Source organism: Gopherus flavomarginatus, chromosome 2 (assembly GCF_025201925.1).
Source record: "Gopherus flavomarginatus isolate rGopFla2 chromosome 2, rGopFla2.mat.asm, whole genome shotgun sequence".
NCBI lineage: Eukaryota > Metazoa > Chordata > Testudines > Testudinidae > Gopherus > Gopherus flavomarginatus.
This window is the reverse complement of record NC_066618.1, coordinates 221,766,920-221,899,025: the sequence shown is the minus strand read 5'-3', so window position 1 is coordinate 221,899,025 and position 132,106 is coordinate 221,766,920. Positions and strand designations below refer to the sequence as shown.

General features: G+C 40.5%; 1 protein-coding gene and 1 long non-coding RNA gene across 2 annotated transcripts; one reads left to right on the top strand and one right to left on the bottom strand.

The window, feature by feature from the left end:
• Nucleotides 1-38,901: 38,901 nt before the first annotated feature.
• On the bottom strand, nucleotides 38,902-73,669 carry LOC127045644 (desmoglein-1-gamma-like). The gene is made up of 16 exons (XM_050941939.1): nucleotides 73,622-73,669; nucleotides 64,240-64,275; nucleotides 63,681-63,809; nucleotides 62,751-62,906; nucleotides 62,423-62,570; nucleotides 60,126-60,289; nucleotides 59,724-59,858; nucleotides 57,787-57,972; nucleotides 55,605-55,876; nucleotides 52,517-52,659; nucleotides 50,676-50,897; nucleotides 48,857-49,234; nucleotides 43,596-43,744; nucleotides 43,170-43,233; nucleotides 41,209-41,429; nucleotides 38,902-39,928 (listed from the first exon to the last, which is right to left on the bottom strand). Exons 1-16 carry the CDS (start codon nucleotides 73,667-73,669, stop codon nucleotides 38,987-38,989), a joined length of 3,393 nt encoding a protein of 1,130 aa, XP_050797896.1. The 3' UTR covers nucleotides 38,902-38,986.
• A 22,880-nt stretch (nucleotides 73,670-96,549) lies between these two features.
• On the top strand, nucleotides 96,550-102,708 carry LOC127045691 (uncharacterized). The gene is made up of 2 exons (XR_007772796.1): nucleotides 96,550-96,866; nucleotides 102,387-102,708. It is a non-coding gene; the product is annotated as an uncharacterized LOC127045691 (long non-coding RNA).
• Nucleotides 102,709-132,106: the final 29,398 nt, after the last annotated feature.

Genomic DNA, 132,106 nt, shown 5'->3' with positions numbered 1-132,106 from the left:
TCAAGGTTATTCATTCTGCATCCATTTGGTGGCATTAAGGTACAGTTTATACAACCGCACCCAAACCAAACTTCAAAATATAAAAACAAGTAAGAGTCTGATATTGCAAGGCAGGGTGGATTTGATTTAAATCAAATTGATTTAAATCAGGATTTAAATCACTAGTCAGGAAGACTAATCATGGACTTCTACATAAAAGTGCATTCTTGTTGGTTGTTATAACCTTAATACATATTTTTCACAACTCAGAGATAGATGTAGCTTTCATTTTTAGAAGGTACACACTGTACATTTTAAGTGATTTATTTTGAAAACTTTTCAGATTAGTTTTACAGCTATATCAGAAAATGGATGATTGTTTTGTAATTTCATTTACCAAAAGGTAATTAAAGCAGTTATTTATGAAGTCATTGGGAAGTGAACTATTTCCAGTTCAACAGGTTAATCATTCATATTTGGAAAATTTTCTTGCCATGCTGTATTAGGAGAACATCACCACACAGACATTTAAATAGTTTTAAAACAACAACATTATGTATTCTGGATTTTTTTCTTCTACAGCAAACACATAATATTTTAACAAAAGAAGCATATGAATGTTTGTTTGAATTTAGTTAAACATTCAAGTTTTTTTAAAATCAGGTTTGTTTTTGTTAAACTTGTTTTTAACTAAAATAGTTAAATGAAATTAAAAAAAAAATTAAAAATCGACTAAGTCAGCCAGGTCAACATGAGAAACTTAAAATATTGGCTTCTGCAGCTAACTCCGTTGTCTTCATCTTCAATTTCCTGTTTGTTCATAATCTGGAATAGAAAAACAAGCTTTCCTGCTTTTTCAGGTCCCAAACGATTTCTCAATTTGGAATGAATTAGTCCAAAGGAAAAAAATATTTTTTCTACACCGGCAGAAGAAGCTACTGCTGTTAAAAGTAAGATTATAACTTCAACAGTGTCTGAATCCAAGTGCTTAAGAGACTTCCATCAATTCACTGGTGTGACTTTCTTTAAAATATCATCAGCAAACATATTTCTTGAATGCTTTACCCTTAGCTCTAAAGTTTATTATAGTTGGCATTATGGAGGGCTGATTGCTGGATGTCCATGTCATAGCCAACTCCTTTTCTTCAGCAGTTAAGGTTTGACACTGGTACTGAGTATTGAGAATATCTGCAAGAAAATGAGCTGGAGATAGTGCTTGTCCCATTCGTTTTTTGAATGCTTGAAATTTAACTCTGCCGTTGCATATTTCTCTTTTTAAGATCTCACTCAGTTACTCCCAAATTTCAACAGTGTCAGCAATAAAACAGCCATTTCCCTGCATTTTGTTCAAGGCTACAGAAATAGGCTTCAAGGTATTCGGCATGTGTTCAACATTTCTCTTAAGCCCAATGTTGAGAACTTTGGCTGTGACAGTGCCATCTATTTTTTCACTATTTTGTTCACAAAGTGTCATCAGATTAGGCCAGTTCTTGATACAGTGCTCAAAACAGTTCACTACTGACTTCCAGCGCGTGTCTTGTGGGAGCGTTAGCTTGGTTCCTCCCACTTTTTTCAGAGCAGCTGCTGCTGCAAAGTGGCTGTTACGGAAGTATTTTGGAATTTCAACAACATTAGCCTTTATTTCTGGAACACTGAAGTTTTTGGCTAGGAGGTGCATCAAATGAACACTGCAACCATATGTTATTAGCTTGGGACTCTCTTCACCCTCTTCCAAATAATTTCTTCTTATCTTGGATACATTTGCAGCATTGTCTGTGACCAAGCTGCATACTAGACATTTGATTTTTTTTCAGTTTGTTATAGCTTTTACTGCTACTTCTTGTAAGTATTCTGCTGAGTGTGCATTTCCTGATGTATCAATTATTTCTGCAAGGAAGACATTCCCTCTTCTATTGTCACAAGCACATACAACAGGATCATCATGGACATTGCTCCACCCATCAAGACTCAGGTTAACAATTTTGCCCTCTGGACAGTTGGAACATTGCTCAATTTCTCTTTCATACACTTTATCCAGCAATTTGCCTGCGACATCTGCTCTGTTGGGTGGACTCTATCCTGGTCTTAATAATTGAACCATGTTAATGAAGTGTGTTCTCAATTGTACAGAAAGGAGAGTTTGTTGCATAAAACCAGGCAATTTCTTCATCAATTTTCTTTTTTTTTGGTAATCTACTAGTTCTTATCACAAAGGTATCTATGTATTTTTCTGGATAATGGAGGTTTTTTTTTCTTTTTGCAACAGCTGATACAGTGTGGCTATGTGACATGCATGATGTAATTGAAACACTAGAATTGGCAGATAACTCTGAAACTATAGAAAATGATGGTGATCTTGAAGGTAGATAGTCTTCAGAATCCTGTATGTTGAGGATGGAGTCTCCTAAACAAAATAAGTCAATGCAGTTATTTAATTATTACCACCATACTGCTCATTTAGTATTACTCATTGCGTCCACTGACACTCAATAGTACTTTAAAAGTGAAATTGTAAAAGGAAGATCTGCCTATTTCAGCTATTTTTTTTATCACAACTGCATCTAAAATGATAGTACCATAGAGTAACAACTATATTTTTTGCTCAAACTTGAGAATTCAAGAATAGTCCAGAAGGAAGACAGGCAGTCCTTAAGAAAGAAGTATGAAATGAAAAGGTTTACTAACCTGAAGATCCTGCATGTTCAGATATGTTCCTTTCATCATCTTCAATGCAGCTTCCTCCCGAGAAGGAACACTTCTCGTGATGTTGTTTCATTGGGGCAACCAGGCTTTGCATTTCTTTGCTGCACTGTTTGCATTTTGCACACATGCCTGTCTTACCCACAGGCAGAGGAACTTCATTAAAATATTTCCAAACTGGGTCTCTTTTACGGCCTGCTGCCATTATAGGTTTTCCCTTCTAGTGAGAGAATGGTATGGTAGATCTCAAATCAGTGAAGGCTACACTCAGAAAGACCTCAAGACTTCTGGAATATGCTGCTCAAACAGTTTCACTTTTGTTTCTACTGCCTGTCCCTCACTTCTCACATTTATCTCCAGACTTCTTCTCCTTGTCCAGATCTATTCCACTCCCAACAATCTTCTATTCACTGAACTTTTTGAAACTTTGCACTTTTAGAGAGAGGTAAGGGATTGACTCTGTGTACACAAATTTGCATATGGACAATAGGGTTGAGGTCTGTTATTTCTCACCTCTATATATTATTTATTTATTTTAAAACAGTTTTGTGGTTAACAAGCATGTTATCTCTGCAGACACAAATCCACAGTTTGAGAACTGCAAAACTAAGCATCTCTGATGGTATCTTCTAGACAGATCCATTGGTAGATAGAAAGATTAACCTAAGTAATCTATACAGAAGCCCCTGGAGCTCCATAAGATTGGGTCCCTAATCCATGAACTATTAGAACTCTTTTACAAAACTTTTCTTAAACATTACATGAATATATTGTCTCATACTATAGAATTAGAATTTATAATCTCTATTCCATGTTGAGATATCTTTGAGCTACAATGTATCTATCTTTAGATTAGATTTTTTTGATGAAATGCTTTTTGAGGAAAAAACCTATTTAAATATAAAAGATCCAATTAAATTAACAAATCATTTTTTAAAATTAAAAAAAAAATCATTGATTTGTATCCATCCTGATTGCAAGTCATTTAAGTGCTTTTGAAAATTTTACCCACAGTCTATGAAGTATACAAATATTTTATAATTAGAAAATTAAACAAGGTTAGGATCTTTGCAAGCCTTTCTTTTAAGAGAAGCAGGAAGCATGCAAAAATTCATTAATTTTCTTTTTCTTATACATAAGTGATCACCTCTTGGTTCAACAATAAGTCAATGGGAGCCTTCCATTGACTCAGACAGGTGTAGGATCAGGCCCATAATGCTGAGGTCAGCAGTATTAGGATGAACCTTTGTCTCTTCTGGAGTACCTCTGCCCTGTTAGGCCACGGATCACACAGAAGCATCGAAAAGGTTTCAGGTAAAGTCTTAAAGCAAGGATATATCAAAATAACTTCTTCATTTATACTTATGAAGTGAAAGAGGTAATTCTGTCCCTAGAAACCTTTACAATAATAGCCTTTAACTCCATATCCTATACACTAAAATGTATTATATATTTTTTCCATTATGTCAATAGTGCGCGCACAGTTCAGGGGAACTGCACCTGCATTCTCCCTCTGTGGTCCCTTAAGGGCACCTACTGAAGACTCCCAGCTCCTCTCGGGTTAAGACCCCATCTCTCTCCCTCCTGTTTTTTTTAAGGCAGCTCCCTGTATTATGTTGTGATAATCTAAGGAAGTCAGACTACCTAAACACGCCAGCATCTTGCTTTTCTTCTGAAGGCTATGAACAGTATAACTGCCCACAGTTACATGTCACCACACAACTCTTTCTAAGCAAACACATTTATTCTTAAAAGGAAAGCATTGATGAGAAAACATCTTAAAAACAATAAAGAAATGACATACATGCTAAAAAGCTTCTCAGAGGTCACCCCATCTCAAACCTCAGGCTGTGGTCGATGTCAGTTCTCCAAACCCCACAACTGGGTTTTGTCTGTGAGAACAGAACAGCCATACTGGGTCAGATCAAAGGTCCATCTAGCTCAGTATCCTGTCTTCCAATCGTGGCCAATGCCAGGTGCCCCAGAGGGAATGTTGCCCACTCCCAGCTTCTGGCAAAGAGGATAGGGAAACCATTCCTGCCCATCCTGGCTAATAGCCATTTATGGTCCTTGTGATGCTGCACCCCCTATTCTTCATAGTGATATTAATGATATATTATATCATAATTATGATGTATTTTATGCAAGATAAGGCACATGAGGTATCATTGGAAAGGTTATGGTTTGCTGAATATGATTATCTTATTTGTAAGCATGTATCATTTTTGTATATGAAGTTAGGAATATTGACTATGTATCTGTATTATGAATGTGTTTATACTAGGGAATGTGCACTGGACAAAAGGCTCTCAGTCTAGATGGCTGACTGGGAAGGGCCCATTCAAGTTAATGAACCATTACGGAGAACAATAGGCCTTAGAAGAAGCTTATTTCCCACCTAGGGGCCTTTCTGAGGATGCTGCAGACAACCTCCAAGTAATGGCTGCTATAACACTACAGGGACATGTGACTAGGTCACTTCGTGCTGGACTCCATCTTGGGATATTAGCATTTTTCCACTGGCTGGCATGGGAACCAAGCTTTAAAACAAAGGGCTCCTGTCCTATGCAAAAGCTATATAAGGCAGGGGAGTGACATCATCATGGGTCTTCACTGACTCCCCACCCAAAGACACTCCTGGAAACACCTGAGGAACAAAGACTGAACTGGGGGAAGTCTTGGACCCAGGCTAAAAGGATTTTTAGCCTGTGAATGGAACACCCTGGGGATTCCAAGCTGTAAGCAAGTGCAGCTTGCCCTTTAAGAATCTGCAGCCTGCTTGTATCATCACTTAGGGTGAAGGTTTGCTATTCATATCTGATCTGTCGTATATTAAGCTTATATTGTGTCTTTGTTTATTTGCTAGGTAATCTGCTTTGATCTGTTTGGATATCACTTAAAATCTCTTTTGTAGTTAATACATTTGTTTTTGCTTTGTTTAAAACCAGTGTGTGGGAGTCATAACTCAGGGTAGAAAGCTGTTATGTATTCTTCTCCACATTGAGGGAGGGGGGAAATTTCAGGAGCTTACGCTGTACAGTTCACTGTGCAACACAAGATGGTATAATTTTGGGTTTACACTCCAGAGGGGGTGAGTGCCTGAGGAGGTGGGAAGTTCCCTAGTTGGAGCCTTCCCACGCAGGCTGGTCACAGCATCTGCATGTAGCTGCCGCTGGGTGTGTCCCTACCTATATGTGGGATGGACAGTTTGTCACAGCAGTATAGTGTGAAGGGAGCCCAGGCTGGTGTGTCAGGGGGCTCAGTGGTACCCTAGTTCCACGTGGCACCCTGGGGGGAAAGTTATGAATATTGACTATGTATCTATTTCACATGTAGCTATTCCTGTGAACACTAGGCAAAATGCTCTCAGTCTAGATGGCTGGCTGGGAAGGGCCCATTTATGTTCATGAGCCATTAGAAAGAAATAATAGGTGGTAGGAGAAGCTTAGCTCCCACCTGGTGTGCATTCCTGTGAACACTCCAAACAGCCCATGGTGGATGGCTGCTGTGACTCTACAGGGACACGTGACCAGCTCAGCTGGTGCTGCACTCCATCTTGGGATGTCAGTATTTTTCCACTAACTGGCATGGGAACCAAGATTTAAAACAAAGGGTTTCCATCATATGCAAAAGCTATCCAGAGCAAGGGTGAGATATCATCTGGGTTCTTCATTGACTCCTCACCCAACAAGACTCTTGGAAACACCTGAGGAACAAAAGACTGAACTGGGGGAAGTGCTGGACCCAGGCTAAAGGGATTTTTAGCCTGTGAATGGAACACCTGGAGATTTCAAGCTGTAAGCAAGTACAGCTTGCCCCTTAAGAATCTGCAGCCTACTTGTATCATCACTTTGGTTATGAATAGCAGATTCTCACCCTATTTAGTATATTAAAATCAGTTTGCCTTTTTTATTTGCTAGGTAATCTACTTTGATCTGTTTGCTATCCCTTATAATCATTTAATATCTATCTTTGTAGTTAATAAACTTGTTTTTGCTTTATCTAAACCAGTGTGTGGGGAATCATAACTGGAGGGCAGAAAGCTTGTTGCATATACCTCTCCACATTGAGGGAGGGGGCAAACTTTATAAGCTTAGGCTGTACAGTTCCCTGTGCAGCGCAAGATGGTATAATTTTGGGTTCATACTCTAGAGGCGGTAAGTGCCTGAGGATCTGGGAAGTACTCTAGCTAGAGCCTTCCCATGCAGGGGCTGGTCAGAGAATCTGCATGTAACTGCAGCTGGGTGTATGCCTACCTGTATGTATGCTGGCGAAAGTGCAAGCTGGAAGACTTTGTAGCTTGTCACAGCAGTACAGTGTTAAAGGTAGCCCAGGCTGGTGGGTCAGAGGGCTCAGTGGTAAACCCAATTCCAGGTGGCACCTCAGGGGAAACCAGTCACAGACCTCTCCTCCATGAATTTATTGAGTTCTTTTTTGAACTCTGTTATAGTCTTGGCCTTCACATCGTCCTCTGGCAAGTTCATAATGGTCTCAGATTTAGAACAAGAACCCTGGCCAGGAAGTTCAGCTGTTTCTTTACACAGCTTGAGTCTTTGATCTGGTCTGTGATCAGCAGACAATATCTCACTCCCAGGGCCACTCAGAGGATTCAGGGGGCCTGGGGCAAAGCAGGGGAGCTGCGGCGCTTGTACTCACCCGGCGGCAGTCTGGGTCTTTGGCGGCATTTCAAAGGCAGGGGGGCCTTCAGTCACTCCGCGTCTTCAGCAGCACTGTAGGGCCCCCTGCTGCCAAAACGCCATCAAAGACCCAGACCGCCACCAGGCCAGGGCTTGCATGGCCGCTGCAGTGCCTGGGGAAAATTGCCCCACTTGGGTGTAGGGTGTTATTTAAGAGCTATTGTACAGTAACTCCTCGCTTAATGTTATAGTTATGTTCCTGAAAAAATGCTACTTTAAGCAAAACGATGTTTAGCTAATCTAATTTCCCCATAAGAATTAACAAGCGGGGTTAAGTTCCAGGGAAATATTTTTCACCAGACAAAAGACTATATATAGATAGATATATACACACATCCATACATATTATACACACACACGAAGTTTTAAACAAACAATGTAATACTGTACACTGCAATGGTGATTGTGAAGTTTGGTTGAGGTGGTGAGGGTGGGATATTTTCCAGGGACTGCCTTACTGCTAAATGATGAACTAGCACTCAGCCAAGCCCTCAAGGGTTAACACATCATTATTAATGTAGCCCCACGTTCTCGATGACAGCAGGAATGGAGGGAGACAGACTCCATGGCAGACAGAGAGAGGTAGTAGTGTGTGTGTATATTGCGCATTGTCCCTTTAAGTACACTGACTCCACTCTAAGTACACTGCCTTTTTAAGTAGATCAGCAAGTTGAGACGGCAGCTGCTGCCAGCAAACTCCCTCCGTTCTGAGCTCTCTCGTGTGTCCCCCCTGCTCTGTGGAGAGAGAGGGCAGAAGCAGGGAGCAGGAGCAGAGGGAGGGGGACACCCTGACATTAGCCCCCCTCCCTCACCACACAGCAAGAAGGAGGCTCCCAGGAGCAGTTCCAAGGCAGCGGGAAGGAGCAGCATATGGCAGTGAGGGGAGAGATAGCTGAAATGCCCAGCAATTGAGAGCCTGCTGGGCAGCTGCCACACAGGGAACTCAGGGGAGCAAGGAGCTGACAGGGGGCAGCTGGTCCACCCTGGTTCCAAGCTCCCACTAGCTAGCTCCAACAGACTGCTCTTCCTGCAAGCAGTGGACAAAGCCGGTGGCTGCCAAACAACGTTATAAGGGAGCACTGCGCCACATTAGACGAGCATGTTCTCTAATTGACCAGCAACGAAACAATGTTAACTAGGATGACTAAGTGAGGAGTAACTGAAGTGAATGGAGCTACACTGTTTTATAGCAGCTGTGGATGTGGCACCTCAACTTTTTTCTTCCATTTCTGAAGACAGCTGAGTATTTTTCTGGTGTTAATAGATTAAGTCAAAAAGACCACTAACCTTATGTTCACCTGACCCTATTTTCCAGATTTATCTCGTCCCAAAGGTTTTGAGATCAAAAGTCCTCAAAAGGTGCAACAATATTAGATATTTGGAAATAAAAGGCAAAGGAGTTAAATTATTGGAGACAGCAAGATTGTTTACATTTTGGAACCTGAAAATGAGTTTTTTAGAAGGAGATTAGAGTAGTTTAACTCTCTTTTTCTCTAGCCCCCTAGATTTGGCACCCTGGAATAATTTTTGGTTTGTTAGTACCCATGACATGACAATCTCAGGTGCGATTTCAGATTCAAGTCATTCAGTGAGTAGTTCTTTGTCTTCTCATCAACTGGGATTCAGACTGTGACTGAGCTCTGCAAGTTCACTTCTCCTCTGACTCAGAATTAGTTGCTCTTGGTTGCTCTACAACTAGTCTTTCAACTTCTGCAGGAAGCTTTATTTCTTTCCCCAAACTATTTAGTGGGTGCTGCCGGGAGATTGGACTGAATATTGTCTCAGGTTGAGAACCAAAAGTCTGCTCCTGAAGAGGTCTTTTCTGGTATACGTATCCTGAAGAATAATTCTACCAGTGAAATCTGGTTTAATTTGTGCTAATTGGAACTGGATGCAGAAACATAAATTGGGTATAAATTCAGGGTGGCCACCCCAAGAAAGAATCTGAAGTCTGATATCGGGAGAGGTGTAACAACCAATGCATTTATTAAAGGGTAACAGAAGATGCAATCGCAATACCTGAACGGTGACAATAATGCTGGCAGGATCTATAGAAGGGGTCAGCAACCTTTCAGAAGTGGTGTGCTGAGTCTTTATTCACTCTAATTTAAGGTTTCACATGACAATAATACATTTTAACATTTTTAGAAGGTCTCTTTCCATAAGTCTATAATATATAACTAAACTATTGTTGTATGCAAAGTAAATAAGGTTTTTTAAATGTTTAATAAGCTGCATTTAAAATTAAATTAAAATGCAGAGCCCCCTAGACCAGTGGCCAGAACCCAGGCAGTGTGAGTGCCACTGAAAATCAGCTTGGGTGCCTCCTGCAGCACACGTGCCATAGATTGCTTACCCCTGACCTATAAAGAGAGCTGAACATCTCCCTACACTTTAAAACCCCACAAAAACTTTAAATACAGGAAAAGACTGAAAGTGAATAAAAGCTGGGAACTATACATGAATTGAGCTGAGCCCATAGCACTAGAGTAGCCTACAAAGGCCTGCTGTAACTCACCCTACATATTGTCTAGCATATCCAACCATCTTGTGGACACATTGGCTACGTTACTATGCTCCCAACTAATCCCTTACTGCAACAGAGAGGTTAGTGTGGAGCCTCAGTTCTGCTACAGGGATGGAGATGCAGAGTTCCCCTTGGTGTAACTTCCTTTCTCCCTGGTCACTACACACAGCAGACACAGAGCATTCTGGTTATGTAGAGGGCTGTTGACTGGAGCCATAAGACCCTGATCTGGTTATTCTGAAGTCTTTCCAATGTGTTCAAGGGGAGCTTGATCAGCTATCCAAGATAATGCTTAGTAGAGAAAAAAAAACTTCACTGACAGAATATGAAACATACATACAAACTTGATGGATGAAATCTAGCCTCAGTGAAGTTAATGGGAGTTTTTCCCATGGGTTTCAGAAAGGTCACAATTTCACCCAATGAGTAGAAAATGTACACTTGCAAGGATTCATTGGTAGGCTGTTACAAAGTAAAATTAAATGCGTGCCTCAATCATGACTTTATTTTCTTTTATTAAACATGCATACAAAGCCTCCAAAAATCTGTCTCTCGTGTTTAGACTGTAAACTTTTTGATTTAGAAACTGTATTTTTACAGTATGTATGTAGAGTTCCTAGCATCGTGGGATCCTGATCCTCAACTGGAGCCTTTAGACTACCTCCAGTACAAATAGCGTCCATTATCAAAGGCCGTATCACTGGCTTTTTGTCCAGGAAGCAGTTTGAAGGGAAGAATATGACTGCTTTATGGGGGAGAACCTGGTCCCATTGATCGCAGTGGCAAAACTCCTATTGAGTTAAATTAATCTAGAATTCCAGCATTTCTAAAACTTAGATATTTCAAAATTTGCTTTGTGTTACAAGTATCACTGAGAGAAAACTAAGCTTGTGACATAATGAAGTTAAATCTCATTGTGATTAGAGAACTTTCCAAACACAAAAATTCTCTTTCTTACATGTCAACATTTTTTACTATAATGCTAAACATGTACACATGTTCTTAACTTTGTGCATGGAGGGCTTGCTTTCGCTGGGCTTTGGCTCAGGATCAGAGTCAAAGCGACTATTTAGCTGTATAAGGATAGTCATATGCATAAGTGTTTAAAAGATTTTACTTAGTGCTGTGAAATATGTGCTCCATGTGTCAGCATATTGGATGGTGCCAAGAGGGGGGCTGTAAAAATCCTTTGGTAAAGGGATTATCCAAGAACTAAAATGAGAAATTTAACCTTCTTCTTGTCCATTGCATAATAAACAGAAAAAAATCTTTTGGATCCACTTTTTATTTTTAAGGAGGCTCGAGGTCCACGTATAAGATTTTGCAAGCATTTCCATATCAGCTGCCTAGCTAGCCATTTGCTGATGCTTTCATCCTATCACAACAACTAATAACAAAATTGACAAATACAACTATGGGCAGTTATTCTCAAACTTTTATAGTAGTGACTCCTTTCACACAGCAAGCTTCTGAGTTCGACCCCTCTTATAAATTAAACATACTTTTAAATATATTTAACACCATTATAAATGCTGGAGGCAAAGCGGGGTTGGTGTGGAGGCTGACAGCTCACAACCCCCTGAGGGGTCCTGACCCCCAGTTTGAGAACCCCTGACTTAGGGCCATTGCCAGGCCTTCTAAAATCTAACCCCATGAAGGGCTGAATGAGCACTCCTCAGGTTGAGGGCATCTCCTACACCCTGTAGACAGAGTCTCTGCATTGGCTGTAATAGGGATGAAGAAGAGAGGTGAGCTTGCAGTGTTCCAGTAGCTCCAGTACCCTGCAAAACTGATACAAAGGGGCTGCAGCCACATGGCATAGCTGCCACAGAGCAGCAGACCATCCACACTGTGCTCGTGATGTGATTTTTTCCTCCCTAAGTGCTCTATATCCTATTTCCACAGAGCCTGAACGCTTGGGCTTTGTGCAAGAAAAGTGAAACTCAACCCAGATATATAACCATAGATTTGCCTCAGATGTCTTATTTTTTTAAAGTTTGGCCTTTATGTTTTTGGAATGGGGGAAGGGTTGAGAATATCCTCAACACAGGATTTTTTTAAATCAACACATCTTAAAGATTAAGTAAAAATAAAAAAAAATAAAATAAAAAGTAAAATGTGCTTAAGTTCTCATACCAATGGGCATAGATTGTTTTAAAACTGCATTTAAGTCAATGTGAAGTTTATATCTACCCACATGTATGTGCAAGGATGGATTCTGAGAATTGCTGCATACTTAGTTTCCACTGAAACCAGTAGAAGAGTTGAAGCCACTTGCTACCTAGGTAAATCAAGCCAATAATAATTAAGAATCTTAACTCATTTATGTATTTCTTCATTAATAAACCTTTTAAAGCATACACTTTTTCATTTTTGTTACTACTTTAAATGTTTTGGTGATGTTTTCTGAGTGTAGAGAGAGGTTCAGTTCTCCCTGTGAATCTGATGGTTTACACAAGCCCCTTTTTGGCACTGCTGGGTGACAGAGATCATCACCTCTACTACCTTTGCATAGGTATATACATTGTTATGCTACTCCTGACCCAGGGCTGATCTGCACTGGAAAATTAGACCGACCCAACTACATTGCGCAGAGGTGTGAAATCCACAATCCTGAGCAATATAGTAAAGCTGAACTATGTCCCCATATAGATACGCTAGGTCAACAGAAGAACTCTTTTGTCAACTTAGCTACTGTCTCTAGGGGAGGTGGATTACCTATGCTGATGGGAAACCCTCCTATTGGTGTAGGTAATGTTCATATTGTAGATATACAGACTACAATATGACACTTTGCGCTTCAAATGTAGCTAAGTCTTCAGCCTCCCTGGTAGTCAGATTTCACGTTCTATCTCTGATGTGCTCCACCTGGCACTGTCTTGAATTTGTCACCACATCCAATTCCAGTCATTACAAATTAAATCAGGTTTTATTGGCAGCACAGAGGGAAAAAAAAGACAAAAGAAAATCAAAGCTGGTTAAACAAATATTTTTTATTAAATTAGAATTAAAATCAAATCTGGCAGGTCACTACAAAAAATACTCCTATGGGTAGGTCTACGCTGCATCTGGGAATGAGCCTCCCAGCCCACGTCCACAGACTCGTACTAGCAGGGCTTCAACTAACATGCTAAAAGTAGCTGTGTAGACATTGCAGCTCGGACTAGAGTTTGGGCTCTGAAGGCTGGGTGGGGGAGGCCTTCAGAACCCAAGCCACAATGTCAAAGGGTCATCTACTCAGCTATTTCTAGCACACTAGTGAGAGCTTCATTAGCATGAGTCTGCGGACATGCAGGGTATATATTCCCTAAGTGGCCAAGACTTAGTTACAGGCTATTGTTTAAGGAAGCTGACACATTACATAAAAGCACTTTCCGTTGTGGTCTCCCTGCACTTAGCACCATGGTCCGTGGGTCCATGGACCCACTGTCTCTCTCAAACCCCAGCATGTTTGAAGAAAGACGCATATCCACCCCAAGGAAGTGTCTGTTCCAGGATGGATCTTTGTTTTACAGGAAACAATCCTCCACAGACACCATTTGCCTATTTCACAATCACAAACAGAAAAGTGTTGTTTCAAGTAACACTAATATTAAGCCAACTTTTATAAAAAATAAATGAAACCAAATTCTATATTTGAAATTCATCTCCAGAACTCTCAGTATTCTTTTATTGTTACAATTACATTTTTTATTCAACAGACTGACCATTTTAAGCCCCAATCCTGAAGTTTGTTCTGTACAAATGGAGTCCTATGCCTGTGGGCATCTGCATGGGGTTAGGAGCTCTGCCTGCATGAAGTCTGATGCTGGACTGGAGCCCTAGTTTGTAATTTACTATTCACAAAATGACTTTGAATGACATACAAACATTACCATTCAGACTATTAGGTACTGTAGCAGAATTCAAAGAAAAAGGCAACATGTCATTATCTGTAGTGATAATATGAAAAATCTTGCAAGAAATCTAGCCAAATACATTGCACATTCTTGTTTGCTAATGCTGACATTATCTCTCATATCAGATTAAAATACCTGTGTTATTTCCATTGAGTTAATGATACAATATTTTAATGTAGGACTCCCACAAAATTTCCCTGTGATTAACCCTATTTCCCAGCAGTGCAGGACTGAAGAAACTATTAATTTCCATTTAAACAATATCACTTTCTCAGAACCGCACTCAAGTAATAGGGCAACGTCTATGGCAGGAGTAATTTTGCCGTACCTAAAGACAAGGTGAATGAACTTCATTAAAGGTAGGGAACTCAACCAAAGAATCTCTTCCATTTGGTGGCAAACTTTTAACAAAGACCCCCAGGGGCTCCTCCAGAGCATCTCTGCTTTAAGTTCACAAATGAACTAGTCACTCTGATTTCAGGTGAACTGTCATGGTTCATTTATATTAACATATATTTTAAAAGTATATTCTGAAACTAGACAGGTCAGCACACTACCATTCATGCCAATGGAGTTATGCGCAGTGAGAGAACAAGTTCTATAAAGGATGCGTATTATGGAAGCTACGGAATCTTAAACTGTATGACAATTTACTTCCTTAACTTTTTGCATCTTCACTGAATAAGTTTATTTATGCATGGATGCCACTGAGAACAGAACCTGGCCATTTGGTTTTCCCCCTGGAGGTTGCAACCTACCAGGGAAATCACAAATAGGTGTCAAGAGGGACATTACCCTGCTCTTATCTCACCTCCCACTTAAAAATATAGGTTGAGTCCTGTGTAGATTTTGACTAGATTGGAGGCTCAGGGCAGGGTGTGCCCTGACAGGGAACCTTTGCAAATCATTGTATTATATAAAATGTCTGAAGTGTATGAATAACCTTATGCCCTCTCTTGATACTTTTAAAACAATGGATTGCAGTAAAATAGACACAAAACAGACAGTTAAATATGCTAAGTGGGATTGACATCTTTTCATTTAAAGAGCCTAAAGCAGTGATTTGATCCGATTGACTGATATTTCGGGTTTTTTTTGTTTGTTTTTTATTGGTAGAAACTTTTAAAGGACTGTTGATTTAATATTGGCACTTCCTTTGTTAGAGAACAGTGATGTTTCCAAATAGGTATTGACTTCTGAATTTCTGTTTTCACATCTATGTATTGTTTTGCATTAAAGGCTTTCAGAGGATTAGGAAAACTGTATACATCACAAGGGAGAATGTAAAGATTTTTCAGTGGTAAAAAATGTAATGTACTGTTCTGATTTCACATAAGCATCTAAAATTAAAATCAAAGTACACAGGGCTCCTCAGTGTTAATTTAAGATTTCTTTAACAGAAGCATATTTTCTAGGGAAACCCCTGAAAGCCTTTCACTTAAACGACTCAGAAGCTCAGAATTATTTTCCGAGGAATTGCTAACAGAAAAATTACCTATTCAGAAGAATGAGAATAAGTACACTCCACCCTTGTAACAAAGCCCTTTATTTAAACACCATGAGTCAGAGTATGATCTCATTTACAGCATGTCTGGAGCTGAAAGTGTGATTTTTAGCTTAGGTGGAAATACGCACACTATCTTTGATCCAGTTAGTACACTTAAAACAAAAGTGTGGCCATAGCAGCATAGGTGATAGGATGGACTAGCTGCCCGAGTACAATCCTACTTGGAACCCTAGGTACTTACTTGTGCGGTTAGCCCACCTCTCTGCATCTACACTTCTAGTTTTAGCATGCTAGCTCAATCAAAGCTAGCACGCTCTGCTGACTAGTGTGTGAAGCCTTGGCTCTGCTTACACTCCACTACACATATCACTCCATAACTGGGAAAAACTTGGGGAAATCCATCAGGCTGCGTGATGCTTTTCTATGGGTTTGTGCAGAAAACACTGCCCTCCTGACAGGATGCTGTTGGAAAAATCACCACAAGGATTTCTTTGCAAATAGTTTCCTCTCATGGCTTTCATCACCAAAGGGGACAACCCCATCACCATGTTTTATTCCCATTACAAGTCACTGTGACAGGAACTAAGACACTCAAGAGAGACAGCATGAGGCCAAATATAAAATTTGTAAAAACTATCTTTACAAAACTAACTTTGCCCTGCAAAGTTATAACAAACAAAAACAAAACAAAAGGCAGGGAAGGAAAGAGCCCATATTTGCTTCCTTGGGATGTATGAAGACCTAAAAATGCCCCACCAAATGTTTTTCACATCTTGTCATCCTGTTTTTTGTAAAACAAAGAAACTCTTCTATGGATACTGGTTGTCTCTAACAATCATGACATCAGAGGTATCAAGGAAGTGAAACCTGAACAAATGTTTTGGGAACATTAATTTAGCCACTCCTTAAAACTCTTATTTTTGTTTTTGTTTAGCACTCACTGACTCAGATGAGACACAGAATGTTGAAAGAAAAGAAAAGATTGTCTTTGTTACAGATGTCTTTGTTACAACACACCAGCCCCTTCCACTAAGAGCCAAGTTCTCCAAAGATACCTTCAGCAAACACAGGGAAGAGGAGAGATCACATTCCTGATCTTTCTAAGGTAGAGGACATGTAGAATTTAAATATATATTATTGTTTCTAAACCTTTCAACGTCTTCTTGATACATAATAAATTTAAAATATTATAAAATGACCCTGATCTTCTAATCTGATTTGCTCAGATGGGCCACGAGAAAAAAAAGTGCTTTTTTCAATCGAGCTAGCTTTATTTGATGGACTATCCCATCTGACACTAACTTAGGCACTGTTTAACACCATTAGCTTGATTTTAACAAGTTGGGTTATAGCTAGGGTGACTAGATAGCAAGTGTAAAAAATCAGGAGGGGGGGTGGGAGAGCTATATGCACCTATATAAGAAAAAGTCCCCCAAATTGGTCTGCCTAGGCTTGAGCTAACAAATGAGAAAAAGCACCTTTTTCCTAGTCTAGCAAAGGCCAACGGTCTATCTTGCAGGATCAAGAATAATGGTAAAACTGGTGAAAACTTCAAACCAGTTAAAATGTGTAAGTTCACCTATTGTAACTCATACAACAGTGAGTAAAACATTTTCCAACTAAGGTGACTTTTAAGTTGATGGTATCCCTATAGTTTGCTGTTATCGTCTGAAGCTTAGGAAACTATAAATGGAGTAGGTCAAAAAAAAATTCAGCTGAGCAGTTTTGCATTTGAAAATAGAGATTTCAGTGGGAATGTGTCAATTTCATCAAAATTTTCAGTGGAAGGCAAGCAGGCAGGGAAGCCAGTTGACCCAGTTCCAGGCCTGATGAGCTGCACAGTCCCACGACATTTTTTGAAATTTTGACTTTTCATCCCAATACAGGATTATTTTCCATCCTCCGCCCCCCAAGTTCCCCCTCCCCAAAAGTTTCCACAGGATGGAAATTATGTTTCCAACCAGCTTTGACTATAAACATCCAGCAAAACCACTGAAAAGTATATTAGCTTATTAAGAGATTTATTAAAAAAACCTGAGCTATTAATAATGTCAGTAAAGGAGTTCTTTATTTGGACAGTTTTGTTTAACTTAGCAGTATCCCCTCAAGATAGGTGGAAACAAAACCAACAGGACTGGCAAGGTTACGGAAGCCTCACTGGGTTAAGAGTCCTGCCCAAACCCTGAAGACAGAGCAGCCAGGGGGTGGTGGGAATGGTCACATTTAACAGCTGGAAGACGGTGTAAAAGCGCCGCTCCAGCCGACCAGGCCCATTCCCCACGCACCACGGCAACCAGTTTTGTTTCAACCCCCTTCAGCGCGCGCGCAAACCCGCCCGGGGCGAAGCGCTGAGAGCGCCCCACGCGCGGCGGGGCTCACGCGCGGCTGTGCCCCGCCCGCCAGTCCCACCGCCGCTGTCTGCAGGCAGGAACAGCCCGGCGGGGCGAGGTGCGGCTGCGGGCCGGGCGTGGCGGCAGGGAAGCGGCCCAAGTCCCGCTCGGCCCCGTGCAATCCTGCGAGGCTCTTACCGCACGGCAGCTACACCCCCGCCGAGCCTCCGGCAGCGAGCTCCCGCTCCGCCTCCCCGCGGGCCCGGGACTCACCGTGACGAGCAGCAGCGCCTCCAGCCCTCCCAGGACCCGCGCCATGGCCGAGTGGCTCGCCCGCTTTGCCCCGGCGCCCGCTGCCCTGTGCCCGGGGCGGGATCCTTCCCGCGGCAGCCGACACACTGGGGCCGGGAAGGCAGCCCGGAGGGGTGGAGTGTGCCGCGCCGGGAGGCTGGCCCGACATTTGTACACCTGGGGGAGGGGGCAGGTGAATCCCGCCTTCCTCCGGGGCAGGACTGCAAGGGGGGGGGTGACATCTCCCAGGCCCCTTCAGCAAAGGGGAGGGGCAGAGGCCGCCCTGCCTCCCTCCTGGCTGCGCAGGAACCGGAGCCAGGGACTGGAAGCAGCCGGACCCCTCAGGAGCCGCCGCCGCTGCTTCAAGAGCCAGCAGCGTCGTGTGGGAACGTGTTTCCCTTCCCCGCGTGGCGCGGCCGAGCCCGCTCCCGGGGCTTCTGTCGGGGGAAGAGACACATGGGGGGAGACAAAGTCCGAGCTGCCGGCGCTCCAGCTGTGAACTCAAACACTGGCCGTGCCACGGCTGCCCCTTGTTCCCCACAGCGAGAACGAAGGGGATCCTGGGTGGAAGCGCCAGCCACACACAACGCAGCCGCTCACCTGCGAAGGCCCTGCTGTCCCAGCCAAGCCCTGGCTCGTTTCACGGGGGGCTCCTCGCTTTGTTACAACACACACGTGCCGAGCTGGCCAGTCGTGCGCACCGACCAACTCTGTTCCTTCACCCAACAGCAGCAGCACTGGCAATACCTCCGTCTCCTCCTGGAGGGACCACTTACAGGGATCGGGGGTCGTTTATCTTCTAGGTCTGGTCGCTCTTTGGATTTTCTAGGACGAGAACTTTGAATAAGTTTTTTTAATGTTGCAGCCACTTTTTTTTTTCCCAATTAGGATCTGGGCAAAAAAATCCTCACTATCTTCAGTACTGAGTTTCTCTAAGGCCTTGGCTACACTGGCGCGCTGCAACTTTCTCGCTCAAGGGTGTGAAAAAACATGCCCTGAGTGCAGCACATTACAGTGCTGTAAAGCACCAGTGTAAACAGTGCCCCAGCGCTGTAAACTAGTCCCCACCAGGCGGTGGAGTACCTGCAGTGTTGGGAGAGCTCTCTCCCAGCGCTGGCGCAGTGACGACACTCGGACTTCAAAGGGCTGCCACTGGAGCCATGCCCTAATAAAGCTGCAAGTGTAGCCGTACCCTAATAAAGCTGGCCATGTTACTTGTTTTCTATGGCCTTGGCTACACGGGCGCTTTACAGCGCTGCAACTTTCTTGCTCAGGAGTGTGAAAAAACACCCCACTGAGCACAGCAAGTTACAGCGCTGTAAAGTGCCAGTGTAAACAGTGCCCCAGCGCTAGGAGCGTGGCTCCCAGCGCTGTAAGCTAATCCCCACGGGGAGGTGGAGTACCTGCAGCGATGGGAGAGCTCTCTCTCAGCGCTGGCGCCACGACCACGCTCCCGCGGCAGCGCTTTGAAGTGCGAGTGTAGCCATACCCTAAGTGGATCTTTGATTGTTTTGTGTATCTGCTTCTCACACCACAAGTATTTTGCCCAGTCGCTGCAGGGTATCTTTCATAAAGGATTCTTCATACAGAGTCATGCTTTTGTCTCTGGGCAGGTTTTGGCTGAACGTGCGTTTGTATGAGATTTCAAATATAAGGAAGGCTTGTTCCATTATTTTTTTTTCACCATACGAAAGAACACCACAAGTCACAACAAGCAGCGTGTGCTTTACAGATAATCCTTTCACAAAGAGGTAGCCTTCATTAATGAGTAATGTGGCTTCCCAGGAAAAACATGGACTCATGGGAAAGTAGAAAGAAGAATTGCTCCAACACAACCTGCCAATGTTGGTACTCCTAATCTGAAAGCTATTTCCTTTGTATCCATTTCTGATACTGCTCTCTGCTCAATACCACCTGATTAATTAGCACTGACTAGTCCAGAATCGGATGATACCCAATGAAGGGGAAAGATTAAGGTAAGCATGCTTCCTACTTTTAGAAGGATTGGAACACCTTTATGCTAATAGATGCTGATTAATTAGCGTTGATCAGGTCAGATTCAACTATGATAAATATCTTTTCACATCATTTCTGAAGCAACCAATTGTAATATCATGAACAGAATTAGGACTCTTTCAGAGGAATAGTCACCCGGGAGCATTTTGCATTATACATGCAGTATCTCCTAAATAACTCAATTTGAAATAGCTGCAATAGCTAAACACAAAATAGTAAGCTGAGGCCAGAGAACCAGCATTATCTCAGAATGTCTTCACTTTTGTTGATTTGGGAAGTAGTGATATAGAAATTGCTGCTGCCTTTCTATGCACATCATATTGTTATTTAGAAAAAAAAATCAGTGACACTACACGTCCAAGAGCAGTAGATGCAGTGTTATATTCCTAGTTCTGCCACTGAGTAACAGTCTCACTGGTCAACGAACACAACTTCTCTATGCCAAAGTTTAGGTACTTGTGAATGGGTGTATAAATGGTTTTGTTCCTCACAAACATGCTTTGAGGCTTACCTAACGTTAATAAAAGTGCTGAGATCCTATTTTAAAGTTTTGTAATTCTTGAATGAAAGAAGTAATATAGGTGGAAATTCTTATAATTTTTAAGATTTGCAGTGGAGAATAGGACTGAAGTCCTTAATATGATCTATATACAGTATTTTTAATTGGGTGAGTTATACTGAGATTCAAAGCTCTGGGTATATTATGACTGATGACCTAAGAGTTCCAGCATCATTACAATGTAAATGAATGTGTCTCATGTCAAAAATCTGTAAGGAAAGCTTTTTCATTTGCTGAATAATAGACTATGACAAAATTTTTTGGTGATTTTTTTGTGCTCTCTAATGTAGCCAAGCAGAACCTTGATGCAACTGCTAATTATTTGTTAGGGCCATTTGTTAGTGGAATACATTTCTACAACTAATCAAAATAATTTCTAAGTTAAAATAAAGTGAAACCTTTTCATTTCCATTTAAAATCAATTAAAAATAATAGATCCATGTATAGTATTGAGGCCCCAGTCCTGCAAATGCTTAGGCAAGTGTGTAACTTTATTAATTTGCCTAATCTCACTGACTTCACATGCTTAAGCATTTGTAGGAGGAGCGCCAGATGCAGGAATAGTGAGGTGCCAGGAAGCAGCAGTAACTCTTGTCCCCTTGAGTCCAGCCAGAGAAAGATCAGCCAATAGAGCCAGGGAGTATGCAGAAGCTGTGCTCCCGGAAACTTCCCTCCGCTGGACCTGCTCTTGTGATGCTTATAACATTCACATAGGTCAGTCAAAGCTCCTGCAAATACTTTCAGTTACCATAATGCTGAGCTTCCTGATCTCTTGTTTATCATTTTTATAGCACTCATTATTGACATACCTAAACATTTTTTATGAATTTAACTGTATATCAGCTTCCTTTTAAGATAGGGAAATATCCCTATTGTATGCAGGTAACTTGCCCAAGTTCACATTTGACATCTGGCAGATCAAGGAGCTGAATGCACATCTATCTGTTTCCAACCTAGTCCCTTCACCACATGATCATCCACTCAATTTCACTGATTTATGCCATAAACTAGCTCTCCCAGCTTTCTGTACATATCTTTGACATAATGAGATACTTTCATCTACATTGTAATGATGCTGGAGCTCTTAGGCTGTCAATCATAATATACCCAGAGCTTTGAATCTACCTTTAACTCACACAATTAAAAATACAGATAATATTAAGGGCTTCAGTCCTGTTCTCCAAGACATGGTATACACCTTAAAAATTATAATAATTTGCACTTATTTTGCTTCTTCCATTCAAGAATGACAAATGTTTAAAATAGAATCTCAGCACTTTTATTAACATTAGTCCTAAAACTGGTCTACAGTTATGGCCCCAGAAATCAGTTTATACATGATACAGGTAAACTATACAAGGATACAGGTGCTTGTATCCTTCTGCTATCTGGTATAGGCTCAGAGTTCAAACATGCTGAAAAAACAATAAGGAAGTAGCTCCAAAGCTGAGCTCAGCTCAGGCTGAGTTCCTTTGCATAACACCTTGTTCATTATTGAAATCTACAAATGACCAAGCCCCATCCATAGCCTATGGAAGACAGTGAAAATCTTTCAAATTACAGTAGAACTGCAGAGTAACAAACACACCAGTCAACTACATACCTCATTTGGAACTGTAAGTACACAATCAAGCAGCAGCTCAGACTAAAAAAAAAAAGGGGAGAGAGGGAAATACAGTACAGTACTGTGTTAAACAAACTACTAAAAAGATAAAGAGAAAGTTTGAAAAAAAGATTTACAAGGTAAGGACATTGTTTCTGTGCTTGTTCCATTTAAATTAATGTGGTTAAATGCAGCATTTTTCATCTGCGTAGTAAAGTTTCAAAGCTGTATTAAGTCAATGTTCAGGGTTATGAACATTTCAAAGTTACAAATAGCCTCCATTTCTGAGGTTTTCGTAACTCTGAGGTTCTACTGTAGTTTGATGAGCATTGGAGCAGGCCCTAAATTGCTATTCTTTTCTAAAAGTTTAAACATCCATATAATTTTCCTGATACGGATTTAACAAAAAAAGCACAATGTCATAAAAATACTATTTTTGTAATAAGTCGCAGTATTATTTATTATGAGCACTTCCAGTGCCCTCTTATGAGTGACAGTAATGAAACCTGTGTACTTTCAGTGAAACATTTTCATGTGATCACCCATGAGTGCCACTCCCTTTTTATGCTGAGTAAAGCTACAGTAACAATTCTAGGGTATGAGTAATTTCTTTTTTGGCAGTAGGGAAGAAGGAGAGGCGAGGTAGATTAAAACATCCAGGGTCCAACCCACTTCCTTATGAAATTGATGAAAATTTTTTATAATGCCTTTAAAGTGTTGAAACCAAAGACTCGACAATCATCTGTGATTTTTTAAAATCAAGCTGTTGAATTAAATGGAACAGGTACAGTATTTAACAAGTGCTGCTACAGCAGGAAATCCAGTGTATAGCTGTCATGAAATGCTCCAAGCTCATTGTATGTCTTATTAAGGTAACATGAGGATATTTTTCATTGTCTTAAAATCACACTCCATTGTTTTAAAATTCTTACGACACTATTCTTGTGACTATTGTCAATGATCTGTCCAAGAATTTGCAATTAAAGGACATTGTCCAGATTTTGCAGTGTTGCACAAGTATTCACTTCTAACTATCACTATTGACTTTAAATATTACATCTCTGTGCCTCAGATTCCCCAGTTGTAAAATGGGATAATGATACTGATCTCCTTTGTAAAGTGCTTTGAGAGTTACTGATAGAAAATGGTATATAAGGGCTAAGTATAAAATTAATTCTTTTTCTTCTTCTGCTTCTTCTTCTTATCAGTTTTTAAATGCATAATTGACATCAAGGATTAGGAGAAAAACTTTTCATATTAAGGCCCTGATCCATTAAGCATGTTTAACTTTAAGCAGATGTAACCCCATTAATTACAAAGTTATACCTGTGCTTAAGTGCTTACAGGGTTGGGGCCCATGTGAGAATATTGGTTGAGAAGTATAAAGTACAGACAGGTAAGAGTGGTTCACTGTCATTACTTTCTACTAAACAGATTATAGTTGGACACATACAAAAATTCTTCTGTGTTCATAAACTGTATTTGATTGATCCTTTCTGTGTCTCCTCGGTTCAGATCATTTTTATAAATTCAGGGTGTTTATTTCCCTTTCACTGGCCAGAATAATTCCCCTTCTCCTTCTGTTCTACCTCTTCTCAAACTCAATCTCTCTCTCTTTTCTTTCCCACTTATCTTTCTTCCCATCCCTATTGTATGTTCTGTCTGTTATAATTACTGTCCATTTCCTCACCCTTTTCTTTGTCACCCTTGTATTTTGTGGCACCAGTGGCTAGAGTGGAGTGGAGTAGATGTCAGCAGCTGTGCCATACTCTGATCCTTTGGGCTCAGTTATTATGGAAGGCTGCAAAGGGAATGCTGCTGCTGATTCTAGAAAATGTTACCTCTAATTTAGGGAGAAGCTGTAGGGAGATACTACAGGACAGGATGCCAAATGCAGAAGTTGGCTTTCATGGCATGATTCAAAGCCGACTGGAAAGATTCCCACTGATTTCAACGAATTTTGAATTGGGCTTTTGCTTGGGCAGCATGGATATAGGAAAGACAGTGTGCAGTCCCTCTGCAGCAGTGTTAATAGATAACTGATTGTACAGCAAAGTTGCTTAAGTGCAGGACCGGCGCCAGGGTTTCTCGCGCCCTAGGTGCATGGCCATTTCGCCACCCCCCGCGCTGATCCCGCGGCTCCGGTGGAGCTGCTGCAGGCATTCCTGCATGCCTGCGGGCGGTCCACTGAAGCCATGCAAGCAGCCAACTGTCCACAGCCACGACTGTGGCAGCTCCACCGGAGCCGCGGATCAACGGACCCTCCGCAGGCACCACTGCGGCAGGTCAACTGGAGCTGCCTGCCGCCCCCCCGGCAAAATACCGCCCCCTGAATAATCCTGGCGCCCTAGGCGATTGCCTAGGCTGCCTAAATGCTAGCGCCGGCCCTGCTTGAGTGTAATTCATTTAAATTATGTGAGTTCTAATTACACATTCTAGTTGGCATGTTGAACAGTGTTCAACACGATGACCTGTTTGCTTAGTAAAGCTGTTAAAACCTGACAAAATTATTGTCTTTAACACAGGTTTCTGACATCATACCAAAGTCTGAAAAAGAAAGGCCCTTACACTGTACAGAAAAGGGAATGGCAGAATATTTCATTTGTTGTTTCAAGCCGCACAACAGCGCAGCTCATTTGATATGGATTTGTATGTTATCTAAAGTACATAGTGATGCTCTTTCTGGGCAAGCTCAGGTAGGATAGCCAGACATTGCAAGGAGTAAGCTAAATTAAAGCTATTGATAAACATATGTGTTGTGAATTGTTCACAAACAGACTTTGATATTTACAAATCAGTTCACTCTTTGTACTTATTCAATAAACAGCTTCTGCAAACATATTGCAACCTGAATAGGGGAGGAAATTATTACTGTTCGCATTGAAGTCAGTAGGAATTTTGCTATTGACTCCAGTTGAAGCAGGATTTCCCTCTTGGTGTTAAAGGCCATGTCTATGCTAGAAACTTTTGCCAGTATAGCAATGTTGATTGGGGGAGGGGGTGATTATTTTGTGACATTCCTACACTGGCAAACAGCCTAGTATAGGCTCAATTATACTGATATAAAATTCTTGGTATACCTTATTACAGTCAACGAACCTGTATAAGCTATACTACCTAGGGCTTGTATAAGCTATACTACCTTGGCTACACTTGAGAGTTACAGCGCTGGTGGTGGCTTTACAGCGCTGTAACTTACTCCCCGTCCACATTGGCAAGGCACATACAGCACTGTATCTCCCTGGCTACAGCGCTGGCTCTGCTCCACTTCGACCTGGGGAATAACGACTATAGCGCTGCTCTTGCAGAGCTGGGGTGCCAATGTAAACAGTGATTATCTTACTACGCTGTAACTGACCTCTGGAACCTTCCCATAATGCTTTTTAAGGAAAGATAACACTCCTTGTTTTGTTGTGATGCCTTTCTTTGTTTTGTTGTGAACTCGGGACTCCCGGAGCTGCTTATCTAAAAAACGAACACAGCTACTGTTTGCTCCAGCAGAGGCAGGGAAGGGGGATTCCCTAGTGTTTGCTTGAGGAGAGAAGCATCCAGGAGTGGGGGAGAGGGGGTCCATTTTGGAGCGCTGCTTATCTGGTCTGAAGGCTGTTTGCATTTAGTGAATGAGAGAGGGGTGGAGGAAGGGGTCCAAACTTTTAAAATGATTGAAGGTTGGTGCTGTGTATCTTCAAGTCCTTAGAACTTGCAAGGCAGGGAAAAATCCACTCTCTCTCTCCCCCACGCTCCCTGTCACACTCCATCCCACCCCCCTCTTTTGAAAAGCACGTTGCAGCCACTTGAATGCTGGGATAGCTGCCCATAATGCACCACTCCCAACACTGCTGCAAATGCTGTAAATGTGGCCACACAGCAGCGCTGGTAGCTGTCAGTGTGGCTACACTGCAGCGCTTTCCCTACACAGCTGTACGAAGACAACTTTAACTCCCAGCGCTGTACAGCTGCAAGTGTAGCCAAACTCTAGATCACTTTTTACCAGTATAAACTGCTTTACACTCAGGCTTTGGCTATACTGGCGCTTTACAGCGCTGCAACTTTCTCGCTCGGGGTGTGAAAAAACACCCCGCTGAGCGCAGCAAGTTACAGCGCTGTAAAGCGCTAGTGTAAACAGTGCCCCAGCGCTGGGAACGCGGCTCCCAGCGCTGTAAGCTAATCCCCACGGGGAGGTGGAGTACCTGCAGCGCTGGGAGAGCTCTCTCCCAGTGCTGGCGTCGCGACCACACTCGCACTTCAAAGCGCTGCGGCGGGAGCGCTCCCGTGGCAGCGCTTTGAAGTTGCAAGTATAGCCATACAATCAGAGTGTTTGCTGGTAGTTATACCAGTATAGATTTATCAGAAATCCTTTTCTAGTGTATTCCTGGCCAAAGTCATGGGACTTGAAAAAACTGAACCTAGAGATCAGGAAAAAATGCCTAAGGCTTGGAAACAGGCAATAATATTTTCACTGTATAGTAAGTTTGGAAAAGGGGGATGAAGAGACAGACATAATATTAGTAATCAAGAGGTTAGAGAGTTGGTGTTCTTGCAACAGAGCAGAGGAAAAAGGGAAAGACACCTGAGTGAAAGACAGCATTAAAATCATGTCTACTTCTGAATGAGACATAGAAGTGCTGATTACTTCTTCACTGTAAGACAACAGACCAGGAAGTGCTTTGGTCAAAAATGAGATCTGTGCAAGTGTTGCATAGATTATGAGAGGGCATATTTTATAGTGTCAAGTTAATTAGCCTGGGAGTGGCTTGAACTCTTAGGGTATGTCTTCACTGCAGTTAGCCCAGGTTCTTACTCAGGTGTTGGTCCTATCTCCCATCTGTTCCACACACAAAAATGTCTCACTCAAGGTAAGTGGTGCTTTCAACACAGCCTAACTTAGGTGGCTGAGGATGAAGGCAAGAACTTGGGTTCCACTTTCAGCTGGGCTGGTAACCTGTCCACTTGGCAGTGAAGATGTACACTAAACCACTTAGGTGCTGATAGTCTTCTATTACTTTCTCCAAATTCCTCCCCGTGTGCCACGAAAGTCAGACAAGTCTCCCACAATTCACTGGGAAAAAATTATAGAATGACTCAGCTTACTGCAGCACAAAAGAAACACAGGATATGCCTCCCAGAAGTCCTAGTGACACACATTGTTGAATACAGCATCAGTAAGGACACAGTAACTCAGGTAGGGCTTTGCAGTGTGGCTGCTCACACCTGGGCTAAGTTAACTCAGGTGCTCAGACATGGGTGCCAATCAACTGAGTTAACTCTACAGGAAAGCTATTCCTTAGGGAACATAGCCATTGATAGGAAATAAAGGTGGTCTGAAGGGAAGACAGGAGCCCAGTGTTGATCACCCTTTTCCTCTGCAGTACATAATAGCTAGCATTTAGTTGATGAAACAAAAATCCCTGTAACGTCCCATGCCAAAGCTATTAAATACTGATATTTGCATGGTAAGCTTTTCATTACTAACTTCAGATATCTCAGTAGCTCCACATCAGAAGGGACTATAGAAACCAAGCTTTCCATTTCAAAAGGCATATGTCAAGGTTCTTTCTTTCCCCACTCTGAACTTTAGGGTACAAACGTGGGGATCTGCGTGGACACTTCTAAGCCTAATTACTAGCTTAGCTCTGGTATACTGCCACCACCCAGAATTCCAGTGTCTGGGGCACTCTCTGTTCCCCCAAAACTTTGTCCCCTCCCTGGGTTGCCTTGAGGGACTTCACCAATCCCTGATGAGTCCAGATCCAATCCCCTTGGATCTTAAAACAAGGAAAAAATCAGTCAGGTTCTTAAAAAAGAAAGCTTTTAATTAAAGAAAGAAAAGGTAAAAATTATCTCTGTAAAATCAGAATGGGAAATGATTTACAGGGTAATCAGATTCCTATAGACCAGAGGGATCCCCCCTAGCCTTAGGTTCAAAGTTACAGCAAACAGAGGTAAAATCCTTCCAGCAAAAAGAAACATTCACAAGTTGAGAAAAACAAAATTAAAACTAATCCGCCTTGCCTGGCTACTACTTACAATTTTGAAACATGAGAGACTGATTCAGAAAGATTTGGAGAGCCTGGATGGATGTCTGGTCCCTCTTAGTCCCAAGAGCGAACAACACCCAAAACAAAAAGCACAAACAAAGACTTCCCTCCACCAAGATTTGAAAGTATCCTGTTCCCCTATTGGTCCTCTGGTCAGGTCTCAGCCAGGTTTACTGAGCTTCTTAACCCTTTACAGGTAAAAGAGACATTAACCCTTAACTATCTGTTTATGACAGAATATTTGAATAGTAGGCGAAGAACAGTGTTTGAAGGTGGATAGCATTGGAAGTGGTGCAGTTTGTCTAAAATCCTATCTCCTTTTAAGGATAGAAGAGTACAAATGTGGAGGGCAGAGATATCCATTATCTTTCAGCCAGGTAGAATGTGGCCATATCAAGATTTTGCTTGAGCCTGTTATGAGCTGCAAAATCACCCCAAATTATCCTCTTGCCTCGATTCTGTGGTGAAAATTTTAGGGTAGAATCTGGACCTTTATCTAAATATTTTCAGAGAGAATAGGAAATTTTTACCCCTTGTGGTAATCTGACTTTATTCTTTTTTCTTACCTCAATCCCCCATAATGGCCTGGATTGCTCCCACGTGTGGATCTATTTTTTTCCAAGCAAAATGGGGAATTAATCTGTCTCCAGGGCAACTTTCCACCCAGTCTCTGGATCATATAGAATGTCTTCTGTGGGTCTCAGTCCACCCTTGGGGAAAGTGAGGGAGAACAGAGGGGCTAGAGGAACACACACATTGTCCTCCCTTCAAACTTGTAGAGATTTGTAGGCAAAGTATATACAGCTCAAGTTTGTTTTATCTTTTCTACATACCCCACCCCAGGGGAACAGCTGTGACTGGAAGGGGTCCCTGATAGTGTGGTTTCATTGAAAGCCACTGGGAGGTCAGAATCCTTGCAGATCTTTGGGGATCAGCCAGGTTTGCCAGGAGACTCCATGGCTTTTTCTAATGGGATCTCTTCCCAGTACCCTGACAGAGTGACATGGTGGATCTTCATGATGTGACCCATTAAGAGATTTCCTTTTGCACTTTTAATCATGGGATGATTTTGCCCACTAGTTCATCTGAGATAACTTGATTACACTGCAATTTGAATAAGAAATACAATTTGACCAATTTATGTGCTTAGAAATACCAGTTACAATAAGAACTGCATATATGAAGGCACAATTGGGGCTTCAAGTTTTAGAATCTTACTAGAGAATGAAGGAAAGAAATGCTGTCATTATCTAGATAGAAGAGAGAAAAACTGTTATTGTGGGGAGGTTCTTATTCCTGTATCAAAGGATATCTGCCATCAGACAGATTTTGTGTACTGGAGATGCTCTGTAATCAAAATCTACATAAACCTCGGCATTTCATTCTATCAGTTTTAAAGTTTAAATTTTACTTTTAAACATTATTGTTTTTCACATTTTACATCAGTGCAACCTTTGAAATGAAATGTTAACTTACATCTGGTGATGCGTGAAACCAGAGTCCAACATTATTCTTTTGTTGTCATTTGTCCAACATGCTTTTCTTTCTTGCCATATTTATAACACAAACTGATCTGTTTGCTCTAGTTGGGCAAATATTGAATGGAAGTGAGCTAGAAAAAATATAACACATGAAATATAAAAAATATGTTAAGAACAAAAAACTGCCAGAGTGGTATAGAATAGCCAAGACTTCCTAGGTAACAGATTCACTGAATACCCAGTTACACTGTCTTTTTCGGTAATCTTTCTCACCCTGGGTATTCCTGTGAACTTTGATGGGATTACTCATGTGAGTAACATCCTACTCAACGATTGGGCTTTTCAAGGGTCCAGGTTACTTTGGAGCACGTTCCATTAATTTTCAATGGGAGTTATGCTCCTAAATCACTTGAGTGCTTTTGAAAAATCTTACTCAGTGAGAGTAAGGGTGGCATGTTGGACCCTGAATGAACATTAGAATAATGAGTTAATGACTACCAGAAGATTTCAGAGAAATTGTAGATAAAGACACCATGATGTTGAGCTCTGTAGTGTATAATGATCAGTTAAAAGTAAATATAAAATATCCAGGCTCCTGTCTTGCTAAGTTTTTCTGTTTTTTTTTCTACAAAATAACTTTAAAGTACAGGTATTGGTAAACCACAATATTGTTGTTACTCTAGAACCAGATTTCTTTACTCTTGTTAAGCAGCATCTTACACCGTAAGCTACACATACAGTAAGGTGCTACTCATTTTGTCCCCTAGAAAGTATTACTTTATGTGCACTGAAAATTTGCTTGAGCCTACCCATATAGGATGCTGAGCTGCAGTCGAGAGGACCTCAGGGTACTCAGCACTTCTTAGGATCAGGCCCCATGTTTCTCTCTCCTTCCATGGAGTTAAAGCCTGAAACAAAAACCAGATATTGACAGAAAGAATAGTCACCTACATCTTTGTGTTTTACTGTTAGTTCTTTACCCATATTGTTGATGGGTTTCAGTATGATTTGGTGATTGGTGAATTTCAGCTTTATTCCACATTCCTCATGCTAGCAGTAGCTGGGAGCTTCATGTGGTTGACTTTGCACTCCAGAAAGAGGGATTTAGATCAGAGAAATAGTAGACTGAGGAGAAAGAAAATAGCACTCTGAAAAGAGCTTTAACTTTTACCATGTAGAAGGAGAATACCATGATGCTACAAAAGCCTTTAAGGGTATTGGAGGGGGGTCAGTTTTGTGCTCTACATAGCAGAACTTATTCTTAGTTGGACTGGATTAAATATAAGAACAAATAAATCCTTTTAAGGATACATAAGGGAAAACCTAAATCACTCTGTATAGGGCCTGAAATCCATTATGTTGGATTCATCTACAATTTATCTCACCAAAAAGGCCCTTTGTTTGAGAAGGAAAACTGGTGAGACACTCAACAGCAGCTGTATGGTTTGGAGACACAACGAGTTGGGGAAAAAGAGCCTTGCCTCATAAATAATCAACATTGCTACAGATTACAACAACATTATTACAACATTATGCAAAAAAAACTGTATTATTATGTAATCCATGACTGGAAAGTGAGAGGCCTGTCACCCCCCATGCATTTTGCTGAACATGCTGACTGTGGTGCAATCCTTCACGAATAGAATGCCTAATGAAGTCAAGGGGACTTTCAAGCTTGAAGGATTTAGTGGGTCTTTTCTATGATACTGCTAGTCTGTGGTATGGCGTAGCCTGTGTCATATCACAGCTGAAAAACGTGTGTGGAAAACTATATGCCAATGGGAGCTGCTGGAAGTGGCGCAGGCCGAGGGACGTACTGGCCACTGCTTCCAGCAGCTCCCGTTGGCCTGGAGCAGTGACCCACGGCCACTGGGAGCCGCGATCAGATGAACCTGTGGATGCGGCAGGTAAACAAATCAGCCCAGCCTGCCAGGGGCTTTCCCTGCACAAGCGTCGGAACAAGTTTGGAAACCACTGCTATATGCCATAAAATGCTGCAACTCATACTGAGCCTGCTATTTTTGGTTAAACATGGCTTTACCAAACCAGTAAAAAAAAAAAACGAACTCACCCCAATTACTTTTCTCAGAGGTATGATATTTTAAAAGATGCCAAATTTTGTGTGTGTGTGTAAAATTCATATGTATACTTAGAAGTGTCATTCCTTTTGAAATATCACATTACTGTACTGATGAAAATGGTTACTTTTCTTTTATGTACCATGAACAGTTATGAAGCAAGATAATATCTGTCGCAAGATGCCAGTTCTGCCAGACATAATGTGCCATGTATTTTTATGCCAGATTCTCTGTGTGGAATGATTACAGGATACATTCTCTCACAATCTGTTTATTGGTTTATGGAAATGCACAATAAATTCTGGTTTAAATGGTAAATATAAAGAAAACAACACAACCCAAAACCAGAATGGCTCCCACCCTGTTCTCACTGAAGTTAGTGGCAAAGCTTCTAGTGTTTTCAGTGGGATAAGGATCAGAACCATGGCCCATAGTCACTAGACTCAGGATTTCATAGCTTTGTATGCTGTAGAGTGCAAGCTATTCTGGTTAATATCAGTGATAACATGCACTTTGTTGCATATTTGTTATTTTATGATATTTAAATATTTTTGACAGTTTAGGTCCATAACTTCACTGGGAATTTTACCTGATTAAAGATGTCGGGGCTGGACTTTTTGTTTATACTTCAAGTTTCAATAAATCGTATTAGCAATGATAGTAACACGCGTGGAGTAATATATTAAAGGAGCAAAATGAATGTACTAAAATACATACCCAAAATAATGATATTGGCAGAACATTAATATTCAGTAATTTTTGGCACCATTATATATCAATTGATTCTGATTTTGCTTCGTATAAATACAGCAGGTTCTTTTGTCTTACATCAGAACTGGAGTATTGGTAATGTTAACTGAACAATGTGAGGCAAACTTTCAACTCCACAGAAATAATTTAGAAGCTAGCTCAATACTGTATTTCTGAACTTGAACTAGTAGAACTACCAAATGCAAATTGAATGTAACAGAATTATTCCAAAATGTGCTGGCAGCCCTCAACTTCCTTTGGTTTTAATGCACGCTGAAGGTAGGCTCTCAGCATTGAAGGTTGCACCAGGTGTTCAGTAGTCTACAGTATCAGATGCTGAAAGATACATGGTTGGAAAATCTTTCTAGGTACTTATATGGTGCCCAGCACCATAGCATCTGAATACCACACAAACATTAATGAATTTATCCTCACAATACCTTAAGGGTATGTCTATACTGCAAAGAAAACCCACAGTGCTGCGTCTCAGAGCCCAGGTCAATTGATTCAGGCTTCCAGGGCTCGGGCTGCTGGGCTATAAATAGGTATGTAGACATTTGGGCTTGGGCTGCAGTCCAGGCTTTGAGACCTTCCCACCTTGCCGGGTTTCAGCCTGAGCCCAAATGTCTACACTGCTATTTTTAGCCTTGCAGCCTGAGCACCACAAGCCTGAATCAAGTGCCCTGGGTCTGAGACTTAGTCCCACAGGCCTTTTAGTGCAGTGTAGTCATAACCTAAGAGGCCGGGAATTAATTTTCATCCCCATTTTACAGACAAGGTACTGAGAGTTCTGAGAAATTAAGTGATTTGCCAAAGTCCCACAAGAAGTCTATTGCATAGCCAAGTCTCTTGAGTCCCAGTCCAGGCTCTCAAGACCACCCTTTCTTCCTAAAGCACTGGTCCGGCCATGAACTCCACACAGACATATCCATGCACCAATGCAGAGCTACATTGAAGCCAAGAGGGCACCATACACATGGAGTCTTTGTAGGATTGGGACCTGTGGGAGTAAAATTACCATCCGTTACACCTAGAGTTTGAATGACTTTAAATAAACCTTTAATGAACAAGCTGAAAAGAAATCTGCAATAAATACAGTGTATTTATTATCACTTTATTAGGGCTTTTGAGAAAGTACAAAAATATAGCCAATCAATAGACAATACATATAAAATCAGCTAAACAAACTTACTTGCAAATAAATCTGCTAATGCATAATCAATATCAAAAGTCAGTCTACATGGTAAATGTCATTTAAACAGCTTCAGAGTACTTATTTAGCTTCTTAGATAAACTATTTCGTTTTATACTTTATTTAACTGCATCTTGAAATTCATATTCCTTCCAAAGAATACCTCTGATGGCCTTTTAAATATCAACGGCAACAAGAAAGTGACTTTTTTATAGTCATATGATTGTTTTTTGAAAATATCACAAGTATGTTTTTTGTCATTGTTTCCTTTTACATAAGTTTTCAGTGCAATTGGAATATGATGTTATTATTTAGGGCCATAGGCTATCCTTTACCTGTACACATAACTCCCATAGATTTGCATGGGGGTTGCTTGGCAGAAAAAGGGCATATCTGATCCTTTTTTCTGCCTCAGTTTTGCTTCTACACTGAAAAGTAATGGGAGGCTTCTCAGTACACTGAAAATAAAGGGGAAATGTTGCCATTTCCAGTACTTCTCTTTGTATTATATTGCAGTCTTCCCAGGGAAGTCACTATATTATCAGTATATATATACAAATGATCAATGATGAATAAAAGATAGAACTTGTTGCCCAGATATTTAAATCAATTGTTTGTAATGCTGTATGAAGTACTGAAGGAAAGAATGTCAAGATTTAACAGCAAAATATAGTGATAAATTAGATTTTTAAAAATTAAAAAATGTACTTTTCTAAAAAAAAAAGTACTACTTTCAAATAAAACATTTTAAAAGTAGTGCTGGTTGAAATTCAGAATTTGTGTCCCATGGGAAATTCCAATGTTTCAAAATTTGTTTTTGTCACAAATTGAGTTGAAAAGTTGAAATATCAAAATTTTTCATAGAATGGAAATTTCAGAAAATGATTGATTCAGAAATGTCAGAATGTTTTGTTTCCACTTGTCAAACTGAATTGTTTTATTTTGACTTGATTCAACACTAAACTATATCTTTCTGAGTTGCTGCGATGTCTCATGGGAGTTGTAGTGTAGGTGCCTCATGCCCCTATTCTTTTGTATGGGGTAGCCTACATGGCCTGAATCTCCCAAGATGCAATCCAATGGTTCAGCCAGAAGGGAGACTGTGGGGGCATCCTAGGAAATATCATCCAGGAAGGGAGCTTGCCTTATAAAGGCAAATGAGGGCATGTGAAGCACTGTATCAACACAAACATACACAGATTAATGTTGAACTGACACAAACCAAAATGTTTTGATTAAGGTTAACCTGACCCCAAATAAAATAGGTCATTTCAATTTTTCTGACTGAAAATCCAAACGTTGGCATAATTGAAATTTTCTGCAGAACATTTTGCTGAAACTGTGTTTTTTGTCAAAAGACATTTTGACTGAAAATTCCTGACCAGCACTTCTTTAAAAAGTATGACATATTGTAAATGGATATTTGTCTCTATCTTATTATTTCTGTGCCATTCATTGGCTATTACAAGTAAAATTTAGTTTAAACATAAAAGAGAAATGATGCTGTTTGGGAATTCATTAGCAGAAAGTATTTCAAGAGTATGTTTATATACTATCTCAGACAAAACAGGAAGACTCTCTAACAATATTCTTCATTTTTAAACTGTAAGCATGAGTCTTCTTGAGTTACGAATAATGGGCCCTATCTTACTCCCAATATTAAAAATTCTGTTTATTCCAAAAGAAGCAGGAATGAGACCAAAGAGTTACATCTTGCAGTTCCAAGGCAGGTAGTGCTCCTGTTGAAGTAACCAGGCCAGATCCTCTGCTGGTGTAAATTTGCATAGCTCCAGTGACTTGAATGGCATTACACCATTTATACCAGTTGAGGATTTAGCTCATCCTCTGTAAAACTGCAGGATCAGGCTCAAATATAAAAGTTGTGGACCTGCTTCTCCAAGCCCTTCACACTTTAATGGGAATACTTTGTGGGAAAGGCTTGCAGCAGGATTGAAATCTATATATTCGCATTCAGTTTTGCCCTTCTAACTTGAACAGCACTTACGTTGCATATAAAACAACATTCATTATTAAACAACCAAGGCAGAAACCATACTTTTATACAATAATTGAAGAAAAGCAAAATTAAACTAAATATCTCTTAATGAGGATTAAACTATATGCCATTTCCAGCAATAATAAGTCTAGCAAAAGTGTTTGTACAGAATTTTTAATAAACTGAATAATTTCTTACATTTCCAAATGCATTTTTGTTCAACAATTTGTAGTCACCTAAAGACTTCCATATCTTACAAAGAAAACTTTTTAAAAAAGCTGAAATTACATAGCAAGAGAAATTAATATTCAGAAATGCATTGGAAGTGCAGTTTGAAACCGAATAATGTTGTTGCTACTTGATCCACTAGAAATCAAGTATTAAAAAACTACACTAGGATATTCTTTCATTACATTTCACTAAACATCAAACTACTGTTCTTTAGAAAGAGTTGGCAGAAATTATTACTAACAAAGAAAGGCAACTACCGTATAATCAAAATAGATCCAGGTTTTTATACATTTTTCCCTTTTTTTTAAAACCATTTCTATTCCTAGACATGCAAGAGACTATACCTAATTCAAACACTGATACATCATACAACATTCCTGTTCAACAGGGTGAAAAAAGAATACAGCAAGTGTTTCTGAAACCTAATTTTACAACTAGTGAATATCATGGGGGGGGAGAGAATATTTTTGATTTGCATAAGATGATTAGAGAAATACTTACACAACACTGATATTTTTCACAAAAATCCTTTTTTACATCAGTCATTTTTGTTAATAAAAGCTTTTTGATGAGTGAAAAAGGCAACATTTGATTTTTGTACTGAACTTGATACTTTGCAATACTCAGTCATGAAACCATAAGCCTGTGTACAGTAGTAACCTGTTTTCCTTCTTCAATGAACAATCCTGCAATCCTTACTCGCACTACATAGGACTTACTATTGAGAAAAATTTCATTTAAGTCAATAAAACCTAAGTAATACCCAACTTGAGTGAGGATTGCAGAATCAGGTCATAAGAGACTGTACACCAGCATTAATGTGTAGAATTACATTAAATGGCTTTATAAGAGGTTTGAAGCTGGATACAATACCATGGGAGAACTGTTTTGTGAGGCAGCCTTGGGCTTTATGATAAACTTCAGGAAGCCATTGGTATCTTAAGCTGTAATGTCAGTGCAGAAGGCACTGCACATTGTCTTTGACAATGGACCAATTTGCGTTTCAGAAAGCATATTTTAGAAAAGCCTTTAAATGACATCAGGCTCAGAAACTCTTTGTCCAGACCTTATGAGATAAATCAATCTAAGTAGGTGACTAAGTCTCCTCCCTTTTAACCCATGGGAAGTGATGTCAGAGATCAAGTGATTATCCTAATACCACTCTCGTAAACTCCTCAATAACTTACCATCAGCATTGAAGGAGCAAAGCAAGAGGGAAAAGAAATACAGATTTTGTTGTTTAGTGACAAAACAAGCCTCATGAATAATTTTATTGTATTTACACTAAAGTATTGTTGTGTACACTACAGTTACTATACTTTACATATGGTACAGAATTGAAACAAAGTAGCTACTATATTTCAGTATTTTGTTCATTCAGCTTCATGTATTCTGTGATGTATATATGCAATTAGTAAGCTATCCACAGAGGCACTAAGCAATGGATAAAAGATTTCCAACTTTTTGTTAAGTATCAGCTGAAATTTGGGGCCAAATTTTTACTGTTTGTATTTATTTAGTATCAAGTAAATAGAGACTTTGGCTGAGCTGGCGTCTTGTGGAAAAATAGGAACTAAAACCCAATTTAATTTAGATGATAAAATCCATAAGGACTTCCATATAGTTTTCCCATTTAACATATTCAAATTCACTTTTGAAATACAATGCAAAGTACAGACATGATATGAAATATGTATTCTCTGTACTGTGTGCTAGCAAAGCTATGTTTTCCCAAGTTGTCTTTTCTTCTCCCGAAAGACTTCTATGGCCAAGATCAGAATTATAACACTTTGACTAAACTGCAGTTGTACCCACAGAACACGAAGCTAAGATGATCTTTCCTTGTGATTTGTTAGTGCAGAGAACTAGTAAGACATAATATAATACTCAGAATATACTCAGAAATTAGAGACTATCTTCTGGTTAATAGATGGCAACAAGCCTGACTAAGAACCTCTGAGTCACTGAGGCTAGTAGTCATGGCTGATTAGACTATGGTAGTAAGTTTAGTGGAGCCACAGATGTGACTAATAGTTTCATACCCTTACCAGATCAGATGGACTAGCTGTGGTGTGTTTTGAGTCAAACCCTTCAGGATGGAAGGAATACTTGGCATTTACTGAGAGGTGTGGTGAGTAATGAGAATATACTGTATTTTTATGCTTGTAACTATTTCTATACATTGTATTATGTTAGTGGCAAGGGAATAATTTATGATAAGTAACTTTTTGTAAAACATATAGTGACAACATTCAATGTAAATCTGATGCATTTGAAAGTGATTAGTTAAACATTGTACTGACAAGTCACAACGATGACCCTTTCCCCGAGACAGCACTGCACTATTGCCACGCCACATTGGGGGCAGTTAATCAGTAAAAGGCCTTTAATCCCAATTTAAATAAAGGCCAACGATATCATGACAGGTCATAATAGGATAAAAATATCTCAGCATGGGCACCATTTGAAATTCAGGCAGCTCAATACTATACACATACAGTGAATCCTTCTCACTGACACATTCTGATACTAAGCTCTTTCTCCTGGACCAATTTTAAGCTCATTTTACCTTAGCTGAGTAAGTACTGGAAATGGATTTCCAATATGAAATTTTTGCTCTGGATAGACTCTGCATAAGTCAGTTAGTCCTGAACCAAAGGAACTGTTCAAATTGATCCTAAATATTCCAACACAGCTCCGCTGCTGTTCCATTTTCATATTGCCTGAGAAATATGGCAGGGAAACAGAGAGCACGCTGACTAATCTATGTTAAGAGGGTAATCTTCTGAATGAACAATACTCTCACTCTTAACACTGACAATACGCAAAAGGCCACATTATGGAAGAGGAGTCACCATCTGTTTTTAGCACTACATCTGTAATAATAAAAATATTTAAAGTTGCTTACCTGAACATTCCCCCATTGACAATGTTTCTGTGTTTCACTTTGAAACTGGAGAGCTTTATGAGATTCTTACTCAGACAAGAATCACAGGAATTTTAGTACTATTTGCTAGTTATAAATAATAAAAATATACTTTGGTATATTTAGTAAGAGTTAAAAATTTCAATGTAAATCATGATCTCTGCAAAAAATGTACTGATAGAAGCCTTACTGATTAGCATACTGTATTGTGCTGTATTTTGTTACCCTTCTTCGAGATGTACCAGGGGAGACGGAGCCAACTGTCTGGCTAAGATGAGTGTCAGCGCTAAGCAATTGACCAGTCATGCTGCTCACGCCCCCCAGGCTGCTCATGCCCCCCATGCCAGGCCCAGACACTACTCTCTCTGTAACAACTACATTATGTGCATTTGATAGCTCAGAAGGAATAGTTAAATTGCCTGGCAAACCAGAGGCAGGTCTAATCACTCGTTCTGTCACCACTACATTTGATGCATCTGCAAGATCAGGGATACTCAAAGAAGGGGGTAGCCTTGAACCAGGTGCAATTACCCTTTCTGTGACTACAACATTTGCCCCATCTGTTAGATCAGGAATATCTAGAATGCCGCGCAAATCAGAGGCAGAGGCAGGAGCAAGCACTCTTTCTGTTACAACAACATTTGATGCACGAAGAGGATCGACACTTAGTGTGGGTGGTTGAAAAGTTGAGCCGGATGTATAGGTCTCAGTCACCATTACATTACCGTGGAGCAAAGGATCAGGTACAGGCCTTGCAGGCTGTAGGGTAGAACCAGATGTGTAAGTGTTTTCGGTAACAATTGTTGTACTACCAACAGGGGGAGGCATAGATGAAGATTCATTAACGATGATCGTAGTTCCAGGTGGTGGCAGCTTTAGATCACTTTCAATATTGGGAAAGGTAGCACTAACACCCGGAATGGGTTCGATGACTTTGCCTAAACAGATTTCTGCCAAGGTCTTAAATTTTGGTCCTAACGTATCTAAATAGGTGTCATCAATATCTTCTCCAATAAAACTGCAGCAGCCAATAGAACCAACAGGTGTACCTATTCCTTCATGATCATATATTAGTAGACAATCATTTGCTGGTCGGCCTTCATCTTCATCTGCATAGGCAAATGCTTTCTGAAGGAGAAAAGGGGAAAACAGAATTAGACTGACTTTTTTCTTTAGAACGGATGAGATCAAATATAAGCAATCTTTATACTGGTGATTTTCACAAGGAATTTAATGGTTTAGTGTCAAAAACAGGAGGAAGAGATGTTGAATATCTGAGGCATAATTGGAGGGATCATTGTGATTTGCCTGTTAACAAGTAGGCCCCTGAACCTTTGGTCATGGTGCGTTATCTTCCATCTATTGTGCCTCTTGCAGAAGAGCTGAAGAGCTATGCTTCTGTAATGTTTCAAGTGGGCATGAACTCCCAGGAAGAATGTGACCTACTGTGATAATACCACATAACACAGGTCATTAAAACTACAAGTGGATAAAAGCAGTGAGAAAATATAGTCATAAATATTTGTGTGAATTTTTGATAAAATGTCTACTTATCAGTATTTGTCACCCTTTTATGCTTGTGAACATTTAACCTCTCAAGCTTTTGCTCAGGCAAGTACTTACGAAGAATGAAATTTGAGTTCAAATATCCACCAAAAATGAATTTTGATAGCATATTTAGTTTAACATTTGAGACTCAAAGGTCATGTTGTTATCTAACAACATAGTCCCATGATATTGTTTCTGTTCCACATTTAAATGACTTATGTAACTAATCAACATTGTGCAAACTGAATTTTACATTTGAATATACAATTTGCATTTCACACTGTGTTGGTTTGTTACCTTAGTCATCCATTCAGGGAACAGAGACAATAAGAAAAGAACAAGACAGTGTGAAGTGATAATATTCACAATTCATTAACTATGCACTAACCATGCATTATTTGATGAAGAAATTCATGAGAAATTTTGAATATATATTCAAGAATTTCATGATCTATTCATAAAAAAATTACAAACAGAAAAAAGGTGACATTCATCAAATACATGAATTGCTATGAGTTGTCAGTTCTAATCCTAACCAAGGCAATGATAAATCATATTAATAACCAGTTGGACAATTAATGAAAATGTTCACTGTATCCCTTAATAAGGGGACTTTAATGCAAAATGCTATTGAGCATTCAGATTTATTATATCAACAACATATAAAGCAATTTCATTTATCATTCCTTTTTTTCTTATCAAGGTACACAGTGGGCTTGATTGTCCTCTCAGATACAGCATTTTATACTATGTAACTCTTTTGATTTCATTGAAGTTACTTGTCAGTTATACAGGTGTAAATCCAATTAGAATCTGACATTATATAGACAAATATATTAAAAATCAGGTAGATAAATTACCTCCGAGAAGTAGCTGTCTAAGAAAGCCATATTTACTCCTCCTTCTCTATATTCTCTTAATGTCCCTCCAATTGACTCTTTTTTCCCCATTGTTCCATAGGCAGTAGCTGCCCCATAGCCACTAGTTGTTCCGTAACCTACAGCTGTTCCGAGTCCTTTAGTTTCTTCAAGTCCTGAAGTTACCACTGCTCCTCCTTCTCCATATGTATTTGTATAAATGTCTGAAAATAGAAAACAATATTATCCTATAATACACGGTGAAGAAAACTTGCACTGAAATTAATTGCTTACCATTTGATTACTACAAACATTTAAAAAAACCCTAGTAAGCCATCAAGTAAGGGCAGTTTGGGCTAGTGTCAATCACAGATTCACACAGGCATGTGCTATAGTGCTAAGTAGTGGAATTGTAATGAAAATTAAATGAATGCAAATATACACGTACAATCTTCCTGATTTTCGGTAAAATTCTGGGGCTGTATTTGCATACACAATACAGAATGTGCTTGAAAAAATCCTTGATTTTCATATGCACATGATAGGTGACTATGTAGTCGTGTGTGCATATATCAGAGACTTGCATGAGTATGTCTGATATTGTACTTTAATATATGGACATACATAAGTGTGCACCTATAATCTTACTGAAAATCCGTCCCTAAGTTTAGTGGATGTTAAGAATAGAAAGACCCTTCTGTCTTTGCTGTGCATAATTGTTCAAAAGCAGTGTTTCTAGGGGGAAAATAAAAGGCAATAGCTAAAGTATATAAAAATAGTATTCCGAATGCAGAATGAAAAACTCCTTTTAAAGTTCTGTATGTTGTGTGGAATTTTCTTTTCTCCAGAAGTCTTTATATGAGATCAATCAATGAACTGGTCTCAAATGTCAACTTGTACTAAAACAATTAGTTGCTCAGTCACTATTGTCTTGACTATGATTGTGGTAAGTTATACCCATAGGCCAAATTTTGCTCTCATTTATACCCAGTCACCTTTGTTGATCTTAACTGATGTTTGAGTTTGGCCCATAGGCTCTTGCAAGAGGACTGAAGAGAAGGATTGAAATGAAGTTGCAAATATCTTAATCCTATAGTCATTATTCTGGCAAAGCTCCCCTTGACATCAATGAATAGAAGTTCCCATTCTCAGAACCATAAGATTTCATCTTTTGATTTATCTTGAGGGTCACAACATTTTTGTCTATAAAGGGCCATCATAGAATACAATTTGTGGAAGGGAATTCCTTGCTGGCATCAACCTAGTGGAGGTTGCTGCTGTGTCGGCCAGCCTCACCTCATGCTTTGGCATAGGAGAGTACTGGGGGAAGGAAGAGCCATGGTTAAACTGATTCTCCACTGGCATAAGATCTCTAAGGGAGAGGTGTAAATTAGAGCATCACAAAGGCTGCTCTAGCGGATGTTGTGTCTGGGCTGACAAAGGATAAGGGAGCAGAAGCTAGCTCCCTGGCAGTCCCCACCCATCTTGATGCCAAACTTTTCTTAAAATCAGGGAAGAACTGAACTCTTTGACTATTACTGATAATTACATTATTCCAATACTGAAAATGATTTTTGCTTATATTTCTTATGCTGTTCCTGAAATAGTTGATTTTGATGAGGAAAAAATAATTTGCTAACTGGAATGTTAAAGCAAGATGTATTTTGGCTTGAAAGCACTGGCAACTATTTCAAAACAATTATTTCTTAAACACATTGCTAAGGCCCAAATCTACCTGTATCTAAGACTTAAACTGTACTCACACAAGTAGCCCTTTACTCACATGACAAATTCCACTGACTTCAGTGAGACTATTTGTATGAGTAAATGTTCCAGGATTGGGCCCTTGCTTGGAAAAGGAAACCTTTTAAATCAGATAATGGCCTTTTATATCAAAAGGACATTCCATGCTGAAAGATGGCTCTCTGCATTACAAAATTTAGAGAAATTGAGTTTCTACTTACCAGAGCGGTCAACAAAGTCACCTGAAGTGGCAACTTGTTGTGGTGCACTGATGCCTGTGATAGCCTGGAAAATAATAATTCAGCTATTTAAATATACACTAAGATCACCATTTGGGGTGAATTTCCATTTTTTTCTCTTTTTTTTACCTTGTTCGTTTTTTAAATTTGTAATTTACAAGAAGGAAAGGTCAGCTGTAACACTTTACAAATTCTGGGCTTTATCCCTGCAACTTTACTCAGGTATTCACTCAAGCATCTTAAGTTCTATGTAAGTCAATGAATAAACTTGCATGTGTAATAGTTTGCACTATCAATTCCTTCATTTAAAAAAAGATGCAGCACCACAATCACTGTCCCAACTCTAGGCATTACAATAGAATTAATTCTAAGTACAAAGAACTGTGTTTTTACAATCTGTGGACTGACCATGTCTTCAGGATGTGCTCCTTCTATTCCCCATGAATGAATTGCTCCTTCTGTGCATTCAGGTACAGGCTCAAATCCAGCCCCAACGCCACCTACAGGTCTCGCTCCATAACCACAACAGTCACTCATTGCCATCAAAATTGGAAACACTAATGGACAAAAAAACAAAAAAGTAAAGCAATTATCTTTTGAAATGTATGTCCACTTCTGAGTATATATTTACATCTAGATTTAGTTCTTCAGACATCTTTTTCCTCAGAGGGCTGGTGATCAGCACTTGCTGAAAATCTGATTCTCTTAAGATGTTTCAAGTTGGGAACTCAAAAACTGGGACACTCAGAATCACTAGTGACTTTTTGAAAATGCACATATTATTTTGTTATCAGGAGAACTTCTGCTCCCACTTGCAATGGAGTAAATCTGGAGCAGAGTGGAGTTACTAATCCAGATTTACTCCAGTATAACTGGGAACAGATTTTGATCCATACAGCTATATCAGTAACACTTTAAAACCAAGCAGACGCAGGTTCAGGGTAACTTGAATCTACATGTATTAGCAGACATTTACCTCTGAAGTCATTGTCAGAACCTAAGCAAAAAGAAATTAAGGTTGCCCTGGCAATATTAATTCAGACCTCTTATGTATATGCATTATGAGACAATCGTTAATTACATGATCACATGCTATAGTTTCCAAAAGACCCTGCCTTATTCACCAAATGCCTATATCTGAATACATCACAAAGATTATGGAGAGGTGAGGTGGAAGTATTATCACCGCTTTACAACTGGAAATACTAAGGCAGAGAGAGAGAGAGATTAAGGTCAAAATATCCATTGCTTTTGGGTGCTCAACTTGAAGAGCCCTCAGGCCTGATTTTTCAGAGTACTTAACAATTTTATATGTTCAAAGCATAGCTCCAACTGACTCCAGAAACATGTAGGAACTCCATGGCAGATACCGCGATATAATCCACTTCTTCAGGGCAGCATTCAACTGCCTTAACTATTAGGCCCTCTTTTCTCTTCTTAGAAGTTCCTGCCTCCTTCACTATATATCTTCCAACTTCTAAAATGCATGAGGCAAGAGTTCTACAGATAAGAGACTCATTCATGACACAACTGGTTACATGGATTGAGAACTGGTTAAAAGACAGGGAACGAAGGGTAGAAATTAATGGTAAATTCTCAGAATGGAGGGGGTAACTAGTGGTGTTCTCCAAGGGTCAGTTCTCAGACCAATCCTATTCAATTTATTCATAAAAGATCTGGAGAAAGGGGTAAACAGTGAGGTAGCAAAGTTTGCCGATGATACTAAACTGCTCAAGATAGTTAAGACCAAAGCAGACTGTGAAGAACTTCAAAAAGATCTCACAAAACTAAGTGATTGGGCAACAAATGGCAAATGAAATTTAATGTGGATGAATGTAAAGTAATGCACAGAGGAAAAAATAACCCCAACTAGACATACAATATGCTGGGGGCTAATTTAGCTACAACGAGTCAGAAAAAGATCTTGGAGTCATCATGGATAGTTCTCTGAAGATGTCCACGCAGTGTGCACAGGCAGTCAAAAAAGCAAACAAGGTGCTAGGAATCATTAAAAAGGGGATAGAGAATAAATTATTGCCCTTATATAAATCCATGGTACGCCCACATCTCAAATACTGCATACAGATGTGGTCTCCTAACTTCAAAAAAGATATACTGGCACTAGAAAAGGTTCAGAAAAGGGCAACTAAAATGATTAGGGGTTTGGAGAGGGTCCCATATGAGGAAAGATTAAAGAGGCTAGGCCCCTTCAGCTTGGAAAAGAGGAGACTAAGGGGGGATATGATAGAGGTATATAAAATCATGAGTGATGTGGAGAAAGTGGATAAGGAAAAGTTATTTACTTATTCCCATAATACAAGAACTAGGGGTCACCAAATGAAATTAATAGGCAGCAGGTTTAAAACAAATAAAAGGAAGTTCTTCTTCACACAGCGCACAGTCAACTTGTGGAACTCCTTACCTGAGGAGGTTGTGAAGGCTAGGACTATAACAGCGTTTAAAAGAGAACTGGATAAATTCACGGTGGTTATGTCCACAAATGGCTATTAGCCAGAATGGGTAAGGAATGGTGTCCCTAGCCTCTGTTTGTCAGAGGATGGAGATGGATGGCAGGAGAGAGATCACTTGGACCATTGCCTGTTAGGTTCACTCCCTCTGGGGCACCTGGCATTGGCCACTGTCGGTAGACAGATACTGGGCTAGATGGATCTTTGGTCTGACCCGGTACGGCCATTCTTATGTTCTAACCCTGACAATACTGTGCACTGAACAAGGCAGAAGTCCTGTGGATAAAATAGTATGTGATCACATAATTAAAGACTGTAGCATAAATGTATATGAACAAGAGGGCCAAATTAAATGTTCACAGGCAAACTTACTTCTGGCATTTCCTAAAGTCCGAGTTTGACTTTGCAACCTTAACATTCTTTTAATGCAGTTTTTAAAATGTTATTTTCTAGGTTTTTTAAAAAGCAAACTGAAAATTTCCATTATGTGGAACCATATGGTCCCCACATGAGACACCAATAGGGTAGAGAGCTCTACCACTTCAGACCACAGCACATACCTCTACCACTTGAGATAACAAAGTCAGTGGTTGCAGTGGCAGGTTATCCTCTATGTGGACTAGTCACTAGAAGGGGATGACATACATACTTGCCAGTGGGTTTCACAGCTATTTGCTAGACACCATGTTGAGACTCACGAATAATGGGTTCAGTTCCAGGTTCTGGAGGGGAGTGGTTATAAACCCTTCTGCCCCTGTGCCTCCAACATGTTCCCCCTCTTGCTCTTGTCTGTCAATCTCTGCTCCTGTATACTCCTGCCTCTCTCCTACTCTGTTCCTCTCCAGCTCCCTGGCTCCTGCTCCCTTCCTCTCTGTTCATCCTGCCCCCATGCCTTCTTCCTTCAGCCCCTTCTGAACCTATCCTCCTCCCCCATCTACTCTAGCTCCTCCCCCCTCTTTTCTCTTTCCCACAGCTCCTATTCTTCTTTTCTCCCCTTCATTGTGCCTCACCCCTCTGCATTCCAGTCAGGTTGCTTCTTTCTTTTCCTCATTGTTGCCTGAGCACCAGCATGGGATCACTGAGAGCAAAGGAGAGTTCCCGTGAAGCTGAACATAGTGGACTTCAGCTGCCAAGAGGTGAAACTGCAGGAAAAGTTCTGCTACGGGCTCTGCAGTCCTGGACTGAAACATGCCCAGCAGAGATGGAATCTGAAGAATTTAGCCACCGAACTCTTATACATCTCTACTGAGCAAGTGAGAGATTTGATTTTCAGAGGCTTATTGCTTGGCTAAATTTGGTCTGATTTTCATGGGGACAACAAAGCATGGAAATGTAGAGCTTCTCAATCAAATAGCTATAAGAATATTTTAATATCTGCACAACAGTATATTTCCCTTAACCTAATTCTCAGAAACAGCTGAATTGTTTTAGCTGACACTTTCAATGACAACAAAAATAAATCAGCCTGAGGCAGAAACCTGGCATGGAAAATTTCAGCCTGAAGAGATTAAGTTTGGCAAAATTATAAGCAGGGTCTTAAAATGGAAAAAGTGTCAGACTACCTTAACTATAGGTATTTCTGTGGTGGTTCTTATAATTATAAATAGCCTCATCAGTGATTTGTATGCGAAATTTAGGCATTTGGGAAGACACATGAAAATCTCAAAACCTGGGGACCAAGATACATAAGATGTAGTCTATTTGGCCCCACATTTATGACCTTCTCTTCCACTTTTTGTTCCCATAGATTTGTCCTGTTGGCCTGATGTTTGAATAGGATGTTTTCAACATGTTTTTATTGTGCTTTACTGAATTATTGTACCCCAAGAATCTTGGTGAAAGAATACTTTATAAATAAATTGATTATACTGAAAACCACAAAAAAGAAAATACATGTCCTGTTTGGGAAATTGAATGTTTAGAGCCAAGGAACAGACAAGTTAGGGATGGGGGATTTCTTTGGCCATTACCTACAAATAAATAACTTGTCATTTCTACTGACTTTAAGAGGAATAGTAAAATACAGGGGAGTGGGCTGTGGGTTATACAAAGTGCCTTATAACAATGGGCCAATGCAGCTAGGTGATGCATGCAGGTCTGCCCATACATATCACATTACATAATTAAGGCCATGGTTTACCCTGGCAGCTATTGATTATGGAGGTGGTTTTAGAAGGCAAAAATGGGGCAGCTAGGCACATAACTTTCACTGAAAGTGAATGGGTGCCTAACAGCTATTTTCATCTTTGAAAATCTGCACCTATTTTTATTTGCTCAATTGTAATCAAAGATTTAAAAATAAAGTACTAAAATGGGAAACAAATTAAATTCCTACTGTAGTTGTAACCAATATTTGTGAATCAGGCCATTTCAAAATGTTGTTAGAAGGACATTCAGAATACTCTTCATTTCTGACCAGCATGTTAAGAGTGGTCATACTGCTGAAAATTGTCATCATTTGTGATTCTGGCATTATGGGAGGTTATTTCTAAAGTTCATATATCACTTTTATTGCTGAAACACGACAGTGTCGATGGATTCATTCTTTTCCTCCCCAGACCACAACTTCCAGTTTGAAAAATGAGGACATATTTAAATAAATGATGTAGTCTAGTCTATTAATTTTCATCAGCATAATGATCACCAGCTCAGAAATTGACTTATACATTAGGGCCTTGATCTTGCTACCATTGAAGTCAATGAAATTTTTTGTTCTGCCGTTACTGAAACCAGGATTGGGTTCTTATTAGTTTTTGGTTTATTTTCAGTTTAGCATCGACTGCACTTTTTAGAAATGTTTTGAAATAAGGAGGCTCATTTATGTTACTGAGATAAATGCAAGTTGTGGTAAAGTTTTAGAGCCTACTTTTGCCCAGATTTTACTGGCTCTTGAGCCTAACCTCCACACTTCTTTCTGGTCCTGCCTAAATTCCCATTGACTTCAGTGGGAGCAGAATAAGATACTTATTCTGATAAGGGTAGTGTTCTAGGAAAAAGCTATATATAAAAGGACAGAAAAAATAATTTCTGAATAAACTACATGCAAAAATTCATATTATTTAAAGGATGCTTCTTTTTTTCCATAGAGAGACTCTGCGCCTCTGTGTTTTAATAAAAAAAATTAAAAATTATTTTGAAAGAGTAAAACAGTACTCTTTGCACAGAGATATCATTAAATAGCATACCTTATTGAATACTTACACACAAATATTAAGCCTCCAAGAAACATCAGAGCAATAGCAGCACCACCAAGTGTAGTCGTTCCACCCTGCCGGACTCCTATATAAGGACGAGTAAATCCATAAACATCAGTATAACCGAACCCGGTATCAGCAGATGTAACAATACTACCACCAATAGTGACCAGACGATTATCAATCGTCACACTATCCGTAACGTCTTCGGGAAACAATTTTTCTGTAGCACCACTAGTACAAATTAGGAGGCTATCACAAAGACAGGCTTGCAAAGGAATTCTCTGTGGTCGCTGACATCTTCTGCCTTGATTATCCATCATATGGACATAGACGTCATAAATGAAAAACTCGATATTTTGAGTTCTCAGTTCTGCAGAGTAACCTTGTGAAAAAAAATAAAAGAATTATTTAAATTAAGACTTCTGCTTTAAATTTACTGTTTTCTACACCTTTTGTGGCAAATCATTATGGTGTTTACAATACAGAATAAGAAGACTGAGAATAAAATGATATTCTCATGCTGAACCTGCCTGTGTTTCTGCCCTGGCTCTGCTGCTGACCTGATCTGTGATATTGGGCAAGTCACTTCACTTGTCTGTGTTTAAATGGACAAAGCAGAAAAGGATAGGACAATGATTACTCTTACTATATATTTGTGTAATTCCTATTACACATTGGGCCCTAGATCCCAGTTGGGGTTCTGGGTGCTATTGTACTATAAATAAAATAATGTATATTCAATTCAAAATTTACACTGTGTTGTCTGGTGTAACATGGTGGCAGGTTCTCCTATCAACCCACCTTCTTGGCAGGTTTTGACTCTGGGAGATGCTTAGTGAACCTTCTTGACTATGTTGCAAGTGTGATTTATTAACTCCACCCTGGATACAAGGAGATGAGGCACTCCTCTGAATGAGAAATCTAGGGAATTGGGTATGGAGATTATTTTGAAGTGACTTGTTTATAAACAGCACCCTCCTCAGAAAGGGGATTTTACTATATACAAAATATGTGGACTTTGTATTTACAGCATGGTTGGAGCACCACTTGCTAACAGGCACTCTTTAAGTAATGTGATATTGTTTCAAATCCCTGGTTCGATGTCTTACATAGCTAACTGAAAGAGTAATCTGTGACTATTACAACTTAAAATAGAATCTGAAAAGCACATTGTAATTTATGCAACTAATGTATTAAACTAATGTAGGGGACACTCCTTCCATTAAAGTCAGTGGCAAAAAACTTCAATGGGTTCAGGATTGTAGATTGTAATACAAATTGTATTTGCAATTTTAATATACTCATTTCATAAATCAAGTATTCTGTTGAGCAAGAAATTCATGGATAACATCATATAATTAATACATCTGGGATTTTCATGACATGTTCAGAACTCTTTGGGCAATTGACAAAACAAAATATTTACTAGATTAGCTTTAGACCCTCTTCAGCTATATACCCTATACACCATAATTACAGTGCAACAAAATAAAATCAAAAGCATAGTTGTCCCATGGAATCTTCATATAAATTTATATTTTAAAGCTAATAATTTTAGATAAAATGCAAATAATGAGCCTCTTTGTCATCTTACACAGTTGAAAATCAGGAGCAATTCCAGTTAGTCAATGAACTATACCAATATAAAAACTATGCAAGTGAGATCACAATGAGGCCCAATAACTGTATTGTTCATCTTAATTTCTATTAGACGCTTGATTATCATTGTCGTCAATCTTACACATAAACAAGCAAGCAAGAAACCCTTAAATGAGTTTTTATTTCTATGACTTACTATTTTATAAAAATTTAACTTCACTCACCATCTATTGGTCTAATACTCCATGAACTTCTTGCAGGCTGATTAGCTATGGTAAATGTAAAGGGAGGACTATATGTATCACCATCCAGATCTTTTGCTGTGATAATAACTGTGGGAGAACTCATACATACTTTTCTCATTTCAGTACTAAGAGTTGGACAGTTATAATTGGAATCGTCAACTACAAGCACAATGGTACCAGTGGAAGTTTTTGCAGGAGCATCTGTCAACAATAATTGGTGTTAAAGAAGTATTCAAGGGATTGTAAATGCCTGTCAAAACGTGCACAACATTTATTTCTCTTTTATATCATAGTCTAAAATACTAATACAGCATGATAAATAATGCTAGCAATTTTCTTAAAATTACAATTCAAGAATCAAATTTCTAACTCAACCCAAGCCTAACTTTATTTGTTCACACATTGATGGTGTGCTAAGTGAAGGGGTCCAAATCTGCTCTTAGTTACACAGGTGTAAATCCAGAGTAGCACCATTGACTTCAATTGATTTAGTGCCCATTAAAGTCTCAATGAAATCAGTGGGACTAGTTGCATGCATAAGTAAAGATTTGCAGGAATGGACGTCACTTTGGATTTCCATGGATGTAAGTGAAAACGGAATTTGGCTTCACAACTAAAGGTGGTTGAACAACAGGAAAAATGCATGGACATTTGTTTCTGATTTTTTTTTTAATTATGGGAAATTTTCAACATTTTTCCAACTCATTGTTCACAACTGACAAACACAGGCCACATTAATATCTCAAATCAAACTTACATTACAATTATTTGCTCCAGAAGCTAGAGCTTTGGGCTGTTCAGTAGTATATTTGCAAGACATCCACATTTTTTATGGCAATGTTTTGTCATTAGAATCCTTGCTGGTTCTAAATCTTTAAATGATGATGATGATCGTTTATTATTTCAGAGCTCTCAAAACACTCAAATCCTCCATGTCTTCAAAGGTGGCAGCCATAAGAATAAATAGCACTCTACTAGCTGAGCTTAGAAGGCCTGAGCTCAGGACTGCTTAAGGCTGGTAGTGATTGATTCATATGTATTAGTCACACTTGATCTCAACTAACACTGGAGGGAAAGAAACTAGTTACATAATTTTTAGAACAGCCTGTGCCTGCTAATCTTACTCATGTGTGATCCCATTGAAGATACTCCAGTGAATAATGGTTTATAGAATCAGACCTATATTAAGGCTAGTCAACATTTTTCATCTAAACTGATTTTCAGTGGCTAATTGGTTTTTCAGCTAAAGAGTGGCTGAGAAAAATCTCAATTTTTCCATTAAATATTTCAGCCAAAAACTGAAAACTTATGGCTGAAAATGAGAGTTGCAGTGCCTTGGGGGAGTTGTAGTTTGCTCCTCATGCCCCATTCTTCTTTATGGGAGGGAATCCCCAGCTGGATGACATCTCCCATAATGCATCAGAGTCAGAGACTCCATGATGGACAGCTTCTTCTCACCAACAAGGGAAGTATGATGCATTTTGGGAGATGTAGTACAGCTGGGGATCCCAGCCGTAGAGGGGAATAAAGGACATAAGGAACAAACCTCAACTCCTATCAAATACTAAAACTACTATTTTGGTTTTCCAGTTTCTGTTTAAAAAGGAAAATTTTTCTTGAAACTTTTTGATGAAAGTTACAGTTCTTTTCATTTTTTATGGAAGATTTCCATGTGAAAACACTTGGCTTTGGGCCAGCTCCATCTTATACTTTTTGTTCAGAGAAATAGCCACTTTAATAGGATAGGAGACCAGTATTATAGGGCTAGGAGTGTTCTATAAATAAATACAAAATGACAAAGGGTAAATCTATTTTCTTACCTCTTGTAATAGCCAGCAACTTTGCTCTGTATAACCCATTGACTACATAGGATGACTCCCGATCAATAATTTTGTTCAAAAAGATTTCACCAGTTGTGGGGTTGACTCTGAACCAGGCACCTGGATCATGTCCAATCCGATATCTGTTTTTGGTTTACAAAAACTGCTCAGGATTATGTTTAATGTAAAGTACTACAAGCAAGATAGTACCAGATATTCAGCTGGTATAAATTAGCATTCTTTCATTGGTTTCAATGGAGATACAGCAATTTCCATCAGCTGAGGATGTGGCCTCAAATTTTGTTTTTATGAGAAAATTATTAACTTAACATTTATATTGAAATAAAGTTTAATGTGTTGGAGAAATACAAATATACTAGCAGGTTTTATAAACTATGACATTGCATAAGAGTACAATGTTCATTACAGCTTTAAAATATATCTTACAGCAGCCAGCATGCTACCTTTCCTTTATTCAGTATAATTAGCACAGGGATCGGCAACGTTTGGCACGTGGCTCACCAGGGTAAGCCCCCTGGTGAGCCAGGCTGATTCGTTTACCTGCCGTGTCTGCAGGTTCAGCCGATCGCGGCTCCCACTGGCCATGGTTTGCCAGTCCAGGCCGATGGGGGCAGCAGGAAGCAGCAGCCAGCACATCCCTTGGCTCATGCTGCTTCCTGCAGCCCTCATTGGCCTGGAGTGGTGAACCACGACCAGTGGGAGCCGCAATCGGCCGAACCTGCAGATGAGGCAGGTAAACAAACAGGGTCGGCCCGCCAGGGCGCTTCTCCTGGTGAACCACATGCCAAAGGTTGCCGATCCCTGAATTAGCATGATAGAAAATCAGCCATGTAATACATGAATAATTTTATTCAGGAGATCTGGTGACATTTTAAACCTTGCAAGCAGACCTCAACAATTTGTCGTCAGAATTCCCTAGTATAAGCTCATTATATTGTAATATATTGCTACATACTTGTTAATTTTAAAATATGTGTCACTTTAAGATACTTCCATGTACAGTAAAGTGTGAATTCTATAGTCCTTAATCTGGCAAATATACCATTGGCTTCAAAAAGGAGATTGTCCGAAAAATACCTGAATATGGATCGGAAGATTTGTCCCTATATTTCCCCAGCTCCATGCTGTAGTTAACATGACATCCCATTCTAACAGTAATGTAGGGCCTAATCCTGCAAACCCTTCCTAACACCAGTGAGTACCACTGAAATCCCATTGAACAGTATGATAATCACATCATATAGTTATATGCCTTTTTATGTTATCGTCTGCTCTATGGAAGATTTTCAAACTCTCTCTTCCTATATATGTAAGTTGGTATGTATTTAGATAAATATATATTCACTAGGAACTAATCCTGCTCCTATGGAAATCATCTGCAAATTATCCTGTTGATAATCTCTATGTACAGACAGACACAAAGTGAAATAAATTGCAAAGTTATCACTGATTTCAATAGGAATACACTATAGCATGAGCTGGTAGTGACCTCTATATTTAAGCTACTCTTACTTTCCATTATAAAAATATATTGTGATTTTAAAATGTTTCCTCTTATTATTATTACTTGGAAACTGACAACTACTTTGTTTGCAGCAGACCTTTCAAATTTGGCAGGGAGAAAACCCCAGGCTAGATGAGAGACTTTCATTGTCTAAATTAATTTCTATTCAGGTTCAGCTCAGTTATAAACTGTTAGGCACTAGCATTTCCCCCCTTTTGCATTTAAGTCTAAGGAAAATTTGGGCAGTTTAGCAAATTAACATGTAACTAAACATGAACATTCTAAAGAGCTAGGCCCTTGCTTCCACCAAAGCATGCACTGGGAATGCCTGGCAGCTGCCAAAGCCCAGGGAAGTAGGAAGAATACCTGGTATAGGCTCCCCTCTGCCAAATTCCCCACTGCATGCTCCAGACCCAGCACATGTCCCTAGCAGCCCTTCTTGTGGCACAGAAAGGGGAAGGCACCTCTCACTTTCCAGGATGTGTGAGAAAAATTTGGCTGGGCTCCCCATTACCACCCTTGGGATCCAGGGCATATAATCAACAGTACATTATGTGGGGAAAAGTCTTTTCCTTTTGTAGTTTAAAGTAGTAGAATTCTGTGCTGCAGAGATAAAAATCCAAGGTTCACCTGCTGATGATACTTGAGGGGACTTGGGCAGTTTCAGTTGCACATACAATAATTTGTTTTTATATTTTTCTAAAAAGGAAATGACAAAAAAGCCTCTTTTTAAAAAGAGAGTTATTTAGATTGCAAAATCAAACACTCAAAAGTTAGGAGATGCCAGATTCATGGTTACCTGTGCAAACTTATTTTGACCCCTTTGTGCATATGTGTTATGATACAGTTTTTAAAGACATGATCTCATACAGTTTTTTTCCCATAAGACTCCAGCCTCCTTCAGTGACTAGACTGAATGCACAAGGAACTAGAATTAAGGATTCCTAGGTGACCATAACACTGACATTTTCTAACTTTTGAGTGCTTGACTTCACAGAATGTATGTTCTTTTAATGTAGTTTTTTAATGAAATATATTATAAATCCTCAAAGGACAAATAATCAGATCAGACCAGATAATCTCATGTGACTAAAACTGATTTAGCACCATTTTTTTTCCTAGCAGCTAATATTCATTAGGACCAGCCAGCTAAACATTGGCTGGGCAAGGTCCCATACTCATGAAACTATTTGAATCGTCTTTGGCAATACATGGATGTGATGAATACAAAACTGTCCCTTTGGAATATACATTGCTGTGTAATATCTTTTAGAAATGAAGAGACAATATTGTTGCTGACTTTCCTATGTGCTTTGTTTAAAATGTATCTGTTACCTGTTATGATGAAACATTTTCAAATTATTTAAATGGTTATTTATTGCTTTATTTAGTTTTTGAAATCTTTCTCGTTTTGAAATGTGCATTCGCCCCAGGCTCTGATTCTGTTCCATGGTCTGGAATAGAGGATTCCTTCCACTCCCTGGGTACTCAGGTGCTCACATCATTATTCAGGCTGGATGCTGGGGAGAGGATGTTACTCACAGAGAGTAAAGACAGTCTTACCTGACATTTGATGCAGTTTTTCCAGTTTCCTCATCAGTGGCTGTATATACTCCAACCATGTAATTAGACATGGCAGCTATTGATAAGGTTCTTGGCAGAAAAAAGCTCATTGAAGATGGACTAAAGCATGGTGGTTCTATCTCATTTTTCACTTTTATTGTTAGCGGTGTTCCTATAACTTGATACTGAGTAGCAACTGAATGGTGGAATGAAGCTTTGTTTCTAACACCAAAACTCAGTGGATAACTTTGCATGTATTCATAATTCAGCGGCTAAAAATGTTAGAAACAAAGAAACAGGAACTTAGTCAAATCCATAAACTCTCAGTTGATTCATTAATTTTAGATGAATGAAAACACACCCACCCCTCTGTTCCCAGTCGATTCTGTCTTACTGCTGTTAGAAAGGGATGTCCTTTGACTGGACAGCAGGGAACGAGAGAAGTCCAAAACACATGCATGACAGGGATGGGGGTTGCCCCTGCTTTTGGTTCTCTGCAAAGCTGGTTGGGGCCAGCTGATTCACTGCTGCAGGGCCTCTTTTGTCTATTGAAGCAAGCCTAGGATTTTTGAAAGCCACCTACTCTTCAGCTGGGAAGGTATTCTGAGAGTCAGGGCTGTCTGGGGGAGATCTGCGAAAGGGACTACAGCTAGGAAGCCATTAAAGTTAAAGCTGAGCAAGATCCCAGGACCAGATGCTTGTCCCACTGAACTCAAACTACACCAGAACGCAGCCCAGAGTAAATCTTAGGAACCCAACAGGGGAGACACAATCCCAGCTGCAGCACTCCAAAGATGTCAACAGGAGAAGCCAGGCTGCTTGCCTCATTGCTGCCAGCTTGCTCCAGCTCCATGACAGTAGAACCCTTACACTGTGAAGGAGAGAGTTGGCGTGTACCTATTCTGTAAAGCTCTTACATTTTATGAGATTGAGGGGTTCTGATCCAGCAGACTTGGCAGGGGCAGGAACCCCTCTTCAAGTCTCTTTCTGCAGCTGATATTTTTTTCTTTAGCCTCCTTGCTCTTCTAGTTTCTTCTATCCTACTCCTCCAAGCGTCTGGTGGGTCTTTTGTGTGCCACAAAAGAGAGATTTATGTGGCTGCTTTACAAAAGAGGAGGATTATGTGACTATTTGCATAGTCACATAATCACATCGTACACGGGGCTTTGCTCAGAAAACTATTATTCTATGTATCACTCTAAATTTAGTTTTCTAATTCTAAAAACAAATTAAAATATTTATGCTCTTATGGATATATCATATGCTTTAAGACAAAGCACATATAACTATTAATGGGGGAATCTAAAGAAAAAAATCCATATTCAAAATATTATGCTTAAACAAACTTACATTAAGCTGAAAATAGCCAAGAAATATAAAGTTAAAATTGACATCCCCTTTTTAGCTCTTTGTTTTTACCACAATGGCAGGAAGGAACGTTAGCCTTAACTTTTATTTTCTTTGCTCTTGCCAATGTGTACTGCTATATGAATAATATATAGTAGCTATGTAAACCACAGCTCTGGTAAGGAACATGAATAAGGGCATCAAAAGCAAACTGTAAAGACAAGGAGTACACAGTCATTGGCACTATAGGGAGACTCCTGATGAGAGGCTCTCCCATGGAGGCATACCATGCGCATCCCTTGTGTGAGATGGTGGGAATGGGAAGCAAGCTTTGAAACAAAGGGTTCCCACCACATGCAAAAGCTATATAAGGTAGGGGAGTGACATCATCTTGGTTCTTCATTGACTCCTCACCCAGGAAGACTCCTGGAAACACCTGAGGAACGAAGACTGAACTGGAGGCAGTGCTGGACCCAGGCTAAAGAGATCTTTAGCTGGTGAATGGAATACCTGGGAATTCCAAGCTGTAAGCAAGTGCAGCTTGCCCCTTAAGAATCTGCAGCCTGCTTGTATTATCACTTAGGGTGATGATACAAGCCAAGAAATTTAAAGTCAGTCAGTCAGTGTGAGATGGTTATGGGGCCATAGCCCCTTCTCCAGCTAGGAGAAAGAAAGTATCCAGCTCTACTCTCAGCATAAGATTCTCTTGCAATTTATACACAGGGAGTGCATGATTTGGGATTCCCTTGCATTTTATATACATCAGAAGCTGGCCCTTAATGATATGGAAATGTCATTTTAAAATCTTTGAATTATAATACTTAGACATCCTTACCTTAATAACCCTCAGAATACCCTCATTAGTTGCTGGATCTGTTATGAATTCAAAGTTGTTGTCTTCATTGCCAGATAAAAAGTAAAATTCTGCCAACCAATTGTCCGAAAACTCTTCATCAGCATCCAGAACTTGTATCCGTAGCAGTTCTGAACTGAGTGAATTTTCCACAATAGTTGCTGAATACTAGAATGACAGATGCACACTCTGTTAACAAGCACTGAAAAGATATTTTGTAATGAAGAAGCACTACAGAGAGGCATATGTTGGTTTTACATTTCTGAAATATGTTATCTTCACAATCAATACTAGTTGTGAAAATATCATGTGCCCCACATAGGGTGTATTTCTGATTGCTGATTCAAATGTGTGTATTGCCTCAGATGTCTGTGAAATCATCCTGGATGAAGTCAATGGGTGTTTTCCATGAATTAGGACTGAAAAAATCCTGCACATGGACTACATAATTTGTCCTCCACTTCATATGCATGAACACCCTCCTAGCTGGTTTCATGAGATGCAAAAGGAACCTGTGCATTTGCCATCAGAATTGTGTGTGTAAACCAGAGGTGCTGACTTTTGTTTTTGCTAGTGGATGCTTTTGAAGAGGTGTGTGTGTTTGGGGGGACACTCTGAAAGTTGGGGGGTGCTATTTTCAGCATATTTATACACTTCTTTCATATTCTAGTTATTGAATGTGTCTACCATTGGTATCTTTACTATTTTAATAACGATTCAACTGTTATGAACTACATAATTACATTACCATGACTTACCGTATATTAAGATCATGGCAATCACCTACAAGCTGTCTTCACTAACAGTTTAAAGATGTTATGTCTTACTATAGCTTTCTGGATGAAACTGTCAGCAATCTTAATTACATCTTGGTTCCCTGGTATTATTTTGATACATGTTAAGGACAGCTACATTATTCTGTTGTGTCTGATCCATCGATGACTGTAGATAATTTTTAAGTCTTCTGAAGTAGGAGAATGAGCATTCCACAGTTCAGGATTATACAAGCAGTGTGAGAAGGATTCTTATGAATTTGCAGTACTCTGGAAACAGTGCTTCCAGAGTACTGCAAATGACTCCAAGATCTCTTTCTTGATGGGTAACAGGTAATTTAGGCAACATCGTTTTGTATGTATAGTTGGGATTATATTTTGCCATGTGCATTACTTTGCACCTATCATTGAATTTCATCTGCCATTTTGTTGCCAAGTCACCCAGTTTTGTGAGATCCCTTTGTAATGCTTTGCAGTCTGCTTTGGACTTAACTATCTTCAATAATTTTGTATCATCTGCAAACTTTGCCACATCACTGTTTACCTCTTTTTGCAGATCATTTATGAATACGTGGAACAGCACTGATCCCAGACCAGTAAAAGCCCCTGGGAGGTGGGAGGGCTGTAACTTCTATTTACTTCTCTCCATTCTGAAAATGGACCATTTATTCCTACCCTTTGTTTCCTATGTTTTAACTGGAGTGCCTGGGAATGCTTTCATCTAATGATCCTTACTTTAATTTAATTTAATTTAATGACCAGCCTTTTGTTATCTTAATCACCCTGCCTCTGTTTATAAACAAACTCCCTGCCCCAAGGGCAGAAGTTGTTAGCAGCACAGAACTCATCACATTCCACACTCAAGCTCTGACTCCTGGGTGCTGAGCAGCTACTCCTTTTTAACTCTGGGTGCTTGACCCCGGAGCACCCGTGAAGTCAGTGCCTATGCTGTAGACCATTGGCCAGGTTGTGGAATGCTTACCTATGTTGGTGAGCATTTGTTCACGTGAATAGTACCTTTGTGATAGGACTATTCATAGGAGAAAGTTCTCCTGAGAATGAGTAAGGGCTCCACTGGTTATCTCTGTGATGTTAGGCATAGAAATGTTAGTGATATTATTTTTGATGGGGAAAAAAAAAACTTACTGAACTCTGTGAAAGAGTTGGGAAATTATCGTTGACATCAAGAACTTTAATATTACAATTACAAAGGGAAGAGATTCCATCTGCAGCTCCATCGCGGTCTGAGGCTCTCACAACAAGAGAGTAGCTGCTATGTTGCTAAATTAGAAAGAAAAATGAACACATTATTTACAAGTTAAAACATAATGAATAGTAATTTCTTGCTGCTCTTTTCAAATACACCAATTTGTTATAGATACAAATATTTGCAATAATACAGTAAAAAACCCATAATGTATGTATGTATTTTAAAAAATAAAGCCTTTTCAATCTTTTATTTCACTTTTGTAACATTAAATACATTACTCTCTCTCCCCTCCTCTCTCACACACACATTCTTTCAGACTGAATATTAACATATTTTACCTCTCTGTCAAGATAATTTGCTATGTGAACTTCTCCAGTATGTTTATTTAGAATAAACATTGATGCACCAGCAGGTTCCTGACTCTCTATCTTGTAGGCAATTTTGGAATTCAAGTGATTTGGTTCATCTGCATCCATGGCAATTATTTTCATCACCAGAGTATCTAGGAATTAAGACAATATCACTTAAATCGGCAATAAGAGCCCTATTTTGTTAATTTAAACTAGTCAGCAAGACAAGCAGTCATCAAAACACAAGAATTATATTACCTATAAGGAACTATGTTTAATTTCATTTACTAAGAAAATAATAGAAAGTACTTAATTTAGTAAAAGAGTGGCTGTACTTATTCCAAGTGAAATCTATAGGTTTGTGATCATGAACATCATTTACACTCCATGGAAGTGGTTATCAAGATGTGATAAGCAGGGGTTTGGAAACCGATATAATCAGTGAATTTTTAAAAAGGTAAAATCAGGATTGTAACTATTTATGATTTTTCCCACATTAAGTGATTTTTATTTAAAGATGAAGATATATGTTGGCAACTCTAGTATTTTGAAATGCCAGCAAATAACCTCACAATAAATTAAGTATTGTGTTTGTTAAAGATGATATACTGCACATATAATCACACTACATTTTTAAAATTGTATTCTGATCTCACATATATATGTAGGCTGAAGAAACATCTATTTAAGTTTAGAATAACATAGTAACAACAAATTAAAAGTTTGTTTTAATGAAATCATGAAAATCAGACTTCATGCTGAGTTTTTTTGGAGAACGTCTTCATATTCAGTAGTTTATGTTGATGCTTTCCTGGAATTTTGTATATTATTTTTACTTTGCAGTATTAAGTACACCAAAACATGCTTCCATATTTGAATCTATCAAATGAGTTAATTTTATTCATAAGGCTTTAAACTGGACAGCTATATTATAAGTTTCCATGGGATAAAATTTTGCCTTTAGTCTCAATGGTTAAAGTAGATGAACTTTGAAATTCTATGACCTGGGTTAAGCAGGAAGTCAGACTAAATAATCACAATGGTTCATTCGAGCCTTTAAAAATATGAATACATGACAATAAGTAGGGGAAATTCACTAATTTTGTGGCTGTATGTTATCATGGATGTTGATATCATATAGTTAAACAAATGGCATCGTTTTGTGCAAAGGAACAAGGCAGGAGGAAAAGAATTGGGCATTTGAAAGGAATTCATGTCCCTAAGCAGGCCTATACACATAGTGTGGAGCTGTGAAGGGAAACAACCACTTTGCCCTCAACCACCCTCTCCACCCACTTAAGGATTGCAAGGAGAGGAAAGGGAACTGACAGAGCCATTAGGTGTCCCCTAGTTTCCTGCTTGGTGCATGGTACAGATATGGCAATATGTCCCTTTTTCATAAGAGGGGAGAGAATGCTAGAAGAAGCAGACTCTCCTACTTTCATTTATTGACTTCCAGGGCTTGACTTCACTGCAAAATTGCCTTGTGTTAGAATATGACTTGTGAAGAGTTGAGCTAACTAAATGATGCTTCCCATAACATTGGGATCAATATAGACAAGGACAAGTTGTGGTCAACATTGTATCAGCTACTTATGGCTAAACCTGGTCATGGTAAGCAATTACTTCTTAAAAAATGCTTTCTTAAAAAAGCATTACAAATTAAGGGCACGTGAAGTAACATGCAGGATTAGGGACTAACAGAAACACGTTTTGGAATTCTTCTAATATAAAAGTTGGACTCTGCCAAATATAAGTGTCCTTAATTTAAAAAGTAGTAAGTGGTTTTCATCAGTTTGATTTTAAGTCACAGTATTGGCTATCACAAAGTCAGGGCTTTGAATCTTCAAATGTATAATTATGTGAGTAATCTTTATAATCCCATTCAGTTCGATGATCCTACTGATGTGTACAAAGATTATTCAATGAGTAAAGTCAGAAGGAATTCTCTTGTTAGTAAGCCCTGTACTTAGTAGAAAAGGTTAGCCGTATTAGGATGTTACTTTGCAGTTGCCAACGTCAACCACATTTTTAGTTATACAAACACATATTTTCAGGTCAAGACAAATGGGGAAAATTGTATTATTTATACATATATTTACCCTCACAAACAAGTAACCAAACTTAAAAAGAAAAAAAAAGAACCCATTTTCCTAAAAATTTCTAAATGTGAAAAGAATTTGTTTGAGAACATTATGAGCAGCTGAAAAGAAATGTCTTGCAGTCTCCACTATTGCTATGGCTACTGACAATTGCTGTAATATGTGCACAAAATTGTTACTTACTCTCCATAGAGCTCTCTTCAATAGATCCGACAAACACTGTTTGTGCAAAGATTGGCGGATTGTCATTTATGTCCAGAACTCTGACTCGAAGGTCAAGAGGCAGTTCTAAATCTCTACCAGTAAGTGCATGTTTAGCAAAGCAGCGAATCTGGATAAAGAGGGTTATAAATATATATAATTTAAAAGAAGAAGAAACAAACTCAAATTTTGAAAATAATTATTAATTGAAACTTCACTTCCCTCTCTGTCAGCATTCATCAAAAGAAGGTATGAAGTGAAAAAGAAAGGAGAATATACTGTGCTAATAAATGGATTGTACAACACTTACTACAAATTCTGGGGTCACCTCTCGATCAACTATTGATGTTATATTAATTTCTCCAGTTCTTGAATTAACAACAAAGATCCCATAAGGTGGCTGATCAATCCCTATTCCAGAGATGCTGTATATAACTGGTTGGTTTTCTTCGCAATCTGATCGAATCTACAACAATAAACAAAAGGAAAATATTATGTTTATCACAGTTTACTGAGAACACAAGTGATGGCTTCTCCACTCACAAAGCCTTACAGAATTCTCAGTTACTCTCCTCATAGGCCCCGCAGACTGCATTATGCCAGAATTCTCTTTAACATGGTGGGCTGGATGTAGCCACTTAGAGAGCTTTCCAGTGCTGCTCTTTCAGGATATGTCTACACTTCAATTAAACCCCCATGGCTGACCTGCATCAGATGACTCAGACTTGCGGGGCTTGGGCTGCAGGGCTACAAAAGTGCAGTGTAGACGTTTGGGCTTGGGCTGGAGCCTGGGCTTTGGGACCCTCCTGCTCTTCTGCCTCATTGCCTCCCTGCACACTAGTCAGACACTATCCCAATTCTTGCTCTCAGGGATTCCTCAAAGTGGATGGGGAAAGAGAGCACCATTATGAAATGATAGTGTAGCTGGCATCAGACAGAATGTATGCTGCCCTTCCCAAAAAATGAAGCAGCATTCATGCTTTACTTGTGCTCTAGGAGGCCTCCATACTGCCCCAAGAACACTCAGTACCACAGTCTAGTCCACAACTTTCTGATCTTATGTGGGTATGGTAATCTCAGTAGAATCTAGAGCGCCTTCCCTCTCCTATTCTACCTTTTTTCTTTTGGACATTCTAGGCAAAATTTATATTTCCAAGTCTCCACCAGTTAGCCCAGTTAGGTCTCTAGCTTTATCAGCTTTTCTTTGCAACATACTTTCTAATCAATAAATGACACTTACTCTGGCAATTGGATTCCTCCTTGAATTATCTTCTCCTTCCCTACAAGCTGCAGCAAATTTAATCCATTCCCGTTTTTGTCTTCTGAAGGTTTTCCATTGCGCCACACCATTTTCATTCCATTCTTTCACCTTAGGTAGAAAGAGTTCCAGGGTCACTATGACAAGCAGTCTGAATACAGTTGTAACGAATATAGACTGGTAGGATTTTAACAGTGTAAAGTATGGAAGACAGTGGATAGTAAACAGTATGAACATTAGTATAGACTAATGATCTGTTTATAAAACTTATAGTCCCAGAGCCTAAGCCTGCACATCCTTACTCTTGCAAGTTCTTGCTCATGTGAGTAGTCCGCTGGCTTCAATAAAATTAGGAGTTTGCAGGACTAGATCTCTTTCCTTAGCAAGTCAACATTTAAGTATTTTTTTCAGGTTTTATGGTCCAAAAATATCTTAGCTTACAAAAACCTTTCAATTTTTTCTTTCATTTTTAATGATAGTTACATTTTCATTGCTCAGAAAGTCTGCTCTTTAATAATAACTATTTTTATAAATATATTACCTCTACGTGAAATCCAATGCTGAAATCCAAGAGTACCTGCAAATACAGTAATACAGTTAGTCAAATACAAAGATTGGGTATCTTTCACTGACAAATCTAAGAAAAATGTACTGAGCCATATTAGGCACTCATTCTGTGTGTTCCACACAAGGAGTTCTGCGTGTGAAATAAGTAGATATATCCTGAAAAGAGATGTGCACAGATGACGAAATTTCTTTTGTCTATAAAAAGCCTGAATAATCTTAAGTGGGTAAAATGTGGGATTAAGAAAGCAAAACGCAGTCTCTACATGCCATTAGGGCACAGGGCAGCAGCAATGCCCATCCCTCATGTGCTACCCATGACACTTTGTGAGGAGGCTGCTGAATTGCTATCAATGCTTGGGCATTCCCCTGACACATGCCCTCTCTCCTGCCTGCTACCATCACTGCTTTCTGTGCCTTTTTTGTACAGCTTCAATGTGGAGCTTAAATGGTATGGAAGGCTTTATGTTAGTCCTCACATCAGTGTGACTTTTACCCAGATTTCTTTTCAAGTTTGGATTAAAGGAGCAATTTCACAATAGATAACTTATGAGCATGTGTTAAATGTTTTGTTCACAAATAGTAATATTTTCAGAATGTAAATACTCCAGTTAAGAACTGTGATGTAGCCAGAGAAGCTATTCAACCAATGGCCCAACACTGCCCCCATTTCAGTCAATGGGAGATTTGCCATTTATTTCAGCTGGAACAGGAACTTCAGTGGAGATATTTGGCTGGATAAGGTGAGCATAATTTTGTCCTAATGCTACAAAAAATGTTCTGGGCTTAGTTTTTTTGTTGAAAAAAATAATCAAAGGAACACAAAGCCAAGAGGAACAAAGAAATTAAATTGATCTGAAGAAGGAGTGCTAGTGCTGTCATTTCTTATCAGAGAACAACAAGAAAAAGCAAAGGACAGTTTATTCCATCCTTCAAGAGGAAACTCCTCAACAAAGTCTCTTTCTGTAAAAAAATTAAGAGTCGAGTATGGCTTATTTCCTGTATGGGAAATGAATCCCTTCAATAGATCATGGTGGTTTTTGCAGGGAACAGGAGGAGTTGCACAAGTTCTTCCTTTTCTTCCCTTAACTATGGAAGATGTTCTGATAAAATAGAAAGCAAAGGTCAAGAATTTCACTGATTTAAACCCTCTATAACATCATTGACATCTATGGGTAATATAGGGCGTAAATCATTATGGGACTTGCCTGATATGCTAAGCCTCCCTCCTCCTGATGCATCAATTTGCATTCCCCAGCCTTAAATCCACCACACATATAAAACATATAACACAACAACTAATATTTTCCATTTCTTTACATCTTTATTTCAGTCCTTCACCTAACTTAATCACTTACCAATGTTTACATATTAAAATAATTTGGGGTTTATATAACCTAAACAATGACTGTTCCATCAAATGTCAAATATATATCAAAATACTTTTTACACACTGTGTAGGTTAGACATAACATTTCTTCTAGAAATAGGACAATACCAGATTTTTAGTATCAGATTCTAAAATTAAAAAAAAGTTTTCAACATTGTAATAACTGACTTATAAATAGGCACGAATGGAACTGTCTAGTGACCTAGACTCTGTAAAATGGGCTGCTAAGAAATATGATAAATAAACTTTAGTTTACAATAAAAACAAGGAGCTGACCATCTTAATTTTCTCAATAATTTATCACGTTTTAGATGTTTGTCATAACAGGGGCAGTGTGAATTACAGTATTTGTAAAAAATGCAGGACTGAGTAAAGGCAACCCCTGTTCAAGTCCTGGCATTACTACTGTCTTGTATGACTTTGAACAAGTCACTTACGGTTCTATCTTGCCTGGGTCCACTTTAAGGTTGTGAGAAAGAAGTGCTGAACCATCATTTAAACCTCTTCTTTAAATGTGCATAAACAAAATTAAATAAAAATTATCTGGCCTGATCTGATTCTGTCAGAGTGGGTTTCTCAAAGAAAGGACTACAAAACAAGGTCCCAGATTCATTATAAGAGAGATTTATTGGTATAAAGGCTGCAATTGTTCTTACTAGATTCATTCTAAAGTTCATACCTAGGCCAATATACTGGCTTGGTTTAAGTATAGGGGGATATGCTCTGCGCCACTCTTCATATCATAGAATCACAGAATATCAGGATTGGAAGGGACCTCAGGAGGTCATCTAATCCAACCCCCTGCTCAAAGCAGGGCCAATCCCCAACTAAATCTTCCCAGCCAAGGTTTTGTCAATCCTGACCTTAAAAACCTCTAAGGAAGGAGATTCCACCACCTCCCTAGGTAACCCATTCCAGTGCTTCACCACCCTCCTAGTGAAAAAGTTTTTCCTAATATCCAACTATATGAGAAATTCTTACTTATATGGATGTTTCCATTGAAGTCAAAGAGATTAAGCTCTGGATGGAAAGCCCAGGGAAGGAAATGGAAAGATTCCCATGGAGTTTAGTGGGCTTTGGATCAAGCCCTAACTGAGTAAGAAAATATTCATGTGAGTAAAGATTGCAGGATCAGATCCAATGTGAAGTTGCTTTAAGATGACAAAAAGCTCAGGAGGAAAGAGCCATTTTTTAAAATAAAATTTGAAATACAAATTAACTATGCACTTAAATATAGTGTACAAGTGCAATTTATACAGTAAAATTATCAGTTCACAGTATCAGTTATGAATTTAGGCTCTGATTCTGCATATTTTTTCATGAAAAAGGACTTCTAATGTGAGTATTACAGGATCAGAGCCTGATTTCCATTTGGCATTGAAAAGGCCCACAAATATGAGTGGCTGAATGGAGTTGCTTCTCTTTTCTCACCGTTCTTGGCTATCTTTTATAGCCTTCTCTTCCCTGAAGCCCTGCTACCAAGCTCATTTCTCAGTGTACATATATATGTACTACTGTGCAGTAAGTCACCACAGTTTCATTTGCTTTGCATTTTAAACAAATGGATTTTATGCCAAGTGTTGTGGAAGATAAAAAATAGTAGTTGTCACAGAAGTTACTATGTAGCCCATGGTAACTTCAACTCAAGCATCCTTCCTGTAAACATTTTTCTCCAACGATTTACTGAATGAGTGTATTGTCAGAAGCTGGTCACTTTATTTATTTATTTTTTAAAATCACTCATCTCCAATGGCAATGAGGTTCACAAATGGCAGTTTTGTCCCCTGGACTCTAATTGGCCATATTGTGAACCATTTATGAATGTGGGGGGCCAGTTACAAAAGTAATAGGACTGCAAGTAATCCCACTGAAATCAGTGGGGTTGCCTGTGTGACCGCGTACCACTGAGTAAGGTTGTACAGTCTAGCCCCAATTTATTAGTACATGATGAGAATTGATTATGGGTCAGATTTTGCTACCTGAATTTAAGCTGAATAGCACCTTGAAATCAAAGAGACTACTCACAGAATAAGATACTATTCACTGTGAGGTGGTGGTGGGAGGGGGGGGGGCCAGAATCTAGACCTAAATAGGCTAGACAAGTATTTCTCATGAAAGGATAACTATAAATGTGGATTGGCTCTTTAAAAAGAAAGAGCTATGGGTCTGATGGGCTAGTAGCTTTAGCCTCGCTTTTAATCTAAAAATGTACACTAGGTGACAATTTAAACAGTCAGCTATGAAATGGGATTTGAGTTCAGGCATAATTATTACCCACTTAGAGAGAGAAGGAGAGGATACTCTACCCACAAAGGGCTGCAGTCTGCTTGACAGGCACAAGCCTGCTTCGATGGCAATGCAGAGTTGACCCAACTCAGGGAGAGTCTGAAGCAAATTACACCCACCACCAGGAAAAGGGCATGAGGAAAAACCCTGCCAAACATGGCACTGATTCAGCGCCTATTAGGAGTTGCTTCCTTTGGCAGAGCTCCTGTGCAGCCCCGTTTGGGAATTAAAATGGAACCCTAAGAGAAAGTGCTGGTAGCCTCACTGCTTCCCCTTCCTTAGGATGAAATCACCTCCCGCATGCAAGCAACCTTGTTGGCCCAGAAAGGTGTACAAGAGTTAGTGAATCTTGTCCAGTGTCTGTATTAATTGGTGTATATTATAAGACACAACACTGTAACTTATATTCCATATATTCACATACTCTAAGCTATTCATTGGAATTCCTTTCTTCAAAATGCATAATCACAGGGTTGTGTTAAGGATACAGTATTACCACTGCACAATAATTGTGCTACTAAAGAAATCTTAAGTACTAATTTTTAAGGTTATGAATCTTCATAAAATCTTTATTTTCAGCCTTGCCTGACCTGTAGATAACACAGCTGGCAAGTCATGACAGATACAAGTTTTACACTTGAGATTTTTCCTTTACTCTTGGGCCCCCAACTAGCTGGGAATATTCTGAACATGCAGCTTGGAACTGTTGGGGGGAAGAGAAGGATTTCACGCAACTAAACTCCATATTCACAGTTTGTGAATGGGAAGATTAGCTTCACCACTGTCCTCTAGTGGCTGCTCTACAGAAGAAAAAAAGCCCTGACACTACTTGTGGGTAATGGAGGATCTCCTACTTAGGAGATGTTTATTTTTTGAGTCAAGAGTCTTCATGCTACAAGTACACATTGAGCTGATGAATGTGAAGTCTGTATACAATATAATAATAATGATGCTCTCTTGTATAGCACTTTTCATCAGTAGATCTCAAAGTACTTCACAGTCTTTAGTATATTTATCCTCACAGGGTAAGGGAGGTAGGGAAGTGCTATTATTACCATTTTACAGATGGGGACCTCAGGCACAGAGAGGCTAAATGACTTACCCAAGGTCACACAGGAAGTCTGTGGTGATATCAATATTTGGTCTATTACACCAAACACCTACAGAGTTAAGTGCTGTAGTATCTATTCAGCCAGTGCTTTGTTATATGTTCAGCAACAGACACCTCTGAAAGGGTACAAGGTGTGGGGAATTTTGGAGCAGGTAGGAAGTTGATTAAAGGGAAAACTTGATAGCTTTGCTGGAAGGCTCAGGGGTTGAGCCTTGGTTCCCTTCAGAGTGCCATCAAGATTTTTGTCCTTTCACAGATCATGAGCCTGTGTGAGACTTCCTGCTGAAGGGAAGTCCATAGAAGAGCGAGTAGGCACTTGAGGGAAGTATTTGCTAGATTGGGGTGGGGGATGCGAGGCTGAAAAAAATATCTTTATTGGCACAATCTTAAACATGTTTATGTTTAGGCTGTCTCAAAGCTTTGCAATTCAATTGGATAATATGAAAAACCTGTGCCACTGGCAGTGGAGAAAAATCTGGAATAACACCATTAAAGTCACTGGAGCTACTCCAGATTTATACTGACGTAACTGGGAGCAGAATTTGGCCCTTAGCATTTATATAGTGCTTTGCATCTTCAAAGCAGTGTACAGACATTAACTAATCACTAGCTGACTGCCAAACAATATTATAATACGCAATTATGGAATCCTCCCTGCTCCACCTACTCACATCCAAATGACTGAACATGCCCATAACTCCTTTTTTGCCCTGTTTCCCAACATCATTCTTAAAGGGCTTGATTCTATTCTCTTTGAAGTCAAGGGGAGTATTTGTTGATCTCGTTGGGAGGAATATTGGGCACTCACACTCAATATATTAGTCATCCTTGTGCCACTGTGGTTATGTTTGTGTCAGCACTTTAGGTCATATACTACACTCCTTACTCAGCCAAAACTCTCACTGAGTAAAGACCTCTGAGAACAAACCCTTCCTTTCATGAATTTCTATTTCCAGAGTTCTGTAACTCAACCATAAAAAAAAAACCCAAACAAAACCAAACCACTGCATGCAAATACTGAGCTATAGGGTTGAAGCTTAGGACTGCACTTTCCCCCTACATATTTAATTAACCCACATAATATCATCTAAATCAAAACAGAAAAGCATATTTCTCATTGCCGTTAGCTTCCTCATTGTCCTGTAATTAACAAACAGTTTCATTTTTAAGCGAAAACTTTGTACGATGACTTTTCTGGTAGTTGTTGTTGATGATGTTAACTTTGGCCAGATGCTTTCCGTGATATATTGGAAACTGAAGGTGACACTTATACATGCTATGTTTTCCCAACCCTGGTCCCACTGACGTTAATGGAAGTTACACTCCCCACTGCAATGAGAGCAGAATGAGGCCCAAAACTTCATTCACTTTTAAACATGTGTATTCATGGAACTAAACACCTTAACAAGTTTGTCATCAGGATTTGTTCTCCTCTATCTGATAAATAATACAGGCCAAATCCCATAGAAATTCTGTGGGGTTCCATTTCTTAACTGACATTAACCATCCGAAAAATGAATGGAGAACTAACCCAAGTAAAGGATCTAAGGACAATTGTTTTTCAAACTTCAATTTTGTAAGTTAGGTACTTAAATCCATATTTAGGCTCCTAAATAAAATGTTCCAGATTTCCAGCGGTGCTTACAACCCACAGCTTCCATTCAACATCTCTGAAAATCAGTCCACTTTTATTTAGGAAACTAAATATAGATTTAAGTACTTAACATTAGACGCTTTGAAAACTTTGGCCTAAGTTCCTAAAGCCAAAGTCTTCCCTTAGATACATGTTGCAGCTTCCACTGGCGTCAGTGGGTGTTCTACAGGCATATCCAAGGGGAGAGTTTGGCCCCTGCAGCATATTGTAATTATCCAACCAAATTATGAGTGGACAACGAAACCCATATCTTTGCAATTAGAAGAGAAAGTGAAGAAAATATATGGAAAAAAAGTGGCCAAGCAAGACAGGTGGTGAATTTAAGATTGTTATAAACTGACCATCACATGGTATCTGGAAGGAGATGAGTCATATTGAATCAAACATACAATTTCCACAGAACATGCCTGGACAAGTACAACAAACAAAATCCAGTTCTACACCCTCTACTCATCTCATGCAAGTAATGCCTTTGAAGTCATAAGAGTAAGGGTTGCAGAATCAGCCCCATGAATGGGGAAATGTGTACTAAAAGTTTCATACTTGCAGAGCACAGTCTGTTTCTGGTAAAATAAGGTTTTCATTTCAGAACGCATTCAGAATACTACAGGGAGTATATTTCTATAGCATTTTTATTTAGCTTAATTTGTTAAAAATATGCTAAAAATATGCTAATCCACCATCAAATATACACTCACATAGGTGTCTTTCATTAAAAAAGGAAGAAAAGAGATGGAAAGCCTAACCTCTAAATCAATGTGAGTTTTGGGTGAGTTAGCAAACTTTGGCTCCTGGCCTGTTAGGGTAAGCCGCTAGTGGGTCTGGACGTTTTGTTTACCTGGAGCGTTCACAGGCATGGAGCCCCTCAGCTCCCAGTGTCCGCAGTTTGCCATTCCCAGCCAATGGGAGCTGCGGGAAGCGCCACTTCTCGCAGGTCCGTTGGCTGGGAACGGCAAACCACAGACACTGGGAGCTGAGGGGCTCCGTGCCTGTGAACGCTCCAGGTAAACAAAATGACAATGTATTATATATTCAATTCAATGAGTCAATGGAGTTTAAAATCATCAAATTTTGGTGTATACCCTTTATAAGCTGACCCCTGCTCTTTCATGTGTCACTTTTTAACCAAAAATATTTGACTTATGAACAAGTATATATGGTAATCTCTCTACTTCTATATGTACAAAAAAGCCTCTTTTTCTTAGCCATTTGGACGGAGACTGAATTAAAATAAGATCCCAGTAAATTCCAGCTATGAACATTTGACCAGTCCTTCTGTGACAAGAGAAAAACATATTCCAATGACTGTACTTGATATCTTTGCATAATGACCATCCATACAACTAACACATGCCAAAATGTGGTTAGTGTTTATATAAGCTTTCACTTCTCCTAATTGAAACTGAAATCCTGACTCAGTCACAAAACTATGGTAACATTTAGGTATTTTTTTTTTAAATTAAAGTTCTACAGTGTTGAAAGAGATTATTTTTCTACAGTAAAATGTGCACTCAAATGGACAGTAATTTATAGTACAGTACTAGTTTATGTTCACTGAAGTTCCAAACATGAAGAATACTTATTACCATGTGATTTAATAAACCTCATCTTACCTAATGCTGATAATGTTGAATAAAAGGCTAAAATTGTTATTATGACACACAGTATTCCAGACGTGGAAGAGACCTGTATGTTGCATTAAACAAGCAGAAACTAATCTGAATTATAACCTGGTCTGGTTTTTGCCAAGCCCTAAAATTATTTACTTGGCCGCTGCCCATGTCGATTAGTTCTACTTTACTGAATGCAAAGCTAAGAGCTAAGGTTTGCTTAATCTTTCCAAAATAAGCCCCAGTATTCTTTAATTCTATGTCAATAATCTGTTAGATATCGTTACTAGTATTATTTTAAAAAGTTAATATAGGTGTACACTTCATTGTATAGATTGTGTGAAACAAACTCCACAAAACAAACCATTGTACAGGGAATCTACTCTTGTTAGGTTTTAGGGCCTTATAAGTGTCCTTAATTCTAGAAAAGCAAGATAAACTATGAAAAACAGATCCCAAACCAATAAAACAGAATATGATGCCAGAACAGATTGTCACAGAATCCTCTGTGATCCTCTTTTATATCTCTCTGTTTTTAGTTAATTTCAGCTTCCTGATGCCTACATCTTACACAACTATTCTGCCTTACTACAAGCACCGCTTCCTTTTTTTGCAATAATATAAAACACAGTAAGAGAATAACACCTCCAATGTAAGGATTTCTTTATTCTCTACTTTTATACACTAATACTACTATGTTAATGTACCAAGTAGTGATGGTTCCTTGCAATATTAAATAATGGGCCAAATCCTGCAATTGTTACTCAGTCAAAACTTCCACTGAATTTAATGAAATGGGAGGTGGGGATGGTTGCCTGGATAGACTATAGGGTTTGATCTATTGTGAAGTAATCTTAGCCATCCTTTTTTAAAGAATGCTGGATTTCCTCCTCCTTGATACATTGCACAAAGGAAGACAAACGTACAACCAAATAATAAAAATAAAATAAAATAATAATAATAATAATAACAACAAAGAAAGAAAGCAGCTTGTTAAGAAGTATTTATTATAAATAAGTCACGCATTAATAATCAGAATGGTACAATGGGTACAGTTATACTCAAAAGAAATAATTCTGATAACATTAAAATTAAAGATGGGCTGTTTTTGCAGAAGCTTTTTAAAAGATTCAGTTGAAAACAAGCAATGGTTAGTTTCTAATGCACAATGTTTAAAATTGCCTTATTGATTAATATGAGTTTCAATGTAGTTAAAAGTAGAGGCAGCAGTAAATGTAATCATCTGTAGAAAAGGATTTTGACATACATTAAAAGAGCTTACAAATATTGTTTTAAAATTCTACTTACCATTAAAACGAATAGAACAGCAGTTGTTCTGAAGGGGAGCCAATCCATTGCATCTGATTACTCTTAGAAACAAGTCCAAGTGAGTTGTGGTTACCCTGCTGTTCCCTTTCCCCCCTCACTTTGATGTCTGTGTAAAAAGACTCTCACTAGATGTTCTTACACTCTAGCTCTGGAGGTGTTCTGCTTCCCTCTGAAGGAAGCACTGAAGATGGTGTATAACAGAGTCTGTTTCCCCACCCAAAAATCCTGGGTTGGTCTCAACTGAAACGCTTGACAACATCATTATTGCTCCCAGGTAAAAGCTTAGAGACACACCTTAATTCTTATTGCAACAAAACCCTTTGCTGGATACCAAAGAGCCCATTTTAAAGAGAGAAGACAAGCTTTACTGGGAAGATACCGAGTGCATTATAAATTACAGCAGGATAAATATTTAAAATGTTAACTGATCACTTCAAATGCAGTTAGAAGATTTCTCCTTACTGCCAGTAGATTAAAGGCATATAATTAAATTTAGGAATATTATTGTCAAGAGAATGAACTTTAACAACTGAGTAGTGCATCTGAAAATACATATCCATTTCCTATAGAAGAGTAAAACCAATATCTGTCTTCTGGGTCAGACGTAGCCCAGGCCTATCTACACAATATGTGCGATTAGGAAGAATAAACTAACTTGTCACAAGCAAGAGCACACAATATTTTGATAAAAAAGCTTTATTTATTGGGTTATAAAAACATCAGAAGTATCTAGGATAAGAAACCAAGCCCTTATGATCCTATTAACTGCTGTGCTTTGACACTATCTTTTTTCCTGCCATGGGCCAACTCCTCCTTGGTGCTACCAACTGGAAGCAGAGATGCTGCAGAGTACATCCTCTGAAACAGGAATCCTACTGGCCATGATTAGATCTCTCATGGCAGACCAAGGAGATCTGGTGTGGAACTCAGTTAGGGCCGGACTCTGAGTGGCCCTTGCACAAGTGTATAAGAGAAGAAGTCCTCAAGGAGCTTTCCTCTCTTTACACCCAATTTAGGATGGGCCAAAATTGCACTTGAGAATACAGAGAATGAAGAGATTTCACCCCCAGGTGCACAAGCCACCCCAAAATGGACAGGAAGAAGGTGGGGTAATAGCCCCAACTTATCCCCAAACCAGCCAGTTTTCTAAGGGAGGTGCAATGGGTGTGCCCCTGTGCACTTGGGGAATTCTGGGAGTACTCTGCCTCCCTGAGGCACAATGGGCCTGATTTGCAATGTGCTAAGAATCTCTTGAGATGAGTTCAATGGGAACTGAGAGTGCTCAGCACTCAGGAATTGCCCAGCACCAGTAGAAGTCACTCCCAGTGCCAGTGAATGCTCTTGCTTGTAGCCCATAGGGCTAGCTTGTCTTTATTATATTCACTGTCTTGCCTTCATTATAGTCTCTCTCTATTATATTCAGCAGTAATGCAAGGAACCTACAGGCCTGTACCCTATAAGACAGCAGTTAGCATCAGGCTTGAAGCCTGTGAACTCTGGCACAGATAAACAGCCCAAAAGAAACTTTCAAGTTTTGGGGAACTGAGAATAGAGGATGTAAGGGGGGATTTTTGTTGGAGTTTACCATAATGACACCAGCCAACCACAGGAACATGAGCTAACATCTGCAGATATCTGATCACAAGAGTGCCATGGCAACGAATTGATGTATATGATAATAAGTTGAGAATTCATATACCAACCTACGGGGAAAGGGCAACCCAACATTATTAGGGTGAGGAAATACAAATAAGGAAGGTGGGGGGAGAAACCTCTACAGAATATGCATTATACCTAGCAGCATCAGTGTAACATTATTAAAGTTGTATCCCAGCCTGGCTGTGAGAGTAGAGAGATGTAGCCCCCAGCAGATGCTAGAATGATGGCCATTGTTGATGAGGAGGAAGGTGATGGTGATGAGGAAGACAGTGGCTACCCTTTCAGGTTTCAGTGGCTAACATTTGCATGTGAGTATATAGATGTTCAGATGTACATTCTGTATTATCTCTATCTACCTTACTGAGTTAGAGTGTTTGTGACTTTGCTAAATGTAGGAATAAACTATCGTAATATAGAAGGGTTCCTATAGTGTGAGTGTTGCAACTGTGCACATAATACTGGGCCTAATCTTGAGACAAGAACCTATCAACACTCAAAGGTGATAACTGGGAATTCTTAAGTAATCAATATAATTACTACATAATCTATAGCTTGGACTATATGCTGACTCTGCTGCTCCACACCACCTCCTACGTAGGCCGTATCTAAAAGGGTCAATCCGTGTCTCTTTGTCATGAGCAATTTAAGTGACATCGACTTAAGTGGTAATGTAAACAAGCCCTGAGAGCGAAAGCAAATTATGTTCCTACTTGCTGTCAACCAGCATTTGCTATTGACTGCAGCATACCTGCTATCCACTAAGAGATAGGGGCTGGGATAGACATACCACTAATTCACTGACCACTACCCCCTGGGGACATGTTGCACAGGCTGATGTACTTAGTAAGGCTCATCTCTTAGTGCTCTTGTTTGTGCAATAGAGCAGTGGCGGGCTACCTGGGGCCCGCAGGCCGATTCCCACAGATCCCATTGGCCAGAAATGGCAAACTGAGACCACTGGAAACTGCGGGCAGCCATGCCTGTGGATGGTCAATGTAAATACTGTCTCGCAGCCCACCAGCAGATTATCCTGATGTGCTATGTGCAGCCCGCAGGTCCCAGATTTTCTTCAGATTGCCCACTACTGCTATAAAGGGATTTAATCCTGTTCAGTGCATAGGGAATAAAGGCTTCATATGCTTTCTGCCTCAGTCCTTTGTGCACCAGCACAGGAATGACCCCAATACAATGCTATACAATACTTTTGTATAAACTATTTTGCTGTAAAAAAAAACCAAAACACTCCTTTCTCTTTGTGGAGCGTTTTCACTGAAGGCAAACTTGCATGGGGTTCCTTGTTAGATTTACAGTAACTCCTCACTTAACGTTGTAGTTATCTTCCTGAAAAATGTGACTTTAAGTGAAACGATGTTAAGTGAATGCAATTTCCCTATAAGAATTAATGCAAATAGGGGGGTTAGGTTCTAGGGAAAATTTTTTCACCAGACAAAAAATATACATATTATATAGATTTACACACAGTATACATTTTAAATAAACAATTTAATACTGTTCACAGCTATGATGATTGTGAAGCTTGGTTTAGGTGGTGAAGTTAGAGGGTGGAAGAGGGAGGGATATTTCCCAGGGAATGCCTTGCTACTAAATGATGAACTAGCACTTGGCTGAGCCTTCAAGGGTTAACACATCGTTGTTATTGTAGCCTCTCACACAAGGCAGCACGAACGCGAGAGAAGGGAGACAGCATAGCAAACAGAGACAGACACACACCTTGTGTATGGGGAAGAAAGAGAGAGATGCACACTGCCCCTTTAAGTAAGCTGACCCACTCTTAAGTGCATTGTCTTTTTAAGTGGATCAGGAAGTAGAGACAGCAGCTGCTGTCCCAAGCTCTCTCTGTCTATCTCCGTCCGTGTCCCCTCCCTGCTCTATATGGAGAAGGAGTAAGTGGGGTGTAGGAGCAGGGGGGGGGACACCTTGACATTAGCCCCTCCCCTTCCTCCCTCCCAGCAAGCAGGAGGCTCCAGGGAGCAGCTTCAAGGCAGAGGGCAGGAGCAGCACACAGCAGCGCAGGGAGGGACAGCTGAACTGCCTGGCAATTGATAGCCTGCTGGGCAGCTGCAGCACTGGGAACTTAGGGGAGCTGGGAGCTGATAGGAGAGCTGATAGGGGGCTGTGGGTCCATTCACATTACAAGCCCCCACCAGCTAGCTGCAATGGGATGCTCTTCCTGCAAGCAGGCAAAGCAGGCGGCTGCCAAACAACATTAGGAGGGAGCACTGCACAACTTTAAACAAGCATGTTCCCTAATTGATCAGCAATGTAACAATGAAACAACGTTAACCCAGATGACTTTAAGTAAGGAATTACTGTATTTCTAATTGAAGAAAACAGTAATCAGTCCATTGTTTTACTAGCCATATATATTTTTTATACTAATAACAACTCAGAATATTTGCTGATGAGTGAATTATACTCATTGGGTCAAATGTTTTAGAAGCCTATGTCTCATTTTTAAAAGTGACTTGGGGCCAGATTTACAAAGATATTCAGATGTCTAAAGATGCAGATAGGCGCCTAGTGAACTTTACAAGGAAGTACTGAGGGATCTGGGGGTCACAGTGGATCACAACCTAAATGTGAGTCAACAGTGTAACACTGTTGCAAAAAAAAAAAAAAAAAAAAAAAAAAAGCAAACATATTAGTAGGAGTGTTGTAAGCAAGACACGAGGAGAAATAATTCTTCTACTGTACTCCACATTGATTAGGCCTCAGCTGGAATATTGTGTCCAGTTCTGGACATCACATTTCAGGAAAGATGTGGATAAATTGGAGAAAGTCCAGAGAAGAACAACAAAAATGATTAAAGGTTGAGAAAACATGACCTCTGAGGACAGAACAAGAAGCAATAGGCTTAAATTGCAGCAAGGGCAGTTTAGGTTGGACATTAGGAAAAAATTTCCTAACTGTCAGGTTGGTTAAGCAGTGCAATAAATTGCCTAAGGATGCTGTGGAATCTGCATCATTGGAGATTTTTAAGAACAGGTTAGACAAACGCCTGGTCAGGAATGGTCTAGATAATACTTATTCCTGCCATGAGTGCAGGGGACAGGACTAGACAATCTCTTGAGGTCCCTTCCCATCCTACGATTCCATATTCTATGCAGCCTAAGTCCTACTGATTTCAAGGAGAGTTTGATGCCTAACCTGCTCAGATGCTTTTGAAAGTCCAAATAGGCATCTATCTGCCTCTTAATCTGGCCTAAGTCATTTTGAAAATAAAATTTAGGGTTCTCAGCCACTTAGATGCTTTTGAAATTTTTACCTATTATGCTCACTTTAAAGATCGGTTTCAGAGTAGCAGCCGTGTTAGTCTATATCCATGAAAACAACAGGAGTACTTGTTTGTCAGGCACCTTAGAGACTAACAAATTTATTTGAGCATAAGCTTTCGTGGGCTACAGCCCACTTCTTCGGATGCTGTAGCCCACGAAAGCTTATGCTCAAATAAATTTTTAGTCTCTAAGGTGCCACAAGTACTCCTGTTCTTTTTACTTTAAAGATCACAACTGATTTCATACAGCAAGAAGTTGGGAGAAGTACCACATGTCTTGAACAACTAACTTATCTCTAGTAGTGACTAGTTTTTGCAGTTCAGCAATCTTTAAAAAAAGAGAAAAAAAGGACTCGTTTCAACTAAGAGAAAGCCATCTGCTCAGCAAGGACAGTAGTGGGCAGCAGCTGCCTCGTTTGTTAGCCACCATCCAATGCAGTAACTGGGGGACTCAGTAATGGTGTTTGTGCTTGTGGGTTTACCCAAATATTCTTGTGCCCCTAAGTACAGTTGTGGTCAGACTTGTTTAAGAGGAGAAATTAAAGGAACTAAATATGAATAAAGGATGAAGATGGGGCTGGGGTATGAAAACCACCTGCCAGGAGGTAGAGGAATTGTGTAAGGTGTTACAAGAGGGACAGCATAACCAGAAGTAATGGACTAAACTTAGGAACATGAAGCTGTGTGCTGAATATCAGGAGACAATTTCTAATCATGAGGACTATTAAAAACTGCAGTAAGGCTCCAGGGGAGGTAATGGAAGTCCCAACACTAGAGAAATTTAACACTAGACTGGAAAAAACACTAGAGAACAAAATGTAGGGAAGCCCAGTTGAGGTTGGCAGACTGGGTAACTTGCTACTGTGGTTCAGTGAATCTCTATCTGTTTAGTTGTTGTGCAGAGCATGTACTAAGGAAAGGCTGTACAGTTCTCAGGGAGCACCTCTCTTCCAAATCCCACCTTGAATCTCAAAATATTTATTTCTATTTATCACCAGAAAGGGCTATGCAGACCACTGGTGGTTTATGGCCCACACTTAGAGAGCCAGTGCTGTAGGTCTTTCCCATCACTAAGGTTAATGTTTCAATGTGCCTAAGTCATGTTGATCTCCAACAGGATTTTAAGCTCCTAAATTATTTAGGCTTGGACTACATTTTATAATTATAATGGCACAGCTACGTCGATCAAGGGTGTGAAAGAACCCAGCCCTCAGATTGACTGCCATGTCAAGCTCACCTCCCATTGCAGACAGAAGAGTGCTTCTGCTGACATAGCTATCACCAGTTGGGAAGGTGGTGTTCCTCTCCTATCAGAAAATCTCCGGCTGTGTCTACTCTAAGGAGTTATGCCAGGATAGGCTCTGTAATATAGACATAAAATTTTTGAAAGCACCAAAGGCTATCTGCTAGCACAATATAAATCAGCACTATATAATCTGTTCAATATAATTGGATTTTAGAATAAGATCCAATTCACAGCCTTCTAAAACTAAATATTCTGAATATTTGTACTTAAAGAGACAGATTTGCACTCTGGATTCAGTCTGGCACAATTTTGCACTCATAATTCTTCGCATCCACAATTTAGGCTCCTTAAAAATCTAAATACAAGATTTGTGGGTACAATGAAAACTTAGACATGAGACATCTAAATGATCTAACTCGCTCTGAAAATGTTAGGTGGGGAAAAATGAGTTCAGTGTTTGAAAAACTAGCCCAGTATATCACCATATCACTTTCAGGCTTTATTTTTGGTTAGTATTTTGTATTGCTATCAGGGATAAATATGGTCTCACCTTTAATTATTCTAGTAGGCAATAGATGTAGTGAACTCTGTGACTCCCTGCAGTGGTGACTTATTCCTCTGGCCAGCTGGACATACTATGAATTCTTCAGCCTTATAGCTATCACTTGTAATACATTTTTGAGTGACTGTGATTACAGCAGCAGACTTATTGTGATTACAATGCAGAATCATGGTTTCTCCATGGACTTTGGTCTCCAGATAGGCAATTCTATAATCTGTGTAACACATCCAAATTGCCCCAGTGTGTCTCTAGGAAGCTTATGTGGCATGGATGAAGAGGGGCGTCTGTAGCTCAATGCAAAATGAATACATTATAAAGGTCTCCAAATTTGTAAAAATGACTCCCAGGTCTCATTGAAAACAAATTCTTCACATTTAGAGAGCTTAGGGGATGTAGACACATGAGGAAGTTGATTGACCATATCTACAGCCTGCTCATGTATTGTTCTATAATTGTAAAGGTCAAACCAACAGTACTGATGAAGAATTTCAAACGAACAGATTGTGGGTCCTCCCTGGAGGACATGTCTTATATGACACCATAAAAATCAGGCTTTCCATTTGTGAAAGATGTATACCAGCTCTCATGTCTCGTTCTAGATAACAGGAAATATCTCATATCAGCACTTAGGGTCTGGTTCTCCTCTCACTCAAGTCAATGGGAAAGCACAGTGGTGCAAGATCCCACCCTTACAAATTCCTAAAGCATCACCTTTGAGCAAGGAGGCACCCAGAAACACAGATGAAAGTAACTTAATCACTGCTTGATGAGAGTGCCTCAGAAGGAAGTGTCTGTTACCCATGGTGAATGCCATATCTGAGGGAACCCTACATATGGTAAATGACAAACACCATAACTATATGATGGTTTAATAATAACACTAATGCCACCTAGTTCTTATATAGCACTTTTCATCCGTAGTTCTCAAAGCACTTTACAAAGATCAGCATCTGTATCCTCACTTTGCAGATGGGGAAACTGAAGCACAGCAAGCCGAAATGACTTGCTTAAGGGCACCAAGCAAACCAGTGGCAGAGCCAGGGAATAGAACCCAGGCTCTTGAATCTCAATCCCATGCTCTAACTACTAGGCAATACCACCTCACTGTAGTTTTCTGTTGCATTTAAAGATATAGCAAGTATCACATCTGCCATTAAAGTGGCCTCTGGTACACATTATTTTACATCTCTGGAGTTACAGGTTTCTTCAGTATTATTTAACCATTATGGCACATGCAAAGTTTGCAGTACTTGAGGTGCATGGTTCATGGTATGTTTTGCCTTGTTGTTGTGAATCTCACTATTGTTTCAATAAAGTTGCGCTGTGCCCAATAATCTCTCTTGGGTGAACAGTTAGCCCAACTGACAATAGTTCAGCTGTCAAGTGCCCATTTCATTGTCAGTCTTTTCAACCTTAGCACAATTTACTGCCTACCAAAACAGCTTCAAGCAAAGGAAGGTTTTTTCTTCATATCCCCAGGGGTTAAAAACACCCTATATCCTACTATTGATGGAGTTTTTGAAGACTGGGCCATCACACAGGCAGTTTTTCAATTTCTAGACATTCTTTGCAGGCCTCATTCCATTCCAGCTGATTATAATTATTATTAATAATAATTTTTCAGCTTCTAAAGGTGCGTTAGGCGTTTCTGAGTAGACAATGAAAGGCATAGTCCCCGCCCCAAAGAGCTTGCAGAAATCAAACATGACATAATGTATGGGAGGTGATGAACAAAAGGGAGGGGTGAGGCATTAGAAGGGTTACAGCAATATGATCGCACAGTTACTCACTTTAGGACGCCTACTTCACTATCACATCTCTGAAGTAAGCAGTGATGGAGGAAAAAAGAAGTAAGATATGTTTGATATCAGCCCACAAGTCCCTAGGAAGCTATGGCCTGCTACTTCTTCCTCTGGGACAGTGTCTTCTGAATGTCTTTGACCTTTTCCACATGCATTATAACTTTCTCTATTATATATAGGTAAGGTATCTTACCCTTTGGTAAAGCCTCGCTTGCTAACTCAAGGCTTTACCATCTAGCCAGCTGTTCAGATTTTCTCCTGCAGAGTGTACAGAAATATTAGATGCTCCTGCCATGATTCACTGTAGATAATGCCAGGGCATGAAATCCTGGCCCTACTGAAGTCACTGACAAAGCTCTCATTAACTTCAATAGCCAGGACTTCACTCATATCCATAGCTACAAAACAGCTGCTGCTGACACATGAGGGCAAGCCCCTTGGAACTCCCCCATGGTGGCAGCAGCAGAGCAGTGGCATCAGAAGGCAGATCAATTGCTGAATGCGGGAGTTCTGCAAAGAGAAGCAAGATCTGTAGCAGAGAGACAGCTGGAGCTCCAAATTCTAACAGCAGGTGAAGCTGGGATTTGAACCAAGATCTCCATAACAAGAGATGGACATAGAAAGAGTGGTTGCATCCCCCTTAAATCCAACGGCACAGATAACTGTCCAGAGGTTGGTCAGTTTATGAGGCATAGGGGTGGGGAAACTAGGCAGATCTGCAGGCACTGTCATTATCTATTAAACCAGGCGTCTGAACTCAGATCTGCTCAGTTCAGAATGGCCTGTCTGTTTCCACTCTGATTGGTTGGTATCCAGGAATGTTATAGGTGACATTCTTGGCTCACAACCACTCGTAAGAACTTGGAGTTTGGGAATCTTAATCCTGGGCATCCCCAGCTATCTGGGAGCCATTGGTATTTGTCTGCACTCCTCTTTGATCCTATTGCTTCTGCAGTGGGTGAAAGAACTTTTGTCTTTAGCAGGTGAACTGTCTCTTGTTACTGGTCCACTGTTCCAACCAGGAGAGAGCTGCAGGGGGACTCATTCTCATACATTACAAACAGGGGTGAGAGTTCTTAGTGAAACCAAGAGGAAGAGGAGGCAGGTAACAGCAGCGAGTATTTCATGAACTACCAGGGCTACCAACTATTGCATTATATCACTGGAAAGTTGGAATTCTCAGTGATGGCAGCCAGGTCCACATTAGTCAGCAGATTCACGAGGTCTGGTCTGCCAGTAGTGATTTTGGGGATGCCATTTTAGGAGGGCCAGATAGGTGTGGAAGCAACAGCTGTAGCATCAAAGAGCCAGAGAGTCAGGGAATAGCTGGCAGAACTAGTGTGTTTACTAGTGAGTGCAGAGCGAAGTGGATGTGGGGCAGATGAGAGCTGAGCCAGTGGGAGGAGATACAGAGGCAGGCTAAGAGAGCCAGCTTTATGAAAACATGCCTTTTGAAGTATGCCTTTGATCTCTAGAATGGAGCTTTGCATCTAAAAAGTTAACTATGTAAGAGTGGGACGCACACACAATTTAGGGCACAAAGGAGCTCTTGGGATGATCTGCCCTGGATACAATTTTAATTTCTATCCCTAATGGATCCCAATACCAACTGGCCTTTACAATAGTTACTTGTCCAGGATTGAATATAGCAAAACCCAGAGCACAGTTTCTGTTTCATTCCGTGCTGTTACAGATCTAGGCTGCTGCACATGAAAATAATTGTTTTATGTGATTTTCCTTTCTATTAAAAAAAAAAAAAAAAGAGTAGCTGTTCTGATGGAATCTGAAAAACAGACATGGTACATTTAGACTAGTGGATGGAGGACATATGAGTGCAAAATAAATGCAGGTTTTTTTCATGGTTTTGCAGTGTATACCCTGGTTATTCAGATAATATATGGGCCAGCTACACCTATTCCAATATTATGCTGAAGGATCAAGACATTTGATAAACTGTCATAACTTACCTGACCGGCTCTGTGATGTGGTGAGGTAGGTACATTGTGCTATCTCCACAGCAGTCTCTGTCAGTACTTTGAAATCTTCTGGAGGTGATCCAGCCAGGGCTACTACTCTCATATATAGCTGAAGACAAAGGGCTAAATCAATCCCTGCCATAAACCCCTTAAAAGACAGAGTCATACCAGGTATGCAGTTGAGCCATTGTATTGCATACTAGTGAGTGGGTTTGTGGTTGAAGGACCTCTCCCATTTGTCCAACTTCAACAGGAGTTGAGAAAACTCAGCTTCTCATAGGATTAGACCTTACAATTTGAGAAAAGATGAAAAGGAGTTTTTGTGAAAATAAAGATAATGGTATTAGAATACTGTAATCCTTGACAGTATTATATCAACAACTGCTTTTAGCAAAGGCTTTCAGAGAGTTAGTCTTTGTAATGTTTATGCCCAAAATATAAGAGCTAAGGTGCAAATTAATAATGTCAGGATTACAGAGGCAAAATTGTTAGTGAGAGCATCAGGAGCTCTGAAAGCTGCCTTGTAATAAATACTTCTATTGTTTTAGTATTACAATAAATAATATTTTTTAAAATAATATATTTTTAATTTTATAATGAGCATCAAAAGCAAATTGAGGTTGTTATTATTATTCATACACATTTATGTTGCAATAGCACCTGGAGGCCACCATCAGAATCAGGCCCCATTATGCTAAGTGCTGTAAAACCATGTATTAACAAACAGCCCCTGCCCTGAGGAGTTTACACTGGAGAAAAGGAATTTGCAGTTTTAGACAGGCTTTTACAATCTAAAGTCAACATTTTTTCTTGCAAAATAAAGCCAAAGAAACAAAAACAAACAAAACAAACAAAACCAGAGAGTTTCCAAACATGTCTTCCCTTTTTGCTCCCACTATTTGTGGACACACTTTAGGTCATCTGTATATCTCTGGAAAGTACTGCTATGTGCCTAGAAATCAGGTACACAGATATATTAATAATCTAAACAGTAAAGTGTCCTATGGCACCTTATAGACTAACAGACCTATTGAAGCATGAGCTTTTGTGGGTGAATACCCACCTCGTCGGATGCATTACCATTACATGCATCCGACGAAGTGGGTATTCACCAACGAGAGCTCATGCTCCAATATGTCTGTTAGTCTATAAGGTGCCACAGGACTCTCTGCTGCTTTTACAGATCCAGACTAACACGGCTACCCCTCTGATACTTAATAATCTAAACCATATCCACAATTACTTGGTCAAGAACATCCTGCCAGCATCCAGCAGTGGAGATTTTTAAGATCAGGTTAGGCAAATACCTGTCAGGGATGATCTAGATTGGTGCTTCTCAAAGCTGGTCTGCCGCTTCTTCAGGGAAAGCCCCTGGTGGTCCGGGCCGTTTGTTTACCTGCTGCGTCCACAGGTTCAGTGGATCACGGCTCCCACTGGCTGCAGTTCACCACTCCAGGCCAATGGAGGCTGCGGCAAGGGCGGCCAGCACATCCTTCAGCCCATGCCACTTCCTGCAGCTCCCATTGGCCTGGGATGGCAAACCGCAGCCAGTGAGATCCGCGATCGGCCCAACTCTACGGATGCAGCAGGTAAACAAACCGGCCCAGACTGCCAGGGGCTTTCCCTGAACAAGTGGCAGTCCAACTTTGAGAAGCACTGATCTAAATAATACTTAGTCCTGCCATGAGTGCAGGGGACCAGGACAAGATGACCTCTCGAGGTCCCTTCCAGTCCTACAATTCTATAATTATGTCCCAGGGATTTAGTCCATACTTAGCGGCAGTGTAGGGTAGGAACTGTGTCTCATGGAGCCATAACTTTTTTCCTGCTACCCTACTGCTGCAGGGTGATAATATATTACCCAAAGCTTGTAAAAGTGATTTGACCTGTCTCTAAAATGAAGTTCCTTCCATCTAGCACATTGAAGAGAAACACACACAAGCCAGTATATTACATATATTATATATTATTGACAATGGTCAATCCCTCTCCATGAGCAGGAACCCCAGCTATGCGCAAAGCTATCCAGCTATCCAGTTCCCTTCTATTTCTGGACCACTGCCTCCCTTAACTCACTCTCTAAGCTTTGCAAATGAAGAAGACAACTCTTCCTAGGCTTCAGGAAAGAGGTCACCGCCTTTCTGTTTTCTTCAGACTTTTGTGGCAGCTGTAGAAGCTTTGGAGCTCTGTTTAAAATATAAATAATAATACAAAAAATTCAACAAAAAAACCAAAAGCTTCAAGCCTACAATGCTTAGGGCAACAACAGAAACCTCTGTGGACCAAAGAGTATATATTTTCCTTCCAACAGCAATTATAACTTAAATTCACTATACTGGCTCAAGCCAAGTTCTACCTCTTTCAGTAGTAATGTATGATTATCTTAAGGTTTTGCTGCTTCACACACCCCTCTGGAGTTCTGCCACGATGGGCAGAGGACAAGCAGACACACATACTGCCCTAGGTCTATACATGTAAGCAGCGAGATCTAGGGCAGGATCCATCTTGCAGATTTGAACATTCATAACTTCATGAGACTAGCAGAATATTATTGGATCACTTCTTTTACATGGGAGCCCATAATAAACCTCAAATGTTTAACCTGCTGGACTTTCCACAGATCTTAAAGGGAAAATGTGGTCAGCAAATGCATGTCTAAACTCACAGAAGTTTAAGGGAACAACTTCTTCCTATTTGCATGACTATAGATTTTTAATTGAAAAGATTGCAGTGCCTAAACATGTAAGTGATCACAGTTGTTAGTCAGACTTATTAAATTCAGTGCAAAAATGCACATAAGCATTTGGAGCATGGCACTCAAATCCCCATTTATTTTAAAACATTTTCTGTTCCTTTTGAAAAGAATGCAGTTAAAAGCCCTTAGAGAGCCAGTTGACCTGTACTCTGTGAACAAGGATGGGTAGATGGGCCAGTGTTCAGTGCAGGAATGGTAATCAGCTGCATTGGCAGAAGGCATCTGATCTGAGAAGGGTTGCACCTTAGCTGTGGCACTGATGCCAGGCAGCCAGGATGGCTGACTTACTCCATGCTTTGGATGATAACTGAGGGAAGACATGCATCCGACGAAGTGGGTATTCACCCACGAAAGCTCATGCTCCTAAATGTCTGTTAGTCTATAAGGTGCCACAGGATTCTTTGCTGCTTACAGATCCAGACTAACATAGTTACCCCTCTGATACTTGAGGGAAGAAGTCATCTCTCTTTATGTTCACGATTTAAAGAAGCAAGGCACTTTTGCGATTGGGTTCTGTTTAAACACCCTGTGCCCATTAGCACATATGTACTGTATCAGTACTGAGTGTCAGTGTTACCATGGTACTTCACACGTGTGCATTGAGCCATTTGTGAGATTACCAGTAAGCATTTAGCAAGGCTGGCTTCCATGACATGTCCCCCTCCTCCACGCCTGTACACCTGTTTTGGAGGAGACTGCCTAGCCCCTTCTCTGAGCCCGACTGGCTCTCTGGCCTCCCACCTCTCGCTGCCTGTCTGGTGAGAGAGGGGCACACCTTCTTCCAAGCTGTCTCTGTGGGATTCAGCAGAACTCTAACTACAGATTTAGTCCAGAAGAGGACACGTCTCCACAAATGCCTCCTGAGTTGGTGGGAAAGGTCCCTAGTCCCCTAACTGCCTCTCTTGTTTTGGGGAGAAAGAAAAAAGAAAGAAAGAAAGATTCACCCAGCTCATTCCATTTGAATCCACTGTACTGCAGCACTAAGATGGCTCCAATGGCTCAATCTATGTCATTGCTTGGAGGGGGTTAGGGAAACACCATACACTGGCCTTGCAGAGCAATGACCAAATGTATTAGAGCACTAGTGAAACAGTTATGTTAGTCTGTTAGCCTCACCGAGGCTCAGTGAGCATGAGTAGAGTATCATGGTGGCAGCAATGAGCCCTGATGTCCATGTACTACTGGGAATATAATCTCTTCTTTTAAATATGGTGCCTACTAGATAGTTGGACAGCAACCAAGGCATTGCATGCAGTTTCTTGCCTACTCTGGCAGTGCTCGCTCAGTAACTGTTGTGTGAATTGTTGGACTAAAACCACAAAAATATTCTGAGTCTGTACAAAATGACTCTCCCAATCTAATTTCTCTTGTGCCATCAAACTGAAGCCACAAAGAAAGAGTGTGAAAGTACTTTCAAAGCACTACATATTTTACCATCTTCAGACAGACTCTTCCCATCTCTCTCTGTCACGCTCACACACATACGCACACACCCCTTTTCATTTTGCTATGATATTTAGCACTCTTTATATATCAAACGCACCTTCAGGTAGTAGGTGGGTGACAAAGACTCCATTTTGCTTTAAATTCCCAGTAGATCAATGACAGATTATAGGCTAATCCTCCAGGGACGCCTCCTTTCAAATACCCCACCCCGCATCTGGAGACTAGCCAAGGGCAGGTTTCCCGTGCTATGCATCTACAGGAGGAGAAGAGTAAATGTTTTACTGTAGTTTGGTCTGTTTCTGTGCTCTCTTTTTAAAATGAATAGTATGCTGTTTAAATGCAGCTATAACCAGTATCTGTCTGTTGATCCAAGGATAAAAGCTGCTGCTTACATACTCCTAGGATTGAATAACCCACCCTTAGGAAGTACAGAGAGACAGGCGAGGGTAAATGGCATTCAAAGAACCAAAGTCAGTAGAAACGTACTCAAAAGGAGCTGCATTTTCTACCCAGAAGGATGAGCTGTCATAAAGTGAACCCTCTAAACTTGGGGAAACCAAGGTACAGTGACCCCACTTGCTGCAGGGGAAAGTGAAACAATCAGTGCTAAACAGAGGTGTTGGGAGCAGACACCAAGATAAGACCCCAGAAGCTACTGTAAACCAACACTGATGCTTTGGAGGATCAGCAAAACCCTGCCCATAAATTCTCAGATGACCAGTCTGATTACCTGCTGGAAGAAACATTATTGTAATGAAAAGTTTCTAAAACCAGAGAGCTCAGAAAGCTTTTCATTTATATTTTTATTTACTTTCCTACTGCTGGCCAATTAGCTGAGCTTGTCTAACATTTGTTCTGTCAGTGATAGGTATTGTTATATCCCTCAATTGGATGGTTAATAATACACATGTAAATTGAAATATGAGTATTTGACCAGGTAAAATGAATAGTCAGGGACTAAAATGAAGCAGAATATTTTACACAGATGAAGTCTGACAAAGCACAATTGTCTCTTCTATAATGCAAACTGCTGAAGATCACATTGGCCTCCCACAGAATAATGGTGTCTCCTCACTGACTTCCACAGCAAGATGGAGCCCCTGCCTTTTATGGAGGGCTCCTGTGCATCTCTTTTGTCCAAGACTCCACCTTCCTCTGGAAGGACAGTTCCATGATGGATAAATATAGAGTATTACTAGAGGCAGAGATTACTGCTGCTTCATAGGATATCTGACCTTTTTCCATTCCCTCGGGGTCCAATTGGACTTCCTCCATTCCCTTGGGTATGGGTACTTTTTCTAATCTGCCCTCCTAGGCTTTCTCAGATCTACCTGAACATCCTGCCAGCATCCCAGCAGGAGTCATCCTCTCAGAGACTTCCAGACTTCCTGTTGCAGCTGAAGTTCTTTTGTCTGAATAATTGACTGTGGGGATTTCTCACACTCCTAAATGTACCAGGCCAACATTGGTCACTTAAGCACCAGCTGGAGTAGGGGTTAGAGTGGTCTTTTGGAATGATGCACCCTGTCCTCTCTTTTGCAGCAGGACCCCTCTGTGGGTCAGTATGAAGATGAGATGGGGTTGAAGCCTTACCTCTTCCTTGCTCTGCTCCATTACACTTGGTGCATGGTGCACTGTTGTGGTGCCCTTCTGAAGCAGACTGTAAGTTCCCATGTGTGCATGGACTGCAAATGTGACAGGTCCTTGCATTGGTCACACAGGGGAGGAGGCTCACCGTGTGTTACCCCAGTGCACCTGTGTAAGCATCTGTCACTGTCTGGCCCAGAGACCTCAGAGATAAGCTCTTGGAGAATACTTAGATTGGGTTGGGTGCTTATTTCAAGCTTATTTAGTAGGAAGCAATTACTGGGCCTACATATGGAAACCAAGAATTTGTGCAAGCAAATGGCCAGTTAGGTATTTAATTACACTTCTATAAACATACAATTTGTACTTACATTAATTGTGCACACACCATTAGGTACATAATTGTGTTCACATTATTTGTGTATGATCCTAATCTTTTGAAAATCAGGCCATTTGTGTTTGTGTCTTTGAATTTTCAAGATTCTAATAATCTTCTAATTGCACTTGACTGTGGTGGAGAGAAAATTATCTTCCCCCTACAAAGTTTCCATTTCTATTACTATTCATTTTATTTAAAGCTTCTTCTGACATCTGTCTTAAAATCTTTGTTCCTTGCTGTGTATATTAAATATATATTTATATTTTATAGGGACTTAAGTTCTTTTCATCATTACATCTGGATCAAAGTTGGTTGAACATCTTCAAAGGTCTTGAGACATTTTTATCGACAAGAGACCTGGGATGTCAATTTACAAAGACTGTTGATTATTCATACAATGATTGTCAGTATTCCTTTCAAATAAAAATATTTGATATTTAATTATATAATTTATTTATTGTTAATGTATTACATAATTGAAAAATTACCTGTCCTTAAAATAAAAGATAACCATGTGTATTCTCTCTTGCCGCCTTTTTTCCATCCCAGGAGTCGAATATATTTACTAGCATAGTGGAGACACTTCAACATAACAGTTTGATTAATGAGTCTTTTTCTGCTATGGGTTGGCAAATACATTTGTCCCACGTAACACTGAATCACAGAAGAAAGATGGAGATAGAAAAGACACATTACGGCTTCTAGCCCATTCCTTACCAGAACAGGCTGGTTCTAAATGCTGTGGCAAGATCCTCAGCAAGTGTAAAATGTCATAGCTCTACAGAAGTCAATGGAACTACAAAATTATATGCCAGATGAGTGTATATTTTAATCAAGAAAAAGTGTTCTAAAAACAATGTACATTAAATGCAGTACATTATGGATTATACTATTTCTGTAATTTATTCACATAACATATGACAAGTATAAAAATCTAAAATAATTTTCTCTTTATTCAAAGTATATATTATTCCATTTATTATGCTCTCGCTTATTGTTCTTGTTCTTGATGTATTTTAAGTAAGGAAACTGCCTTTGGGAAAATGCTTACTTAAACCAGTAGTCTCATATTATTTTCTTTATGTTTGTATGATATTTTGGACAAAATAATTGCACTCCTCAGCCAGAAGAAAGCTAAAAGTGACCCCTTTCCTGTCACCTATGTGCGTTTAATATACTGGACAAAGCAAGGGCAACACAAACTGAGAAGGCATCAGCAGAAGCTTAGGAAGGCAGAATTGCTCCCCAGTTGCCATCGGCATGTCTCCCCTCTCATTTGGTGCAGTGTGTGTCTCACAAACCCACACTCTTACAAGCTATTGTTATATTACACCACAAGCAGTTACCCACCTCTTGACTGAATTTACATCATATTTGGGCCTGGCAGAATTTAATTATTTTTTTATAATTTTGAAAGATAATATCAATGTTTATTTTTAACCTTTTTTCTATTTTTATCTATTAAAATTGTTATAGTTATAGGAAATCATGAGGGGATTAGACAATAATAACTTAGTGACAGACATTCAGATTAAAAAAATTAAAGCTTTATAACCATTAACGTACAAAATGTTAACATCAAAAGTCAAAATATACAAAGTAAATATTCCAAAATCCAACTCTAAAGTTATTAAACAGCCATTAAAAAAAATTCTGCCTATCTATTAATTTCAATTATTATTGATGGAAATATTTTAGTCTGTTTGTGTTTGTATTGTGAAATCGACATTTACCCATAAAAATCTAATCCTTCCCAGCCTAATTATATTCATCTCTCTTTCTCTCTCTCTCATGCCTCCCAACTCCCAATTGCTGTCAAAAATTGAAATGGACTTTGAGAATGAGTTGGTTGCTTTTCTTCTAATAATAAACAGAAAAACTGGCACCAGCCCAAATTTTCATCTTCCAATGTGCATGAAACAAACCCAAACATTTTGAAAGGTCAAGATAAGTTCAGACAGAGATATGAGAGAAAAAACTCACAGGGGATAAATGCCCAAATTTTATTATAAAAATTTATTGGTAATTTAGAAAATCCTCACCTAGACTCCCTTTGACTCAGTGACTATAATGTACACAACAATGCTGCACAAAAACTAAGACTAGAAGTCCTTTTTATTGTTAAATATAAATGGATGAATCAAGAGAAAGAACTGTCACTGCCTTAGTTACCAGCTGCCAATTTCTCAAGGATATGATAGCGTGCATATAATTATTCTGTGAACAGCATAAATGAATGAAAGCAATGAGAACTCAGAGACATAGCTTTACAGTACACTGAGTATTGAGTCACGCCCAAGAAAACATGCAGCCACTTAGAAAACCGATAAACAGTTTCTGTACTTCACACACACAAAGTGATAAGCAGAAACCCAGGCTAGCCGCCAGGAAGCTTCTCTGACTGTTGCAGTAGCATGCATGGAAACCGAAAACCTGACAGAGCGATTTCAAAATTACCTTGTACAAACCGCAAGAACATTTCGGTCAAGCACTGAGATTCATTTGGTTGTTCAGTAAAATTACACCTCTAGTTAGTAAGCCATCCTCATTGGCCCTCCAGGCAGTCCCCTCTGGAGTCTAAGAATACACAGATTCATAGACTCTAGGACTGGAAGGGACCTTGAGAGGTCATCGAGTCCAGTCCCCTGCCCTCATGGCAGGACCAAATACTGTCTAGACCATCCCTGATAGACATTTATCTACCCTAGTCTTAAATATCTCCAGAGATGGAGATTCCACAACCTCCCTAGGTAATTTATTCCAGTGTTTAACTACCCTGACAGTTAGGAACTTTTTCCCTAATGTCCAACCTAAATCTCCCTTGCTGCAGTTTAAGCTCATTGCTTCTTGTTCTATCATTAGAGGCAAAGGTGAACAAGTTTTCTCCCTCCTCCTGATGACACCCTTTTAGATACCTGAAAACTGCTATCACATCCCCTCTCAGTCTTCTCTTTTCCAAACTAAACAAACCCAATTCTTTCAGCCTTCCTTCATAGGTCATGTTCTCAAGACCTTTAATCATTCTTGTTGCTCTTCTCTTGACCCTCTCCAATTTCTCCACATCTTTCTTGAAATGCAGTGCCCAGAACTGGACACAATACTCCAGTTGAGGCCTAACCAGTGCAGAGTAGAGAGGAAGAATGACTTCTCGTGTTTTCTTTACAACACACCTGTTAATGCATCCCAGAATCACGTTTGCTTTTTTTGCAACAGTATCACACTGTTGACTCATATTTAGCTTGTGGTCCACTATGAATCCTAGATCTCTTTCTGCCATACTCCTTCCAGATCAATAATTGTTTTACCCCAACGCCTCTGAACTGTGGCTCTGGGTGTAATATTGTGCTTAGCTTTCATTAATCAGTCAAATGCTGTTTTGGCAGAGAACCTGTCATTATCTAGGCTTCATAGATTTATAGATTCGAAGGCCAGAAGGAATCATCTACTCTGACTTCTTGCATAATATAGGCCATAGAACTTCCCTCAACTAATTCCTACCTGACATTCTTGAGAAACATCTCATCTTGATTTAAAAATTGCCAGTGGAAGAGAATCCTGCCTTTGATGCTTACATTTCCTAGGTGATAGCACTCACTTGGTACCAGTTGACTGCTCAGAACATAGATTGTAAAGCATTGTGTAAATTTACCATGACATAAGTATTTTGTAAGAATAATGACAAACAGCATATAATAAAACTTTCAGGGGAAGCATTTTAAAAGGTTTCCCAGAAAAGAATACATCTGTTTTCTTCAAGTGAGACACTTTTCTACCATAAAATAAATGCAGGTGCAGCTGGCAAAAATTGAGGTTGAATTGGTCTGATAGTCAAGAAGTGTTCAAATCAAAAATAAAGAAGACTAAATGAGATGCTGAATATAGTTAGAGGTCAAGCCTGTTTTGAAATAAGATTAAAAGACAGATGTGAACTACCATTGCTGGGAATATTATTGGTTCTTTGTGTAGAACAGAAGGCCTTATACGAGGTGTGTGGAATGTCTTGGGGGGTGGGGGGGAAGAGAAGCAGCTGTCCAGCTCTGAAGGCAGAGTGGAGAGTGGCAATTACTGGCCAGGTGCCCAGCTTTAAAGGCAGTGCTGTCACCAGCAGCAGCGTAGAAGTAAGAGTGGCATGGTATGGTATAACCACCGTTAGTTCTGAAAGCGGTACCATCATCACCAGCAACGCAGAGCTGGGCACCTGGCCAGCAGCTGCTGTTCTCCAGCCACCCAGCTCTGAAGGCAAAGTGGTATACATATCAGTATATGTACTTGGGTGTCAGAGTGAGAGGCAGGGCCGGCTCCAGCGTTTTTGCCGCCCCAAGCGGGGAGAAAAAAAAAAAAAAGGAAATCGGTGGCAGGTCTTTATTCTTCATCAGCAGTCAGGTGGCAGGTCCTTCCCCCCCCGGCCCCCTGAGAGGAACTGAGGGACCCACCGCCAAATTGCCACCGAAGAGCTGGATGTGCCCAGGGCCTGTGCAAGGAAGTTTCACGCCCTAGGTGAAACTTCCACCTTGTGCCAACCCCTGCCCCCAAGCTAACCCTACCCGCTGCTGCCCCCCCAGTGGCAGCTAACCATGTCCACCCCCCCCCCCCGCCCACCAGAGGATCCCCCCCCCACCGAGGCAGCTAAACCTGCCTGCCACGGCAGCTAACCCAGCCGGCCACCCCCCTACCCAGGGAGCCCCCCCCACACCAGCTACCCTCCCTGCAGCTAACCCCGCCCAAGGAGCCCCCCCAACTCTTGTGGCAGCTAACATCACCCAGGGAGCCCTCCCCAGCTCACCTCCGCTCTGCCTCATCCGCTGGGCACACAGCCCCCGCTCTAAGTCTCCACCCCTCCCAGGCTTGCGGCGCTGACTGGAGGAGAATTAGAGTGGAGGAAATCGGCGCCGCAAGCCTGGGAGGGGAGGAGACTTAGAGCAGGGGCTGTGTGCTCAGCAGAGGAGGCAGAGTGAAGGTGATCTGGGGCGGGGATTGGTTCCCCTGTGCGCCACCCCATTACTGCAGGTGGCTCTCCCTGCGCACCCCCGCCCCAGGTCACCTCCACTCCACTCCATCTCCTCACCTGAGCGGGCTTTTAGGCGCCCTCAACCACTAGGCACCCTAGGCAGCTGCCTAGTTTGCCTAATAGTTGCACTGGCCCTGGATGTGCCACCCCTTTCTGTTGGCCGCCCCAAGCACCTGCTTGCTGCGTTGGTGCCTGGAGCCAGCCCTGGTGAGAGGGGGTGTAAACTACTACATATTCAAAGAAGCGGGAGTGCGATCAAATAAGTTGAGAACCACTGGTAGATAAAACAGAGTTAATAAAATAATCAAATCTCCCTTTTCTAAACAGCTGCCAGAAAAGCTAAAGAAAGATAGTGTCTCAAACTGACACTACTGGTATAACAGGATTTAGGAAACAGCCGAGGGAGAAAGTGACATATCTATATGGTAGTAGGTAGCATGGTTCTCCTCCCTGTATGGAGAGTGTTAAGAAAGCAAAAGAAAGCCAGTCAACTTTTCAAATGCCTACATTTGCAATCAGATTTCTCTCAGCTGTATTAAGCATATTCCAAGCACATGGATTTACAGTTGAAGTAGCTCTTCTATTTGTCCTCATCAGCTGGGAAGATGAATATATCATGCACAAAGGATCAGTTTCCCTTTTTAAAAAAGCACCCGAAAGAGGAAACCATTTCCATCCCATCCCACTGAATACAAAGGAATGGAGGGCTCGTGGCCTAGTCTCTAGAAATGATGGAGGCGCATCCTACCCTCATAAATGCAAGTGCTTGTAGGGCCATTTTGAAAGCTTTCTGCAATTTGGATGGGGAGGAGGAAAGATTTTTGGGCAGAGGAACAGGAAGAACTAAAAACCATCCAAACAACCAGAAAAAGAAAAGAAAATCAATCATCAGCAACTAGGAGATGGATAGCTGCAGAGCAGCAACAGTGATGTGTCCAGTCACCAGCATGAATGGTTTTTGAAGTGCGATATGTGCTTGGTCATTCAGCTGTGTGCTTGGAACTGTGCCAGGCAGGAAGAAGAGGGATGAATGATCAGTTCAAGCAGATGCATACTGCTAGCCAAAGGGTAGGTAGCACCCAAAAGTATACACTGTTGCAGAGAGGGCATCTTGGGTCACCAGAGAATGGCAACACAAAGTGAAGGGGGCCAAGCAGTAGTTGAGGGGTCACAGTAGAATGTAGATGGAGTGGAGGAGGACCTATATCCTGCCTTTGATGTCAATATCTCCCATGTGACAGCAGTCACTTGGCACTAATAGATTACTTAGACCATAAGAGAGCAGGAATTTGAGCACAGAGAGAAGATAACTCAGGAGGATATATGGGTGTTGCTGGTGTAGAAACAAATGCAGGACGTGGGCCAGAATGTGCTGTGACACCACTGGGACACCATGCAGGAGGACACTGCAACGGCTGTGGTGAGGATATGTTGATCCTGCAACCTTCTTCTGCAATTGTTGCTTTCCTGGATTCTACTGGTGCTGTTGCCTCAGCACAGGCATATCAGGTAGATTACACAGGGTTGATCAGTGGTATCCTGAAAAATTCTCTCAAACCCATGATTTCATCCTTGCCTTCTATTTACCAAGTGCTCTACCCTGGTCTTCCACTGTTTGTTGCTGTTTGCATGCACCAGTACAGGCAGCAACACGAATATGTGCAGTATTCGTATTAGTCACTGTATCCTTTCATTAATCTAGTAATACCAATTTCTTCCCCTCAATCCGCATTTTTTTACGATGCTCTGGGAGTCTAATGTCAGCAGCATACTACAGTAAACTCCTCCTCTCTGCCCACTGCCACCACTGCCCTAGGTTGCTATACAGGATTCATAGATTTTAAAGCCACCAGGGACCATTATAATCATTTAGTCTGACCTCCTGTGTAAAACAGGTCATAGCTCCTGTTTCAGCTACAGTTTATCTTTTAGCAAGACATTCAGTTTTGATGTAAAAGATTTCAAGTGATGGAGAGTCCAACACATCCTCTGGTCAGTTGTTTAATATTAATTACCCTCCCTGTTAAAAATTTGCATCATGTTTCCTATTTGAATTTGTCTAGCTTCAACTTCCAACTATTGCCTCTTGTTATGTCTTCATCTGCTAGAATGATTAAAGGGCCTGTAGTAACAAGTACTTTACATTTGTGTAAGTACTTACAGGCTATGAAAAATACTTAGGCTCTCCTGCTCCTCAGGAACAACTTCTCACCAGGCAACACCACCACTAATCAATCATCAAGATTTCTCTCAGAAGAAGGAAACCCCAGCCACAAATCCTCTGCAAATGAACCTTTCTTTGATAATAACGACCTTCATAGTCTAGTGGACATACAAGAGTGATCACCATCCCCTATAATCAAAAGAGCCCCCGCTAAGTAACAGTGTTTCTTTTTTTCACACAAACTGTGTGCTAGACTGAAATTTCTGCTTAGTAGATCACTATGTTCGGTTAGCAGCAGGAGTGAAAGACAGTTCAATGATTAACTGTGCTGGTGGCACTCATGTTAGAAGTGTTCCTGTTCCCCTAGTATCTTCTGGGGCAGGGCCACCCAGAGGATTCAGGGGGCCAGGGTCTTTGGTGGTGGAGGGTCCCCACTTCGGCGCTAATTCGGCAGCCGGGGGGTCCTTCCACTCTGGGACCTGCTGCCGAAGTGCCCCGAAGACCCGCGGCAGGGGCCCTCTGCAGCCGAATTACCGCAGAAGACCCAGCACTTCCGTGGCAGGGAGTCCTTCTGCCCCAGGGCGGAAGGACCCCTCACCGCCAAAGACTCAGAGTGGAAGAAGCTCCGGGGGCCCAGGCCCCACGAGACTTTTCCAGGGCCCCCGGAGCAAGTGAAGGACTCCACTCCGGGGATCCTGAAAAACTCTCGTGACTTGCTGGTAAGTGATAACCTCTGTAAAGCTCCACTTCCTGTGACTACGTTGGCTATTCATTATGTGTGCTGCTGATACTCAGAGACTGATTAATGTTAGCGTGGCAAGGGGAATGTTTTAATCCAACAGTGTTAGTCAAAGAGGATACAATGATAGGTGCCCACAAGTAACTGCAACTACAATTACTTTTTGTGACCATGACATGAAAAAGGGAGGGCCAGATTGTGAGAGGTCCTAAGAGGACAAGAGGGAGCCAGAAGCCATGCAAAACAGCCTTATTCCACAAAAGCGGTAGTTGGGAGTGCTTGCTCTTATTCCCCTTAAAAGGAAGTAACCAAAAAGGGAGCAAGGACACATGGGGAGGAGGTAGGGTCATGACCCCTCCTCCCCTGTGTACTGGTGCATGGAGTGGTGCTGGGACCCTGGGAAGAGCAATCTGTTCTGACTATCTATGCACTGAGCACCATCAGGAGACATACCATCTACTGAGACACAATCTCTCTGGTGTTCCTCATGGGGCAGAGTGGTTGTGCACCAGACCCTATACAGGGCAGATGATAAATCTGGTGTCAAATCATGGGCTTATTGAAATGAATGGCAAAACTCCCACTGACTTCAATGGAGCCAGGATTTCATCCCAAGTTCATAACGTTCTCTCTTCCTCTGATTCAGGAAGCAACTCAGGTATTTTAAATACAGGGCCCTACACAGCCCAATACAGCCTACTTTCTAGGGGAAAAGAAGAAAATATTCTAAAATTTCCTCAGCATAGTTATCCCTTGAACCTTCAGCCCTGAATTGCTCCTCACCATCTCCCCGAGAGAATCAAACTTCCAAAGATTTTTTTTTAAGCTGTGCTTCCCATTTATAAAAGTTATAATCAGAAACAATGCCCTGTGACTCAGGCCCAAAGGCCACATCACTCCAAAACTGCTTGAATGAGGCCGCAAGCAATCTATGGGCTGAAATCTATTCCCAGGGAATGTTTGTCAAACAGTTAGGCATAGTGAAGAAAACCTAAATCATAGTTCCAGAATAATCTGTGAACACAAACAAGTTTTAAATTCACCAAAACAAATGATTCGCTGCAAATGGCTCACTCAGGTGTCCTTTCCCAGTCATTTTAAAACATAGGTACAGCTGATTCCTAAACAGAGAGGAAGGATGGTCTGGTGGCTTGAGGAGGGCGGGGTTCAATTTCCTACTCTGAAACTGACTTACTGTGTGATGTCAGGCACACCCAGATCCTCAAACTCCCATTTGACGTAGGGTGACCAGATGTCCCGATTTTATAGGGACAGTCCCAATTTTTGGGTCTTTTTCTTATATAGACTCCTATTACTCCCCACCCCCATCCCAATTTTTCAATTTGCTGTCTGGCAGAGGTGAAAGTAAGCCGGTATGTCCTGGTATGGCGTCCCGGCAAGAGTCGGTGCGCTGTACTGGGGTGGATCGGCTTCCCTTGGAAGCAATTTAGAGGGTCTGGGGCTCTCAGCAGTGGCTGAAGCCCCAAGCCCTTTAAATTGCTGCCAGAGCCCTGCTGCTGGAGCCCAGGTGAAGTGGTGGCGGGGCTTGGGTGGCGAGTTAGAGGGCCAGGGAATCCTGGCTGCCACTACTGAAGCGGAGCCCTGGGCCCTTTAAAGCTTTAAATCACCCTCCAATGATGATTTAAAGTGCCCTGGGGCTCCACCGTGGTAGCAGCAGCTGGAGCCCCAGGCCCTTTAAATCACCCCTGGGGCTCCCACCTGCAATAGCTCCAGGGATCATTTAAAGGACCTGGGGCTCCCAGCTGCTATCACAGCCCGAGTCCCAGGCCCTTTAAATCCTTACTGTGAATATTGTCTCTACTGAATTATTGCTAAGGCCAATGAGAACTCAGTTTATCTGGTACATTAATAAATTCACATAAATTACTTATTTGCAAAGTCTCTTAGGTCCAGATCCACAAAGTATTTAGGTTCCTTACTCCTTTTCTGCTTCTTTCATCCTCATATTGGACTCCACTGTAACATGCATGTGTCAAAAAGCACATATAAACTTCCAGATGTCTGAATACCACACATTCCATCAGGACCTTGTTACACAATATTTTCAGTAAGAAGAAAATGGCATTTTTCTAGACTTGACACCCTGGTGGAGAAAAATCCTGAAGCTGAACCCTGCACTTAAATATGCTCCCAGCCCACTCTTGTGCAGCTTGTAAAACCAGCTAAGGTGCCTTTGCTTCCACTGATTTTATGAGAAAACCCACGCAGAGATATGTGATAGCAAAGTAAAGAACAGGATCTAGTCTATCATTTGTAAATTATGAATTCAGCCCACCAAGAGATATTCCTGCTTATCAGACTTGGAAATTAATTGCACAATACCCTCTCCCCCGACACCATCGTCACCCAGTTTTAACCTGTGTTAGCACAGACAGGCCTTTCAAGCATATCTGCTTCTTCTGATAAAATTCATTGGTTTTGTACATACATGGAGAAAAAGGGGAGCTTTGGGTGAATTAAATTACAAGAGTTTGCATGGGGGGGGGTTGAAATTGCACCTACCTATGCCAGCGAAGGGCACCATATCCACGAGGGGAAAGCAGCTTTATATTTTATCAAGCCAGGAGAGGCTCTGAGGGACATCCCCAGCCACAATGGTAATACCATTTTTGGGGGTTGGGATGTCTGTCTTCAGATACCCTGGTGGAGGAGAGTGTTTCAGACATTGTGTGCCACTGCAGTCCTCCTCTAGGTTAGGGTGACCAGACGTCCCAATATTCAGGGTTGGTCTTATATAGGCACCTATTACCCCTCTCCCCCCTCCAAATTGTAGATTTTTCAACCTCTGTATCTGGTCAACCTAATCTAGGCATAATTACCATTTCTGGGGGCCAGCAGACACAGCAAAATTACTGCATCTATCTTGTATTTTAGTCCTTTGTTTAGTTTTCAAGAGTTCAGAACAAGTTCCTCTGCAAGACTAAATCTTGTTCATCCTTCTCGCATGAGCAGCCCCACTGAATTCAAGGAAGATGAGGGGCTGCAGATTAAGCTGTAGACAAACAGTGGACTAAATTCTACCCTGTGTTACATCAACATGAAACTGGAGTAACGCCTTGACTTTAATGGATATTCCAAATTTACACAGGTGCATGCGTGAACATGATTTGTCTCTATGCCTTTTCTTATTCATTTAAGAATATAGACAGCATTGTGTTCTTCTATTATACCTGCATAGAGTGAAGATAAATATGATTTATTTTGTAACCATTCATTGTTGCTTGAAACCAAGCAAGTACACCACAGATAGGAATTTCTGGCCACACCTCTATATGAATATATGGATCATTCTCACACTGAGCTACAGCGATGACTAATTCTAAAACTTTCTGTTCACAAGCCTGAGGAAGCCTGCAAAGATTTTCCTTTATTGATGGTTATGCTCCAGGAGTATTTTATAGAAAGCAGCAGAAATTGTATCTCCAAGAGAGAGATGCTGCACATCCCAATGCAAAGAAATACAAAAGCACACTTACAAGATATATCAACGTGGAACAGAAAGAAGAACACAAGAATGGTCATACTGGATCAGACCAAAGGTCCATCAAGTCCAGTATCCTGTCCTCTGAAAGTGGCCATGGCAGGTACCCCAAAGGGACTGAACAGGCAGATTATCATCAAGTGATCCATCCCCTGTCATTCAATCCCAGCTTCTGGCAAACAGAGATTAGGGACACCATTCCTACCCATCCTGGCTAACAGCCATTGATGGACCTATCCTCCATGAATCTATCTAGCTCCCTTTTGAACCTTGTTATAGTCTTGGTCTTCACAACACCCTCTGGCAAGGAGTTCCAGAGGTTGACAGAGCATTGCATGAAAAAATACTTTCTTGTGTTTGCCTTAAACCTGCTACCTATTTATTTCATTTGGTGGCCCCTTGATCTTGTATTATGAGAAGGAGTAAATAACACTTCCTTATTTACTTTCTCTATACCACTCATGATTTATAGACCTTTATCATATCCCCCCTTAGTCTCCTCTTTTCCAAGCTGAAAAGTCCCAGTCTTATTAACCTCTCCTGATACGGAAGCTGTTCAAAACCCCTAATGATTTTTATTGTCCTTTTCTGAACCTTTTCCAATTCCAATATATCTTTTTTCAGATGGGGCGACTCCATATGAACGCAGTATTCAAGATGTGGACGTACCATGGATTTATTCAGAGGCAATATAATAATTTCTGTTTCATTATCTATCCCTTTCTTGATGATTCCCAACATTCTGTTCGCTTTTTCAACTGCCACTGCACATTGAGTGGATGATTTCAGAGAACTATCCATAATGACTCCAGGATCTCTTTCTTGAGTGGTAACAGCTAATTTAGACCACATCATTGTATATGTATAGTTGGGATTATGTTTTCCAGTGTTCATTACTTTGCATTTATCAACATTAAATTTAATATGCCATTTTGTTGCCCAGTCACCCAGTTTTGTGAGATCCTTTTTTAGCTCTTTGCAGGCTGCCTGGGACTTAACTATCAAACACACAGTGAACATATCTCTGAGGAAAAAACAGAGCAAGGTGTTTTAGAAAAAATTCTTAAATAAATATTTATAAAAAATATTTAATAGAGACACATACATAAAAATAGCCATTTTAGATAGAAAAGAGTTGCATTTTTAAAGTAATAGTACTTGCAGAAATAAAATCATGCTTTGCCCTGCCATAATTTCTAAGTATCTGGAAGAGCTTGTTATCTTCCACAAAGAACAAAGCTAAAATTGCTAACGCAATGACTCTGTTCACCAAGTGACTAATACCTACAGCCTGTTTCTAACTGGGTGTGGAACTGTAATTTGCTCCTTTAGCTCTCTCTCGGCTTGGATAGTAGCCAAAGTGAACTCCCATCTCAAGTCAACATAATTTAAAAAACGTTTTTCAGAACTCTCGGTTCCCATGAACGAACTTCCATCGATAAAGTGCTTTGAAACTCAGATGGAATTGAGCATTAATTAAAATATAGAAGTATGTGGGATCTTCAGGAGTGAAATCCACAGAAAGAAAAAGAAAAATCAAAAGTGTTCTAGAATTTGAGAGTCCTTAAGCAACATGGATTATTTTTCTGATGATTAACTAAATGTTTAAAGGTGGGAGATGTATAGACACAATGTGTTGTAATCATAAGCACAGACATGCTGTGCATTAAAAGGATTTTGGATTTTAAAAAGCTATATTATAGCTCTTATTTTCTTTTAGATTGCAAGAAGATATCACAGGAAGTGGTCTTCTTGTGCAAGACTTGATTATATTTTTAAGTGGAAAAAATCCCTGTGTCACGAATTCCAACTGTTTTCATGTTACAGAATCTGTTCACCATCCAGTCATATGAGCAAACATTTCTTCATAGCTGACAATTCTTGTGTTTTTGTTTTGTTTAATTTTAAACACCACCACCTTTGGACCTCTCTAGCCTACAAAACTTTGGGAATGTTCCAAAGATTTCAACATGCAGTTGCCTTTAATGTGCATTGACTTCTTGTTCTTATGAGTAACAGCTCCATTCCCAACTATCATTATAGTTAAGCATACTTCCACTCAGGCATCTTAAAAAGGTACCACACAAGAACTGCAACCTAAGCTGTTCAATACATAAATTCAGTCATTGGGAAAACTTTCAGTGCAGCAAACAGAGGAATAAGGTGAACAACTCCTATTACTGAGTTAGATTGTTGTTGGGTTTAGCACAGTAGGGAGTAAGGTCCATTCCCACACCTGTGCAAGGTCCATTCCCACACCTGTGCATGGACATATTAAACTGGCCTGGTCTGAGGGTGGAAATGGGGAGAAGATGAATTGCATGTTACTCCCCCTTGTGAGCAAGAGGGCAGGGAGTGGCCAAGGAGGGGCAAAAAGCCTTGACACCACCCTCTCCATGTGTTGACCCCCAGAGATGATTGAATGTGAGAGGTGAGGAATGAGGAGCACCAAAGAAGATATGTTTCAGAGGGGTGTCTCTGAGGCACAGTGCCTCATGCCTGGAATGGTGCAGTTTATACCCTGTCCCTGACTCAGGGCTCTTACCAAGGGCACAATCTAGCCCAATAACAGTTATGGTCACAAGCCTAATTCCCCTCCCACAATGCTGAAAGGCTAATGCCCGTATGTCTATGACATTTTTTCCTTTTCTGTTGTTTTGATTGTTTTTTCTTGATTTTTCTGACACACATAATTTTGGTCACTTGTGACTAAGTTTTAATATTTAACACTCAGCCATTTCAGCTTCATTGAGAAATTTTTTTTTTGCAAGTCTGTCTTTTTTTTTTTTTAAATGGGAAAAAGTGGTGTTTTCTGCTCACCTAAGTCAAATGTGGCTGAGTGGATTTTCATTTATTTTTTGAAAATTTGAGCACATCAAGTGTGTGATATTTCAGTACGTTTCTGAAACACTGGTAAGAAAATTTAAGACTCATTCAAAACAGATTAGAATGGGTTGGCCTTGTCAAGTTAAACTATAGCATTGCTCTCTGCAGTGTTATAATAAAAGAGTTTGAGAAATGGCTAGAACATTTTATATTGCAGTCCTGTAGTTAGTTGACAGTAACAGTTGGTAACTGCTCCCAGCTATGGCCCCCGCCTTGGTCTCCTTACCCTGTCCATGTGCCCCCTCCTGGAGCTGTGGCCCTGCTCCTGGCCCTGGGGACAGGAGTAAGGGGCGATGTGAGGTAAAAAGTTTGGGGAATCACTGGTATATATTCAGGGTTGGAGCAAAGATGCCATGTCCCAAGGAGAGCACTGGGAGGCATTTGTGCCTGTTACTACACCCATTTGCGGGATGCAGCTTACTTCATCATGCACGGCTAACTAGCACCACTGGTTGGGGGGAGTGGGGAAATGAAGGGAGGTGCTATCCAAGGGAATAAGAATGGAGCAGCCCCTACAGTTTCAAAATCTGGCCTTAAATAAGGGGCCCATCCCATTCTCATTGAATGTAATGGGTCCTTTTCCTCTGATTTCAGTGTGAGCCGAAGTGGACCCTAACTTTGTACAAATGTGAGACCAGCTTTTTTACTTTGCTTGTGCAGAACTCCAGAGAGAGCTCGAGGAGGGACCAGGCCTCAGATGTGGCCTGCTGCTTCTATGCATGGTTGTGTGCCTGTGGAGTCACAAGGTATGTGAACCAGTGGCCCTGCCCATTATCCCTTTTCTGCCGAACAACCAGACAAATGCAGCTGGAAGTCATAATAAATAAATAAACAAACAAACATATCCAAGTAAGTGGGGACAAAACTGGGGATCATCTACATTTTGGGGGTATGAGAGGGCTGAATTCTCACTTATATTAAGGCCCCTTTACTTTGGAAAGAGGCCTTAAAGTGGATGTAACACTAATTTATGCTCACTTTAAGGGCCCTTTAAGCTGCCAGTGTGGTGTAAAGGGGTCTTTGTGAAAACACAAATCAGGAGCAGTATGTGTCAATTTTACCAAAATGTTGCAGTATGCAACATTAATGCAGCTAATGTTTACTTGATTCATAATAGTTACTGGTGTGGGACATTAAAAGGAATCTAAGGTGAAGGACTTTTAAAGCTGTTTTACAACTGTTTAACAAAGCATTACACATTCTCATTAAAGATGTAAATAGTTCTGCCTAACTAAAAATGTGTTGCAGTGCTAAGCTGCGCTTATAATATTATATTATTCAAATACTAATGTTAAAAATATGCACCTAATTTGTTTTAAAAAATGGTGAAATATTCAATGAAGCAAGATATTTACATATGTACAGTACTTAGTGTGACTTTTCCATATTTTATATACTACCAACAAATCTCTAAGCAAACATAATGTTAACACAAGCCGTGCTCTTGGATATGCTGTATTCATACTTCATATAGGACTCTGTTGTTAAGTGCATATAATTATGTGGTAATATTCTGGGTTGGTTTTTTTAAACATGTGTTGAAGGTTATGTATGATTTGCTTATAATGCTGCCACCTTCAGGAATTACGCTCCATGTAACAGTCACTGTAGTTTGTTTCTAAATTGCAATTTTAGGGATCACAGGGTGAAATTCAGATATGAGTTTAAATAACTCTAGAGGCAATCTGAACTGGTGTAACATACCATGCATGTTAACCCAACTTAGACTCACACTGGATTCCCAGTGCACCTCACTAATCATCTATGAATTTAGAATACATAATCTGAGGCTACGAAACCCTAAGGCAGTCTGCCAGAAGATGGTTTAACTAATGTGCCAAGGGACTAGAAAACAGGAATGCACCATGTAAGGCAACTAACAGAAAGTTATACAAATGTAGGTCACCATGTACATGTTCTTCCAGCTGCTCTGTGAATACATTCTACCAACTTGGTGCAAGAGAGTTTATGGGTTCAACTGTGCCTTATCGGCATAGCCCATAACAAGGAGATATGTAGAGCTGGGTCTCCCCAGGTGTTTTCTGCAACATTTGTTTATAAAATGAAGTCTGCTTTCCCAGTTTAGTTGGCCAGCTCCATTGCTGGTGCATGGGCAGGGGGGCATAACCATAGCCCTACCTCCTTCACCTCCTCCAGGGGAGTAGGGAGACAGCAGTCTGCACCCATCTGAGGTCAGGGACTCTAATTCTCCATTATCATTTCACAGGCCTTCTATAAAGAAGTCTGGGGGATGAGGTTCTTTGTACTTTCTACTACACTATGCATCGGTATAAGGGTCAAGCAGAATCTGGCATTAATGTCTTGATTCTGCAAGTTGTCGAGCACTTTAGCCCTGATACAGCAAAGAACTTAAGCACATGCTTCACTTTAACTGCTATAGTGGACTAGGGCCAGAACACATACCACCTGGCAGAATCAAGCCTTGAGTTACTATAAGGGAATCTATTTTACACTGCTTTACAATTTATTTCTGCATTTGGCCAACAGTGTCCATTGGCAGGTGCACAAAACTTCCATTAATCTCAGTGGGAAATGTGTGGGGAGGGGAGGTAGATGGAGAGTATAATGTGCTCTGATACATTTTCAGAAACATTTTTCCTACAGAATATGTATGACAAGCTCTTTAAATAGTAAAATATATTTCTTTTTGGATTGGATGGAGACTGGATTTTTTTTTTAAATTAACAAAGTATTTAGTAAAGAAGTTCTGTCTCATCAGTGCACCAAAACCATAACAATGGAACAGCTGCATAATACAAATCCTTAAGTTAAATAGCATAATAAAAGTCATTATCATCACCACCACTACTATTCTCTGTTGAAGTGCATCCAATATATCAGTTTGCATAAATCTATGCACCAAACGTATTGTATTCATATAATGTATTCAGTTGGAAGGTAATTCTTTGACAGGAATAAAACTGTGCAAGTGTCCTTGTAGACATTAAATACAAATATCTTTATTCACTAGTAACATTTGATTATCATCTCAGTGTCATAATCTATATGATAGAGAGAGAGCGAGAGAGAGCGCGCACACTAAAATATCACTTTGGCTTGAGATGCCTGAAGCTCATCATAAAACAATCCAAAACTAATATTAACCTGAAATGTTGCTATATTTCAAGGTAGCATGGAGACGGAGTAACTAAAGCCCAGTCACGTTGTGCCAAAGCTGGTTCAATTCTTCCCTTAACCTGATATGGAGAAGGGTCTTGAACTTGGGTCTCCCTGCTCCCCTAAGCGTGCCCTAACCACTGTGTTAGAGTCAGTCTCACCCTTTTGCTGGCATAATGCATATTTAAGTATTTACACACAGTGGAACAGCTTCAACTAAGATGAAGCATGGTTAAACTGCTGGTGAAGACAAGACAACTGTTGATATAATCGAGGCAGTTGGAGATACCAAAGTAAAGTGGCTTCATATACTGGGGAGAATGGCAGGCAAGCAGGAGGTAGACAGAGTGTAACTGGAAGAAGTTGGGGGCAAATGGACTTGGGACTCTCAGTGATAGATAGGCTGGAGAGTACATGTTTGAGGTGGGCTGGACCTAGGATAAGAATAGGAGAATGACCAGCAAAGAAAGCTTGGGAGACAGAGCAGGCAAGAAAGGATGTGGAACACTGAGAATACAATGGAAAGACTCCATCAGGAGAAGTTTCAAAAGAAAAGGACTGAACTACAAGACCTATGAGCCCATGCACTGCCCAGGAGTGGCAAAGAATCATGGGCACATCTGACCCCCTGTAAACAAGAAAAACTGTCAAGAAGTTAAGTGAAGAAATGGAATAACTTCAATAGGAGAGACTGAAAGAACCCTGCACTGTAATACCCCATAGCCCAGTAGCTGGGGTACTCTCCTCGGAATGGGAAGACTCAAATTCAAGTCCTGTCTCTATATCAAGCATGAAGGGGGATTGAACCCTGGCCACCCACATCTTGTGTGGGGGCTCTATCCCCTGCAATTAAAGTGAAGGAGGGGAGCACTGTATCATAATCAGAAGAAGTGGAGTCAGAGGGCCAGTGTTCCCTGGAGGGTCAGTTATTAACAGCACACCAGTGGAACAAGGAATATTGGGAGTTAGGCTGGATGCAACTTAGCCACATGGACAGAGCAGTCCATGGGTTCCATTTGTTCAACCAAACTTGCATTCAGCTTCACACTTTATGAAGGAAACATGGTGTCAGTGTCTGAGCTGCGAGTTCTTTGAAGTGCAGCAGCTGGCAGCATGAGCCATGGAACTCAGTCTGAAGCCCCCCAGAGCCCTGGATTTTGCAGACACAAACCTAGGCCAGCGATGGACCCAGTGGAAGGAGGAGTTTGAGCTGTACCCAGAACTCGCCATGCAGGAGGATAACAGAAGGAAAGAGACCATTATTTTACCTTACTGGGGAATACGGCAGAGAGATCGGCACCACTCTGAAACTCATCACAGCCTCGAGCCTCATAGCAGTCCTAGAAACCCTGGGGAACTGTTGCTCCCCAAAGCACAACAAAACTGCATAACAGAGACCAATCTGAAGGGGAGGGGATAGACCCCTATGTTACAGCCTGACTCAGACAGGCTGCTACATGTGGTTTTGGGGATGTGATGCTCCCCAATTTGGGTCAGGATAATCTGCAGCCCTGGGGATCACCACCTACAGGAGTTACTGCCCTGGGAAGGCAACCTCACATTAGACAGATGCTTAGACATGGGGTGTGCAGCTGAAGTGCAAGAGAAAGGGTGAAAGCCCTAAGTGCTACAACAGAAGTACACGCTGTGAGACAACAACAAAGAAGAGCAGGTGGCCAGGGTTCCATACCCATAGTGAGATGCATTTCCAGTGTGACAGGGTAAAGAGGAAGTGCCTTGCATTAGGACAGCATTGCAAGGAATATGGAGGTTGAACTATTTTAGCAGTGTGTGCAAGAGCAGATGAAGGTCTCAGAAAGATTCTGTCAGACTTGGGGGACAGCACATCAGACAGCAGTGATGACATCTTGATGCTCTCCTTGAGTCCAAGAGCATATCAGGTTCAGGCTGCCAGGACAGGAAAGCAACAAGCGATATTACCAACCTCCGTGCATGCATGCAACAATGTTCATAGGGAAATGCCCTGTGCAATTTCAGCTAGATAGAGGCCTCCTGAAGTGTGATTTCTTGGGGTGAATTAGACTTGAACACAACCATTACAAAAAGCAATCACTATCTAACAACGTACAAAGGGGATATAATGGAAACTGTAGGAAAATCTGACCTTATAGGCACAAACCTGAAGCGTAACAGACAGTACCAACTGACATTTGCGGTGTGCATAGTAAGTACCACAGACCCCTTTTGGGGAATACAGCCAGAGAAGCCATGAATCTGATCAGGATGCAGCATCAGAAAGTTATAGCTGAAGTGCAAGAAGCAAAAGGAGTCCCATGGACAATGGAGACAATTTGGGAAACATATGAGGCGATGGATGTGTCGAAGGAAAGCTGTCACTGGAAGTAGACCCTCTGGTAGAACCTGCATGCTTACTACAAAGGAAAATTCCAGTGGCACTATATAATCCAATGTAAAAGCTTGAAAGCAGAGCAAGGGTATCATAGAACCTGTAGAGGCCAATACAACCTGCGTAAGCAGCCTGGTAGTGGTAAGGAACCAAGAAGCAAATTATGGATCAACCCAAAGCCATTGAACCAGGCATTGAAAAGATGCCACTCTGCACTGCCCACAGTTGATGAGATCTTGCCAGAACTCTCCAAAGCCAGAATCTTTGTGGTCCTTGATGTGAGGAATGGGTTTTGGTACATAAGCCTGGATAAAGAGTCCAGCATCTGGTAACTTTTGCAACACTATTTGGTAAATACAGATGGCTGCACATGCTGAAGTTCATAATCCCAGCACCAAAGGTATTCCAGAGAAGGTTCACAAAGCACTGAAAGGACTTCCTCAGATGAAAAATAATTGCAGATGAAATCTTCATTGTAGGTGAAGGGAACAATGATACAAGCAGAAAGTCAGTGATCTGCAAACAGAAGGCCCACTTTGTGAAACACAGTATTCTGGATACTGTATTCACTGACAATGGTCCTCAATTTGTCTTCGAAGTATTCAAAGAATTTGCACACACATGGGAGTTTGACTACCGCAGTCCCTTCCCAGCACATGCATAGAGTAATGGGAAGGTGGAATCAGCTGTGAAAACAGTTAAGAGACTGTTGCACATGGCTGTGTTTTCTGTTTCAGACCCCTTGTTAGCATTTTCAGCACACAGGAATACCTTATCAGATTGGTGCCAAAACAGTCCAGAGCAGGCACTGATGGGATGAAGGACCAAAGCCTTGCTACCAATGAGGTTAGACTTGGTGAAGCCAGGATAGACGCGCTGCCAAGAGGAGGTTGCCAACAATCAGATATAGTGGTTAGAGTACAACAGGTCAGCCAAGGACCTGCTGGCCTGAGAGACAGGCACTTTCCTGTGAGGATTCAACCCTTAACGAGATTCCAAAAGGAGTACACTAAAGGAGTTGTGAGGGGTGCAGTGTCACTCAGGTCATAGGAGATGATTACACAAGATGGACAAATTATCTAAAGCAACAGGAGACACTTGTGAGTCAGCAGACAACACCCAGAGGTATTCTGCAGAAATACAAAGGTCATCACAGAACAGAGAGGCAGTGAACCATCTGGAGACCAACCCCACAGGGAGGAGTCTCTTGAAAGAGATAGTTTGCTAGACTCACAAACAGGTGACATGGGAGTAAATTAGTTGCTTTTAATTGTTAGATTACAATGATTGTAAAACAGGGAAGACATATCTTGATCAGCAGAACTGGAGAGGGCCCCCATTCCATGGAGGGGCTGTTACTGACAGAACACAAGGAAAATAGAAATCGTGGGGAGTTAGGCTGTCAGCAACTCAGCCACATGGACAAAACAATCCACAGAATTTAATAAAGTTCCACTTGTTCAGTTTAACACTAACAATGGCTACCTGATCAGGCCGCACAGATGAACTAGGCTTTCCCTTGCCTACCTGCAGAATCCTGCTGAGGGCTAGGCACCTAGGCTGAGGCAGCTGTGCACACCCTCACTGGCAAATTTGTAGATGCCTAAGGAACTTTACCAGCAGATATATAGACACATTGGGACTTTAGTTGCCTACAGAGTTATGCAGCAGCTGAGCAGGGAGCTTAATCTAAATATTGGATTTAGGCACCTAAAGTGGCAGTTAGGCACCTAAATCTCTTTGTGGATCTGGCCCTAAGAGTCTAGTCCTTCAGGCTTTCTGATCACTTAACTCCCACTGAGTTCAGAGGCAGTTTTACATACAGAGGGACTTTTGCATACAGAGGGCTTGCAGGAATGGAATCTCATATTCTTAAAGCTCTCCATGAAGTTGCTTACCAGCTGGATTCAGGTGGTGAAATGCCAAGTGTAAAAAACCATGGATTTGCTTTAAATAAATAAATTAATTAAATAAATTAAATAAAACCACCATGAAGACTGTGGAGTCTATGGATAAAATAATAACCTGAATGAAATCAGATGGGAGTAAAATCAATACCTATTTTTTCACATTTAAATTATAAGAATCAGGTGGTGATACATTCTTTAAAAACTGGCTTTCAGTCAGAAATGGGTGAACATGCTATAAGCACTAATTAACCATTAAAGCCAATAATTTTACTTTAAATGCCTAACACTATAATTAAATAGTTGCATTTAAAAAATTCTGAAACACAAAGTCAAAGCAGGAAAGCTGTAATTGAGCCAGTCTGCTTGCTATACTTGTATCATTAATCATACACTAATAAAATCAGTGGCTACAAAGTAGTCCTCTGGCACACTGAGAGGCATTTACTCTCCAACACTGATGTTGTTCTGTGTAGTACAGAGTATTACCTGGACAAAGATTTCACTCACCTTTGAATAAATTATGCATTAAGGGCTATTTGGAGCTATAGTGCATCTTTTTAGATCTAGGTATATTTCTTCCCTTCTAGTCACAGTTAGTCTATGTGAAAATAGAAATAATAGTTTCCAGTGACAAATAAAAAGATGAAATTGAAGAACACTGAATAGACAGACTAGAGGAGAATTTGTTTTTATAGTGTTACAAATATAAATGGCTAGATGCTTAGCTGGTGCAAATCAACCATCAAATTAGCTTCAACAGAGCTGCTTCAATTTACACCAGCTGTGGATCTGGGCCAAACAGTTTATGCTTTTCCATTACAAAAGAGAGAGAGAAAGAGAGAGAGAATGGGTCTGATCCAATATTAATTGAAGTGAAGGGGGATCTTTTCATTAACTTCAATGGGCTTTGGATGAGGTCCTATATTCACAATTAAAACTTATCGCTTGTGTTTTGTTTACATTTGGGATGCTATTCAGAGTTTTATTAATCAACACATTTCAGCAGACAACTCAAGCTTCCTATGCCTTTGCTTTCCAGCTACAGTACATAGACTTCTACACCACCAACAAAAATGCTTCAAAAGCATTTCAGAAAATTACATGAAAAAATGTTCAGGGCTATTTATATACTTTAGCAAGCAGACCTTGGATGATAAGCCAAAGTTAAATATAACAGTCATATCACTGAAAACTGAAAAGATGCATCAAGCTTGTGGAAACTGAAACAGTGTGGGTTAACTTTAGTTAAATATTAAATTCAGTCTGTGAATCATATGTCTGATAACAGAGGAATGCAGGCTTGCCTTGGATTCTGGAAATATAAGGGAGGAAGGAGTTTGCAAAATAAAAGTGAAATTGTGTCAACTCATCAATAGGGGCAAAATAATTTATTTCTAACAGGTCATTCAAATATAGTCGGAAACAAAGAGAAATGGGCAAACTGAACTGAATCAAAATTTAAAATACATTTTAAATAAATGTTTTGTTTTAAACTAATCTTAGATTGACTTTCTAGTTTAGAAAAATAAAAGTGAACATGGAGTTTTACTCTATCAAATAATGAAAATGCTGTTTTGCTTTTTTCCCCAGTTACAATTCATTAGAGAGACATGTTTGAACGGTTGGAGCACAGCACCAGGAGCCAGGAATTCCTGCATTTTAATCTTCCATTTTAAACTGATTTTCTCTGTGACTTTGGGCAAATCATTTAAAAAGTGTGTCATCCAAAAAGTGCACATACTTTACTTTCATTAAAGGGTTATTGCGAGGGTTATTTAGCTAATGTTTGAAAAATGATTTGAAGATGAAGAGAGCTACATAAGTACTTGGTATTATTAGCAACTCTTTAATAAGTAATATTGGAAACCTTTCATGATCTCTTGCAAAATATATAATTTACAAAGACAATACAATATATAAAAGCATTAGACCCAATGAAACACATACAAATTACAGTGCTCTGTGAATACTTGAGTACTTTAATATTTGCCAGTAAAGTTCTCCAGACCTCTCTCTTAAGTAAAGATGATTAAAAGCTGTATATGAAATTATATGAAACTAAGTGGGCACATCAATGGCAATCTTGCAGTCAGGTTAGCACAACTGCAGTATGAACATATAAACTAAGATGAGGAAGTTTCTTGAAAGAATGAAGTTTAATAATTAATATAGTGTGTTGCTTTAAAGCGCTGTACTCCATGGTTAAGATTTTCAAAGCGAGTCTGGGGATTTAGAGATTCATTAACTTAATCCTACAGACTTCTTTGAAAATTTCAGCCCATTTATTTATAAAATGAACTGACCAGCTCTTCTACCCTCTGTTTTGTCAGAAAATTCCCAACTAGCTCTAAGTAAGGGTAGCTTGTTAAAAAACTGATCTGAGCTTTCAGTTCATAAGTTGTTGCAGAGTGCTCTTTTCTCTTGTTCATACACTTTCCCCTTCAGCTCCACCCTGGCCTCCTCTCCTCCCCCTGCATTCCATTATCTCTGAACTCACTATTGTTATCTTCTTTTATTTTCTCCTGGTCTGTTCTCTCTCTCCTTTGCTACTCTCAAGGCTATCTTTCCCTTATTAAATCCAGACTGGGCATGCTGTTAAAAGCATTTCAATAAACACACAATAATATTTTTTCAGCTGTTCATCAAGGGCCCACTCATTCATTAACTCTACAGGAATGGGTCCCTAAAAATGGGTATGTATATTATTACTTCAGGGATATTTTGTATGTTATTTACGAAGGTGAAGAACATTAAAATGGCCACTATGGATGGTACTAGGGAATAATGATATCACAAAATGGTACTAGGGAATAACGATCTTGTAAAGATATTGGTGGACCTGATTTTCCTGTTGCTTACACTAATTTATTGATTTACAAGTAAACAGGAGGAGAATTAGGCCCTTCATGGACATTGTATTCCTCCCCATATCTTTCTTGCTCTGTTATCTTTCTCCCTCCTTTGCTGTCCTGTGTTCTGCTATTTGCTCCTATCTCCTGAGTATATTGTCTCCCCATCCCCAATCTCTATTTCCCTTCCATAAACTTTCTTTTCCTAACTTACCTTCTTTATCTTTCTCTATGGGAGACCTAACAGAATTCTTTCTGAGATCCAGATTGTACTTTGCAGGCTCAAATGGTCTCTCTATGGCAGGGGCGGGCAAACTTTTTGGCCTCAGGGCCTCATTGGTTTTCGGAAATTGTATGGAGGGCCAGTTAGGAGAGGCAGTGCCTCCCCAAACAGCCAGGCGTGGCCTGGGTCCCCACACCATCCCTCTGCTGCTTCTTGCCCTCTGATGGCCCCCTCAGGACTCCTGCTCCATCCAACCCCCCTTGTTCCCTGATGCCCCCCCCAGGACCCTTGGCCCATCCACCCCCCAACTCCCTGTCCCCTGATCACCCCTGCAACTCCCACCCCTGACTGCCCCCCACCACCCTATCCAACCCCTTATCTCATTCCTGAATGCCCCCCCCCAAACTCACCTGCCCTCAATCCAACCCCCTCTGCTCCCTGCCCCCTTACTGTGCTGCCTGGAACACCAGTGGTTGGCGGCACGGTTGTGGCTGGAGCCAGCCATGCCACCGCACAGTACAGATCACTGGGTCAGGCTGTAGCTCTGCAGCTGTGCTGCCTGGCCGCCCAGAGCATTACACTGGTGCTGTGACGTGCTGAGCCTGCAGGGAAGTGGCATAGTGGGGGAGGGGCTGGGGGCTAGCCTCCTGGGCCAGGAGCTCAGGGGCTGGGCAGGATGGTCCCACGGGCCAGATGTGGCCCGTGGGCCATAGTTTGCCCACCTCTGCTCTATGGTATGTACCTACATCCTTCTTGGCTTAGTAATGCCAGCCTGAATGTTGTACCCAATGCAGATGGTAGGGTAGATGTATCACTGATCAACAACTATCAGTGGACTAAAGGGTCTGTCTTTGATAATAATGTTAAATTTATAAGCAGCCCTCTACATCTGACTGTATGACAAGGCTATGGATCCTGGCAGAGGGAGAGTTGGGATGCATGAGAGAAGAGCAGTGCTTAAGCTCATAATGCAAAGTATGTTTCAAAAGGTGGCCATGGGCAAGGGTGGCTCCAAGCAACAGCACACCAAGTGTGTGCCTGGGGCAGCAAGCTACGAGGGGCGCTCTGCTGGTCACCGCGAGGGCGGCAGGCAGGTTGCCTTCAGCAGCATGCCTGCTTAGGATCTGCTGGTCCCATGGCTTCGGCGGACCTCCCACAGGTGTGCCGCCGAATCCGTGGGTCCGGGGACCTCTCGCAGGCAAGCCGCCGAAGGCAGCCTGCCTGCAGTGCTTGGTGTGGCAAGATACCTAGAGCCGCCCCTGGTCATGGGTGCTTGCCAGAGGTGAAAGTAAGCCGGTACGCCCTGGTACGGTGTACCGGCAAGAGCTGGTATGCCAGACCGGACCGGCTTCCCCTGGCGGCAATTTAAAGGGCCTGGGCCTCTGAGTAGCTGCTGGAGCCCTGAGCCCTTTAAATTGCTGCCAGAGCCCCACTGCCAGAGCCTCTGGGTAGCGAAGGTGGCCAGGAACCCCCAGGGCTCTGGTGGAGATTTAAAGGCCCAGGGCTTCGCTGTGGTAGCAGCGTCTGGGAGCCCATGACCCTTTAAATCACCGCAAGAGCCCCACCATCACTACCCCAGGGCTCTGGCATCGGGGATCAGTTGGCAATTTAAAGAGCCCAGGGCTCCAGCTGCTGCTTGGAGACCCAGGCCCTTTAAATTGCAGCCTGCGGAAGCCGGTCCGGTCCGGTCCGGTAGGGCTCCGGCAGTGGGGCTCGGGCGGCAATTTAAAAAGTCCATGGCAGTAGCGGTGGCCGGAGCCTTGGGCCCTTTAATTTGTCACCCGAGCCCCACTCCCTGAGCCCTGGGGTAGCAGCAGTAGGGCTCTGGCAGCAATTTAAAGGGCTTGGGGCTCTGGCCACCACTACTGCCCCAGGCCCTTTAAATCTCTGCTGGCTCCGGCAGCAGGGCTCGGGTGGTGATTTAAAGGGCCTGGGGCTCCGGCCACCACTATCATCCTGGGCCCTTTAAATTGCCACTAGAGCCCCATTGCCATCAGCAATTTAAAGGGCCCAGGGCGCTAATGGCCCCACCCCCTGCTCAGGACTCCAGAGTACCAGTAAATCCTTTAAGTTACTTTCACCCCCGGTGCTTGCTCATTGTCCAAGACCCTCCCTTTCAAATTATTGCATGGTACAATGCAGTTTCCTTTTGCTCAAGGAATGCATGCTTTCCTAGTATTTACTAAATGATAATATACAGGGATGTAGGTTGAGATATTGTTAGGATGCTGGCTGAGATATCTCCACTATGCCCTCTTTACTTTTGATCCACTGTTAACTTGTATCCTTTTCTTTTTTATGCTAATATTGCTACCATCATCCATCCCTTTGTCTTAAGAACTAGGAGTCTGTTTTTGTACTGCACATTGAAATGGTTTTAAACACAATGTATTTTTGACACAATATTAATTCTCACAGATTAAATCATTTTTAGACCTTTAAAGAAAACAAACTTTTAAATAATTTTATAGATGACCTTGTTGTCTACTCATCAAACTTAATGTAATCTAGATCCAGAGATACAACTTTTCTAGAATGAAAAAAAATGTATATTTTGTGGCTTGTATGTGTGGTGGTAGTGGGGTGGACAGGAAGTAGTATAAGAGTAAAGGATAGCCATACTATTAAGTCACTACTAGAATTTGTACAGGCTATCACTGTGCATGCTCCACTAAGGATTTCTTAGCATTTCAACCTTAAGGTCATAAACATCCCTTAGTCTTTTCAGTACTTGATGGTGCCTTGATTAATGGAACACACCTATATATCTACAAAAACAAAACTCACAAGAAGACATTGGGTCTCTGCAACATTATAGTAGTGGATTACACCTGCCATTCCCTTGTTTGATGTTTTGTTTTCAGATATCTTCTCATAAAAAGGAGAGAAGAATTACTGTAAAAAAGCAAAGATGGGGAAAACTGTAGGTGGTTTTGGTTTGCTAAACTCTTCCCATTGGGTTTTGATTGTGCTGTACAAAAGAGAAACAGGTGGTTCAGATTTGGGTTATGTGAACTTCCGGGGACTGTGTGTTAGGAAAGTTATTCTGGTTTTGGCTAATCTCTACTAATTCCTAACACAGGGGATACCAGTCAAATCCTGAAAGCCTTTCAATTATGCCTGCATGGAAACATAACACTAACAAAGAGTAGGTATCCTCACCAGTTCTGATGTATATTTTAGGAGATGCAGATGTGGTAAATGATTAATCATGGTACCAGCAAGTCTTGACAAAGAAAGGGATGCATAAGACCCTCAGGCTTAGAACCAACAATGTGGAACAAGATTCTGCCTCTTTGATGTAAGCCTTGACTAAACACTCCAGTCCAAGAAAATAATATCTGAAGACAGTCATAACATTATAGAACTGGAATCCAATCCAAAATGTTTCAGCATGTATATTAATGTTTATTTCTGGGGTGTAGACAGCAGACCGCCTTCTCATTTGATTTAAATTGGTATAAATGAGGAGTACATTACCTGAAAGAGATACATAGGCATAAAAATGGTGCAAGGGATTGGGGAATCAGGCCCAATGTGCTTACTGCTGCTCAATACATAGATGAATACATGGTGTATTAAGACAGAAAGAGGACTGATTTTTCACTACATTGTACCTTCCATAATCATTTACATCAATGCAAAGTGTGTATAACTATTATATATTATAAATATAACTGCTTGGAACACACTTTTGACAGGTATAAATAAATATACAAATACAAGGCAGTCGAGAATCAAGGCCAAAGCTCTTACTTGGCCATAGCTCTTATTGACTTTAACAGTTTTCACTGAGTAAGGACCATAGAATTTGGCCTGTAGTCAAAACATTTATGAGCTAAATTGCTATGGACGTCTTCATTTTTTTTCATTTTCAAAGCATTTCCTCACCGAAAGATTAACAGCAATGACTTGCATTATGACCAAGCTCATAAACAGGGTGTGGATAACAATGTTCTTTGTTGCATAATTTCTCAGCATACACTCAAACAGCCTAACTCTTGTCCTCACTTTAAGGCAAGCTACTAAAGTTATTAGTTCAGCAAAAAAATAGATTTCTTACAGCAGAGTCAGACTCATCCACTGAAGAATGTTAAAGTTATTAGATTTCTTGGGTAACAGGATTGACCAATGAGTCACTGATACAACAGAACCATCTATTTGAAAAAGCTACTGCAGGTGAAAAAGGAGGAACAGATATTCCAAACCATAAAAAGAAAAAAAAATCACCATACCAGATACATAGGGAACAGCGAAACAGCTATATAATAGACCTCAAATTAATCTGGTGTAACTCAGTGTCACCACTTTAGTACCAGAATCAGTAAGATTATATTTTGTGTATGGCATTTTTATTGCCAACAGAGTTTGGTGGCATTTGTTAGGAAGAATGCTGGTTGCTCAGTTAAGAGAAAAGTACATTCCCATGCATAGTCCAAATAGCTATAAACCTTCATGGTACTATTCTTGATATTTGTAGAAAGGTTAAGATTTCATATACTGGTTAAATGATCCATGTTGTTATACACTGTACCCTTATAGTTTTTCTAAAAACAATTGTTTAAATATTAGGTAATTAAGCAGCCAAGAATAAAAGTTAACATATCATGATGAGTACACCGACCAGCATAAAAACAATGCATTTTATTGATGTTGCTGCCTATTTTAGGATTAATTTGCTTCATGGCTGCAGAAATAATGGATCTCTTTCTTTTCTTTTCTTTTTTTTAAATGTGAGTTTTAATTGTTGCCAAAGTTGCGGCATTGAAGACTGAGCCTACCAGTTTTCCATATTACACACACACAACATACACACACACAATGCACCAAAAATTCCCTTTGTCTTCTTGGCCATTCAGCTTTAACCTTTCTACTGCCACTCCCACAAGGGTACCAGTTAGTGCCAGGTTATGATATGGAGAGCTCCTCACGCTGGCTTCCTAGTTTAAATACTAGGTATCAGCCAATCAGTGGGCTGTGAGGGACCACCACTCAGGCTGTGCTGGATGGTACTTCCTGCCAAGCAAAACTTCACAGGATCCTCATGTAGCAATTCAGAGGTCTCAGCAGCCCAGACACCCTATAGCAGGTGTTCTCAAACTGGGGGTCTACACCCCTCAGGGACCCGTGAGGTTCTTACATGGGAGGTCGCGAGCTGTGAGCCTCCACTCCAAACTCTGCTTTGCCTCCAGCATTTATAATGGTGTTAAATATATTTAAAAGTGTTTTTAATTTAGAAGGGGGGGTCGCACTCAGAGGCTAGCTATGTGAATGGGGTCACCAGTACTAACGTTTGAGAACCACTGCTCTATAGTCCCAGGTTCTAACCCTTCAGGGTGGTACTGGTCCAGAGTTGGCTTGGGTCCAGGGTATGGACATGGGATACAAGCTCCAAGTGTGCTATTTGGGGAAGTAGTCTTCCCAGTCCACCAATGATACAGACAGCCAGGTGTCCGTTGGGAAGCAAGGACTGCATGCACTTTGTATTCCTCATGAGCCTGGATTTCAGCTGGTGGAGGCAACGGTATAGATTGGTCAGGGAAGGGGTTCTCAGTGTGAGCTTCAGAAGGGAAACAGGAAAAACTGGCTGTATTTTGAGAGACTAGGGAAGCTGTGGTCTGAAGGTAGCTGGGTTAATCTGCTGTCATATCTGCAAGAAATGGAAGAATCATAGTCCCCAAATAAATACTTGTCTACTGGCTAATCAAACACAAAAGTGGGAACATTTTTAGTGATATCAGTCACAGTAGAATCACTTCTCAAATTGCCACCAACCTTCTGTGTACCTTTCTAGTAGTCGGTAACAAGAAGTTATAAGGAAAATACATTAAAAATCAATCTTGATACATAGGATGGAGATATTCACAGATTTCCAAACAAAACAACGACATTCCTAAAAAAAGAACAGGAGTACTTGTGGCACATAAAATAAACTATCATACTAAAAGTGATACTGGGATCCACAGAAAAATAGTAGCATGTATTGTTTCTGATTCTTCTCTCATTTTCACTATTATAAATTAGCTGCATGAAGCACTACACTGTAAGTGAGAGAAGATTCAGACCTATAATCTTCAAAGCAATATACAAACATTAACCAATAAATCTTATATTATTATTATTCTCATTGTCCATATGGGGAAATTGGAAGACAGAGAAGTTAAGTGACTTGCCCAAGGCTACAAACAGAGTCGGTAGCACAGCCAGGATTAGAAATCAGGTGGTATAGATTACCACTTATTTCACACTTCTGCCCAAGTATTCAGCAATGAACGTTTACTTGCAACCATGTCACATACACAAATATAATATGTACAAGAGGCTATGTCTCCCTTTCCCTTCTTTAATAAAATTTCTGCCTTAAAGAAGGATTTTTTTATCCTAAAAAGTTACACTAACATAAAATAATTATATACATCTTATAAATCATAAAAAAAAATTTTGTTTTATTTTACTCCAAACAACTTTAAATAAGTACACCTATTAAATAGGGCACATGAAGATTCTGTATTGTCAGCAAACTGATTAGTATACATATTGTCAGCATAACTGATGTTATCAGGGAAGCAGGTGTCATAGAATTCCAGCTTTTCAAGGTGAGTTTTTTTTTTAAAAAGAAGAGAAACAAAATCATGAAAAAATTAGCAAAGCTTTAAAAAGATTAAACCACATTCAAATAAAATATGAACAAACAGTATGTTTTCAACATAATTCAACTGTGAACTGCAACATCCACAGATAAATTAAAGAAATAAATATTTTGCTGTAGTATGTAAGCAATGGCAAAGATTTTATCCTGTACAAGATCAGTATAAAGCATACAGGCCATAATGTGATTCCAGCTATAGGACGACAGATCAAAGATTCAAGTCAGGTGTGGCTCTGGAGTTTCATTGCTCAAGGCTAATTATTCACAAAACACCCTACCCAAGAAAGTAGTTTAGCAGGTTTTTCTGTAGACACTTTTAAAGAGAGCTATTTTACATGGCACTCTACAGTCTTCAAAACAATTCTGCGTCTTTTAAGGGGGAGTCAAATAAGCCTTTTATATACATGGACATAAGTTTGTTGTTTTCTGCTAGGAAATGGAGAAAAACAAACCCAGTCATACCATGCAACAAGCACAGAAACACATAGGAACCCCATGAATTTTAGGTTTGGTTGAACTCCAACTAAAAACTGTTTCAGTAAGCAGGCACAAGGCAAAACTAGTCAACTGAGATGATCACCTTCTTAAAGAACAAGCCGCTAAGCAATGACAAAGCATCACCTATGCCATTATTAATCCTGGGCACATGTTTAGCAGTGAAACAGATACTGTAAGTTAAATACCACGGGAGTAATGCCCTCATCAACCTCCTAACCTTGGGCGATCTGGGGATTAGCTATTGATAACATGTATCACCTCCAAGCTGTCACTCGAGAATCACACTCTTTTGTTCACAAACTGCTGCCTCCAACTAGCCACTGCAACCAACATGGGAAAGAATTCTAGAAATGTTACTTTACTATCTCTTTTGGCAGCCACATCTGTCCTGATTAAAAAAATAAAAAACAAATTTCACCATTCCCCTTTCTCCTCCTACCCCCAACCCCCGGATGTCCTCTCTTCTCCCTCCCATGATGCATGTATTAGGTGCTTCTGCCATTGCTCAGTGTAGATGGGTGAAATCCTGGCCCCACTGAAGTCAATGGCAAAGGTTTCATTAAGGTAAATGGCCAGGATTTAACCCCAGATACACAGTAGGATGACCAGACAGTAAATGTAATAGGGGGGTAATAGGAACCTATTAAGAAAAAGACCCAAAAATCGGGACTGTCTCTATAATATCAGGACATCTGGTCACCCTAATACACAGCCACAAAGCAGCTGCTGCTGACACAAGAGGGGAAGCCCCTGGAAACTCTTCTGTGGTGACAGCAGCATGAGACTGGGGTCAGAAGGCAGATTAATTGCTGAAGGCAGAGGAGGGTGGGCCTGCCTATGATCTGGCCTAGTCCTGAAAACCAAGTACTTCACTACCTGGTGTTACTGGTACACCATGGCCTGGTTTCATCAACCATCTCTTGTTACTTAACAGGCATCACAGTTTGTAGCAGAATAAAAGATTATCCAGATCTTTGTGGTGTGTTTTAGTTAGGGGATTGTTAGTGGAATCTTGTTGTTGAGCCAAAGACCAGAGGCAAGATCCTGGCAAACCTGTTACTATGCAGATTCTTAGAGACCTGATGCAAGTTCTTCATCAGATGTGACAATGCAGTTGTTCCAGACGACAGTACTGTAGCATTTTTTCGAGCATTAGTCAGTGAACTTGTGCCTGAATTGGCAAGGTTTGGAACTTTCAATGGGGTGAATGATTGGTCAACATGACCCTGAGGATGTCGAAAACAGATCCGGGAGGGCAAGCTGAGTTCATAGTGCTACAAGAAAATGGTGATCTAGTTGTGACTTTAAGAACTTAAGTAATCTGGAGGCTGGTTGCGGATGAACCTTTCTTTCTTCATGGTGACAGAAAGCACCTCACAAAATACCAGCCTGTGGGAGTTTTTTAAAAAAGAGTTTTACAATGTCAGGTAATTCAGGTCCCACTCATTCAAGATTGGGGCAGCAACAACTGTGGCCCAACTGGGGAAGGTATCGGGGGTACAGGCAATTGGACTTTAGCATTCGAATGTATACAGGATGTCCATGAGGCCTCTTACTGAGAATCAGAGTCCAATAATATAAAGGTCTAATTTTACTATATAACCAATTTCAGGAAGAAGTGCACAGGTCAGGCGTGTGGCTCTGTGAACACAAGATTGTGCACTGGGCGCACAGGCAAGTGGCTGCATCCCCTGGAGGTTCACAGCTGGGCCTCAGTGGAGAGAAGATTCTGAGTTGGTATGGAAGGAGAGCCAAGGGACCTCCTACATTCTTTGGCAGCCAGGGGGCCACCAGATACTGGAGCTGCTGTCGTCCATGGGTTGACAAGGCCAGATGGTACATGAATCAAGAAGTGGCTAAATCTGTACATCAATGGGAAGGGTCAATAATTACCCATCAAAAAATACCATAATGGGTACTTGAGTCATACAGGGATTATGCAGTACACTTCTCCATCTGGGGAATAAACATATTTTTGGCTGGTGTTAGGGAGGGAATTGTTGACTATCTGGGATCCCGGATTGGGTTGAGACTAGAGAGGGGGCTGGGCAGCCAAGCTTCCTGATGGCATGTGTCCAGGTCAGGTACTAGTAGTTCCATAGGGGGTCTGATTCCCTGATAAACTGGAGGTGGAACTGGAAGTGCACTTAGAAAGTTGAGGAATGGAATTAGGGCTCCTACTGTCAGGTACAGCAAGGAGACAACCTTATTTCCCCAGTCCCTTAACCCTCATACTATGTCCTCGTAATGGGCTGGGACCAGATTTGGGGCAGGGGAGAGCACTGACGGCAGCTCTCAAACATGTTGGAATGATTAAAGGACATGGATGATCTGCAATGTCAAATAGTTCCCAGGTGAGTTAACAAGGTTGTGACCTAATTCAGCTACATCCCTTGTCTTTCGTCCAGCATGGCTGGGACAATGCAGCAGAGTGCATTGATACAGTCATCTTCTTAAAGAACAAGCCTATTCAGCAACATATTTTCTGGGCATCAAGCCAAAATATATGAACAACTATATTACTTACTGCAAGAAAAATATCATTACTTCAGAAATACATTAACCATCCACAACACTTTTGAACAGAAAATTCCTACAGAGCTGTTTATTAAAGAAAAATGATGCCTTCATGCTGGGCAATAACTCATTAGCTACATTCATGAATGCTTTAGCTTATCTCATTTCTTTTGAAACACAGAGGGAAAATATCCATCGTTGCCACAGCTACCACACAAAGGATTAACAAATGAAATAATCATATTGATAGTCTCATCATATTGATAGTCTCATAGAGACAAAACCCTGTGTCCTGAGCAGCACATTAGATCTCAACTCCTCCAATTTATGCTGTGGGTACCCTGGATTTATTCACTACCCCTCCCAAACCCATCCCTATTCCTCATGAAGATCAGCTGGTAACTTCTGGCTTTGTTTTTTCCCTAATTTCAATATTTTAGCAGTGGACATTTGGATATTTTTTAATTTCATTTTCTCTTTTGTGTGAGCAAGTGACTGGCAGTGATAATCTTATTTCTTAGAAATAAGGTCACAATGATCATTCGAGAATTTAATATTTTCAGAAGATTGATTCTTTTTCCTGGCAGTAGAAAAACTGTGGCTATTGTTTCCTCCTGCTTTTGTTCACTTATATTCATTTTTTCTCCACTGATCTTCCTACATTTGCCCATTGAAAAGTCTTCATGGTGTAGAACAATTCTAGATTTTATCAGGTCTAAAGTCTTCAAGAGGCAGATGAACCACAGTCTCACAATTTTTGTGACTGTTTGAAGTCCACCTTTGAATTTAACAATAAGACATGAAATCCTGAAGTTCTTACTCAGACAACATTCTCCTTGATGTCTGACTGAGAAATGAATAAGGGCTTCATGATTGGCCTCAATAATAAATACGTACAACTTTTCATCTTCAAAGCAAACATTAACCAACTACATTAACCAATTAATGCAACATCCCTGTGAGGCAGGCATTATTGTCCCAATTTGCAGGTGTAGCTGCTCAGTTAGAGACAATAAGTGGTATGCCCAAAACCATGAGGGAGTCATTGTCAGGGACATGATTAGGGCTCATGGAATTTAATTCTGTGCTCAGGCCATTAGATTACAAGTCTCTCATGAAATACTGTATCCAGTCATAAAAAAATACTATCCCACAGAATTAGGTTGTCTGGGTCACAGGGAAGGATGCTATGCTACAAACATAGGCTGCTCCAGACATACTTGCTGTCTAGGTCAGGCAGACAATTATCCTTGTCCTAATATTTCGCCCACTTAATTTCTTTGGCCAGTGGCAGCTCCTATGAATATGAAAAAAGTAGCTGATGTAAGCAGCTGCATAGGACCTCCTGACTTTTTTGGGGAGAGCGAGTTCCAACTGATATTTAAATATCAATTTCTTTAAGATTTGTGAAACTACTGAGAAAGCTACTTCTACTTCATTAATATTTGTTAGGGAATATCATGAAAAAACTATTTAATGAATAAAATGAAACCGACTCAGGTCATTCTAATTACTATCTTGCTTTTCCCTCGCCTCAATTCCAGCATGATTTTTAGCAGCCTGTGGTCTGCAGGTCAGATAAATAAAACATAATGGCCTCCTTCTGTCCATACATTTCTAGATTTCTAGAGTCAGAGATTGATGTTTTGTGCAGTCTGAAAAATTGTATACTAGATTTTGGGTGCTCTCCTTTTATAAATATTTTGTGAAATGTCTAATTTGTCTTTGTCCCCCTCTTACAGCTCAGTGAAATCACATTACATCACAAAATTCAAAGCAAAAGTAGTCATTTTCAATATTTCACCACCTTAGGGTTGTATTTTGAATCAATGCACAATGCTGATAGTGCTTTAAAATACCACTAGATTACTTAGATTTTGACACTGGCTCATGCAACATGCAGGGCTATGGATATTGATTTCCAGCCATAATTAGTTTGACCAACTCCATTCATGCCTTCGGTGTAATAATCTGATAAACAGTTCATCTCATGTATTTTATGTAGAATGTAAGAACTGTATCTTTATTTACCTATAAAAAGACCTGCTCAGGTCTCTTCCAAGCCTAATATTCTATGATGCTATGATTCTATGAACATCAATACCATCAAAACTGCCTTGGGAAAGATTTAAACCAAAACATTTCTTTAAAAAAGAATGTTGTAAAGTGACAACTTTGTGGTTACCTAGGATCATAAAAATAGGAACTTGGAAGCAGTTAAACCATATCAGATCAGAGGGTTCATCTAGTCCAGCATCCTGATTATGATAGATATGTAACATTATTCCAGAAAAAGCAATAAGAGCACTAGAGAAAACCTAATGATTGATAAAGATATTAATCAATATTTCCCACACTACAATATCTCTTTAAAGAAACAATTGAGATATCAAAAAAAGTTTATTTTAAAAATCTATTGATCTGAATTATGGTTATTGTGTTGTGGTAGAATATCAATTTCTTGTAATTATTAACAATAAAGTTTATTCTTAATAGGTGGACAGTCTAAGATTTAGTATGAGCGAGACAAGGTGGGTGAGGTAATATCTTTTATTGGACACTTTGTCTCTCTCATATCCTGCGACCAACTTGGCTAACACTGAAAACAAGATGTATCATGTCATTTAACTTGTTTTTATGTGACCCAGGGACTTCTTGATGCCAACTGGCAAAGAGCACAAGGTGTGCATAGGATTTTACAGGGCTCCCCTTGGTCAGATATATGCATGTGGCATGTGAGGTATCAATCTAGCCCAGTAGCCCAATGATTACATAAACACTGCGAAATGTATGTACAGATAATATGTGAGGAGTTACGTATCTGTACAGAAAATTATGTTCTTCAGGCAGGTAACCAGAAGGTGACATGTGTCAGACAAGTTCCTTTCAAGCAAGTGATAACAGATGCTTATTTCCCTATTGTGTAGTGTGTGCCTCAGAATGTATGCCTATTGGCATAGTGAGCCAGATGCTGATTAAGAGATTGTAAAATTTACAAGAAAGTAGTATACAGGAAAAATCAACCAGCAGTGGGGTATCCTGTTGATGAGTAAGGGCAATGGATTGTTCTATTGTTAGATATGGGGGTGAAAACTGACACCCTGGATCTTGTCTCTGAGGACACAAGCTGAGAGTGTGATTTGTCTCATAAATGGAAGGTCCCAGCCAAGCCTGCTGTAAAACACTGGAAGGGCTTTGGGTGAGCATCGCTCTGTGTGACATGGAAGTATCTGGTTAGTAAGTCCAGGTTCTAGAATGCATCTTATGATTTTGATTTGATACGTAACCATTTGTTTCCATACTTCTTGCTATTACTTTGAAGCTCTATGCTTTGTTCAGTAAACCTATTTGTGATTTCACTATAAACGTATGTAAAGTGCTGTGCACTAAGCAGAGAAGTGATCTGAAGTGTAGCTGGTAAGCTGGGTTGTACAGCTTCGTCAGGAGCAGCGACTCTGTGGATACTGCAAGTGTCTAGTAGAACAGGGGCTGGACAGTCCAAGGAGAAGCTCAGAGGGTTCAGGGGTTACAGTATGCCTATTGCTAACCTGTAGAGAGAGAACAGGGCCTGAATAGATCCAGTGGGGAGTGCTTATGTTGTCCATGGTCGGTGGAATTGGGGAGCTGACTCCCAGAACGAACAGACAAGTCTTCCTTGTGCTAAGAGCAGATGGTAGCGAGGTGCCTTACAACCCTGAGTACCCCTGAGAAATGTCACATTTCAACTTCTTCGATTTTCTAAGATATATGTGATTGTGTTTCAACGGGTTGTGAAAGGTAGCCAAATTCATATATGAAACTGGAAGTAAATTGTGCACAATATCGAGTTACATGCTGTTTGGGTTCACGTCTCTTTCATCTCTGTGCACACATACTTGAATAGAGGAAAGGCCTTAAAAATAAGTATCCTGGCATTCCATTGTGAGCTACCCAACTTTGGATGTGAGCGCATAGTGGATATTAGAAACTGCATGCCCTCCTCACTGGAACTACTGGGCAGAGAGCAAGTAGTGTGTTGGCTCTGTTCTGCCCTCCCAATGCTAGGCCATTATAGAGGTTGTCATAATTTGCTGGTGGTATAGGCTGGCAAGAAATTAGTAAGTTTCAGAGTAGCAGCCGTGTTAGTCTGTATCCGCAAAAAGAACAGGAGTACTTGTGGCACCTTAGAGACTAAGAAATTTATTTGAGCGTGAGCTTTCGTGGGCTACGGTACTTGCTCGAAGAAAGGGAAAAGCAGGGATGGAATTGTAATTCAGAGGGATACATCAAGGGCCCAATGCCTTCCCAGGCTACTCCTGGTAAGGTGCAGTTTATTCAGTCTTGCTTAGGGGTGTGGCCCAAAATATGTGCCAAGACACAGTTAGTATGGAAATACTTACAAAGTACCACACTGGACTGATATATTTATGCAAACGTGTTTATGTTCACCCCCTATATGTAGAGTACCAATAAAATAAAAATAAAAAGGAGAGACAGAGAGGCTCAGAACGAGAGGCTTTTTTAAATTTGTGATACTATAGATTACAATTTGATTTTTTTGCTTGCTCAGTGGCTAGATAAGTTTAGCTTTCTTCTAACACTACATACTTGGAGTGGGGGAGGAGGTACTGTAAATGGAGAAGTTGTGTGCTATAAATACTCCTAAAGAATAAGTATTTTTAGCAAATGATATTTTTCAGGAATTTAGCAAATAGTTAAAAAGTGGAAGATGGTAAATAAGAACCAAGCAGATTAACTTTTCATGACTTATTGCAGTCGATTCTCCCTGTTTTAACTGGCTATTAAACTAAACATGAACTACAAAGATAATTCCTTCCTTGCCTAAATGACAAAGGAATTCTTATTTCCATGATATGTACTGCTGAACCCCTAAGGCACTCTGCAAGCTAAGGCTAACACTTTGTGTATAATACAGACTTTCTGATTAGTAGTTCTCAAGTTTATTTTGGACATGGTATGATAAATCTGGGAGTGGCATCCTTGGTACAAACCCTGACATTACATCTTGTTTGCACTTAAAATAATCTGCACTTCTAACATACATTCTCAAGAAAATGAAATTAAGTTAGGATTGATGTGCCTTTGACATTCCAGATGTTTGATAATTTCTCTAACCTGATTCTGTTCAATTCAGAATCTTATATTGCGCCCATCGCTGTGATAACTGACAGCTTTCCAAAACTGCATTACACAGTGTGACTAGGTTAGCTTGTGTATGGTTCCTTCTCTATTATTCTCCACAGCAGGCAAACTGCATGTGAGATTGTTTTTGCTTTCAGTGTGCTATGTGCTTTCCTTTGTAAAGGCGAGGTCAAAGAAGCATGCACTCGGAAAGGAAAATTTTTGAGCTTGTGGTTTCATACTGGTGTACCCATATCGCTTTGTTCTCACTAAAGTGAGCAAAATAAAAAATGTAAAAATCCTATCAAAATAAATAAGTGAGAAAAATAAAACATGTAAAATGCTGTCTAAAAGACGGTGGACTGTTATTTACAGGTAATATATTGATTTGGTCACTGAGGGCTCCGTTGTGGCTTTGCCTTGAGACCAAAGAAAGAAGCATTGTTGTACTGCCCCAGGAGCAGCCTAGGAAGGAGATTATGACTCTGAGACTAGATTCACGAATTCCAATTTCCCCTCTAGTTTCTGCACTGCTCTCCAGGGAAGGAGTATATTTCCCTGGGTCTATGTCCAGGCTAGCATAAGATGCTTGGCCCTCTCCCACCCTGCAGCTGTATGGAGCCTGCTTCCCCACCCTTGAAGAGAGCAGGCGTAGGAGCACTATGCAAGGGGTAACAAAGTGCTTCAAGTTTCTTTATTCCCTTGTGCTGGTGCATAGGATGGGCCACAGTCCTGCTCTGAATGTCCCTATTGTAGCATTATTAATTTAGACACAAACGACCACATTCTCAAAGATAATGTGCAAAAATGCATGCATGCACGAACAAAATACAGAGATGCAATACACACACCAAATGTCTGTGCACGCAGCAAGAGGGTTTATAAACACCGAAGTAGAACAAAAGAGAAGCTAGTTATCCTCATCTGGGTCATTCTGGCAGCTTCATTCCTGAGTGTAGTTATTAGCCAAGATTTAGTCAGTTGTTAAAAGGAAAGAATGGTGTGTTCAATCACAGCGTCATTATTCACGTTTAGCTGAAAGACGAATAGAACTGATATTCTACTCTGTGCATGATGTTTGTTGGTCACACAAGGGGAGTCCACAGGCCTGGTCCCACCCTCCCCACCCAAAAGTTGACACCGTCTATAGAAGATGAAGCTCATAAAACCTGGAGCAAAATGATTATTAAGGGCTAGATTCACAAGCAGGATTTAGCTACCTAACTGCCTCTTTCAGCATCTAAATCCAGTGTTTAGGCACCACTGACATGCACAAAATCTCACTCAGTTGTTGCTTAACACTGTAGGCCTCTAAATTTCCTATGTGCTTAAATTTCTGCTGCTGGGCATGTGCAAAGCCACCTAAGTCCTGACGCCACCAGCAATTGGGTGCTTAAGTCATGCCTGAGTGCAGTGGGATTCAAAATTAGGCGTTTCCCTACATATCTCACCTGTGGGTTCCGATCTGGTAGGCCTAACCCCAACAAAAGACAGGCATGGCAGCCAGGTGGTGGTTCCCCCATGGTATGCAGGTCTTCTACCTCCCAGATGAAAGCTCTAACTAGTGAACTATCAGAGGGCATTCTGGGGGTGGGGTATCTTTCTCAAACTCTCCTCTTGAAACTATTCCACTTTGCATGAAATACTTAATAGTCATTAGGCCAAAGTGGAAATGACTCTAATTCAGTGGTTAGCGAAACCTGGTTTCAGGTTCTTGCTCTGAATCAGGCAGGGTGGAGATTTGAATGCTGGTCTCCTACATCTCAGGTGAGTGCTCTAACTATTGGGCTGAAATGGGGATGGTGGTAGCGCCTCTTGTGTGGTTTCGGTGAAGACAGCTGACTGGGTTAGGTGCCCAACTCCCTGAGAAGGCTAGTAGTTATGAATCCTGAGCACACATAGGTGCCTAACTCTCTTTGACAGGCAGGGCTTAGCCTCCGCCCCCATCAGAATTTCCTGCTGGATAGCTTTAGATGGCTTCTTGCCCAGTATGTTGGTTTCAGTGAGTTCCTTTTTTAGGCACTTAACTCTCCCCATGCAGTGTGTGGGGAGCCTGGGTGCCTAACTCAGGATTGTAAATTCCACTAGCTGACAGGGCACCTAGGTCCTCCTGTGAATCTAGCCCAAAGCATCCTACTATCATTGGCCTATTATTATAAAAAATACTGAATACAGGCTTAAATTG

Coding starts and splice junctions, on each gene's coding strand:
- LOC127045644 (XM_050941939.1), bottom strand. CDS start 73,669: ATGGATTGGCTCCCCTTCAGAACAACTGCTGTTCTATTCGTTTTAATG. Junction 64,276..73,621: donor CTGTTCTATTCGTTTTAATG/GTAAGTAGAATT, acceptor CTGTATTTGCAG/GTACTCTTGGATTTCAGCAT. Junction 55,877..57,786: donor GTATTCTGAGGGTTATTAAG/GTAAGGATGTCT, acceptor TAACATTTTTAG/CCGCTGAATTATGAATACAT.